Genomic DNA, 143,291 nt, shown 5'->3' with positions numbered 1-143,291 from the left:
TTTTTGATTAAACAATTTTTACTCTGTTCCTTGGAATATGAGAAGGTACCACGTGAAGACTTTATTTTCATTTTTTTTTGTTCATAACCCCAGTCATCAGTGTGAGGCAGAAAGATCAACCACAGGACACTATCACCAGCTATAGTGGGGTAGACCCTGGCCGGAGTCAGACAGGAGCTCACACTGCAATGGAACTGCTTGGTGGGTGGAGGGTTTTATAGAAAGTCCTCCGCTGCCTCACCTCGAAGCTGAAAGGTGGAGCTGGCTACATGTAAACGCTCCTCTAGCTCTAGAGTTCTACAGGAACATTTTACTGGTTTAAACGATCTGGTCTTTATTAAATTTGACTTTATTATTTCATTATAGCTGTTCTCCATGAAATGCCAACTATTGATGTACTAGCAAAGTCTTCGTGCGGCAAAAGCAAAGACTGGAGTCATGGTGGTGACATGGGCGGATAATGCTCCAGTTCTTTGGGCATTTACCATGGCCTAAGGCATCTGCTCCATCTCATTTAATCTCCGCAAGAACCCAATATGGTAAATGCTAACATGCTCTTCTAAAAAAAAAACCAAAGCTAGCCGAGTGCCCATGGCTCATGCATGCAATCCTAGCCTGCTCAGGAGCCTAAGATCTGAGGCTCCTGGTTTGAAGCCAGCCCAGGCAGACAAACCCAAATCTGAAAGACACGGCTCCAAGTAAACCGAAAAGCTGGACGTGGAGGTACGGGTCAAGTGGTAATGCTCCAACCTGGAGCTGAAAAAGCCAAGTGAGAGTGGGAGCCCACTACCACACACACACACACACACACACACACACACACACACACGCACACACACACACACACACGCACGCACGATGATGAAGCTGAGACTTGTATTTTGTATTCCTGGGAACCTGACAGCATGAAACGACAAGAGCTGCCTGGCTTGAGAGTCTGCGCCCTTAATCACAAAGCTCTATCTTGATTTCTGGCTAGGTCCTGCTCCGAGGGTGGGAGGGAACCCAGTGACATGGAGGGAGAAGCGGGGGATGGAGCCATCAGGGAGGTTTAGGCACCAAATGAGAGGTGAGCACGGAAGCAGAAGTAGAATTGTGCTGCAGGCTGGCAGGCCGTGCACTGCCATGGGGGCACCAGGGAGGGAGGGAGAGAGAGTAGGGGTCTGAGGAACTGAAGACCCTTCTGTAAAGCCAGCTCCAGGCCATTATTACTTGAAGGAAACTCTTCTTCCACACTACCTGGTGGTGGTGTAAGGAATCAAGGAGCAAAGGGCCAGTAGGGTGGTCCCGGTGGGAAAGGTGGTTGTGCTGGAATGTCTCCCAGTGGCCCTGGACTGGACAGACGGAAGGAAGCGAGGAGGAGGCAGCCACAAAGACAGCCATGAGTACCGGGAACCAGAAGGCTAACGGCAAAAGGTGAAGCCCAAACCTCAAAAGTAAGCGACATGCATCATCTGATGCCACTAGCCCTTCTACCCTAACTTCAAATGGAGTCTGAACTAATCAAACCTCTCTATGAATTACGGTTAGAGACTCGGGAGGTAGAAATGGGAGGATCATGATCCAAGGCCCAACATGGGCCAAGTTAGTATGCAATCCTATCAGCAAAATGTACTACAAGCCAAAGACTGAATGTGTGGTGTGCGTGGTAGACAGCTTGCCAGCAAGGACCAGGAAGACTTAAGTTCAATCCCCAGTTCTGCCTCCACCAAAAAATTCAAAAAGAAAACACGTGCAAGGAACCTTCCCCGGCGCTCATGAATCCAGGGCTCAGTTCTGCTTAGGAACAATCATGTGTACCTCTACGGGATTCCAGATTACAGGACACAAAGGTGGCAGGGCCCGAGCCCCAGAGGGGAGCCCTCGCCCAGGCAACCGCCAAGCAAAGCCATGAGGCTAACCATAGGCAGGTAGCACCCCGGCAGTGAACCCCCTGGGCATGTTTATTTTGAATCCATAGATTTCAGGGTGAAGCAGGAGCTTGGGGCTTCCCTGAAAGCCTTCGTGGATGCAGGGGCTTCCCGTTTGGGACAGTGTTCTGGGGGCTGCCGCTGGATAAGAATGAACTAGCTGCGGCCTCCTGGGCTGGCTGCCGTCCCCACCCCTCCGCCCTGCCTCCTACACTTTGGGGTTCTGACTCAAGTGCTGGCAGATTGGAGCTGCACCGCCTCCGTCCAGACCCACCAATCACCAACAAGAAGGCTTCCTGAAGAGCCCCTGCTTGCCTGCACCAAATTGACTGGCGGGGCCTTGTATCTAAAGACAAGACATGTCACAGAATTATATGAATGATGTACAAAATCCTGGGCAGCATGGGGAGCCAGGGATGGTCTCCAGGTCTCCTTCGTTTTGAAAGTGATATATGAAAGATGGGAATCTGTCCCCAGGGCATTCAACTGGACTGGAGCACTCTTTTAAAAAATCAGTTCCAGAGTTGAGGTTTGTTTACAAAGGTTAACCTACACATTTGTCTCGGGGTCCATTCATCGAAAAGCCTACAAACGTTGTGCATGTTAACACATTGTGCATGTTAGCACATTGGGCATGTTAACCAGAGAACACCTATAAAACCACTGACCTCCCCTTCACCCTACTGTAAATAGACGACACAGAGCCCTTTGTATCTGAAAACTTCAGCTACTGAAGGTTAGAAGCTGCACTCAACCCAGGAAAGGAAAAAAAAAAAGTACTCTGCAAATAAATTGTCCCAACTCTTCATACCAGGTAAATTTAAAACCCAATGTTACTTTGAATTGAAATTTCCAGAAAACAACCTGAGCACTTGAAGCTGAGAGGGCGATTGCATTTATGCACTTCATTTTCCAAGTGTCAGCTGTACCAACTTGAAGATACATGGTTTGTACATTTCAAAGCTTTAAAAATGATTTTTTCTAGTTCCATATAAGGGTTATTTTCAAAACCAAAGAATTTCATGAGTGAGTGATGACCTCTTGAAACAAACAGTCTCACCGGAAAGCAGACAATGATTTCCTTGAGCCCGAGATTTCATTTGATGAAGTCTTTCCTAATTAATTGTAGGGATAATTGATAGGGTATCAGTATTTATTCTCTCTCTGGTTTCCATCTTCTGTTTGGGAGTGAATTCGTAGTTCTAACTCTAATTCAACCAAGCAATTGGAATCCCGCTTGTCACCTTTCTGTTTGGTTTGAAATGGGGAAGAAGGAGCCACTGTAATCAAATGACTCAACAACTTAAGCTGCTGTGCCCAGGACAGATCCAGACGCAGCCTGGTATGGATTTCACCCCAGATCAGTAGCTGACCTCCCATAGCAATGTGGGTAACTAATTCCACACAAAACAAAAGCTATACAATTAAATTAGAGTTCCCACGGCAAGACGTCCCATGATATCTTAGAAAAACCAGGTTCCCCAAGCCATCTTTTTACTGGCACTCTCTGGTGTCCTGCACCATTTCTGAGACACCCCTGTCTCTTGGCATAATCCAGCTGTTCCACTGCCGCAACATTGGGTGGCATGCCCTTAGCAGCCCAGCATTCATTCCTGCTAAGAAAAAGGAACGCACTCAGGAGTCCAGAGAACTTCCCTTCTTTCCTTAGTGGGGGACTACACTTGGAGCCAGCCATTCCACTAAGTCCATGCAATTCATCATTCTACAAACATAATCTTCATTTCGTACATGTTCTAAAGTGTTCACCTACCTTTTCTCACTTGACAACTCCTCACTCGGCCCCCACAAGCAAAGCCCAAGTCTCATTGATTCTGGAAGTCTCCCCTGACTCCCTTCATCCAGGCCTTCTTGACCTCCACCAATCAAGCTGAATACCCTGAAAAGTAGCCCCTGTCTTTTCTACCTTTCTGTGACTGCACCGTGTATGTGGCATAGCTTTCCCCTTGCTAATCACCAAAGGTTGGGCCAGGGCTCAGAAAACGTGAAGGAACAAGCAAATGAGGGTATCTGTACTGAAACTGCACTGAAATGTTCGCTGGTTAGAGACTGTCTTGTTCATTACCAAAAGATACATTGATTCCCATGGCTCCCAGCACACCTTTTTTAAATGAAAGAAGTAGGAAAGCAAATGTTCTGGCACTTAACAGTGACTTCATAAATATTTCATGACTAAATGAGCCCTTTAATGGAAGGCTATTTCTTGCATTTGGCAATCCTGTTGGAAATTAAAATAGGAGTTTCCTTCCAAGAAAATCATCTTTTCGACACTAAAAAGATCTCCATTTTAAAAAAAAAATGGATCCTGGGGCTAGGTAGAGTGCTTGCCTAGCATGCATGAGGCCCTGGGTTCGATTCCTCAGCACCACATAAACAGAAAAAGCCAGATGTGATGCTGTGGCTCAAGTGGCAGAGTGCTAGCCTTGAGCAAAGAGAAGCCAGGGACAGTGCTCAGACCCTGAATTCAAGCCCCAGGACTGGCAAAAAAAAAAAAAAAAATTGAATCTTGTCCTTGAGGGTAAACAGCAGCAGCACCCACAAAAATGAGCAGCAGCACAACACTGACAAAATGCTATCTTCAGAAAATAATTTTATCTTCCTTCCCCAACTTTATGTGACTACATTGTCTCAAGGAAAGTGTGATGGTTAGATTGAGGCAGGGAAGGAGGAGAGAATAACAGGAATATCGTCAGCTTTGTGTTGCAGAAACAGACTTGAAATCAGAGGCATCTTGAGAAGAGGGATAAATATTGGAAGAGATTAGCTAAGAGTCAATCTACCACCCTCTGCCATCCCAGGAGGACAAGCAGATCTGGAAACGACAGAGCCTTCAGAGCCAGGGATCTGCAACCTTTGAACAAGTCTAATGTAGCCAGTGTCAGAACCATGAGGAGGACCTGGAGGGAGGGAGACCCAGGAGAATAAATATCTTCCCAGTAGCCCCTTCTCTCTCCATCTTCTACCAGTATCTTCAATGGCTGGACACAGGTAGAAACCAGAGAACAAAGGATCCTGGGTACTGACTCCCAGAGTCAAACCTCTTAGGCATCCAGCAGGTTAGAGAAGAGCAAATAATGGATCAAAGGAGGAAGGGTGTGGTGGTAAACGTGGTCTAGTCATCCAAGGTGAACATTTTTTGCTATCCAAAAGAATTAGCCCCTTCTTGAAGAGGTCAAGGTCTTTTTCACAGAGGTTTCCAGGGGTCAAAGAGAGAATGGAGTAAGAGGGAATGAGGATTGAAATATTCTCTATTCTGACTCTGTCAATGTAGAGATCCTAGCTCAGATAGTGTGGCATAGTTCTACAAGAGATTACCTTGGAGTAAAAGATACATAAGAGCCCTCGTTTAATTTAGATTTAATGATATTATTTAAGAGTAAACCTATTAAGTAATATGTGAATTCTAATTACCTCAAAATAAAATGTTTAATTAGACATGAAAAATACAGGTTAACTTAAGGTCAGATGTTGAATATTTCCTGGTCTTACCATAAAATGTATGATCATTTGTTTCCCAAAAAGATGGAGCCTTCCATTTATTTACACCAATATCTGAAGCTCTTAGGGATCTTTTTTTTATGCAGGCAAATTAGTAGTTAGTCCCTCCCTCCCTCTTTAACTAGACCACATCTTCAGAATATTGGTTAGATTAAAAAATTCCCAAGAGCAGTCATGAGGAACCATGCTCTCTTGAGACATGAGGGAACTTTGTGCCTGAGGATAGAAGCAGAGAAAACTGAAGAAAGAATGTCAGACATCATAAAAAGAGCAAGAGCAGGAGGAGAGGAGGCAGCTGACTGAAATACCGAATCATCTGTCTTGTTCAAGAAGATTCAATAGGGGTTAAAAACAGGTGTGAGGCACTAGAATCGTCTCACACCTGCTAGGATGGCTATTATCAAAATATGAAAAACAACCAGTGTTGTTTTTCAGGGAACCAGTGGACACTCTTGGTAGGGATGGAAATTAGTAGCACCATTTTGGAAAACAATAGGAAGGTTTCTCAGAAGAAAAAAACAAAACACGAAAGATAGAATTAGCATGTGATCCAACACCTGAAGCACCCCACTGTTGAGTGTTTGTGCCAAGGACCCTAAATCAGTATATCCGTCCTCCCATTCTCATGGGTGGGGAGAGGCAATAGCAGTGAAAGAACAAGCTTGAGACCCTGAGTTCATACACTAGTATCTAATATATGTGTATACATGTACGTGTGTGTGTGTGTGTGTGTGTGTGTGTGTGTGTGTGTATGATTGCAGTTCAGGTAGACATCTTTTTTTGGTATGTATATACCAGTCCTGGGGCTTGAACTCCAGGCCTGGGTGCTGTTCCTGAGCTGTTGTGCTCAAGGCTAGTGCTCGATCGCTCCAGTTTCAGCTTTTTGGTGGTTAATTGCAGATAAGAGTCTCGCAGACTTTCCTGCTTGGGCTGGCTTCAAACCATGATCCTCATATCTTAGCCTCCTGCATGCCTAGGATTACAGATGTGAGCCACTGGCACCCAGCTGCGCCATCTTTTTGCTAAGCACTTTCTGTGTTACCTCCTCCCGTTGTCATAGCCTTATGGAAAAACACATTAACTATTCTGATGTCTGTTTTCTGAGGCTCCAAGTGGTTGGTGGCTGGCTTCGTCAGTGGAACCTCAGAGCCAGATTTGGGTCCTCCTTGTCTGAGTTCAGTTCTCATTTCCTTGCACCATGTGTCTCCATATAGCAATTATAAAATTCGCCTGGGAGAATTCCAAGGAAAGTGGGGAGCGTCGAAAGCTGAAGAGGGGCCACTGTTCCTCTGCGGCTGCTAGCACTCTGGATGCCCGCAGGTACTTCACAGTCTCTGGTCTAAGTCCCTAGTGAGAGTCTTCGTTCATCCCCATTTTAGTTCCACTTTGCTTCTTCTCAGTCTGCTTTAAGAAGACAAAGTAGAACCAAAATGGATTCGAGAACTGAGTAGAATTCTAGTGTCTTTTCTTATCAAAACACTTTGGGTTCTGTTTTTGAAATAGAGTGACCTATTTTTGCCTGGGCCAGCTTCTATGAGATTAGAGGTGTAAACCACCATACTTGGCTTAATTCTAAGATAGGATCTTGCTAACTTTTGCTGGGGCTAGCTTTGATTCTCAATTCTCCCGCCTCTGCCTCCCAGTTTAGTTGAGATTACAGGTCTACCATGCCAAGGCTTGTGTCTTACAAAATTTTACTATGTTAATATACATGAAGGTGTAAGTACTTATTCCGTAGGTTAAAAAAAGAAAGAGATCTGAAATATTAGTAAAGATGTTGAGAAAATTATCATCTCTGATGCTTGGGTAACAAGTTTCTTGTGGTTGCTAAGTCTTAGCCTCTAATAAAATTGAAATGGGACTCATTTTGGTTATCAATTGATAGAGTGTTAAATATTGTTTTATAGATCATTATATGCATATAAGTCAGTCAGAGCAGAGTAATATTACTAGCCTGCCTTCATTCCCATTATATACAAGAATTGGCTAAGCTTTTATTAAAAAATTGTTTTTAGCCAGGCGATAGTGGCTCATACCTGTAATTCTAGCTACTCAGGAGGCTGATCTGAAAATTGCAGTTCAAAGCCAGCCAGGCCATGAGACACTTATCTCCAATTAACCACTAGAAAACTAGAAGTGGAGCTCAAAGTAGTAGAGTGCTAGCCTTGAACAAAAGAGCTTAAGGACCGCGCCCAAGCTGAGTACATGACCCATAGCCAACCAATAAAATAAAAGGTTGTAATACACCCATCGTGTTTTAATCAGTTATTTCCTAGAGTTTTTTTTTTTTAGGATGATGAAAGCTCCCTTACAAAATAACCCATACCCCCAATAGCTCAGCGGCTCAACCGACAAGCTCATTGCTCAGCCAGTCTGGTGTCAGTGAGGAACTTTCTTCCAGTGTTACCTAGTAGCTCTGCTTCCTACTTGCTGCAATCTCAAGAGTCCAGCTGGAAAGGGGAGGGGGAGGGAGAGGAAGAGGGAGAGAGAGGATGGGGGAAGGGAGGGAGAAGGAGAGAGGGGGGGAGGGAAAGAGAGGGTAGAAGAGTGGGGTCTCAGGGCTGGGAGAGGAAGGAAGCAAGAAGAGAGAAGAGGAGAGGAAGAAAGATAGAAAGAGGGAGAGAGGAATTCAATTTACTTTTAACTTCTCAGGACAGCAAACAAGACATCATTTTTGCTCATACCCTCAATGGTGAAGAGAGAAATGAAGGAAACTTCCTGGACTTGTAGAAAGAGAAGAAGGGGCACACCTGATAGTCACTGTAATGGCCAGATAACAGTGAGATGACATCAGATGAACTGTCATGTCACAGTCAGCCTGTGGCCACAGAAAGAACATACAATTTCATGCAATTTCTATTAAGGTAAATAAATACCCTTGCGCATATAAATATGTACACAGAAACACATATATACATATAAACATATAAATACATACTCTGTAAATGAATAGATACGTGGGTTGCTCTACTATTTTAATCCATGGGATAGAATATATATTTACTCAAATATATATTATTATGTATTATTATTATATTATGCTATTGTATAATAATAATATTATATATATAGGTAACAGTATTCCTTTAGAAAGCTAGCATTTACAACAGACCATGTTTAATATCCCTTGCAAATATTTAAGCTTTTGATGAATTTATATTTTTAAGATTACAACATAAAACTGGAGAAACATTCTTAGTTTTTCAAAATTCATTTTAGATGATATTGAACAAAAATGTTGAACACCACTCTCTTTAGGGAAACACCTGACCAGCTTGATTTCATTGTCTAAACCTAACAAGAAAGCCATGTCCTGATGTCTCATGCCTGTAACCTTGGCCACTTTGAACTTGAGTTCAAAGCCAGCCCTAGTAGAAAAGTCCAGGAAACTCCATCTCCAATTAACCAGCAAAAGAGAAAAATATCAGTTGATTGGTTGACATGGCTTGTTCGGCTATCCTGGTTTGAAGCTCCATTCGCTGCAAACCAGTCCTTGGGGAAGGCAGCTAGCTCCCTGAGAAGCCTAGACAGGAGAGTTGCCTGTATAGAAACACAACCTTTCTTATGTCAAGGTCACAAGCAGCCCTGTGTGCTTCTAAGGCAGTACTGGCCAGGTTAAACTGCCTTAGGATTTAAGGCTTTCACCCTGAAGGCAACAATTTCTTCTTAACCTTACTCATAAACTGGTCAGACTGAGTCACTGCTCGAACTCTTCCCAGAAAAAAATTAAAGTTTGCTTCCTATCTCTTTGCTTGCCAAAGATGGCCCCTTGGCACAGAGGCCTGGCTCTCCTCTCTAAAAAAGGCCCATCGACCTTTATGGCAAAGGCTGTATTTTGTGGGCACAGTAAAGGATGAATCTTCCTGGGCTATCAAACAGCTCCCCGTTGTTCCCCTCAGGCAGCTCTGCCGAGGGCTCTGTCAAACAGCCCTCCTCATAAAAGTGTATGTGCCATTTTCCTGGGTGCAATCCTTTACAGAAGTGCAACCTGGTAGTTTCTGAAATCATTCGGGGAGAAGACTGTTGAAGGGTCAAGCCCATTAATGAGCAGGTGTTTGTGGACTGGAATTCGAGGTCACATGATTTTTGCCCTTGCTCTCTGGTAACTGGTATAGGTGTGACTGACACGATACTCAACATGATGTGTGGGAGGCCCCCAGCAAAAAGCCAGGGAGAGATCAACTATGAGAAAGAAACCTTTGTCAGGCTGAAAAGAAAAATTGATGATTCCATCATACACTCTACCATCAGCCATTTATAAGCTAGACTGGCCAATTGATGCTTCCGGACTATACAATGTGATTTCTCTCTTAGAAAGACTCTCTCTCTCTCTCTCTCTCTCTCTCTCTCTCTCTCTCTCTCTCTCTCTCTCTCTATGTAGCCCAGACTAGTCCCAAGCTCAGAATCTCTGGCTCAGCCTGTCTGGTGCTAGGATTACAGACATGTGCTACCATGCATATCTGAGGATTTCGCCTATATTGTCCACTACTGTATCCCCAGAATTCTGAACCAACCATCCTGTGGTAGACTTCCAACAAATTTGAATGCATTTCAACCCCAAAAGGGAGCATAGACTCACAAGGAATGTCAAATGCTGACCATCTCCATCCCGTGAAAAGGAGCTCAGAGATATAAAGGGCTTAGGGAACTGTTGGATTGTAGAAAGAAGCAAGGTTCCTAGAGAAAGTGGTCAGGATTGGACTTTCTCATTCTAGGCAGGGGCTGGGAGGAATGGCCACATAAGGGAGATTCAGAAAGTACAGGGAGTATGGACTGCATATCTATAACTTCCATGATATTGTGACTACCAAACCCCCTCCTCTTTAGTCTGTCCAGCCTACATCCTCCTGTGCTGGTCAGTCCTTCTAGAAAATGACCACATAGACGATTCCCAGTTCTTCCCTCTCCATAGGTCACATCCAGTGTCTAGAGGGAAGGCAGAGTTTGCATAGTAGCTGATGGTAGCTTACTTACCTAGCATGTGCAAGGCCCTAAATTCCATCTCCAGGTTCAATAAACAAACAAGCAACAACATAATGTAATATACGCATTGTCACTAACACTGTCATAACTGTTGTAACTGTCATAACACTGAAATTGTCCTGCCAGTATTTTAGGGAATGCTATATGTTTATTGGTGAGTGAGTAGAGCACTCCCCAGAAGGAAATGAATCTTCCCATAGAGTCAGGAACCTGGCCTTACACCAATGTCAGGGGTGACCATCTTCTTCTACTCCTCCTCCTCTCCTTCCTTCCTTTCCCTCCTCCAACCCCTCCTCCTCCTTCTCCTCCTCCTCCTCCTCCTCCTCCTCCTCCTCCTCCTCCTCCTCCTCCTCCTCCTCCTTCCTCCTTCCTTCTTCCTCCCCCTTTTCCTCCTATTCCCCCTCCTCCCTCCCCTTCTCCTCCTCCTCTCAGGATACAGCCAGTACTACCAAACTCTAAGAAGTGGGAGTTCCGTTGAGGCAGGAGCCAGCCCCACCAGAATGCAGGGCCAGGCTGTGATACACCGCGCACCCTGTCAGCATGGACTTCCACTTCCAGAGAGGTCTTTAAGCTTCATCCTGGTGTCAGCTGTCTCATGAGCTCAACAGGAGACTCGGTCTCAGGCGGCTGCAATGACAAGGAGAAAGGAGCTCTCACTGGCGTGGACCTGAAACATAGGTCACCAGCAGTAGAGGACTGGATCCAGAAGCATCTTGAAAAAGTCTTTTGTAGTTGTGACAGGACAGCGACTCAGATGAGCTCCATCCTACATCCTAGGCCCAGAAGCCCTGGAGGCCGCAGGGAGGAAGGCAGGCTCATGGGACTCCTCTTATTCACACACCTGGGCCATAGCTGGGGTGAGAGGAGCCTGTGGACACACCCACCTTGTTGTCCTACATCTGAGGTCATGAGCAACAGGGACAGGTGCTAAGCCCCAGAGCTACCGGGTAGAGATCAGTAGCAAAGGAAGATGTACATTACCACCCAAGGAGTAAAGCCAACTCCACTTTCATCCTCGAACTTAGCATTTCATAATAGCTTTAATCCACCCACACTTTGCATTTAAATGTCATCATCGGTGGGAAATGTTTGTTCTCACTGTTGTTACTAAGGCCTGGGCACTCTCTGAACTCAATCCAGGCCTCACTCAGCCCAGGGAGCTCAAGAGGGCGGAGGAAGAGCAGAGGAAGCTGAGCCCCCACCCAATACTCCCCCCCCCCCGCCCACCCCGCAGTAGAGGGCAGCGCTGTTTAAGAAGGGATCTCTGCCAGTCACAGAACAAAACCAGGCTGGGCATCTGCCATCCCAACAATTAAGGAGGCAGAGGCAGGAAGATCACAAGTTTGGAAACATCTCAGACAAATTTAGGGAGTCCCAAAAGCAAAATACAAACAAAAGAGCCAAGGGCAGATGGTGGAGTGAACGCCCTCTAGACCCTAGGTTCGATTCCCACTACTGCAGAAAACCAAAACAAAGCCAAAAGAGCAAATGATCTGCACGGCCTCATTTTCATGGTGCAGGGGTGTCTGGAACTCTCAGACCACAGCCCAAGTTCCACCACTTTGGTCTTCCTTTGCCTGGAGGCCAAGGGGTGGGGGTCCACCTCGCCTGGTCTCTTTGAAGTATACAGGATCTCTGGTTTCTTGGAAGTCAATCCTGAACATAGAAGCCAAGGTCTTTTCGGGTAACCAAGGCCCACAGTGCCCAAAACCCTTTGGGTAAGCCTTCCAAACATCACTCCTGCGTCTTAATTACAAGAGTGATTAACCTGCCTACTATGCTGGAATCCTCAAGCACTGAGTGCTCCAGAAAACCCCACAAGGTTTAGGCCCACTCTGCAGGCTCAGCACCCCAAGAGTTGTTGCCTAAGCAGGTCCCAAAGCAGCCTGCGGAGACTTCCTTACATGGTGAAAAGCGCCCTGCCCCTTTAAGGCCAGGAGACTTGTCTGCAGCAGCCCCTGGGAAGTTCAGAGACAGCTTCCTCCAGAATTGTGTTCCCTGCAGCCCGGCACAGGTGAGTCCCCCTATACTGTCTTCCCCATTCTACCCCCATCGTCATGGTGGTGGGCAGAAAGCTGTTCCAAAAGGATGAGACAGCTGCAGGCTCCCCAGAGATGGAAGTGTCTGGAGAAGTTGGGACTGAAGGGGAAAAGCTAGATGACTGGAGAAATGTGCAGGCATGCAGTCAGCCGCGATGCATTCCGAGAGGAAGGAAACTGCAAGGTTACCAGGGCCCCAAGCCTCCCAGAACCCAGCAGCTTAGCAGGAAAAGGGGGAGCCAGTGGGTGCTAGGCAGTACCATGAGGACTTGGCTTAGACTCTTGGGCTGTATAACCCCGTGAATCCCAAGTTCAAAGCGAACACTGCATGCTGAACTGCTGAAGGTTCTGTGGAAGCTGGAGCCCCAGGACTGACTGCAGTGGGGAAAGTCCCGCAGCTGGTGCAAGACCAAGCTGCAACGTTAACCCTTCCTGCCGGCTGGCTGCCTAGCATAGGTTGTCTGGGCTCCCACTGGGGAGCACCAGGGGGTGGAGAGCACAGGCTGGGGATGGGGCGGGGGGGGGGGGGGGGGGGGGGGGGGGGGGGGCTTTGGTTCTAGTCTCCCCAGGACACCTGCAGAGGTAAGTGTGGCTTTGTTATGTACTCTTTTAACTTCCTGATGTTTTAGCTACTAGCTTGGAGCCTGTGAAGACCTTAATTTGAAATTAATTAATAGAACATTTTTAACAGCTAAAGAATTGAAACGAGAAGTGTATACACACACACACACACACACACACACACACACACACACTGTGTGTCTGGGGAAGGTGAAGATATGTGTAGTTAGGGCTGAGATTTTATTGGTCGCAATAAAGAGGTGGGTGTGGCGAGGTCATTTGACCCCACATCAAAGGCCACAGCTGGAAATAAATAAATACCCAAGGTCCCTGTAGGTAACTGGAATTGGGAGCTATGTTGCCTTGCCTGGCTTGAGGGCTCCCCCTTGAATGTGGGAGACCAGGGAGCTCCCTGAGCTTGCTTTGAGCGGGGGAGGGGGGCACTGGACTCCCAAGGTTGGATTAAAATTCCTTACATTCCCCATGCCCTTTAAAAACATTCATCTGAGCCTGTCACTTTAGAATTCTTCTTCTTATTAACTAGAAAGCACTCTGTCCATTTCCTAGTGCTTCCCAAAGACCTGTGGAGCTTGAAAAAAAGAAAAGAAAGATTTTGTTTTTATCAACATGGATTTTCTTAATACAAGAGTTTATCTTTTCTCACTCCTGATAGGAGGGCCAAATCAGAATGGACTCTCTTGAGTTTGACCAATTTGTAACCACTACTCTACAAACAAAAGGTTAATTTCTGCCTTTCCAGCTTATGCTCTTATGAGAGGGCTGAGTAGATGGACACAGGCTTGCTTTTTTTATTAAAATCAAGCTAAATACAGAAATCAAGATCAAACAGAACGGCAAAAACCACATCAAAGCTGGGGAGTCTCTAAGAGTAACAAACTATGTGAACTTGTAAAAGTTAAATCAAGGCCGGTGCCTATAATCCTAGCTACTCTGAGGATCGTGGTTCAAAGCCAGCCCAGGTAGAAAAGTCCATGAGAGTCTTATCTCCAATTTATCACTTAAAATGCCAGAAATTGGAGCTGTGGCTCAAATGGTAGAATGCTAGACTTAAGCACAAAGGCTCAGAGACAGCACGCAGGCCCTGAGTTCAAGTCTTAGAACCAGAAACAAAAAGTTAAGTCAAAACATTTTTTTTTTGCCAGTCCTGGGCCTTGAACTCAGGGCCTGAGCCCTGTCCCTGGCTTCTTTTTGCACAAGGCTAGCACTCTGCCACTTGAGCCACAGTGCCACTTCTGGCCGTTTTCTGTGTATGTGGTGCTGGGGAATCGAACCCAGGGCCTCATGTATACAAGGCAAGCACTCTTGCCACTAGGCCATATCCCCAACCCACATTTTTTAAATATAATAAAACATCACTTTCCTGAGCACTTCACAGCCTTGCAGTCCTGTACCAACCCTACACAGGTTGGTGAAGTGTGCCTCAGTTTCCTTAGCTTCAAAATTGTGACTTGTAGGGATAAACTTCCCAATGCAGTGGAAAGACCTAGCAAACCTGGGTTCCGTTTCCAATCCATTCCCTCTGTCCTGCAACTGTAGACACATTACTTGGCCTGCCTAAAGCTCAGTGTTTATTAGTCAAGGAAAGAATTCCTTAGGTTATTCATTTTCTAGACTCCCTCTGCTGCTGCTTTTTCTATGCCTTGGGGAACTGCATGACTCCTGGGTGTGAGGAAGAAAAGCTCTGGAAACTGAAATGAGCCTCACTTAGTGCATTCTCTCTCCCCACCGCTCTTCGAGGAAGGATGGCCTGCTGGTGAGGAAACCCACTCCTCAAAACCAGCAGCATCCTAGAGTGAGTGTCCCAGATGGAGCACACTTCCACTTGGTGTGTTCAGAGACTTGAGGGATGGTGGGCTCGTTTCCTGTGGTATCACATAACATTTGAAGCACAATGGTTGAAGTATAATAAGGCAGTCTCTTGGCACTTATAGAAAGATAGTATGTTTGAAAAGCATGATTGTAAGGCACCCCTTATACATGCTTCAATAATCACCAATGATTATTTTCTCTAAAGCCTCCCTGTCTTGTCACTGACTGTCATGGTTTTCATCATTCCGGTCCCTGTCAGAGCAGGAAGACTGCCTTACTTGTAGCAGGACTGTGGATGGCATGCATTTACACAAGGCAATCTCCCCACCAGCCTGGGAAGGAGGTGATAAAGAGCAGCGCAGCTGAAGTCCAGCTCCAGTGGAGAAGGCAGCTCCCATCCAGCTCTAGGCTGGTGCTCCTCAAACCCACAACTGGTTTGCCTGGAGACCATTCATGGCCAGGCAGAGAGGTTGCTGGAGACCCTGGGCTGCTTCCTACATGGATCTGGGCCTCAGTGCCCCTCCATGCAAAATGGACATGACAGCTAGGGAAAGGTGGGAATGAAGCTGGGCGGAGGCTCAATAATTAGGATGCCTGGAAGATGCCAAATGACCTCTAACAACATCCTTGAACCATAATGACAGGATGCTGAGCTGGGTGCCAGTGGCTCACACCTGTAATTCGCCCTATTCAAGAAGCTGAGATGTGAGGATCAAGGCTCAAAACCAGCCAAAGCCAACCGGGTCAGAAAAGTCCAAGAGACCCCTTCTCTCCAATTAACCAGCCAAACATAAGCAAATAAACAATAGGACGCTAGTCCAAGGTATCTATCTATACACATAACGGCAAGTATAGGAATGTGTCCCAGGATACAGAAGCTCAATTTACAATACAAATCTAGATTTCTAATCCAGTAAAACCACAGAGAGGGAGAGGTGCCGAGGTGCCCCTAGATCAAGGCAGGGGACTTTGGGAGCAAGGGCAGCTGTGCGTGTACCCCAGGGCTTTGAGGCGGGTTCTACGGGAAATACTGTGGTCTGGGTGAGGAGAGGGGAGAGGGCTGCAGGCCGCGGTTGGCGCAGAGACCTCACCACGCTTTTTTTTAAATTATTATCTTTATTTCATCTTATTTTTTAAAATTTTACTGACAAGGTGATGTAAGAGTGGGTACAGTTACATAATAAGGCAGTGAGTACATGTCTTGTCTCATTTGTTACACCCTCCCTCATTTTTCTTTCCCTTCCCTAGTTCAGATAAGCATATACACAATATCCAGTGTACCACGCCCTGGGCGTGGCCTCCAATCTGTCCTCACGTGGGTGGTGGTGGGCGTGGCCTCGAGTCTCCTCACAGGCAAGGTGGTGGGCTGGCCTCGAGTCTGTCCTCACGTGGGCGGCCATGGGCATGGCCTGGGGAGGGTCTGCCCTCACGTGGGTGGCAGTGGGCGTGGCCTCTGGTTTGTTCTCACAGGCGAGGCGGTGGGCGTGGCCTCGGGGATCTGTCACACGTGGGTGGTGGTGGGCGTGGCCTCTGTTTTGTTCTCACAGCCGAGGCGGTGGGCGTGGCCTCGGGGATCTGTCATCACGTGGGTGGTGGTGGGCGTGGCCTCCGGTCTGTGCTCATAGGCGAGGCGGTGGGCGTGTCCTCGGGTCTGTAGGGCCTCCCTCCGCGTGAGTGTTCGGTGCAGGACCCGGAGTTCTTTAATAGAAAAGTGAGTTTTGCTATGGATGCCTTTGGGCTTTACCTTACCATGTATCAGGAACATTATACGCGCCACAGTGTCATTATAAACGACATGTAACTTAATGGCATCTCTTGTGCTCAACATATATTTCTAAGAAATGCATCCCTAGCCACGTAACAAATTGTTTCCACAGAATTTATAATCCAGGGAAGAGGCAACCAACAATGAGCAACGAACACCACCCTGAGAAGTCATTGTATATGGGCTGAGTGTGGAAAGAGACAGACAGGATGAGTGTGTGCGCGTGCGTGTGAGAGGCTTGCTATTTCGGTTTTTGACATTTAGGGTGTTCTGAGAAATCTTATCTAAGCAAGCAATATTAATTTTAAAAAGGTGGAGCCCTCCGCACAGGGAAGCCACCCGGGCCAAGGTCCCGAGGTGGTCAGGACTGAGTAGACTAGGGTTTCCTGGGAGGATGGGTGAACCCTCTGCTGCTGCTCAGTGAGGGTTTGGAGGTACGTAGATGGCGATTTGAATGCACAATGCTACCGTTGAAAGGGGATCACTCTTGGCTTGTGTTGTATGAGTGGTGTTGTTTTTTTTCCATTTGTACTGTATTAAAGGAAGGGTTATTATGTTCTGTCCTTTCCTTCAGTTATTGAAACAAGGTCTATTTAGGAAGCCCAGGCTGACCTCACCCATAATCCCAGCAACTTGGGAGGCTGAGGCAGGAGGACTATGAGTTTGAGGCCTGCTGGGCCACACAGCCCTAAGCTTTTAGCAAGCCAGAGCTGTTCAGCCTCTCACAGTGTGTTGCAGAGACGCAGACAAGGCCTGTATTGCTCAAAGATGCTGCAAAAAGAGCCTCTCCTGAGAACCCTTGAAGCACCCTGAGGGCAGAGACAGGCTGCTCAGCCTGTGGGAGTTCTTGGAGGACTCCTTGAACGATGGCCTAAAACAGAGGGAGATAAAAAAAAAATTACTTGGGCTTCTTGAATAACACTACATGATTTCTTTCTCTGAAGACTCAATACAAAATCTCCTCCATATATCATTTTCTCTACTAGTGCCTAACTCCATGAATAACAGGTACCAAGTCTACATTTATTCTGCTGAAAGAGTAATATGAGCCAGATACTGGTAGCTCACGGCCTGTAGTCTTAGCTACTGAGGAGGCTGAGATCTAAGGATACTGGTTCAAAACCAGCCTGGGCAGAAAAGTCCAGGAAAGACTCTTATCTCTAATGAATCACAAAGAAAACCCAGAAATGGTGTTGTGGCTCGAGTGGTGGAGTGCCAGCCTTGAGCAACAAAGCTCAGGGACAGTGCCCAGGCCCTGAGTTCAAGCCCTAGGACTGCCCCCTCCCCCCAAATATAAAAGAGTAACAGGAGGTGAACATGAGAGGTGATGAGAGGCTGCAGACTTCTTTGATATCAAAGCTTGGCAGCGTTTCCAGGGGCAATTCTGCTTCCTGTCTTTCCTCATAGCCATCTCTTCTTATGGCACCCCACAGAAGGAGGGCCTGAACAGCCCTCCATGCCCCCACATGCAGAGACCCCACAGAGCAGGAAGGCTCGCCAGTGGGGAGAAGAATCTGTCCCCACTCTGCAGTTCAAGACCGGGCGAGAGGAGAGACAAGGGCTCTGATAGCCCCATGCTGTGTGGTTCCTCGCATGTCAAGAGCGTCTATGTGGGGACATGGCTTCCCCTCTTCCTTCCTCCCCTCCCCCCCCCCCCCCGCAGCTGAGGGGGTAAGTCTCAGGACCTCCCTGGGGGCTGATGCTGGCCAGGCCCAGGAGGCAGAGTAGGGAATAGTTACAATCTCATCATGGCGCCAGGCACCAACAGCTCATCATTATTTTCCATTTTCCTGTCTAGTCTGCAAGGAAGCAATTCACCTAGATGGTTCTTAGTGCTGCCTGGGGAGCCGGAGGGGGAAGTGTACCACGAGACCTGGACACAGGTGTGGGTTGAGCACAATAATAATCCTTATTCCGGCTCATTTCAGACACACTGGAGGCCGCGAGTGTGACCTTCCCGAAGCTGACGCTTCTCACCTGCTATAACCATGAGAAATGGAAAGCAAGCTACTATTCCTCTGTCTTTGGATTTCTATAGATCCCTTTCAAATCTGATTCCCAGCCGATTTTGTCTTAGACTAGTGCTCTAGCCTGAGTCATTTAATTGGTATTTTAAAATCTTGATTAGAAACAGGAAAAAAATATACTTACGCATGAAGAATACCTCTTGCTATTCAGGCATGGTAGCACCTGCTTGTAATTCCAGCATTCAGGAGGTTGAGACTGAGGAGGATTGTGAGTTCAAGACTAGCTCAGGGCATATAGCAAAACCCTGCTCAAACAAACCAAAAAGAACACCTCTGCCCTGGCTCAATATGTCTTCATGCTTCACATGCCTCAAACGGCTTAGCCAAGTTCCTTGCGCTTGGTTCCTTTGACCTTTCTACTAGAATCAATCTCTTCCTCTACTTATTTTCTGTTCCACTTCTTTGAATCTCTGCCAGTTGTTTCCATGTCTCAAGGAGTCCCGGTGCTCAAATATAAACTCTGGATGAGGTTCAGGCAGAATGAGGGACAGGAAGTTGCCTGCCCCGGGGTTCAGGCGGCATTGTCTTTAAGGGGCTCGGGTGGTTTACCAAGACACCCCACATTCCAGAGCCCCTCACTTGCCAGTGCCTGGCACGTGGCAGCTGCTCACCAAATGATTCTTAGTGTCTCCTGTCCACCCCCAGTCCCGGTCTCTTCCTGCTTTCAGGTTTTTCTCTCTGGTCTTATAGTTATTTCATAGTTTCTTTCTTTGATGCTTTACAGATTTTAAAAGTGAAATTTCCTTTTTAGCGCCTTTTAGCTCCATATAGATGTAACTTCATTAGTTTAATCAATATTGTAAGACTTTAATAGTAACCTGGCTTACCAGATTAGCATTATTTAGAAATGATTCTATTTAACTCCTTTCTGCAAATGACTCATAATCATAGTTAATATATTGCTTTACTTCTCTTTATAAGAGAATAGGCTTTAATTTTCAGGGTTTTTTTTTCCCTAACTAGCTACAGTAGATTGTTCTTCAGAATGCTAGACTATCTCTGATTCTGACCCAAATTTGAGCTAAAGATAAAGACCATTGTCTTAAAATGATGCAAAAATCTGAAAATAGTTCAAAATAATACATTGGTGCAAGAGAAGAGAATAAGAGGTGAAATGAGATTACCAGGCTTGCTAATTCATCAGCTGGGTACTGGATATCCGGGAGTTCTTAAACAACTCGATTATGCAAATGTTTAAAGTGTTTCCAAGAAAAAGAAGGGTTTCAAATAAGTGTGTGTGTATGTATGCACGTGTGCATACATACACGTGTGCATGTGTGTGTAATCTTAAGGAATGAACCCAGGGTCTTGTGCATGCTAGACAAATACTCTACAACCAAGACACATTTCCAGAGAAAGATTTTTTTTTAAATAAAAGCAAAAGACTGAAAGCTGGTCATAGTGACATATATCTACAATCCCAGCCCCAGACAGGCTGAGGCAGGAGGATTGTGAGCTAAGAGAACAGTCTAGGCCTATAATGGCAAGATCCAGGATCATGCCTATAATCCTAGCTAGGCCTAGGAGGCCAAGATCTGAGGATCAGATTCCCAATCCAGCCTGAGCAGGAAAGTCTACGAGACTCTTACCTGCCATTAACCACCAAAAAGCCATAAGTAGGGCTGTGGCTCCAAGTGATGGAGCGCTAGCCTTGAGCAAATAAGCTCAGGGACAGCGCCCCGGCCCTGAATTAAAGCCCTGAGATTAGCACACACACAACAGAGCTTGGGATGTAGCTCCGTGGTAGAGCCCTTGCCTGGCATGTGCAAAGCATCACCAATGCTTTCTTCTCCAATGACCAATCTCTGTCATTGTCATTTATTAGTGGGCCAGCCATCCCTCTTCCAAGCTCTGATTCCGTGGGGAGACGCCGCAGCTGACTGGGCACCTCACATCTACGTGCTGACCACCTGCACGCTCATCTTCCTGTCTTCCAGCAACCCTCTGCCCTTGAAAATAACGAGATCTGTACCTGGCTAAGGCCTTCCAGTTACATGCTGATACAAAATTTACTTTTTCTTTCTTTACTCCGCCTTTGCCTGGCTGCTGCTGTATCACCTGAGCAGGCCTCCAGCACAGCATTTTGCTGGTTATTTTGGAATTGGAGTTTCATGGAGCCCTGCCTTCTTCTCAGGGTTGGCCTTGAACCATGCTCTCTGGATCTCAGCCTCCTGAGTAGCTAGGATTACAGGTGTGAGCCACCCCAATCGTTCTTGGCTTACAATCTTTCTCGTCTGCCCATCAACTTCAGGTTGCCCTCTGCCCTTGCTTTCCTGCCCTAATTTTCCTGCCTCTTCCCAACATCTTCTAGGGTTCCCTTTGTTTCCAGCTGTAAAACATTGTCCATTTGTGGGTGACAAACCCGCTTGCTTCCATCTCCAAGCCCTAACCATCCTCTTCGCTCAGAGTGCTTCAGATTCCAGGGCAACTTTAAGAAATCTCTGTCTATATTTGCCAGACCCAGTTCCCTCTTCTGGAAGGCTGCCCTATGCAGTTCATGTTAAGTTCCTCCCTAGTACTTTCTCTGTACGGCCTCTGACGAGGTCTACCCTAAGACGTTGGAACCCAGCTGCAATCACAACTGCTTCTTTCCGATATCATGAGATCCGTAGGCGATCACCTCTCTCTCTCTCCAGATTCCAGCCCAGTGCCCAGAATTCAATGAGTGTTTGGATGAATGAGTAACAGACTAAACAGAACAAGAGATAAATGCAAACTCTTAACAGTCTCCTGAGGAGGCAACTCCTTTCCCAGGGGCCTCCCCTGGAGATCTGACTCCATGCTCCGAGCTCTAGAAAACCTCTCCAGCCTTGGCCTCTTACCTGCCCTGTTTAATTAAGTCATGTAGCTCTGGCCACCCCATTTTTTCCTTGTCTCTTTTGAGTCCTTTTACTTAGTACTTTAACCAGATGAGCATTTCCCACCATGTGCTGCACAATAGTCAGATTATGCTCAGGTAAATGTCCTTTGACAGTCTTGTATTTGCACTCATACGTATTCATGGGGAAGAGGAATTAGCAGCGCAAACCTGTAATTTCGCAGACTCTTGTTTAGAATAAGCCAAGGGCAGGTAGGACCTTGGCAATCAAGTTCTCCAGGCTCACGGATTGGGGGCAGAGTATTCATGCATAGTCACAGCTGTCCGAGGCCTCTACTCCCGAACCCAGGGCCAGGCCTGTGGAAGCACAGCTGGGCAGGCCACAGGCGGGCGACAAGCCCATGCCACACCACGCCTGAAACTGCAAAGGAGAGTCAGTCATGTTCCGCCAGTTACAATAGACAAAAGGGTTACTACGTTTTCGATTGTCCAACCACATCCTCCTGGGGGTGCTAGCCAATAGAATATCCAGGGTTTGTTTGTTTTTTTTAATTGTTGTTGTTTTTGTTTGGATTTGGGCAGTAATTTGGCTTGAACTTAAGGCCTTGTGCTTGCTAAGCAGGCACTCTGCCAGTTAAGCTACACCCCAGCTCTCATACCCAGCGAGTCCATTTCTTTTTATTACTATCTTTAAGTATTTGTACAAAGGGATTTCGATTCAACATGGCAGCTTGTGAGTGCAATGCATCTTGATCAAAGCCACACCTTCCTTTTATAAACTATCAGCTAATTGTTCAAAGGACTCTTACCACTGGACTCCACTTCCACAAACCACACACTTGTCAATATCCAGCTATTGTCATAAAAATGTCCAGCCCTCTAAAAGAAACTTATCTTCAGATACATATTGAACGTCAATTTGAATTATTCTTGTTTCCACTTTCTGTGTTTACCTTCTTTTTAAACGTTTACTAACATTTTTTACAGAATTCATCAAATTAGTATACCATCAATATGGCAAACATAGCATTACTTTTTTTGCCACTAAGAACCACAGAAATGTACGGTAGGTTCTAGCGGCTGTTACCTATAATTGTAGGCAGCTGAAGGCTGAGAATTGAGGGATTATGATTCGAGGCAGTTGGGTAGAAAAAGTCCTACCTACTCCATCCCCAAAACAGTCAGCAAAAGCCAGGCTGGAGGTCTGACTCAAGTGGTCGAGTACCAACTGTGAAGCTAAGCAAGTGCAAGGCCCTGAGTTCAATCTCTTGCACACATATACACACACAAAAAAAAACCCACAAAACACAAAATGAAACAGAAATGAGCTGGGCTAGGGGTGTACCTGGTGACAAAGAACTTGTCTGGTATGTTCAAGGCCCTGATTTAATTCCGAGCATTGCTAAGTAAATAAATGAACAAACAAACAAGTAATAGAAATGTTAGTAAAAAACTGTTAAGATATGATCTGGGAAATGTGGCTCAGTGGTAAAGAAGTTGCTGAACATGTGTGAGGCCCTGGTCTCCACCTCCAGTGCTACATACATATCCTCCTCCTCCTCCCTCTCATTATGATCAGAGTGATATTATTGAGTGCAAGACTCCATTTTCAGAGTGTAAAAATCACTGTTTTCCCGGTGAAAGTGGAAATTGTGACTTCAGCTGAAGCACATAGCAAGTGTACAACATTTCTAGCTAAGTACCAGATGCTTGTGTATCTGATAGTCGAGACACAAGGTATCCCTCTATATTATTTCAATTTAAAACTGAGTTGATTCAAAGGACAACAATCCTGTCTAAACACAACAAGAGGTGGGCTGTGCTGGGGGAAGATTCTGGAGCTGGTGGTACCTGAGCGGTCGAGATGCAGCTGTACCATCTAGGCCCGGGCGGGAATGACTCCCCAGTCCAATGTGCCGACTCCAGCCAACCTCACCACCCCAGGCCCTGTGCTGGGTTCAACTTGGGCAGAGCCCTGGGCCGTCCACAGAGCAGGGAGAGAGGTTTAGACAATCATGCCAAGGCCCGGCATGAGGGGCTGTAATTCCCCCAAGTCATTTCCATGAGAGTGGAGGAAATTCCTAGGAAACAGACTCATCAGAGGAACTGCACCCAGAGATTCCTGTTTTGTTTCCTCCTGTATAAGAAGAAGGGGGGGAAAGTATTTCAGTCTTTGATACTAGCTGATCTATTTACGAATTATGACTCACAAAACACTAAGCATTCATTTTCTGTGATTATCAAATCAAGTCCCATGGTCTACTTTATATTTGATAGTAAATTTACCAACTGAGAAGAGATTATGAATAACTTGTAGCAACATGCAATTTGCCTACTTCCAGAATAAGAAAAATGGAGTGAATCACGTAGGTGGGGAGAGGTGCTCCGTGGACTTAGTTTTCCTGGGGTCCAGCTCCACTCCTTGCACGGAAGTGTCGGCGTTGTGCAGACTTTCCCAGAGAGCCCGCAGAACCCTCTGATTGACTCCTTGCTTGTGCTTGAAGGTTGCTGGGAAATATTGCCCATAATGCAATAGAGCATGAGGTCACAGTCATATATGGGCCTTGCTACTTGCACATCACCGGTATTTGCAAGCTTGATTGTGAAGGTTGCAATGTAGGCATCGTTGAGAAGATAAATTGAACACATATGCATGTCCTAATAAAGGTATTCTTTGCAGTCAGCAAATATTCACATCATGTTAAGCATCAATGAACCTATTATGGTGTAATAAAACAGAAAGGTCCTATGGCAGAAGAATATTTATAGGCTATTAGTTATTAGCTTGCATTTAATATATAATCAGTAACAATTAGCAAAATTGATCATATTGGATATGCAGCTGTTTCCAGAATAATGCTAGCAATTACTCTAACTAGTAATGTCAATTGAAACCTAAACCTCTTCTAAGTTCTTTGCTTATCCTTCCAGTTGTCCTTGTTTACCAGATAATTGTACAATAACTTTATAAGAAGTATTTCATAGGGCTGGGGATGTGGCTCAAGCGCTGAGTGCCTGCCTCGCAAGTGTGAGGCCCTGAGTTCAAACCTCAGTGCTGCCTAATAATAATAATACACATAAGAAATTTTGATATTGTACATTTGAAGTTGGTTGTCCCCCTGCAGCCCGGGAGCAACGCCAGGAACAAAGCAATGATGGAGACAGGACCGTGGAATTGATTTTCGGGATACCAGGGGGCCCATGGACAGGGTTTTTATTCATTATCAGAGGAAAGTACATGTAGGAAGGTGGCTACATCAAAGAGACTACTTCAATAAGGGCAGAAAAGTGGCTACATCAAAGAGATAAGGGTGTCAGTTGGGGGGCGTGGAGGAATAATTCTAGGATTGGCAATTACCAGTAAACAAGGAAACAGCCAATTTGCATAGGCCACCTGCCGGCTCCAAGGTCTTGTGATGTTCAGGATTAACCCGAGGGTGAAGACTGTGGCCATTGTAATGCTAAGCACAGTAGGTCTTGACTGGGCCGCCCTCAGCCTTCCTAGGGACAGAGAATGACGTTCCAATTCTCCAAGGCCGACCTTATGGCTTTGCACTGTTTCCCACAGAAGTTCATACATAGAATAAAATAAAAATATAAAGTACCTCCTCAATACTTTCTCAAGAGGCTGTGCCAGCCCCCCCAAACCAAATAGAGTTAGCAAATCAACTTCTAAGACCTGGTGTCTTAGGTTCCCTAGAAGCAGAGCCCCAGGCAGGGATTGTGGGCAGGGGGTTCATCCACAGGGAATTTCACCAGTGGGGCTGGGGAAGTGGGCGAGGCAGGGAGGAAATGCCACAGTGGGTGCAGAGTCAGGAACATCTGCCCTTGGCCTGATGCTGCCTAGGAATCCATCTTCCCACAGAGAGCAGCTACGAGTCCTGAGTGTAGGGGTTGTAGCATCTACCTGGAGCAGCTCTTCCTGTGAGGAGATGAGAAGGGAGAGTGTTGTTAGCATTTCCCTAGCCTCAGGTCCTCAGCTCCTCCCACCAGCCCCCAGATCCGCCCATACCTAATGAGCCACTCCTACTCACTACCTACCTACTTTCCCTTTACTCCCAGAGAGAGAAGCTGCCACCTGGATAAGGTGCTGACGCCACATAGCTCCCTCTCCCGTGGGAACGTTGGCCCCACTAATAAACCTCCTTATGAACCTTCTTCTCCTGCCTGTGATGATCTCCGCATGGTCCTCTGGGATGGCCAGGACCTATCCTTTCAAGTAACATGGGGGCTCTCAAGTTTGTGGCAAGAGCAATGAAATAGATGTTTTATATGTCACCAAAACAGTGCCCTTATAATACCAAAAAACATCTTACAATTAGGGAAAAAAATAGAAAAAGATAACTTACCTTACAAATAAAATATGTTGGTTTAGTGTTTGCTTTATTCTAGGTTAAAAATGCCAACTCTTTGTCAATTCTTTTTCAATGTTCCGTATATGTGGTGCTGGGGAATCGAACCCAGGGCTTCGTGTATACGAGGCAAGCACTCTTGCCACTAGGCCATATCCCCAGCCACAAACCCATTTTTTTTACTCAAAAAATTTAAGATTCCTCTGCCTACTGAAAGGATGTGTCCCGGCCATCCCAGGGGACCAGGTAGAGATAATCATAGACAGAAGAACAAGGTTCATAAGGAGGTTTATTAGTGGGGCCATCATTCACACGGGAGAGGGAGCTACATGGCATCTGCACCTTATCCAGGTGGCAGCTTCTCTCTCTGGAGGTAAAGGGGAAGTAGGTAGGTAGTGAGTAGGAGTGGCTCATTAGGTATGGGTAGATCTGGGGGCTAGTGGGAGGAGCTGAGGACCTGAGGCTAGGGAAATGCTAACACCTACAATTCCAATTGTGCATCAGCTTTCAAAGACATAGTAGTTAAGCCTTATTCTTGGGCTTCAGCCTTTAGCCCAAGGGTCCTCCCACTGGGGTTAGTCCACCAGAGGCACACTAGGAACTATTTTTGCCTGGATTAGGAGCTGAGATGTCTTACATTTTCAGACAGTCCCTTCATCCCTCCCTCCTTTCCTTCCTTCATCACATCATTCTTGTTCCTCCCTCCTTTTTATACTTGTGAGAAACTCACCCACCCACCCACCCCAAGCTCAAAGCCACGGAGTTCCTAGTGCTCAGCTCCCTGGCTAAGCACTATGGGGAGTACACTCTTCCTGTGCTTCCCCTAAGTTAATGAATTATTATCCTTTTTAAAACGTTGTAAAAAATTAACCTCAAGTAGCTATATAAAGAGATTTCAATTCAACATGTCAGCTTGGGAATACACTATGCCTAGATCAAGATGCCTTAATCAGTGTCACCTTTCCCATCATTCTCCCCCATCTCGCTCAATCCCTCCTTCCTTCAACGCACCTGGTTCCATTTTCACACATACACACTGAATATTAAGACTGTGTTGGCTCACCCTTCCTCTCTCCATTTGTCTTCTCCTCTCCTCTTCACCTCATATCCCCCTGACACCTCAAGTACCAACTTCCTTCATTGTTCAAAGGAGTTCCACCATTAGAATCCTCCCCTGTTAAAACCATACTTTAGTTAATGCATTTATGTATATGTTCAGATGACCTTGAAGATGCCAAGCATGACCTTGTATATATTTACAAATTAGATTTAACTTTGATATTTGAGAGAAAACATGCATCCTTTGTCTCTCTAGGCCTGACTTACATCATTGAACATAAATTTTTCCAGGTCCATTCATTTCCCTGCACATGACACACTATTTTTCTTCCTGGTGGATGAATATATGTATACAATTTTCTTGATTCATTCAATTGTATCTGGGCTGTTCCACAACTTGGCTATAGTGGACAGTGCATCAATGAATATGGGTGTGCATATGTGTTTACTGTATCCTGACTTTCTTTTGGATAAATGACCAAGAGTAGTATTGCTGGATCAAAAGGTGGTCCTATGGGCAATAGAGCTAAATAGTAACTTCTCAGAAGAATTAGAAATGGCCATCAGATACATGAAGAAATACTCAACATCTCTGGCCATAAAGAAAATGCAAATCAAAACAACATGGAGATCTTATTCCACTTCAGAAAGATGAGCCATCATGAAGAATATGAACAAAAAGCAGGGAAGTGGGGGAAAGAACATCAATACCCTTTTGGTAGAAATGTAAACTGGTACAACCACTGTGGAAGGAGTCTGGAGAGCCTCAAAAAGGTCAATCATTGTTTCAGGGGTGTCTTCCTGTTTTCTTCCAGAAGTTAAGTTTACACTTTTTTTTTTTTACAGTGTACTTTATCAGTTGGCCCCAGTCAACATCCTGTTTGCCTGTAGTGACCAGGTGCGTGAACTTTATGGCTGCCACATCAGATCCTTAGGTAGGCAAGCTGCCAGAAACTTTCCACTTTGAGTCATTTATCTTAGTTCTGAAAATGGACCACCAATTATGATTTCCCAGTATATTCAGCGTCTGGGCTCTCTAGGCAGGCACTGCACCACTTCAGCCCTTCTGCTTTACTTATTTTTCTAGGCCTATGTAACTACTTAAATTTTGAGAATGTGGCTTGTGTTGTAAGTATAGTATTACATCCTCTTTAATGGAATCTTTTTAAAAAATTATTTACTTAGCGTCAAAGTGATGTACAGATCAGTTATAGTTTCATATGTAAGGCAGTGAGTACATTTCTTATCAAACTTGTTACCTCCTCCCTCATTTTTATCCTACCTTCCCTCCTTCCTAACCTTCTCTCCCCTCCCTCATGAGTTGTACAGTTGGTTTACAGCATATTGTCTTGTAAGTATTGCTGTTGCATTGATTCGCCTTTACCCTTTGTCTCTCCATTTTGATGGTCGCCTTCCCTAGTTCCTATAAACACGTATACAATACGCAGGGTACCAAAATCAGTTACAGTGACATCAGGTAAAGCCATCGGGAAGAAAGACAAAAGAAAATGGCATAATAACACATAATATGCTGAAAATAATAACAACAATGATAAACCACTGATTTCCATAATTTGGAGTTCATTTCGCGTAGCATCATCTTGTGTGATCATGTGTACATAGCTATTGAGCTATTGTGATCTTCTGCTGGGACTATCCTAGACATGTACTAATTATTACCAATGAGTGAAACTATAGAGTCTATGTTTCTTTGGGCCTGGCTCACTTCACTTAGTATGATTTTTTTTCCAAGTCCTTCCATTGCCTTATGAATGGGGCAACATCATTCTTTATGATAGCATAGAATTCCATTGCTTATATGTACCACATTTTCTTGATCCATTCATCTACTGAGGGGCATCTGGGTTGGTTCCATATTTTAGCGATGGTAAATTGTGCTGCGATGAACGTGGTTGTGCTGGTAGCTTTAGTGTGGTCCCACTTGTGATCCCTTGGGTAAATGCCCAAAATATGTTTAGCCTTTTGAGGAACCTCCACACTGCTTTCCAGAGTGATTGAACAAGTTTACCCTCCCACCAACAGTGTAGTAGCGTTCCCTTTTGGCCACACCTTCACCATCATCTGTTGTTATTAGTTTTCTTGATAAAGGCCATTCTTACTGGGGTGAGGTGGAATCTCAATGTTGTTTTGATTTGCATTTCTTTTATGGCTGGAGATGTTGAGCACTTCTTCATGTGCCTCTTGGCCATTCTCAGTTCCTCTTCAGAGAAGTCTTTCTTTAAATTGTTAGTCCATTTATTAAGGAGGCAGACTTCCAAAAACGGTGCTGGCAAAATTAAACACCTGTAACAAAGCGAGATCCTTACATATTACCCTGCACCAGAGTCAATTCTAAATGGATCAAAGATCTCAAAGTAAAAGCAGATATCTTGAAAACATTGCAGGAAGGAATAGGAGAAACACTTGGGCACCTTGGCACAGGTTGAAACTCTCTTAATAAAGGCCCAGAAACACAACAAATCAAAGAAAGGTTGGACAAATGGGAATGCATCAAACTGCAGAGCTTCTGCATGGCAAATGACATAGCTTGCAACATAAAGAGCTCAGATTGGGAGAAGATCTTCACTGGCCATACAGAGGGACAAGGGCCTCATATTTAAGTGAGTCTGTAAAGGCCACTCCACTCTGGGGACCTTGCTCTCTAGATCTAGATTCTTCTTCTGTGTCCTTAGGCTAGATTTTTAGGCAAGGCACCACTGTCCCTTCCCCTCCTGCCCTTTGCCTTCTTACAAGCTCCTGAACCACAAACTCCTGGTTATTGTTCCATTCAGGAAATGACAGCTCCTTTGCACTAAATTGTTGAGGAAGCCAACACTGACTGTTATATATGTGTAAATTATCCGAGAAGCCAATATTGAAGGGTCGAATCTTGGAGTTTTTATTAGCGCATTAGCAGTCCGCAGATAGCTAGTTGTTACAAAGGCCTGAAGCCCACAAATACCCTTAATACTATCAGGAAACAGACCAGAGAGGAAAAATAGAATAAAAACCATACCAACAAACCAATCCAGCTCCAATGGAGAGCTGAGTTGGGACGCCATGGTGACCGGAGGCGAGCCAGGAGACAGGACACAGGACATGAACATCAAGACATGTGGCATGGCGGAATGGCACCTGAGCTGGCCTGACCCTAAATAGGGTCAGGTCAGGGGGCAGGGTCACAGGAAGCTCCCAGTTCCAAGCACTTGATGGACAGGTTCAGTAACCTATAGGCCATGTGCCCACCCCTGTCTCTTGGGATTCAGGAACACCCATTACCTGGGGATGGGACATACCCATCAAGACAAGATGCCAGATAATACAACTTGCCATGTGGCCAATGATGGTGCTGGCCATTTTTGATCTCCATATTACATGATATATCTCTCCAGCCCTCCACCTGGGTCTATTCAGTTACCAGGTCTTGTTAATTCTGCTTCCTGCACATCTTTAATGGTTTATCCCAGTCTGCTGTGTCTGCTTCCTGACTGAGCCCCGCCTACTTCCCCCACCTCTCCCATCCCCTCCTGTTCCCTACTCTATTCTCTGCCATGCACCTGAAAATATCAATCCATTCTCACAACCCCACAGTGGCTGGCTGTCAGGTTAAAGATCTAACTGGCAGCCCCTCCCACTTTCCACCTGCTGGCTCCAAGCTGCTGGTTTCCTTCCAGACACTGGAATGTGCCTAACTTCTTCCAGCCTCAAGCCTTTGTTCAAGCTGCTGCGTTGGCCGGTGACACTCCTCACCCCTGCCTCTGGTCCACTCATTTACTTTCAATGCACACACGAACTGCCTAATCTATATTGCTATGTCATGTCTTCTACATTAGGCTGAAGTTACATTTTAAAGATTTTAGAAGCCTGTTATCAAAAAGCATTCCAACCCATTTATAAAGGCACCAACAGAATATGAGGGTGCCCCCTTAGTCCTACCCATCCCAACACTGGGTGCTATCGTTTTGAGTAATTTAAAAATATCTCAACAGGGGACAATGTTTCCTCCTTATTATTGAAATTGCATTGCTCCTTATTACTAGTGAAGTTGAGCTTCTTTTCTTCACACATGGACATACTTGTAGGTATTTTCTGTGACTTTTAAATTCAGGTTTAATTGAACCATTTTTGTTGGGATGTTTGGGGAGCTTATTTAGATACCTTTCTACTTTGAGAGCACTGTCACAGAACTGAGTTAATGTCATCTGAATGTTTAGAAAGATACAGATAAATGATCCTGCTCCCCAAAGTAATGTTTACTCGCTGCTGACTGCTCCTTTCCTAGGCTAACCATACATCTTATCACATCAACTGGGACACATTTTATTTTTTGCCGGTCCTGGGGCTTGAACTCAGGGCTTGAGCACTGTCCCTGGATTCTTTTTGCTCAAAGCTAGCACTGTACCTTTTGAGCCACAACACTACTTCTGGCTTTCTCTGTTTATGTGGTGCTGAGGAATCAAACCCAGGGCTTCATGCATGCTAGGCAAGCACTCTACTGCTAAGCCATATCCCCAGCCCAACTGGGACACTTTTGAAGGTAGTAATTGTGCCAGGACAATAGACTTAGGTAAGCATTCTTCCCGTGGAAATAGGGGTATTGTCTAACTCATTTCTATCTCTAGAGATTGAGAGCTAAAAGCAGAGGCTCAAATCATAAGAGAAAAATGGCCTGGGGATGAAGCCTACTTGTTGTCTTGAGGTTACGTGTTGTGTTGTTCAGTGACTCAGGACTCAGCCCTGGGGCTCCCGGCCCACGTCACTCTTTAGTCTGACCCTTGGGGGCACCTGAGGTACAGCCAGGGAGACATCATCCGTTTCTAAACTCAAGACGATTTCATACACCTCTCCTTTCAGGATGAGGTCAGTCGTCCAGAGCTGCAAGGACGGTCTTGCACAGAACTCCTGAGCGAGTGGGGAACAGAGCCAGGCCTCCGGGAAGAGCTCACTCCTGTTGCGCCAGGCTCACAGCGCTGCCTATCACAGGCAACGGCAGCCTCTCCTTTCTGGCTCTGCAGTGCCTCCTGTTGTATGGAGACGTGATCAGAGCATGCTGCGAGATGTCCTTCCGTGACCCCATGCCGCAGAGAGGCCTGGCACCAAGTTTCTGAAACACCACATCTTGCATGGGGCCAGGCACACACGGGCTCCATGCCCATCCCTTAGGGTGCTTCTCTGAGCCCCTGCAGAGATGGCATTGACACACCTCCCCAGCTTGTCCTGAAAGCTCTTCTAAGTAATTTATACCCATCTAGAAGCTTAGAAAACTTCAGTGCTGCTTACAGATTTGCATTGTCTTGAGGAAAGTAGAAAAGCATGCCAGAAATTTTCTGGAAAGGGAAGATTGGGAGAGGGTAGATAGTCGACTTTGGGCTATCCAACCTGATGGAAGAGTGCCTCTAATCTTGTCAACAGAGCGTGAATTTCCTGCCAATGGAATCCCAGTACAGCGCATGCAGTGTTGTGCACACTGCACACCTCCAGAGGGTGCCACTTGTATTGTCTCGGAATGGGGTCAAAAGCTCCTTCCGGGCAGACTTGTACCTCTGCTATATGCAGGGGTCCCTCACCCACTAGTACCCACACATCATCCAGGGAAATCTACATAGAAACACACACACACACACAATTCCACAGTTCCATAGCACTTGTCAATCTAGGTTTCCTGGTTTCAGGTTTAGAAAACAGGTCCCGAGAGCTGGCTTTCAAGCTATCTTTTTTTTGTGTTTTTTGCGTGACTTGGTTAGAGCTCAGCATCTCCTGCTAGCCAGGCAAATGCTCTACCGCTCCACCTGTGTTCATGGCCCTTTTGCTTTTCTAGTTTCTCTTTCAGATAGGGTCTCATGCTTTTGCCCCACTGGGCCTGAGGCTTCAACCCTCCTATCTCTGCCTTCTGAATAGCTGAAATTACAAGAGTGCACTACTACATCAGGTCCCTATTTTGTTTAGATCTTAACATTTAATTTTTATTGAGAAAATGGACATAAAGGTAGTTTGCTAGAAAATCAAAATCGTTAAGATGTGTATATGCTTAAATTTGTTTTCATTAAAGTTTAGCTGTCAATGCAAAAGAAGGAAAATCATTTTAAAATATTCATCTTTGGACACATATCTAAAATATCTACAGATATAGGCCAGTATATTAAGACCAACCCATCATCTCTACAAAAACAAAAGAGAAGCTTGGTATAATAATGCACATCTATAATATAGGATTGTGACCTCAATAAGTTTGATGCCAGCCCTGACAAGGGTATTTAAATATAAAAGGAATGGGTGCATGGCTCAAGTGGCAGAGCACACACTTGAGGTCCTGGGTTTAATCCTGAGTATTGCAAAAATAAACAGATAGATAGATAGATAGATAGATAGGAAAGAAAGTAGGAATGAGAAAGAGAAGGGAGAGACAAAAGAAGGAAAATAAGGAACTAGACAGGAAGGAGGGAAAGAAGAGAGGGAGGGAGGGTGGAAGGAGAGAAGGAGAAAGGAAGGAAAGGAGGACATATACCAAAAAGGACCCACCGGCCTATCAGATCCACCTCAGTTTTAAATTAGTAGCTAAGTATCAACCATGTTATTTCTTAATAAGTAAAGGATTCTGGGACATGTTTGCATTATATTTCCCATCGTTTCTAGGGTGAAATTCCTGACTTCCTGCTGGAAGTCTAGTCACGAACTCAAGTCATGCAGCCAGCCCTCTGGTGAGGAAACCGCAGTCATAGGTGTCCTGGAGCCGGGCTGGACCGGCGCAGACGTTCCGCGTCCAGCACATGGGGCCCACAGAGCTGTTAAGGATCCCCAATCAGTCACAGGCAGGTGATAAAAGATCAGAGCGTCTGCATACTGCCTGTGACCTGCATGCAATTCATGTCATCAAGATTTAAAAAAAAACAACAAACTGGCCCTCTGCCTGCCATTTCTTAATTGCTCCAAATGCCACAATGTCAGATGCTCCCACATCAGGGCTAATAATTTCAGAATCAGTCTGGCAATTTTATGATTTTGCAAATAAATCTATCTCTTCATGCTCCTTACACCTTGGTATAGTCCAATCACGTCCTTTTTCAAATACTGCCTCTACAGAACAAATCCTGTAAGTAGTGCTTTCTACTGAACCCATGGTCTTAGCATGACCCTTTGAGTGTGAATCCAATTTCCTACTGGTGACAGAAGATATGTGCCTCATCTGGGCATCTGTAGCTCACACCCACCATCCTAGCTACTCGAGACTGAGAGCTGAGGGTCCAGGTTCCAAGCCAGCCCAGGCAGACAAATCTGTTATCTCCAGTTAACCAGCAAAAAGCCGAAAGTGGAGGTGTGGCTCAAATTGAGCACCAACCTTGAATGAAAAAGGTAAGCATGAGCAGGAGACCCTGAGTTCAAGCCTGAGCACCAGCACACACATGCACACACACAAATGGACTTCGTGCTATGAGTACAGGAAAACATAAATAATCACTGATGTTGATACACTGTGCATGGTAACGCCAGGCCTGCCATGGTACACTGGAATGTCACCTGACTCAGGCAGGAAGACCCAGAGACTCAGTTCAGCCCTCCTGGAAGAAGTACCATTTATGCTAAGACTTAAAGCACGCATGAACATTGGCCTAAAGGAGAGAAGGGGACCCAGAAAGCGAGCATTTCTGGTTTCTGGAGAACATGCCAGGATCTGCTAGGAGGTTCTGCAGCCGTGTCAGGGAACTGTAGTCTAGACTAGGGTGGAGCAGTAGATAGCCCAGGCAGAGCTGACCGCACTGGCGATTGATGGCACAGGTACCAGAGCGCATGACGCACATTCTCAAAGGCTTCAGGGTAATCATGGAAGTCTCTCAGCTCCAGCCCCAACTAGAGGCAAGTCTCTGAAAAGAGGAAGACAAGACTTTCAATCTCTGCAAATCATCTCTCCATCCTGCTGGACCTATCTGCAGACGGTTGCCCGCCTTGGAGTTGGCAGGGCTCCTTGTTCCCAAGTGGGAGGCTTCTTGGCAAAAGGGAGGCTGGAGACAGAACGGAGATGGGACTAGCCAAACACCTTGCATGAAGACTAGAGAAAACACGAAATAGAAGACTTGCCCATCTGATCTAGAATATCTGGTCAGAAAATAATATGAAAAGTACAGATCATTCAAAGATGTTTATAGTTGGCTTGGAAATGCCATGCGTTCTTGGCAGGGAATTTACCTCCCCAAATGTTTATCTTAGGCCTTACTTTGCACTGCTTGAGCGTGTAGACCATCTGGCAGCAGGGGGAGGCCTAGGTTGGCTGAGGAGTGTCACTGTTTACTAAGTGGACTGACCCTACCACCCTCTCTTGGCACCCCGGTTGACCAATATTTATCTGCTTGCTTGTGCCTACCAACTTTTTCTGATCTAAGTCTTGCAAGGTCTTGGTGATTGAAAACAGCTACCTTGTTCCCAGCAGATGTCTTTCGTCTCTGTCTTTGTGGTCCTCAGGGACATCAGCACACCCTAGAGTGGCAGCCAGGGCTCTGCAGCAACCTCCAACCAAACTATCTTGGGAGCACCAGGCAGGCTGCTTACAGACGCTGATGTATATTGTATTTTAAGTTATAAGGCACCCAGTCCCTTTGAACGAAGAGGGCCAGCGAGGGCCAGACCCAGAGGCCCCTTTTCCGGTTATTCATGATTGTCCATCCAGACAAAAGGTAGCTCACATTTCCTGGAGAGCCTTCTAAGAGAGGGAATACAGTGAGGGAGCCTCACAGAAATCTCTACACACACACACACACACACACACACACACAAAGCTCTCACACCCAGTCCCATCCAGGACCTAGAAGAAATGCTTAGGGTGGCAGCCACTCCCAATGCAGGAATGCCAAGCATTCCTCCTCTCTTGGGTGCCAAGCCTGGGTAAGGGGCCTGGCGCAAGCCAGAAGCGCTGGGATAATTAGTAACAGGCCCAAATCTGGAGGCTCAGGGAAACAGGTCCCCCCCATATCACTGGAATGAAGTGATCTCTTCCATAATCACCACAGCCAGGAAGGCATCTCCAGCTCTCCCAGAAGTACGGGGCAGAACCTTGCACATGGGACTCAGGTCCTTCAAAGGCATCGCCCAAGGACTGGTTATCTCAGGCTTCACTCTTGGCTGTCTTCTTAGGGAAAGGTGCAGCGTGTGTGTGTGTGTGTGTGTGTGTGTGTGTGTGTGTGTGTGTGTGTGTGTGTGTGTGTGTGTGTGTGTGTGTGTGTGTGTGTGTGTGTGTGTGTGTGTGTGTGTGTGTGTGTGTGTGTGTGTGTGTGTGTATTGAAAAACTGTTCAGCTTTTCTTGATTCAATTTCCTGAAGGAGTAAAGTCAGTGCGTCCCAAGCACCAGATATGCCTCGTGGGTCTCCCTCCCCCGTCCACCCACCATGCCAGGCGCGGGCCTACTGTCTGGCCTGTGCCCGCACCCCCTCCCCGCACCTGGCCTCGGGCACCCTCGGAGAGCGACAGGTGCCTCCCGGCGACGGAGCTACGTGACAGACAAGCCGTGCAGGGGACCGGGCGGCCTGGCCATGGCGCTGTCTGACCCCCGAGCCCCCCCGCAGGCTCCTGTTCCCGCAGGATGGGGGAGGTCGGTCCTTCCCCGGGCCACTCCGGAGACGTCAGCGCGGACCAGGGGTGCCAGGGCTCCGTTTCGGGGTGCCAAGTGGCTTCTGCGGAGAGGCCCGGGGGCCGCGCCCAAGAAACACGAGGGTCTGCGGGTGACGTCCGCGGCTCTGCCCCGCCGCGAGCTCGGCACGGCCGAAGCCCGGGCGCCCCGGCCGTTCCCTCCGGCCAGGGTCGGTGCCGCCAGCCGGGCGCTGACCGGCGCGGCCTGGAGAGCCGGCGGCGCCGCGCCCCGCAGCCTCTGGGCATGCTCCGCGGCGGGCCCCGGAGGGCGCGTGCCCGGCCCCCAGGGTGACGGCCCCGGCCAGGCACACCTCCGCGGAGCCGGGGCGGGGCGCGGCCCGGCCCGGCGAGCTGGGCGGGGCCGTCGCGAGCTGCGGTTCCTTAGAAAGAAGTGGAGCTCCACTCCGGGGAGCCCGGGGCGCCCCGCCGCAGCCGGGGGTAAGGGGCGGGGCCGGGGCGGGGCCGCACGGGCAGAGGGCGGGGCCGCACGAACCGAGGGCGGGGCCGAAAGGTTATGACGGGGTCCCGCCCGAGGCTGGAGGCTGGGGAGGGCGGGGCCACACGGGCCGAGGGCGGGACTGGGCCGGGAAGGGCGGGGCCACACGGGCCGAGGGCGGGGCCATAAGGGCCGGGGGCGGGGCCACGCGGGCCGGGGGCGGAGCCCGGCGGGGGCGGTCGGATAGGCGAGGCCGGGACGCCGCGGGGGGCGGGGCCCGGAGGCTGGGGCGGGGCCCGGGGGGCGGGGTCTGGGCGCGGGGAGCCGGGCGGGCGGGCGCGCCGCGTCCGCCCCCTCTCCGCTCGGTTCCCGCCCTGGGAATTGTAATTCCGTAGGAAAGTGTGTCTGCACCGGAGAATCCTCGGGGCGGGCGGGGCCTCGGGCGCGCCTGACGCAAAATGGTTAAAACAAAGTCCGCGCGCGGCCCCGGGCTCCCCGTATGAAAAGTGTGAGCGCCGGTGGCCGGCATCCCCTGGCTGACTCGCGGGTTAGTTACCCGGGAGGAGGACCGGGGCGCACGGGAGGGAAGCCCGGGCCGGGGGGCAGGGGTCTGGGGGGCGCGGGGCGCGCGCGCGGCCCTGGCGGGCGGCCCTGGCGGGCGGGCGGGCAGCCGGAGCCGGGTCTCCCGGTCCCTCACCCTCTCTGTCCCCCCGCAGGACTACCGGGAGGATGGGATGGACCTCGGCAGCGACGCCGGCGGCAGCAGCAGCCTCAGCAGCAGCCGCTCGGGCTCCCAGCCCAACTCCACCAAAGTGACCCCCTGCTCGTCGTCGCCGGGGGGCAGCCTGGACCTGGTGTCTGCACTGGAGGACTATGAGGAGCCCTTCCCGGCCTTCCCCAAGACGGTGATTGATGAGTGGGCGCCGGGGGACGAGGACGAGGAGGACGAGCGCGGGGGCCGGGATGGCCGCTGTCCGGCGGCGCGGGAGCCGGGCGCCCTGAGCGTCGCCGCCTCCGCCATGCCGCCGCCCGTGCCCAACGGCAACGCTCACCCGCTCGACCCGCAGGACCTCGGGCACAACGGCAACGTGGTCGCGGCCGGCCGGCCGGGCGGTCCCCGGGCGCCCCGCCGAGCGATCCAGAAGCCGCCGGCGGTGACGGGGGGCCGGCGCGGAGGCCCGGGGCCGCCGGCGGCCGGGGGGCGCTGCCCTCCGCCCGCGGACGGCGGGACGTGCGTCCCCGAGGAGCCCCCGGCGCCCCCCATGGACTGGGAGGCGCTGGAGAAGCATCTGGCCGGCCTGCAGTTCCGGGAGCAGGAGGTGCGCAACCAGGGCCAGGCGAGGACCAACTCCACCTCCGTAAGTTGGCCGGGCTGCGTGCACACGCGCGCACCCTCGGTCCACGCCCCGCGCGCCCGCGGCCCCGCGCGCCCCCTCCCCGAGGCGGGGGGCCAGGCCCGGGGCGCCTCCCTCCTCCCCGGGGTGGGGGTGCGCGGCTCGGGGCCTTGGCTTCGGGACGGGCGAGGAGGGAGGGAGGAAGGAAGCAGGGCGGGCCGGGGGGCAGCGGAAAGCGGGGCCCGGTGGAAGCGGCGAGTCATGTCGTGGCCTTGCTTAGGAAGGGCTGGGCTGTCGTGACTCACTCGCCCGAAAATAAACCTGGGGAGATTTGGGTGCCTGGCGAGAGGGCGTCATAGCGGCGGCTTTGTCAGCCCCGGTGGGTTTCCCGTGGTCGCTTCCCCCTTCCCCCCTCCACCCCCACGCGTGTCGCCCCGGGTCGGGGCTGTCCCCAGGCGCACGGCACTGTACCTGGACGTGTGGACGACACCCCCCCCCCTCCCGCAGCCCCACCACGATTGGCTTCCTTGACGGAATCCCAGCCCCAGCCGGGTCGACCTGAGGGAGCCGGGTGAATGGAACCCCATTTCACCCCAGGACGATTGAGGGGGTTCTTGCCTCCTCCTCCTCCTGACTCACTCCGGGGATGTGATGAAGGCACCACTTAAAGAGTTCCTTACCCGAGGCTACTGTCTCCATTCAGGAAAGCCAGACAGGGAGGGGTGCGGGCGGGGAGGGTGGGGGAGAGGCCGGCAGGGCGGCATCTATAATAAGCTCTGGCAGGTTTGTACTTGCCTCAACATCTTTTTGTTGTTGTTGTTGTTGTTGTTGTTGTTGTTGTTGTTGTGTTTTTGGCCGGAGTGGAGAGCTGATCAATGACTTTAAGAGGAAAAGCATCAGGAATCTAGCTTCCGGGCTTTGATGGCTGTTTGGGGATAAAGCAACAGTTGCAATTGGACATCCTCCGAGGTGTCCCTAAAATAGGCTTGAAGGGCACCCTTGGAAAAAAAAAAAAGTTGCTCTGTGTGACAGCTCTGTGTGGCCTTGTGAGGGAAATGCTTGTTGTGGTTGCAGGTGTGATTTGTTGACTCCAAGGCCCTGGGGCTACTGGAAATGGGTGCCCGCACTTGTGACTTCCCAGGGTGAGGCTGAAGTTCACAGGGTTTCCACCAGAGGAGCCTTGGCTGACGGAGCCAAGGTAGTGTGTCCCAGAGCAACTACCACTCAACTCACCCTCTCCTTCCAATCTCAGCTGCTTAAAAGTTGACCCGTAAAACGAAGACACGCGGAATCTTTCCATTAGAGCCAATACTGCCTCTTCTGCCTCCCAGAACAAAACATCCCTTTTCCCAATTAGCCCTTGAGAATTGTTTCGTCCAACAAGCTGTACTTGGTTGATAACTTGAAGCCCAGCGAGGCGTTTGTTTTACCTCCCAGGAAAAAATGCAAGAATCGGGCTTTGGCACAAAGTTAGGGTTTGAGAGGGACAGTGGGCTGGCTCTGTTACCCAAAGTTAGGAGACACAGTTTTGAGTACCTCCTGGGAAGTGTTGAGTCCCAGGCTTGGGGGTCCAGTGCTGCAGTTGCGCATCTGACCACAAGGGGCGCAAATTCCGGTGAGGAGACAGAGCCTCTGCCATCCAGGAACTTGACATTTAAAAGGCTTCCGCCCACAGCCCTGCTTTTATTACTGGGCAGTCTTGGGAGCAAAAAAGTGTCTTCTCAATATTTATGCTTGAGTTTCTTTCTCCTGACCTTCTGTGCCCCAGCACACCCCAAATGTCCCCTCTTGCTGCCTAGTTCACCTTAGGTTGAATGTTCCCCTTTGATCTGATACCTGGCACGGCCCATCATTCCTGCCGTGACACATTTGATCAATTGGACCCTGAAATGTTAAGGGTTTCCTACGGGCAGATGTTTGAGCAACCCTTTAAACAAAAGATGGCCTCTGCCGGGTTCTCGATTCACAACAGGCATCCACTCACGAGATAGGTATTATTCTGTGAAGACATTTTTGGGTCACAGAGGAGTCATTTTCCCAAGTGGTTCCCCCCAGGATAAGTGTCTTCAAAGTGTCTATCCTCGGGCCGGGGATATGGCCTAGTGGCAAGAGAGCTTGCCTCGTATACATGAAGCCCTGGGTTCGATTCCCCAGCACCACATATACAGAAAACGGCCAGAAGTGGCGCTGTGGCTCAAGTGGCAGAGTGTTAGCCTTGAGCGGGAAGAAGCCAGGGACAGTGCTCAGGCCCTGAGTCCAAGGCCCAGGACTGGCCAAAAAAAGTGTCCATGCTCAAGTTCCCAGAGCACAGTAACTATCTGGGAAAGTGGACAAAGAGAAAGAGAGAGACAGAGAGGGATAGAGAGAGTTGCTGCTTTTCCTTTATTTTCCCTAAATGTTGTAGCTTCAAAAGGAAGAGAAGACCTAAAGCAAAGAAATCAGGACCTATGTGCTTTGAGTGAAGCTCTTCATCAGTAGAGTGTTTGTCTCTGAATTCCTGGTTCCTCCTTCCCATGCCTCATCTGTGGTCCGGCCTGCCTCTGGCCCTTCCACTCATGGCATGGGGGGAGGGGAGGGGGGGAGGGTAGAATGTAACTTTGCCTCTTTTCTCCCAGTTTTTCCATAAGAGTTCCTCTCTTACAGGATATGGTCCTCTGTGTTTAGCTTGTCTCTGGAAACTCAGCTCTTTTTTTTTTTTCCTCTTTAAGATTTTTCTTTGAAATCAGCTTTATTGATATTTCAATGCACTATAATCCACTACGCACAGGCAATGTACAATTTGGTGATAACTTTTGACATATATATGAGTCACGTGTATAATATATGTATGATTTTGACACACCCATACAAACCATCACCCAAATCAAACTAGGGTACTATCGCCCACCCCAAAGGGTCCTTTTACTCTTTGAAATGCCCCCTCTTACCCATGGCACCCATGGATCTGACCTCTGTACTATACATTAGCTGACATTTTCTAGAATTACTATAAGTGAATCATTTCTGTCAGCCTCTTTTACTCCAATTTTGAGATGTGTCCTTATCATCATGTGGTTAAAAGTGCCATGGGTGTCTAAACAGAGGCCTGTGTGGACTTGCACTTGTGCTCTTAGATAAACTACTGCACATACCGCCTTCCATTGAAGACCATTTTACATGGCCATGGTGTGGCTCTTCCAGCACTGGCTAGCACATGCTCTCTCCATTCTCTTCCTTGAGGATTTCCAGAACAGCTCTCTTCTAGTTACTAAAAAGGATCTCACCCCGTCTCTTCAGAGAATACAACAGCACAGCAATGCCACCACCCATAAGTCATGACCCTCATTGCTGAACACATTGGAAGCCTTCTAGTTGGAGATCCCAAACATTTTCAGTTTTGTTGTTGGTTGTGTTTTTTTTTTTTTAGTGCCCGTGGCAGATGCACATGTTTCATCTAATGAGCAGATAAGAATAATTTTAATTGGTGTGTTAATTGAAAGCATACTCTCCTAATCAAGTTATTTCCAAAGTACTTGAAATAGTTTTGCCTTTTCGTTGGTGTCTACTATTAACCAGTAGAATTCTTTAAATTAGCTACGTTTTTCCCTAGACTAGTACTTGACCACAGTGGAGTTCAGTGCTTTATCTTGGAAGAATCACAGTCCAGTTACTCATTTTCATCAAGGATACTAGTAAATAATATCTAAACAGCTGAGTGATTTGCTCCCCATTAAGCCGGCTATGTTTAAAGTGCAAGAACGCGCGTTTTTCTGAACTGAATGAAAATGTCCTTATTACTCCTACAAAATTTGGTAAGATTTATAAATAATGCACTGCCTGATTCTGCAGCCTGGCTACCTCACGGGAAACACTATGTGTGGCAGGCAAGCATCCCTTCCGGCTGGCCGCGCTCCTGACAGTGGAAACCCATAGATTGCCAGGACTAAATGTATTCCTGTCTTTGACACTTTACCCTGAAATGCCTAGCACCCCAATAAAGAGCTCCTTGCCTCCTTTGATGGGTATGTTGGTTGCTGGGTAAGGATTGCAGAGGCTGCATAGGTGCATTAGCGGATGCTCAGGACTTTAAACAAAAAGATAGGGGCTCCAAACAAATTTGGTTGCCAAAGCTGGTGGTCGTAGCTCAGTTTGTCGTGAGGCACTTTGCTGGTGTGCTCAAGGTTCTGAGCACACCACCTAGTACCCCCACTGAAAATAAATAAGGTTGCATGTAAACCCCAGTTGAATGACTCTTTCAAGTCTGGAATATATCCCATTAGCTCATGAGCTGTGGGCCTGGCGTGTATGCACATACACGTCCCGTGACGGCTGGACAGCTGGCTGTGTTGCAGAAGGCTTGTTGGACGGTTCTAGTCGCACTGGAAGGAAGTTCTACCTTTCAGTTGTCTTGGGCACCATTGGTCTTTACATCTGCCATGGAAAAGGTTTAGGGCACACAAGGGAGCACTAGAGGTGGGTACTCTCCTCACGCACTGGCTCAGCTCTTGGAAACGTCCCTGCAGCTGGCCTCTGTCACCTCCTTCCATCCCTGTGTGCTGTAGCTTGCAGGACACTTCCAGCCTGGGAAGGCGCAGGGTGCTGTGCTGTGCGGTATGCCTTCGCACCAGGCCTCGCCAGCGCCTGCCTCACGAGTCACATGAGGCCTGAGCTCCAGGCCTTGGGGCATGCTAGCCTCGCTGGTCTGGGGACCCAGGTGTCTTTCGTGGCATGTCTGTTATCTGTGCAAGTGTTCAGACTTTCCAGCCCTCAAACACACCCAGCAGCCCCCCGCAAAATACCTGGGAGGGAGCCCTGGTTCTCTCCTTGGCTGATGTATTTTGGCTAGGTTTCCATGTTCATTCCTTCATTTGCTGAAAGCCGCCACCTTCTGAAATCTCTTATTAGTGGTAATAGTCACTCCAGGTCCTTTCGTAAAAGTTTATCCAGACTCTGTGATATTCTGTTTGCATACTAAAATGGAAATGTATTTGTACTGCTGCGCCCCTCCCTTTTAAAACTTGAATTTTTTTCTGACTTTAGGGGAGTCTGCAAATGCTTTTTCTCGTCCACCTTCCCACTTCTAGAGCTTCCAGGACCAATGACATGGTCACTTGTCTGTAACCGTCCATTACTGGAGACCACTTGCACCCATGGAAAAGCAGATGGGAAGAATGTAACGGCTCCTCTCATCAAACCATTGCACGGGGCGGAACTGAGGAAGCCAGCCGTCACCACTCTCCAACCCAGGCTGAACGCCCCTGTATTCACATCACCCCACTCAAGGTCCCTAAACCCCACTTGCAGTGAGCTCTGCCAGCTGCTGTCACTTTTTATTTTTGTTTTTCTCTTTTTGCTGGGTTTGAACTCAAGGCTTCATGTTTCCTGGCCTGCTGGCTCAGCTGCTTGCTCGGCCGCTTGCGCCATGCCTCCAGCTCTGTTTTCTGATTATTTTGGAGTCTTGGACTTTCTGACTGGGCTGGCTTTGAACTTCAGTCTCCCAAATATCAGCCTCCTTCTTAGAGCATAGGTACGAGCCATCAGTATCTACTGCTGTCACTTCAGAAATAAAAGGAATGTTTCACTTAGGTGCAGTGGCTAATACCTCCCATCCTAGCTACTCAGGAGGCTGAGCTTAGGAAGAAGGGTGATTTTAGGCCAACTCGGGTAACAAAAGTTCACCAGACTGTAAGAGTCATAGAGTGGGTATAATGGCAGAAAGTATTCATAGAGGATCAAAGTCCAGGCCCACCTGGGCAAAAGGTGAGGCTCAGAAACAAGACAGAGCTGGAGGTGTGGCTCAAGTGATAAAGCACCTGCCTGGCTAGTGCAAGGCTCTGAGTTCACACACAGTACTGGGAGGAAAAAGAAAAATGTTCCACAAAACGAAGGGCAATATTTAGCGTCTTGCAAAATTGGAAGTAGGTTCTAATTCTTCGTTTGCTAGAAGTCTTCATTTCCCTGTTTGTTTCTCTTTTTAAATCCCTATTGCCAAGACAGTGGCAGAATTGCCATCTTCAGTGTCGGCTTCAGACGCTGTCCTACTGGTCACCTTGTCACTGGCCTGTCTTCAAAGCTGGGCAGGTCTTTGTTCCCTTGGCTGTTGGTTAGTTGGTTTCTCCTGTTTGGGGTTTGGTGACTGCTTTCCTTTTAAGATTTATCAGGCTGGGTGGTAGAAGCCTGCAATCCTCACTACTCAGGACGCTGCAATCTGCAAACCAGGGGTCAAAGCCAGCTGGGGCAGACAAATCTAAGTTAAAGAGCTAAAGAGGGCTGGGGATATGGCCTAGTGGCAAGAGTGCTTGTCTCGTATACATGAAGCCCTGGGTTCAATTCCCCAGCACCACATATACAGAAAATGGCCAGAAGTGGCGCTGTGGCTCAAGTGGCAGAGTGCTAGCCTTGAGCTCAAAGAAGCCAGGGACAGTGCTCAGGCCCAGGGTCCAAGGCCCAAGTCTGGCAAAAAAAAAAAAAGAGCAAAAGAAACAGAAGTGGAGATGTGACTCAAGCACCAACCATGGATTAAAAAAAGCCAAGCAAGAGTGTGGGGCCCTAAGTTCAGGTCTCAGAATTGGCACCCAAATAAAAATGGATTAAAAAAATGATCATTTTTCTTCTATCTCATTAAATAATTTATCAAGCACCCCCCTCCCAACGTCTTTCCTCCTCATTTGCTCTGTTCTCATTGAGAGTATACTTAATCTCATTTTCTTCTCTCCAGTTTAGGTGTTTGTTTTTTTTTCTCTCCCTCAATATTTTAGATTCTATTACACACACACACACACACACACACACACACACACACACAGTTCTTATTTGTAAGAGTATATGTAACTCCAGGCTAGGAATGTGGCTTAGTGGTAGAGTGCTTACCTCGCATGCATGAAGCCCTGGGTTCGATTCCTCAGTACCACATACACAGAAAAGACCAGAAGTGGCGCTGAAGCTCAGGTGGTAGAGTGCTAGCCTTGAACAAAGGAAGCTCAGGGACAGTGCTCAGGCGCTGAGTTCAAGCCCCAGGACTGGCACACAAGAAAAGAAAAGAAAAAGTATAGATAATTCCAAAGACACTGGGTAGACCTCTGCGGCAGGCATGACTGTGACTAGTGGTAGAGAGTCGGTTACAAGTACTATCCACCTGTGGTTTGTTCCCTCTGGCTGCAAGAGGCCATGTCACGTCACAATTAAGTTTGCTTGGGAGCCCACTGATCTTTCTTGGGGTTGCTTGGTGTTTTCTCCTGGCCACCTCTGGTATCTTTCTGAGGCATCTGCCCTCGACCCATGGTGTCTTCTTATTTAGAACTGAATGAGCTTTCTAGGCTATCCATCCCCTGACAGATCATCTTCTTTCAGTGTCTCTCAGTGAAGCGACTGGGAAAATCTTCCCTCCTTGGGATATTAGCATAATACACCCCCCCCCCCAATTCTTTGATTTTGATGGATTACAAGAAGCGCTGCTATCTGTCAGCAGCGGATTTTTTTTTGCAAACTCCTCAGTTTGAGATGGAAAATTGATCCTTCAAGACTCTTCCTTGCAGAAATGCCTTCACTGTTCATGAGGATTCTAGAAAGCTTCTCTGGAGAAAGTCTGCGGGTCAGGCTTTCCCAGGCACAAAGGCAGGCCCCTCTCCAGTGCGTCACACACCAGGTGTTGGGCGCTAGTTTTCCAGATGCTTGGGGAAGGGCAGGGAAGGGCAGAGGCCAGAACTTCCCCTCTGCAGCTTTCCTGCGCATCCTCAGACTCGTGCTGGCCAATGGCATTGCTCCTTCCTCCTCTAAAATCATCCTCCTTTGACCTCCCACTTGCCCGCGTCCCCTTTCCATCCCTGAAGGTGGCCTGTCTGTGCAGAGAATCCATTTAAAGCCCTGAAGAGCATCGGTGGCTCAGAATCCTAACTACTCAGGAGGCTGAGCGCCGAGAATCACAGTTCCAATCCAGCTTGGGCAAGAAAGTTGTGAGACTCTCATTTCTAATTAACCACCAAAAAAAGCCAGAAATGGAGCTGTGGCTCAAGTGGTAGAGCTCTCGCTTTGAGCACAAAAGCTCAGGGACAGACAGCATCCAGGCCCTGCATTCAAGCCTCAGGACCAGCACAAATATACAGTCAGTCCCTAAAGAGAGTGCCTTAGCTACTGTGGTACACATCTGTGGCCAGGGCCCCTTGAAGGCGCACTGCGGGAGGGTGCAGGGGCTGGACAGGCCTGTTCCCGGGCAGCTGGTTTTTCTCAGGGCCTGGCTCACCAGTGGGTCCTAGGCAATTGGGAACTTGTGGCAAATTAATGGTTGCTTGTGGTAAATTTGTGTAACTTGATTTGCTTTCCAAAACAGAACAAAAGATGAAAGGGTATGAAAGCCATTTTCCTCACAAATCCTGAGCTCTTCAGCAGTGTCACGAACTGAGATTTGAAGTTCGCATATTAAAAAGAAATAGAAGAAGAAAACAATGCCAGAAAAGCAGCAGTGTTATGAAATCCTGGGGCATTTTTCATGTGAAGCTCAACAGTAGCAAAGCAGCTCCTGCTCACCCAAATATAGAGTCGTGTTCAGCTTATTTCCAAAATAAGAAGGGCCTAAACCCCTGGGAGAGTGATACAGTGTCTCAGGGAAGAACCAAAGCCTAATCTACCCACTTCTAAAAATAACTTGTTTTCAAATAGTTTCAAAACTGATCGAGTCCCATGTGTTTCTCTTCAGAGCACACCGGTAGCTAAAAATTTGCTTGCTTATGAAAATAGCAGATGGTTTTTTTTTTCTTCCCCTTTGGGGGTAATCTTACATAATTTTTTTAAATCCATTTTGACCTGGTCTGACATTTTATTATGAGTAACTTTATCATAAGTGTCTGGACCATTTTTTTTGTTTGTTTCTACTCTAAAATTGGTTCCATAAGGAGAATCAAGAGCAGAGTGCTGGGATTCATTTTTGAATGCTTAAATTATGTAACCAGTGATCTAGCCTACAAAGGGCCCTGCGGTCTGACCCACATTGACCTTAATAAGATCTCATTCTACAGTTTTAGGCAGAAGTAATTTTTAAAACAGAATTAAGGTTTTTTTTCCCCTACCATAGGACACTGGTTTCAGTATTAGATTTGTTTTTGTTGTGTCTTGTACCGACTCTCTCTAAGCAGGGGTACAGTTCTGTTTATTCCCAGACAGGAGTCCAAGCCCTGTGGAAATCCCAGTGTGCTGGAAGTAGCATTAAACAGCTCCCTGGGAATCAGTAAGCCCCTCCCACTGGGGAAGCCCAGTCCCCTTGAGGGTGGCAACTGGGAATGCTTCTAGAAGGTGAGCCCTGGGAGCTATAGGCCCGATGGGAAGAGGGACCACAGGGATCTGTGGGGTGGGCTCAGGAGATAAAGGGGGGAGCTGCTCTTCCTTGATGACTGCCCCGTTGCCACAAAAGCAGCATATAACCAACCGTAGAATTCTCCTAGGTCAGGATGCCAAGACTAAGTTTGCTTATGAGAAATAGCTTAACTTTTAAATACTGGCAAGTAACTTTAAAAACACAACTACATCCGTGCATCCAGAAAACGGATTCAGGTTTCAAAGCACGATGCCAACCTACTCATGTCTCCTCGTGTCACAGACAAGAAAATTGAGATGGCCTATGAGGAAACCAGTTACTGGACAGGTCTGGTGAAAAGAGACTGCCAAAGAGGAACAGCCATCCATGAGCACTGCTCTTGTTTATTGTCACCACAGTAGGCGTTTTATTCCTCTTTTAAATGATTGAAATAATTAGAAACAATAATGCCAAGAAGGACAAAAAAAAAAACCACAAGAGATATTACAAGTCACTTTATTTCATATGATCGTCATAGGCACCCCTTTACTTAGCATGTACTTTTTTTTATCTTCAAAACAGCTCGTCAATCGATTTCTTAATTGGATTCCAGGAAATATGTCAATTTATTTCTCATTATCTATGAGTAATGATGAGGGAAGAAATCTTTAAGCACAGCTTGCCTTAAATGTAAATACATATGCTGCAGGACATATTTGTGACCTGGGATTATTTATCTGTTGGAAATTCATGTGGGACCGTTTATTTCTAAGGGCCATTGCTGGTGGTCAGTTCTGATAAAAATTTCTTGTTACACGAAATCTAATAAACGTTCAAACTTGCTGAATTGCATTGCAATCTTATTTAATGTAACTATTACTTTATAGCACACAGAAAGACTTGCAGAAAGCATTTTCCCCCTTATTTCTATCTACTAGATTTAAATACAAAATCAAACCAGATACAGTGGCTCATGCTTGCAATCCCAGCTGCTTGGGAGGCAGAGATAGGAGAATCACAGCTTAAGCTAGCCTGTGAAATGAAAGTTGAGACTCCAGCTGCAAGAAATAAATCGTGCATGGTAATACATGCTGTAACCCCAGTTATGCTCCACAAGTTTGGGGTGCTCACATTAAAAAGAAATAGGAAGCATTATTCATCCGCACTCTCTTTAAAAAACTCACTTTGGAATGATTCTAGATTGACAGAAAAGTTACAAAAATAGTTCAGAATGTTCTTGAATTCCTACCACAGCTTTCCCTAATAGTAACCTCCTCTGTCATATAATGTACTTATAAAAAGAAAAAAAAACAAGAGTAGATACATATATACACAATGGAATTCTGCACTTCCACCAGAAAGAATGATATTGTCCCATTCGTAAGGAGATGGAAAGACTTGGAGTAAATCAAATTAAGTGAAGTGAGCCAGACCCAAAGAAACTTAGATTCCACAGTTTCCCTCATTGGTAATAATTAGTATATGTCTAGGATAGTCCCAGCAGAGGATCACAATAGTTCAATGGCTATGTACATATGACCATATAAGATGATGCTAAGTGAAATGAACTCCAAGATATAGAAATGAGTTTTTTAATTGTTGAGGTTTTTTAATGTACTATGTGAAATTATTTCTTTCAATTTTCTTTGCTATGGTTTATCCCCTGTTGTCACTGTATCTGATATTGGTACCCTGGGTATTGTATATATGTTTATCTGAATTAGGGAAGGGAAGGGGAACATCAAAATGGTGAGACAAAGGATAAAGAGTAAACTAATGAAATAGTGATACTCATAAGATAATATGTTAGAAATTAACTGTACAACTTGGGAGGGGAAGTGGGGGGAGCAAAAGTGGGAGAAAAATGAGGGAGGGGTAACAAGTTTGATAAGAAATATACTCAATATCTTACATATGTAACTGCAACCCTCTGTACATCACCTTGACAATAAAATTAAATAAAAAAAAACAAGAAATGAACACTAGCACATGTCTGCAATCTCACATGCAGACTTTATTTGAATTAAATGATATTGACTTTCCTTTCTTTTTTTTATTAACAAGCAAAATAATTAGAAACAAAAACACAACAACCTTAAAGTTGGAACAGCAGTAAGTCCAATTGCTGCTGGAGTTCACAGATGCTCTTGGGGTACACACTCCCTCACTGGGAGCTGGACTTAGTAGACATGTGACTGTGCACTTAGATATATATGTAACCAAGAAGAACCACAGAAATGGAAACCACTGGAGAACAGAAAGCATGAAGAACTGTTCATCATGCCATCCCAAAGCGCTCTGCTCTTTGCCTCTTCTTTGCCTCTGTATCCTCTGTGGTTCCAGTTCCAGCTGAACTTGTGACAATCCCAAATCGTTCTTTCCTCTTTTTCAGTTTCTCATCATCTTCAGACTTTCTAGAGATTGAAGAGACATTCAAAGCAAATCTTTGGGCTCTTTCCTTTAGCTTACCCAGGTTAACCATAGTCTTGTTGTCAGATGATAGACCTTTTGTTGGAACAGAAGAAATTCCAAACCTAGCTGCACGAGCAGCTTTCTTACTCTCCAAACTCACAGGTACATTGAATCGTTCAGCTCTCTTCTGCATTCTCTCAAGTCTGTGATATTTCAGATGTAATTTTTACTACCTTCTTCTCTGCCACATCAACAGTTTTTTCAGGGGGCTCTTCTTATTTGACAGGCAGCTCTATGGGCTTTGGTTCTTCTTCCTCTGTTTCATCTCCCAATACATCTTCTTCATTTGCCTCTCCTTCAGCATGTTCCTCAAGATAAGCCTGGAGTCTGTTAATGAGATCTTGTTTTATTCCTTTAGTCTCCAAACCATGAGCAAGACATTCGAATGCTTTAGTTCAGCAAGCGTCAGCTTATGGAGTTCCACCATCTCCGCCGCCATCTTGCTACCCCTCCACTCCACTAAGCCCCCACCAACTGCCGACTTTTTAAATTGTAAAGGCGGTATTAGAACTATTCAACAGGGACTGGGAATGTGGCTTAGTGGTAGAGTGCTTGCCTAGTATGCATGAAGCCCTGGGTTCGATTCCTCAGTACCACATACACAGAAAAATGTGGAAGTGGTGCTGTGGCTCAAGTGGCGGAGCAAAGGAAGCTCAGGGACAGTGCCCGGGCTGTGCAGTCAAGCCCTAGGACTGGGCAACAACAACTAAAACTATTGAAGAAAAGTTGTAAATAATATACCCTTGTGGGCTGTGGCTTGAGGTGGGAGGAGAGGCAGGCCCTCCAGATCACCTCTCCACAGTCATGCTGGGGATGGAATCTTAAGAAAAGGCATGCTATCATGTTGGCTCTATAAACACATTTTGAAGATGAGTCTCCTGTAGTTCCAGCTGCTCAGGAGGGAGAGAAAGGAGAATCACATCCTGGGAGCCTAGGAATTTGAGACCAGTGTGGGCAACAGAAAAGCTGGCCTTAAGAAACAAAAACCAAACAAATAAAAAGAGGTGGGCAGGAAGATAGAGCCAAACCGAGGCCTGGACACACTGCCGGCATGGTGAGTACCCACTCCAAGCGCCCAGCCCCTGCGTACTGTCCCAGCCAGCTTTCGCAGGGGCAGCCACACATGTCCTTCGGCTGTCCAGCATCCAAATCTAGCGTTTCCTTTTCCTCTGGGAGCAATTTTAGACTTGGGAGTTGACTCTTCAGAGTTCAGTTTCTGCTGGGATTGTGCCGGCTCAGGGAATGTGTAGGGGAAGTCCTGGCGGGGTTGAGGTGCGGACAGGACTGATGGGTGGAAGTTGTGACTGAGGGGTGGATCAAATACCCCGGGGTGGTGGGGGGAGGTGGGGGGGGGTGTAAAAGGGCTGTCAAGTCTGGAGGCGTGTGCGTGCGTGGGAGATGTCACAGGTTAGAAATGGCACGCGAAGAGCCTGGACACCTGCAGCAGATGGAATCTTGGATGGTTCGTCGTTTGCTGACTGATGGAATCGTCAGGCACTCGGCTTAGCCTGCCCCCGTGACTCAGGGCAGCTTCAGAGAGGGCTTCCTGGCCATGCATTGTTGCTTTTGATTGGCTGACAAGCTGCGGAATGTTTCTGGATGCCTGTGCAAAGTCCCCCCCTAATTACACGTTCAGCTCCGTGTAGATTATGATCGTGCCTCGCCGTGTCTTTCAACAGAACTGTGCATTCTAAACCAAAATGTTCTGAGTGGTAGCTTTCATCTGTATATTCCTCTTAAGCTCATTAAATGTTCTACTCAAGAGCAGGGCATACTGGCCTCTAAACTCTATATTCTCTCTCCGGATCATGAAGTCTTTATTTTTAATTATAAAAATTAGCTCATTAATTAGAGAAGTGGATGGGATTCACTGAGACATTTCCATATATGCATATATCAGGCCTCTTGCCATCTCTTCTCTTCCTCTTCCCCCAGTCCCTGCCTTCCCTAAAAGTGCGTTGTATCTTCTACTTTCAGGTCATCTTTTGTTGGTTTGTATGTGAGAAAATACAATATGTGAGGCTGTCTATTAGTATCTGGCTCTTTTCACCTAACATGGCAATCTCCATTTCCATCCACTCTTCCTGCAGATGACTTGTTTCATTCTTCCTTGTGGCTGAATAATTCTCCACTGTGAAATCTTTATTCATCTGTTTCCTCCTCCCACAGGGGATGTTTGGGGCTCTGGGGGACCCAGCACAAAGTACTCTGCCTAATAGCTTCCAGGTCTCCTCTGAGGAATGACCTCTGGCCTCTGCTGTAGGCTGGCTGACTCATCTTTTGCTCCCACTGCCTTCCCTGCAGATCTTCCTCCCTCTCTCTCTCCACCCCCCTCCCATTCCCCACCCCCACCGGGCTTGCCCTCCCTGGGCTGCCTGGGTGGAAGTCTGGAGTACTCTTTCCCTGCAAGGTCCCCGACACTGGTGAGCAGCATGCTGGGCCCAAGCCCAGAGCCGGGGGCGGGGGGGGGGGGGGGGAGCTGTGTCATGGCTTCTGCTCCTCAGCTTTCCTCCTTCCTTCCCACTTAGCTCCTGTCCATTCTCCAGTGAAGTCAGCCCTGTGGGCTTTATGGTTTGTAGGCCTGGAACCCTGACCCATAACTTGGTGGTCTTAGTTTGGATCTCAGAAGTCGAGGTTTCCCACATAGCTATGGGCCAGTGCAGCGGGAGCGCCCCTGAGCATCCGGAGGCCCCCGCCCTTCCATTTGTAGGTGAGGAAGGGCAAAGTGAAGAGCGGGCACCTGTGGTACCACAGCAACACCATCCACCAATGCCCTTGCCCCAGGGTGCCCATTTGTCGGAGGCTGAGTGGAACTAGGGCAGCAGAACTTACCTTGGAAAGGATCAACAAACAGTAACTGAGCACACAGGGATTCCACCCGCAGCTTTGATAGTGCTCATACCATGACTGGAACACAGAGCCAAAGTGTCCTGGTCTTCCAGGGTCATAGACAACCGCGTGCTTTCTGACTGCAGTCTAGACAGGTCCTGGGAGAGAAGGAGGAAGGGAGGGAGGAGTGGAGGAGTTGTTAGCTGGTCATGGAGCCAGATAGAAACCAGCTTATAAATGTTGGGGTGAGACGATTTGGCATTTGCTTTCTAACCGTTCCTTACTATAGTTCTGAAGGGATAAACATTCTGAATCCATTTTGGAGCAGGAATTATATTGTTTAATGGTTGGGGTGAAGATGTTCCTTCAATCACAGTTCACAGGATGATGTCTGCTGAGAATTTCTTTAATATATACCATCATTTGTTTTCCTTCCATCAGGGCAGTCCATCCACGACTACATCTGTTGTCAGGAGAGGAGGAAGTGGGACAGAGGTGACAGGAAGTCACCCTGTCATGACCTCTTGCCCTCTGAGAGCTCAGTGTCCCACAGGGGAGACGAGTGACAGGAGCACACAGCCAGGGCGGGCCATCAGCTGGGCGAGTTTCCTGTCACCCTCTACCCTGGGCAGGGACAGTGAAGGAGCAAGTGTGCTGTGCTGTGGTGTTTCATTACAGTGACTCCCGCTATTGCAGGGCCGGGCCCTGGCTAGCTGCTTCTCCTTTATTGCATCTATTTTGTGGAACTTTCCACCGCTTCCAGAAGCCACGTAGACACTGAAGCATAACCTTGCAGCTCTTCTGAAGTTGAGTTAAGATTTTTTTTTTTTTTGCCAGTCCTGGGCCTTGGACTCAGGGCCTGAGCACTGTCCCTGGCTTCTTTTTGCTCAAGGCTAGCACTCTGCCACTTGAGCCACAGCACCACTTCTGGCCATTTTCTATATATGTGGTGCTGGGGAATTGAACCCAGGGCTTCATGTATACGAGGCAAGCACTCGTGCCACTAGGCCCTATTCCCAGCCCCGAGTTAAGATTTTTGATGCTTCAACAGGTTTAGTCACAGGCACAGTTCTGAAATGCCATCTCTTTCTACCTAGAGAACTGAGGAAGGGAAGAAAGCAAGAAGGAGCGATTCGAATTCAGTAGAGAATTCGCGTTCCGCCCAGGATCCGGGGACTTCTGCGGTGCTTTGGGTTCAAGAAGTTGGCATGCTGGTGGGCTTTTAGGTTGGGGCCTCTGGATGCCATGCGGTGGGAATCGATGAACTTGAGCCCCCAGTCTTCTCCTTCCGGAGTTACCCGTGATTTCAGCCCACCAGCTCTCCACAGGGATGTTGGCAGGCCTAGGGCCCACAGAGTGGGAGCAGAAAGTCGGGCATTCTAATGCCGGTCAGGAGAGGACCCCATCCTGGACCTCCTGTGGGCCCCTCCCCCACCTTTTGCCGGCAGGCCCATGGGATCTGCCACGGACTTGTAACGAGCTGAGGCGGAGCCATGGGCAGAGCCTGTCTGCACTTGTTCCTCTCCTGGCTGGTTTCTAGAAGGAATGCAAGAACAAAAGGGCCTGTGCTTTTGAGCTATGGCATTGCCACCCCTTACGACCCCATGCCCTTTCTGGCTCTTGCCAGTTCCCCCTCAGCCTGGCTCAGTCAGCAAAGCCTGGACCCACCCTCCCCCCACCCCAGCACCTCTCAGAGCTCCTCAAATGGTGACTGATGACCTGCTGCTCAGTGGGACAGCTTGCTAGGACAGGAAAGTCTATGAGACTCTTATGTGCAATTAACCGGCAAAAAGGGGAAAGTGTAGAGCTGTGGTTCAAGTGGTAGAGTGCCAGCCTTGAGGGGAAGAAACCTCAGGGACAGCAAGTTTAAGTCTAGTACCAGTGAGGGAAGGAAGGAGGAAGGGAGGGAGGGAGAGAGTGAGAAAGTAGGAAGGAAGGAAGGCAAAGGGGGGGGGAGGGCAGGGGAGAAGGAAGGAAGAAAGGAGGGAAGAAGGAAGGGATGAAAGAAACCAGGAGAGGCAAGGAAGGCAAAGCTTTACTTTCAAGTGCAAGCTGAAAAGCAACTTGGCTGTTCTGACAACAATGACAGCCCTCTTTGCTCGGTAATCTATGGACTGAGCCAGGGCTGGAGGTCAGAAACTGCTCAAGGATTTTAAGAGTTTGCCACAAATACCTCCCTCCCTTAATAAATGAATAACAGTAAGATGGTTGCAGGGGAAGCCCAGAGGACTGTTGATTGTCCCTCTTAAGGAGGGACAGCCCGCTCACGGTGGCCCGTCAGAGCACTGCGTCACCGTTTGGTAGCTTCCCTGCAAGGCCAGGCCGTGCTTCTGCACATGAAGTGAGGGGCCCTTGTGCTGCGAAAGGCATGTTGTTAGAGATGGAATGTTTCCTTCTCTCTACACAACTGCACGGTGATTAAATATTGACCGAGAGCCAGCAAGGCAGGCCTCTCACCCCGGTACAAAGCCCAAGTGTGAAGCTGAATGTCAATACCCAGCCATCCCCTCAGGGCGTAGGAGAGCCAGGGACAGAGGGGTTGAGAGTCCTGCGTGGCGCACCAGACTCCAGTGCAGCAACACAAGGGTACGATTTGGAGTGAGGAATTCCTTAAAAAGCAACCTAACCATGACAAAAGGAAAATGTATTTTCCTAATCAATCTAAATAAGAAAGAGAGTGTTAGTCAGAAGTCTTCACAAAACACCCAGGGAACCCGCTGAACACTGCCAGTCTGCAGAAACAAAAGAGCTGCCTGTCACAAGAATGCATTATATTTTCACAGACAACACTTGTTTGCTTTAAGTGAAGCAAACTGGCTGGAATTGTCACATTTGTTTCTGGGATATGGATACTGGGTTGAGAAGTTCCAACAACTCTTTGTACTCTTTTTTTTTTTTTTTTTTTGGCCAGTCCTGGGCCTTGAACTCAGGGCCTGAGCACTGTCCCTGGCTTCTTTTTGCTCAAAGCTAGCACTCTGCCATTTGAGCCACAGCACCACTTCTGGCTGTTTTCTACATACGTGGTGCTGGGGAATCGAACCCAGGGCTTCATGTATATGAGGCAAGCACTCTTGCCACTAGGCCATGTTCCCAGCCCCCTTTGTACTCTTATTTTGGTTCTGTGTGTTTCGTGTTACTGTGGAAAGTAAGTAATTTGTTGTCTCCCTCCATGAGGGGAAATTAGATGTTTGGCTTAGTTTCTGAATTTTTTTGTTTTGAGTTGTTTTTTCATGTTAATAAGGTCTAATTATTTTTATTCGAAGACTTTTATGCCCTGATACAAATCTCTGTAAGAGCCATCTAGCATTGCTTCTGCCTGATGGTAGTTACAATGGAGCAAAGCCTGATTATTTCTTTGAGTGGAGAATGACCGTCCTCCTTTTCTTAAAAGTCTGCTTCGTAACTCAGTAAATTCTATCGACATTCCCTAGACTGAACTTATGAGGTGCCTTTTGTATTCCTCAGCTGGGCACGGTGGTACCTGCCTGTAATCCCACCCAGCACTTGAGAAGCCGAATGGGGAAGATGGCAAGTTCAGTCCTCCACTCAAAAAAGGAAACAAAGGCCGGGGATGTAGATGCTGGAACTTTCCTCGCCAGCTTTGATTCCTCACAATAGAAAATGGCAACATTATTCTATTTGTCATTATCCAGTATAGCCAAAATGGATTCACAGGGGTGTGAGGTTTTGAAGGTTCCCCCTTATAGGTATTGTCATGTATCTATTCAGAAAACTTTCTTTCCTCCCCATTTTTGGGGGGATAAGGCAACCCTCACAGTTGAACTCGGGACCTTGTGCTTGCTCGGCAAGTGCTCAACTAGTTGGGCCACTCCACCAGCCTTCCCCCCCCCCCCCCCCCGCCGTGATACTTTCTCAAATAGTAGTGGTGTGTTCTTCCCTGCTGTGTACTGAGAAATGGCTTTGGCGTGCTGAAGTGTGAGTGAGCAAGAACCTCAGTGCCTGTCAGCAGCACACGGCAGACACCAGTGAGTCCACATGTACACGGCCTGTGTGGGGTGTGTGCACTGGGTGTGTGCATAGAGAGTGTGTGTTGGTGGCTGTGTGCACTGGGTGTGCACAGGGTGTGTGCAGTGGTGGCTGAAATTAGATTAGTGATTGGCATGAGCATGGATGACAATTTTGGAGACAAAAAAACCAAAAAGCTCACAGAAAAGCAGAGTCTAGAAGGCGGCATGTCAGGAACAGATGGACTTGGGAGATTCAGCAATCCCCCCATAATCAATAACCGGAACTTGATTTCCAAATCCCTTTCTTCCAAGCTGTTCCCTACGGGTTGCCTGTGGGGTCTGTCCAGTCCCCACCCTGTTGGTTTTAACTTTGCTTTTGGTTGGCTTTTTAACACCTTCCTGCCTTTGCCAGTCCCCAACCCATAGCCAATCCCGCTGGGTTGGGGCCTTTAGGTTCCTTCTTTGGACACTTACAACTCAGCCTGGCTCCCAGACCAGCCTCTTACATGTGGTTTTTAAAATGTGTCCCATCTCAGGAAACCACGTTCTCTGTAGGATATATATATTCGGGCATACACTCTATTACATAGTAGTTGAGGCTCAGTTTTTGACTTCGCATTTTCCAGAACAGCGTACTGACAAGAATTTCCCTGGGGAGCTCTTTCAGGATAGAAGGCGCAACAGACAAGGTGTGCAGTCTCAGGACTGTGAATAGGAGCGGAGCTCCGCAGCGGCCTGCCGACCCAGCCCTCACACTGGAACGTTCCACAGCCTTCCTCCATGGGATTTCCTGTTGGTTGGTCTGTACATTCTGGAAGATTCCTAAGGAGAGGTTGATTGCCCACAAGAATTGAGTGGGGGTATCCTGAGGATAGACTGTTTTCCAAGAGCCCACCTCTCCTCTCCAGCCCAAATTATGTACTTCTCAACACCTCCCTAATGGTAGAGGAAGCTAATCTGCTGCTGAGCACACGGTGTGCTAATATAAACAAACAGGAAACATCTCAGACCTCATGAAGGAAGGACGTCAGGCAGGTCACATCCCAGACGGAAGGAAGGAAGGACGTGAAGCCTGCGAATTCCCCTCCCCCAGCATCGATATTAGTCAAGAGGCTGAACTATGAAAAAGAGAGTGGGGGAGGGGAGGAGATACGCATACCAGGAAAGGGAGATTGACATAATCCACTTTCTTCAAAGTCTAGCGATGTAAGTGTTAGTCCTATCTAAGAAAAAACAAACTTGGAGGGCAACATCTGGCCTGATGTTTGACCAAACGGTGGGCACAGTGCAGGTGACACATGAAACTCAGCCATCACCCTCTAACCCCTGCCTTTAGCTCCAATGAAGGATATCATTTCAATTTAATGGCTCGCAAACTTGAGCCAGCATCAGAATCCTCTGGAACATTGCTTAAGACACCGGATCACTGGGCTCCCTTGCCCTTCCCAAGAAGTAATGTTTCTAGCAAATCGTGGGTGGCACTGCTAGTGCCCCAGGGACCACACTTTGAGTACCACTGGTCTCTGTCATCTACCGTTTTTATAACCACATGAAAGATAGTTTTATTTTCAGAAATAAAAGAAGTCAAGCATGATGGTGCTGGCGTGTAAGCTCTCAGTGCCAACTTGCTGGATCCTAGCAAGAACTTAAGCCACCATGGCACACGGAGTGATCCCCTTAGCTTGAGAGGTGGCCCCTGGCCTGGGCAGTTTTGTGGAAAGTGGAGTTGAGTGGTCACCACGTGAGTTGGGAAATCAGAGCCAAGTAACAGACATGACTGCACCGCTGTAGTCTTCCGCACTATGAGGAAGCCCATTGGACAAGATCCCTGTCCTGGGCTTGGTGGTTGGATTGGGATGTTAAAACGGGGGCCCTGCTGAGTGAGAGGCCCCAGGCCCCCACTGACACGCTCTAGCTGCTCCTGCTGTGCGGGCCGCTCTTCCCTCGCAGCCAACTCCAGTGGGCTCAGAGTCCTCAGATTGCACCTGCGCTTATGAGTCGTTCACGTGTTAGTTTTTACACCAGCTTTTGCTGAGATGTAGCACTCTCTGTTCTGTGAAAGAGGGATCTGGGCCACATGAAGATTTAATACTAGGTGTAGTTTATTTGCTGGGTTTCCTTTCTTGATGATAACTTGGGGAGAGCTAACATATCCCCCTAAAAGATGATGCCCATCTTTGCTTCCTGTTCAGAGGACATTGGAGAAACATGTTTGCATCTCCTATTTTTATTTTTCTGTTTCCTAGGTAGGTGTGTGTTTGTGTGTGTGTGTGTGTCTTTAAAGCCTTTTTTTTTTTTTTCTTGGCTTTTTTCTCTCAAGTCTAGTGCTCTGCCACAAGAGCCACATCTCCATTTCGGAAGTGGTTAAGTGGAGATAAGAGTCTCACAGGGCTGGGGATATGGCCTAGTGGCAAGAGCGCTTGCCTCGTATACTTGAAGCCCTGGGTTCGATTCCCCAGCACCACATATACAGAAAACGGCCAGAAGTGGCACTGTGACTCAAGTGGCAGAGTGCTAGCCTTGAGCAAAAAGAAGCCAGGGATAGTGCTCAGGCCCTGAGTTCAAGGCCCAGGACTGGCAAAAAAAAAAAAAAGAGTCTCGTAGACTTTTCTGTATAGGTTGACTTTAAGCCATGATTTCCACTAGTATCTCCCTATTTTCAATGTCTCAGAGAACAAACTACTGTGTAATGTTCTAATTTTACTTCTAAAGATTTGTCATGTTCCTGTTTGGATATGATTCTGTGTCCTTTTAAGAACCAACTTATCTGTGTGTGTCTCTCTTCTGTGGAGCAATAAAATGAAGAGCCCCCTTTCCCCCTAAAGATCAGAATTCAGGACCTCAGGCAATGCCAAGAGTTGAAAAGCATTGTTTAGAGCGAAGTACTGATCTATGAAATACTCTGATGACAAAGAAGCCTTACACTGACTGTGGATGGTGAAGTCATCACTCTTGGCAAGCAGTAAGGTCCATACCCCAAGAAGATGAAAACTCCACTGTGTGCTGGGAATGTCAGCGAGGAAAGTGACAAACTCTACATAGATGCCGCTATGTGCTGTGTCTTTACCACGATGGTTCCATTTCCTCAGCACAAGGACTTGCTTAGCCAGCTACTGATTTACCCCCACTTTCATGACTGCCTTGCACTGCACTGCTCAGTCTTGGGATCTCAGTGTTATAAGGTAAATTATCCGAGAAGCCACATTTTGAAGGGTCGAATCTTGGAGTGTTTATCAGAGCATTAGCAGTCTGCAGGCAGCCAGTTGTTACACAGGCCTGTAGCTGGCAAATAGCCTCAACACTGTCAGGAAACAGACCAGAGAGGAAAGAAAGAACAAAAACAATACCATCAGGGGCTGAGAATATGGCCTAGTGGCAAGAGTACTTGCCTCATAGACATGAAACCCTGGGTTCGATTCCTCAGCACCACATATTTCTATACGGCTAGAAGTGGTGCTGTGGCTCAAGTGGCAGAGTGCTAGCCTTGAGCAAAAAGAAGCCAGAGACAGTGCTTAGGCCCTGAGTTCAAGGCCCAGGACTGGCAAAAAAAAATATATATATATATACCAACAAACTGATTCAGCTCCAGTGGAGAGCTGAAGTGGAATACCACGGTGACCAGAGATAAGCCAGTAGCCAGGTCACAGGACATGAACATGGAGATATGTGGCATGGTATACTGGTGTCTGAGCTGGCCTGACCCTAAATAGGGTCAGGTTAGGGGGCAGGGTCACAGGAAGCGCTCAGTCCCAAGCACTTGACTGACAGGTTCAGTAACCTATAGGCCAAGTGCCCACCCTGTCTTCAGGGATTCCGGAACACACATGAAGACGAGGTGCCAAATTCTATGGCCCAGATGGCACTGGCCAGATCTGACCTCCTTACTTCATCCATTGCCCCAGAGTTTCACATTTGAACATTTATTTGCTCAACTTGAAACCCTTCAAAATTATTCTCACCTGGGGGTACTTGGGGGAGTGGTTGTGGGGTTTTGTTTTGTTTTGTTTTTAGTTCCACTCATTAAGTGGGCAGCTGTGGTATCCTGTATTTGCGCAGCCTGGCTCTGGGAAGCGAGTGCGGTCAGTGCAGGCTTTTCACACTGAGCATTTCGTTTCTCTCCAGGATGAGAACAGCATCCAGCAGACTGGTGGTATGATTTTAGACGCTATCTTTGGGTCTCTCCTACAGGATCACTCCTGTGGAACTTCCCCTGTCACCCGGAAGTGCCTAAGTCTTGTTACTTTTCCCCACTTTGACAGGAACATTTACAAATCACCACTGAACTGTGGGCAGCTTCTGGTAGGTTCTGAGGTTGATCCGAAGGTGATGTTTACAGTGCTCTGGTCATTGTATTAGGATCACACCCAGTAGGAAGCTAGCTTTACATAGTGCGGAAAAGCATGTTTGGGGACCAGCCGAGCTGGGACAAACCTTTCAGTCCCATCTAGCTGTCACCTCCAGCAAGTTACTTTGCCTCTGTCCACCCTAGTTTCCACGAAGTCCGTGAAGTAGGGACATTAACAGTAGCTTTAATGTGTGATTAAATGGAGATGTGTCATACGTAATGGGATTACTTCTTCATCATCATCATTGTCATTATTAGGAAAATGGAGGAGAATGGAAAAGGAATAGCCCAGATTCGATCATCAACAGGCCTGGACTGTTTATTGAGGAACTAGATTTTGGGGTGGGCTTAACATGGAAGCAGAAGATTGGAAATGGGTTATGGTCTCTTAGGGGCCCACAGTGGAAAGCTCCACTGGGGGTGGGGGGCTCTTGTCCCCTGGGGACCAAGGGCGGTGTCCTTGGCCAGGCCCAGATCGGAATAACCTGGCTGCGGACAGGCATGTGGTCCAGCCTGTTCGCGTGCGCCTGGTAGTCTTGCTTGACCTGGGCAAAGAAGGCAGGAATCCATCCTGAACCTCATTCCTTTCTTACAACCTCCAAACAAGGCCAGGGGTTTCAGCCTACTCCTGCAGTTTCTATACCTGCTTCCCACAAAACCAAGTGTGACACAGAGCACGCTGCCTTTTCAAACCTCTTCCTTGCTTTCTCGGGCTCTTGTTTTCTCCCGAGTGTCGCAGAGCTCCTGGAATTTTCCGCGCGCGGGCTCACCTATGCAAATGAGAAGAGCCGGGCATGGTAGGACTCCGCACTGGGCAGGGCAGTCCTCTGACCTACATTCTTTCCCATGCTGCTCTGGCTGCTTTATTCCTATTTTGTGCATGCAGTCCACGGCCACCACAAGCAAATTCCTTCCCAGGCATTCCTGCTTCCTGAGGTAATGCCTGCCAGCCTGGGGGAGCCCTCGGGCCTAGGTATGCCGGTCTTGGCCGCTGTCCCAGAAGACAAAGGCAAACTTTTGCCAAGTTGCACTGTGGACCAAAAGCAGGCTCTGGGCCCACAAATCCCAACCCTGGGCAGACAATGCTGGGGGAGGGGGATCACCCCCCCCCCCAGGAGGGCTGCAGGGAGCATAGCCCTGAACTTAGGACTGGATAGAGCATCCTGACTCCTAGAGCCCAGTGTCAGGAGCTCATCACGCGTGACAGAGCAGCACAGGAGGCGCTCTGTAAGAGAATGGGGGAGATGAGGGAGGTTGAAATACGATGGATGAGTTAGGAGTTTGCCCCCTAGACGTGTGCCAGAGGGAAACGAGAGGACTGGGCTCATAGAATCTTTAGCAGAATGTGGGGGGAGGGGGGCAGGGGGGAGGGGGGAAGGGGCCTTCCTTCTCAACGGACGGAAAAAGGAAAATTAAAAAAAAACTTGTTGTGTTGGCACAGGTGGCTCTTGCCTAGAATTTTAACTACTTGGGAGGCTAAGATCTGGGGAGCTCCGTTTGAAGCTCAGCTCAGACAGAAAAGTTCTTCAACCCTTGTCTCCAATTAATCCCCCAAAAGCCAGCAGTGGAGGTATGGCTCAAGGGGTAGAGCACAAGGCCCTGAGTTCATCACTTGGAGGGAAAGGATCCAGATTTAGAAGATGCAGCAGTAGCTGAGGTAGGAGTTCCCCCATGCCCAGGGCCCAGTTCAGCTGCGTGGTCCAGATGATCTTCTGACACGACGAGGGAGACCTGTGCCTGGAAAGAGGAGGCTTCCGGCCATACGATATGAAGTGCTTTCTTTCCATCATCTGGTTCCACACATGTTGATTGAACTTGTATTACCGGGCATCCACTGTGGACCTGCCCAGGACACCAGAGCATATAAGGCACAGCGCCACCTCAATGACGCTATGGCCAACCTGCTGTGTAAATGAAGGTGTGAAGATCCATTTGGAATATAAATAAAGCACAGAACTGACTGATTTTCTGACCGAGTTGGGAGGCCCCAGGTAGGAGGGCAGGTGTTTCTTAGCCCAGCCTCCCACGGGCATATCTATGGCCTGGTCGTGTCTTAGCTGAGTCCCAAGAGTCTTCTGGTTCGTTCCAGGAGCTCTTCTTGGAGGCGCTTTTCTCCCCCAAGAACAGATGCAGGCAAGCTCAGTCATTATCTGTTTCCTGACTCACAGTGGCCGCAGTTCGGGGAGGGCGGTCGCGGTCCCGTGGCTGTTGGCAGTGGCTCTCCTCATACTCAGTAGCCCACTGGTGTCTGTGAGGGTCCCACGGGAGGCGGGGACCTGAGCCACAGCAGCGCTTTCTTCTGCTGCCGTGGACCTGCAGTAGCACAGGCTTTGTGGAGGAGTTCCAGGCCAGCTCAGATCCCCTACATTCCTACATGCAAATTCACATCCCTTATCTGTAACGAGACCATATTTTTGCCTATAAATAGGCAGATTTTTGAATCAAAGGAGTCCCTGCAGATGGACTGCAAGAGTAGGCTGATTCTGGGGGGACCTAGCCAGCCTCAGCCATCCTTTTGTGGCCATGCCGAATGCAGGGTGTGGGATTGGTATGTGAAAATACCTATCTTTAAGTCTCGGCAACTAAGTTCCTCTTTTCCTAGTAGGCAATTGGGACTCCGAGCCCTGTGCTCTGAGCAACCCTTGAGCTGCGCCTCCAGCCTTTTCACTCTGGTTGCTTTTGAACTGGGTCCTGCTCTTCGCCCAGGCCAGTCTGGACTTTGAGCATCCTATTTGTACTTCCCACCACAGCTGAGATAACAGACACACACGAGCTGTCCTCAGACTCCTGAGTAGCTAAGATTACACAGTGAGCCACTGGTGCCCAGTAAGTTGTTTGTTTGTTTTTTAAAATTGAGTTTTTAATCATCTATGGACTATATTCTACTTTTATCTTTTGTAACACTGCTTGAAAAACAAAACAAAAATGAAAAAATAAAAGTCCCAGTGTCTCTTTGTCTTTCTTTCTCATTTCTTAATCCTAGGTCCTTTCTTACATTATAATAACCAATTAGAGTGTGTCCTAATTGACCTCATTTTTTTCTTGCATTTATGGAAAAGTTATTTCCAAAAATGAGCTTCTGTGTATGAGGATTTTATGTAAGGAGGAATTTTCAGTTGACATTCGCAGCAGTTGCTATAGGAAAGATACTGTTGCAGGTGTTTCAGAACTCAGAGAAATTTCAGAATTCTGATCAACTTAACAAACTCACCTTCTAAGCATTTATTATTAGTAAAAGAGACTTCCCAAGCAGAGTTATCACAAAGATTAAGCACATAAGAACATTATGCATTTTTCATAGGAATTATTAAATAGTTGTTCTTTCCTAGAACAAAGGGTAAAGACATCTAAAGTAAAGGAGAAGGGAAATCAATTTATTACACACAGACATTTTGTTGTCAGTTTGATGGTAAGCAGTTTTATAAATATTTTGTCATTGTATAGGTTTAGGTCACTATTATTTTCTTGTTCTTTTTTATTCTTCCTCCCTCCTCTCTTGTCTACCTCTCATAAAGGAACTGGCTCTCCAAATATTTTTAAAGTTCAAGCCTTCTATTCCTTCTTGTACCCTTTTCTGAATCTCTGTAGAAAGTCAGCTTTCTTTTGAAACCAGAGGAATGGCTTTTTCCATTTTGGTCTGTCATTCCAAGATGGCAGACAACACCAAGATGGCAGCCAGAAAGTTCTCCAAGAAAGGAAAATTAGACCAGGACCTCAGCAAACGCATATCATTGGTCTTAATGGTTTCATTTAGCATCACAGTTAAAAACCTGATAAATGAATTACAAAAGGCCTTTACACATATGTAATTTAGTTCCTCTAACTGAATACTGCTCATGAGAAGATGGATGGGAAAATGAGTTCCAAGAAGCACTTTCCTTGGGTCATTTTGTTCTCTTCTTCTAAGGAAGTTGTTTCACCTTCTAGATACTTCTTCAGTTTAATAACTCTTCTAGTACTTGCCAGGGATCAGCTGGTAACCCACGTGGAGCACTTACTAACACCTCCCCTCACCTCTGCCTGTTGTAACTGTAGTCCACCTCCTCCCCTTCCCTCCTCCAAATTCTGTTGACAGAACCTGGTGCTGCCTTGGGATCGATTCATGCCCTTAGGTTACTTTTAAATCTCGGTCTTTAAAAGATGTGTGTGTGTGTGTGTGTGTGTGTGTGTGTGTGTGTGTGTGTGTACATTTTTTTAAACTAATTATGGTTTCAGTCTCTGGGGAGTGGTTTATTTTCTTCTAAAAGAACTTAGCTGTTCCAACTAAGTAATAACTCCATACTTGCATGTAGCTTATAATTTTATAATTTCCTTTTGCACACAGTGCCCTTATCGTTTTCTCATTTTTATTCGCATCCCTAAAAACATGTCTAGAAGGCAGAAAAACACATTTTAATGAGATAATGAAAATAAAGGGCTTGGTGCAGCACCAAATGTTTGTTAATCATGTGATATGTCAACAATTGTTATTGTTACAGTTAATAATATCACCATTGTTGTAAGCCTGATTGGCAGTTGAAGAACAGTCTTCAGTAATTAAGGCTACTGTAGTTATAAAATGAATGTCTTAGAAACTAAAACTGATTATAACTCAGCTCTTCTGGCCTGAAAATCCATAGCCTTTCACTCCTACCAGCAAAAAGAAAAGAAAGAGAGAGAGAGAAGGAGAAAGAAAGGAAGAAAGAAAGAAAGAATGCAGAAAGACCTTTTGTTAGTGGGACAGCTACCAGGTGCTGAAGTGAGCACAGCTTAGCTCATTTCTTTATTGTTTGCAAGTCCTACATGAGGCTTCATTTTATCCATGAAGACACTGGGAATAGTGAGGAGGTGAAGTCACTCAGAAAGGTCACATTGCATGGGGCAAAGCAAAGGACCCCTGGGTCTGATGCCAAGGCCCTGATCTCTCTCAGAGTACTTTGTACGTATTTAATCGATGCTTCAAAGTAATAAGTATTGATTTCTAATTGATAGGAGACCCTTGAGAGGTTTTGTGTCATTTGCAACTGGTGAAAATATCTTTCCTTTTATGGAATTACCAGCTAGTGTAGAAGGAAACAGTCATTCTGAATAGATAGGTTTTTTATTTTTTGGTGAAATAACAAAGGGGCTTTGTGACTATCTTTTTTTTTTTTTCCTTTTCTTTTAAGTTGCCGTCCTTTGCATGTGTTCTGGTGTTGAGCTGTGGGTGGAATTCACACGCGGTGGGTGCTGCTGGGATGTATGGGAGTGGCTGTGTTCTCACTCCATGCATAGGTAGTGGGGCAGTTCTGACCTCACCCTGAGTGGAGCAAATGTAAAGGATGACCATGGTAGCAAAGTCTCAGCTTAGCTGGAAATGACAGAGAGCCACATTCCAGTGCTTCCACAGGTAGGATTGTGTTTCTCTTGTGTGTGAAAGAAGTCTGGTGCTCCGGATCTCAGGTCCTGTCAGGATGACCCAGTGCCTGCACCTTGATTTTAGTTTTAGTTTCTTCTTCCTAGCCTCAATAGATAACCCCAGAGTGGCTGGCTGCCCAAACTCCTGTTGTTATGAATTAGTCTATAGATGGAAAAAAGGAAAAAGAATATCACCTTTCTATAAAGGAAGGTGATTTTCTGTAAGTCACAAGTGATGATTCTTGGACAGAATTGTCACACAGCTGGAACTTTATATACCTAGTTGTAGAAAGAGGCTGGAAGATGTATTTTATTTATTTTATTTTATTATTTATTTTTGTTGGTGGTGATGGGGCTTGAACTCAGGGCCCGGGTAATGCCCCTGAGCTTCTTTTGCTCAAAGCTAGTGCCACTTGAGTCACAGCTCCACTTCTGTTTTTCTGGTGGTTAATTGGATGTAAGAGTCTCGTGGACTTTTCTGCCTGGGCTGGCTTTGAACTGTGATCCTCAGATCTCAGTCTCCTGAGTATCTAGGATTACAGGTGTGAGCCACCAGTGCCCAGTGTAGAAAATACATTTTTGTAGGTCTCCACATGTCCTGCTGTGTGTGTGTGTGAGAGAGAGAGAGAGAGAGAGGGAGGAGGAGGAGAAAGAGGAAGAGGAGGAGGAGGAGGAAGAGGAGGAGGAGGGAGGAGAAGAACGAAGAAGAAAAGTGGTGGGGGGGGTGAGGAAGGAAAAGAAGCAAGTAAGCAAGTTTGCTCCTTGGGGAAGACTAAGGAGTTAAGCATAAAACAAAGCAAGAGTCCCCCTAAGATGGGCTTGGTGGTACATATCTGTCCTCCCAGCATGTGAAAGTCTGAAGCAGGAGAATGTTGAGTTCAAGGCAGATCTGGGCAACATAATGAGACCCTGTCTTCTATTCCTGCCTTTGTTCCAGAATATTCTGTGTCTTTTACATTGGACAGGGAGAAAAAATCCTCCTAATTTTATTCCTCCGAGCATTTAATTTTGGATGATTTTTTTTTAAGTTAGAAAATGCATCTTTAAAAGAAAACCAAGGGTGGCTGTAACCTTAAATTTATAGTGATACCTTCGCACATGCTTCACACAAACAAGACCTACCTAAGGCATTAGGTCATTAGTGAATCTCCAGCCCAAGCCACCACGGCTTCCAGAAGCTTCTGTCTGGAAGCTGCAGTTCCCCCAGCATGCTGCAGGCCCCGCATGAAGGAAAATGGATTTCCGAGCTCTCCAGCCTAGTTCATCAAGCATCCACCCAGGGAGTCTTGTCATGGATAGGGAGCAAATAGAGAGCTGGTGCTGCCCTACTTCCTCCCAAGGAGTATTGGGATAATAATCCTAGCAACCGTTTTTAACACCAGAACCAGGTGTGTGTTATTACACTTGAACTGACACACAGTGGGGGGGGGGAGGGAGGGGTAGGCTTCATCCTGTCCCATTTCACAGATGTGGAGGCTCAGAGATGAAGTGGAATAACTGCTACGGGGAAGTAGAAAGATGGAAGCTCAGAGCTTCTCCGGGCCCCCTCCCCATTCAGTGCCTCCTCTCCAAGAAGTACAGGAACATAGCCAGGTGCTGGGGATTTCCATCCTAGCTCCAGAGCAGGTGGAGATCAGGGAAGGACCATGGATCAAGGCCAGCTCTGGCAGAAAAGTCCATCAGACTCCCACCTTGACTGAAGAAGGTGGGTATGGTAGCCCACTCTGCCATGCCACCTCTGTGGGGAAGTGTAAAACCGGAGGATTACACACCTGGGCAGCAAGCGAGAACCTAATCTCACAAATAACTAGAGCAAAAAAGGTATGGCTCATTGGTAACAAACCTGGAGCTGAAAAAAAAAAACTCATTAAGCTTCCTCGCACACGTGTGTGCACACACGCATGCACACACAGATATGTGCATATACACACACAGTGCCTGCATGATGTTCCTTTGTGTAATAACCTGAGAGACTTAAGGAGGTGGAGTAAACTTTCCTGGTCCCTGGAGCTGGATGTCATCTTTGTGTCCCCGGAGGACTGGTGCCCATGGTTACCAGGGTTCAAAGCTGCCCAGGTCCCTGGAGAAAGGGAACCACACTCATGGATAACCTATGTACTTCCTCCCTGTGCTCAAAACCATCCTGTGATTGCTCAGAATACCTAAACCGAGTGCGCTGAGAATAGTTGCTCTGTTGTTGTTTAGGGAACCATTTAAAATCCAGAGTGCATACCATCAGTACACAGACCGTGGTTTAAAATGTTTTTGTTGTGCTGTTGGTAGAGTCCGTGGATGTAGGACTCGCTGATGGGGTGGTCGGCTGTGTTACGGGTCCCTCAGCCCCACACTGCTTTTTCTCTAAATTCCACGTAAACCCCATCCCAGGGCACTGAAAGAAGCACCCCGGCCTGGAACTCAGGGATGGGAGGTCTCGGTGACTTCTGAGGGCTTCGCAGTGAGGGAGGTAGCACTGGTGGCATCCTCTCTCAAAGGTTAGTTCTTTTCAAGGGCCATGTCAGGCAGCCTTGTAGACCTCCTGCTAGAGGGGGCTCTCTATGGGATTATGTGTACTCACTGCTAAGGATATGGGGACGAAATAGAACCAATTAACTTGAAATGTGGATGGGGAGTGGGCTTCACAGCTCATTGGAACAGAGAGAAGCCATGAGTATTCCAAGTCTTTCTCGCTTTGTTTTTCTTCTTTAGTCAGGAGTTCTGGGTCCGCAGGCCTTTTCAGGTCCTGCAGAGCTTTGCAGTCTGCCGTGCGGGCCGGCGGAGGAACCCTGCTGAGGTAGGCAGAGTTCACCGCCACCACGTGACCCAGCGTGCTCTGGCTCACAGAGGTGTGGCCTTGGTCGTTCAGGATGCTACAAGAGGCAAGTGGGAGAAAACCAAACCCAACAGGGCTTCAGTGGGACACCATGATGAGTTCCTTCCTATCTCAATAAAACCAATGCAAAAAGGACTGAAGGCAGACCACTTGACTTTGCTTCCATCCTAGCACGAGAGAGAGAGAGGGAGGAAGGGAGGGAAGGACAAAGGAAGGAAGGAAGGAAGGAAGGAAGGAAGGAAGGAAGGAAGGAAGGAAGGAATTAGGAAAGCACACATCTGTAATCCCAAAACTTGAAATGCAGAAAATGGGAGGATCATTATTCAAGGATCATGGATGGGGGCTAGCTCAAGCAAAAGGTTAACGAGACCCCATCTCAACCAACAGCTAGCCTTGGCATCCTGCACCTGTGACCCTGGCTGCTCAGGAGGCATATATAAGGCCCAGGCTAGCCCCAGACAAAAACTTGAGACCCTATCTGAAGCACAATGAAGAAAAGGGCTGGGGTCGTGGCTCAAGTGCCTGTCTAGTAAGAGTGAGATTCTGCGTTCAAACCTCAGTACTGAAATGTTTGCTTTTTAACCCAATACGAGTTTACCTGGATCCTTACTGCTGTGTTTTGTTTTGTTTTTTTTTAAAGTCTGCTCTTGGCTTCTGCTTCATTTCCTAGCATGTTAGTTGCCAGATAACCATCCCCATCTCCAGGGCTGTGAGCCTCATCCCTGTTCAGAAGCTGAGATGAACAATTCCCAGATGCTCAGAGGAGCCAGTCATCCCCAGCAAATTTCTCAGCAATCTCATTTGCCCAGACAAGGTCACATGTCTAATCGTAGACCAATCAAGGGAGCCAAGGGGTGGAATATGCAAATTAATGTGGACTTGTCTACAAGCCCCACTCCCAGATCAGCTTTTCCTGAGCTCCTCCACCCAGCAGGATTTGAGAACATCCCCCCAAAATGTCAGGAGCAGGGGTTAAGAAGGCAACTCAATACTACTCATCAGACTCCCTGTGGTGGGGGGAATCCACCCCTGCAGCACCCCCAGAAACAGGTTCTTGGCTTGACTCACAGCTTTTGGAAGACTGCTGACCCCTAGTGTCTTGAATGAAGCATTGGATCTTATTTCCAAGACTGGCTTGGCTTGCCCCCTCCTGTCCCATCTGTCATCACCTGTGACAGAAGTCGTCACTTCCTGTGATGCGAGAGTCCCCGGTAGCTGGGGGTGTGATATGAAAAGGTTGTGAGCCAAACAGCGCTTGGAAAGAGCACCTTAGTGAACAATGAGTGTAGTAGGAAGGTTCCAGAAGCCTCCCGTGGCCTTGCGGGCTGTCATCCTGACAGAACCGATCACAGTTGTCATCCAGAGTGTGCGATCTCCTCCGCAGATGCACCATGTGCTTCTTGGGGTGGAGCCCGGGTGCGAAGCCAGCCTGGGTAAGGCGGAAGCCGGGCTCCTCCGCCCTCCTCACGCCGACCCCAGCCTCAGCTATCGCCTAACAGCAGCACATCTGTCAGCCCGATGGCCTCGCTGTGGAAACAGTCGGCAGTGAATTGTGTTTTGAAACTGCATAGTCTACAACTAACAAAATATTCCAGTAACCTCCAAACACACCACAACATAATCCAATAGGAGAGAAAACCCTCGTGCAAAGCTTGTCATTGTAACCACATTGACTTCCTGAGCTGTAATTGAAGCTGTGTTACGCAAGGACTTTTGCTCTGGGCATGTGGGCTGTGCCACTTCAACTCTACTCTGATTTGAGCGATGAAAAGATAGGAGATGCGGTGATTCTCACGCAGAACTCTCGAGAAAGGACAGACTGCGTTTTGTTTGGGGTCTGCTTCTAATTAACTTACACTTTGACAGGTCTCAGGCTAGGAAAATTGTGCACGAAGCCAGGATTAGAAAGCGACTGCCGTCTGCTCTGGAGAGCACAGAGGACAGAGAGGAGTTCTCACTCGGGGGTCTGAGGGAGACTTCTGGAAAACAGCAGCAGCCATGGCTGTAGACGTCCGACAGCTGTTCGGTTGTTGGCAGGCAGAGCTGCTGCTAGCGGAGTGCATTCTGCTGTTTCCAGCCCAGGGGCCTCTCCACACATGACAGGCAGCAATCTTGTGAGACCCTCCTTCCATATCTTTTTCCCTCTCCCTTTCTGCAGCGAGTCAAGTTGCACCGTGATCAATTAGGTCAGGGGATGGTAAAAAATATATATATAAAGTGAAATCACGGATACAGAGGGATACAGGGGGACTGGAAAAGCCAAGTTGTCACACAAGGTCCTAAAGCATTGATTCAGTGTTGAAACCTGTGCTTATCTCCTAATTAGGTAAATGAAATGCTCTGCATTATCAAGATTACTGTCAGTACAATTTTGATATGTGTAGAACGTAAACATAGATAATAAACATATGTTATGCCTTTCCATTAAAAAATTTAATAGATTTGCCTTGGAGCTCTTCGCCTTTGAGATGCATAGCTTCCTTGCCAGAATATAGATTTTATTCAGTCAGTGTTAACTGAGACTTTTACAAAGCCACTCCGGTGGCAGACCGTGTAAACACTGCGTGCTGATCAGAATTGGCCAATTTGAATAGCGTAGTGTGATCCAAATGGTCAGAAGTGATCACGTCCGGTGGACGGATGCACTGTGGTGCTCATGAGCCAGAATGCAGACACGGGGTTGGACCCCCAGGACAACTACAAGAGACCTTCACTCAGCCCCGCCATCCTTCAAGTCTTTGGCATGGCTTTTCTCTAAGCATTTTCTCGGGGGTGGGGGTGGGGCAGTCGACTATTAGGATGATTATAACACTTTGGGTACAAAAAGAAGAGGAATTCGAGAGCCAGTGCCCCAGTGACTCATGCCTATAATCAAGCTAGTTGGGAGGCTAATAATGGGAGGATCCCGAGTCCAGTCCAGCCCAGGCAGGAGCATCTGCCCGACTCGACTCCATCTCCGTGGAAGCGGGTGGGCTGGACATAATGGCATGAACCTGGCATCTCAGCTCTTTTGAGAAGCCTAAAGTAGGAGGACTGGGGCTCAGGCACATGACTGGGTGGGAATGGAGACCCCCATCCTCAAAAGCAACCAGCAGACATAAAGGTCAGGTGTGGTTTAAGTGGTAGAGTGCCAGTTGGGCAAGCCCTGAGTTCAAATCCCAGAACCACACAAGAATGAGTATTTTCAGAATGCCATTCTTGTTGGTCATAGATTGACTTTTACCTTTGGGGAGTTTGGGGGATTTTGTTGCTCTTTGCTCCCCTTCCTCAGATGTGGTGTGTGTACACGCGTGTGTATGTCCATGCGTGTATGTGTGGTCTTTCAGACCAATTCAGAAGATCCAGCTCCGCTCAGGGCACCATCCTGGATCAATGAACCTTTGTTTGCGGTTGTGTAAGAATTTTCTTCCTCTGCTCTGATTCTCCACAGGTGTTCATCCCCAGCTCCCCCTAAACACATACCCTGCCTTTGTACCTGTGAGTCTACTTCCTGCATCCAGGGGTCTACACAGATTATTTCAATGTTTATAATAATCCTAACGCCAGGGGTTGTTTATTGGTGTCATGTGACAGGAAGCATCCATAACCAAATAACTTGAGTGACACTGAGATAACCTAAAACAAATGAAATGGGTTATGTCTTTCTGGATGGATTCCAAATCATCTCACCATAACTGGTCAGGAAGATTCTCTCACTCCTGATGCCCATACAGAGATAGTCATGGACAGAACAAGAAGGTTTATAAGGAGGTTTATTAGTGGAGCCATATCTCCCATGGGAGAGGGAGCAACATGGCTGCTGGCTTCTACACCTTACCCACGTGGTAGCTTACTTATATAGCTCTGGGGCTAAAGGGGAAGTAGGTAGGTCCTAATGGTGAGTGGGAATGGCCCATTATAGTTCTAGGGCAGGGAGTTCAGGTATGGGTGGATCTGGGGGCCAATGGGAGGAGCTGAGGACCTCAGGCAGGAGAAATGCTAACAGGGAGCACCTAGTAGGCCCAGTGGTCCTGCTGGAGCCACACTAAGAAGCCCTGGCCATCACACAGTAGGCATTTAATTTAGTATGTGTGGATTCTGTGAACCACCATTGATCAGGGGTCTGCATTGCAGACAACCCAGGGTGAAGGCTCCCCAAATAACTTTAATAAGGTATAATATACTTCAAACATACCTGCAAGGCACATGTTCCAGACTTGTTCTTTCACAGAAAAGCCCTGGAGCTTTTAGACCTAGGGCAAACACAGATGTCCAGTATGTGCATTCTCCATTGGGCCAGTCGCTGCCTTGATGGATGAAACATGGTAGACGAAGCAGGAAGGTTGAAAGGGCTGCTGAGGCTTCTGGCCTGTGCTAGAGCCATGCATGACCTTTATTCTAGATCATCCTTATTCCAGACTATGGGTATGTTTAGCTTCCATGCCCTTTAGCTTTTGCAGACAGACAACAAATGCTGTACACAGTGCAGTGTTATTGATCTCCTCACTAGGCAGATTCTCCATGGGTTGTTGTCCCCCCCGCCCCATAAGTTCTCGGTGCCATAACCAACCCAGTCTGCTGTGCCTGGCCTGCAGTGCCTCCCTCCTCGCCTGTGGAGCACCCTTTGCTGGACATGTGGTCTCCACTGTCCTTTACCTGCCCCTCCCAGCTAGCCCCTCCCAGCCTGATTTGCCAACTTGGTTGTCATTCACTCCAGAAAACCTTCCTGTCCCTCCCTTCCCCCAGCTTGATCAGACGCCTAACCAATTACACATGTTACCTCATTTGGGCTACAGGAGATAAATGTATGATTGATAGAATCATTGTCAGTCTGCACTTGGAGCGGGAATGCATCTTATATCATCTCTGTATTCCTGGCACCTGTGCACGGGCTTGCATTATCTTATCTTAAGTGCTCAGAGAAACCCAAGAAAGAATTAAATAGCAGCAATGAGTCACGCCCAGATGGGGGAGAGGGTTTTAGGGGTGTGTGTGTGTGTGTGTGTGTGTGTGTGTGTGTGTTTTACGAATGGGGAACCACACAGGGCTGGACGGGCCTGGAGGAAATCAAGGTACCTCCGGTGAGAATAGCCTTGCTGAGTAAATCCTGCGAACCACAGGTACAGTACAGCTTCTCACATGTGGAATTGTGTCCAGCTCCTAGTGAAAGAGAAATCACTCTGCAAAGTGCTTAGTCCAGTTCAAAGCAATTTTCTCACTTTTGTCTGGCCGTTCGCCCTTATCACTGCCACTGTGGCTTTTTAAACGTGCATACAAAGAACACTTTTGTGCAGAGATTAGATCAGATTTACGTTAACCCAGGTGACCTGCCAGGAATTACTGACTGGATTTGTGCTTGTGTTCACCTAATGCCCTAGAGAAATTGACTGTAACCTGTTTTCTGGCAAGTTCTTCTTTGTGTCTCTGTGCCTTTGTCACAAATTTTCTGATGGGCTCAGGCTCTAAGTGTGTGTGTGTGTGTGTGTGTGTGTGTGTGCCCCCACACACGTGTGTTTCTTTGTTCTTCTTTTCAGTTTGATAGCTAGTACTGGGGTTTGAACTCGGGACCTCAAGATTGCTAGGCTAGTATGGAGCCATGCCTCCAGCCCTTCCTGCTCTGGTCATTTTTGTGATAAGTTCTTGAGTTTAGCCAGGCCAGACTGGACCTAGATCTGCCTGTTTCCTCTTCCCACTGTTGCTGGTTCGGCGGGCACACGCCACTATGTCCAGCTTTGTCTGTTGAGAAAGAGTCCCTCAGAGGTGTCCATGGTGGTGGTGAGCCTCAATCCTCCTGACTTGTGCCTCTCAGGTAACTCCGATTTCAGGCATGAGTCACTGGCTGCCTCACCTTTTGTGTCTTATCTCCTGGCCTCAGATACAGTGCTGTGTCTAATGCTAACGTTCTAGGGAGGGAGGTGGGGGGTGGGGGGAAGCTGTCTGTACTCTGGAATGGCGACAGTAACACCCCGAGGCATAAAATGAAATGGGGAAGGAGGAGGCAAACCTCTGCTCACGCACACACCTCCTGACACTTGGTCTCCCGCCTGTCTCTCCTCCCTTCCCCGGGAGGATTTCCTCATCCCCTCGGGTTCTGTCTTTCCCAGAAGGGGCAGCAGGAAGCCGCAGTTGAGCCCTGCCCAGGAGTCCTCAGGAGCGCAGGCCTCCCGCAGGCCGAGGGGCCTCCGTGTGACCAGGGCGGCCTGGCGTGGGACTTGTGACCATCCGCCACCGGTGTCAGGAGCTGTGCTGTGTGGACCGCTGGGCTCGCCTGGGCTCACACAGCTGCTCTGCCACTCGCTCTGCAAGTGGGCAACGAGGCACCGAGAAGCTGAGCGCCCTGCCCAAGTCAGGACCGGCATGGCGGCCCCACTCGGGGCCGTGGTGCTGCACGAGTCCTTTTCCCTCTGACCGCGGAAGCCCTTCCTACAGCTACAAGATTGAAAGTTCCAGGTTGCGTCTTCACGTGATAAAAAGCTGAACTGTAGGTGGCCCCTCTGATTTCCTGCCTCATCTCTTGCTTTAAATGTCTGCTTCCATTCAGGATGACAAACTTAGCTCCCAGTTTCTGATAGTCAGGAACCCCAGGGCTGTGGGCTGGGGCCGGGGGGGGGGGGGGGGGGCGGGGTCCCAGCATTGGGTCTCCTGGGAGCCTGCTGTCCCCTGAAGGCCTGAGGGCAGCTGGAAGGTCCTCTTCCAAGATGGCGCACATGCAGGGTCCAGAGCAGAGATCTCACTTCCTCTCCACATGGCCTTCCATGTGGAATACAGAAATGTATACAAATTGCACAAAGGGGTTTCCTAGGACATAGCAGCTAAGTCCCTTCAGTGCCATAAACAGATGGACAGAGGAGGAGAAGGAAGAGGGAAAGGACAGAGAAAGACCAAAACAGAGACACACACAGACACAGAGACAGAAAGACAAAGATCCAGAGACAGGAGGAGGGAGGGAGGGAGAGAGGGAGGGAGGGAGGGAGGGAGGGAGGGAGGGAGGGAGGGATGAAGAGAAGAAGGAGAGATCTGCTGTGCCTCTTGATTTCTATTCTGTAGAATACAGATACTAACTCCAACCCATACTTAGAAGGAAAGGAATTAGGCTTCAAGCAAAGCATTAATGGACTTATTTCAACGTCACTTACAGTTCCTTAGCCCATACCTCTCTGTATCCGGAGGCAAACAAGCCAAAACGGGAAGGAGAAAACAGCAAGCACCTGCCCTATACACACAAGAAAGGAAATCGTTTTGTTCTTTGTCACTTGCCACCAGTAGCCCTGGTGAGAAAAGCATTCCTCTCCCCCTCCTTCACCTGCTTCCTGAGGAAAAGCAATGTGGGGGTTTATGGGGGGTCTAAAGAGCTTGCCCTCCTCACAAAGCCCGGAGCAGGCTAGGTAGTGGGCAAGAATGTGACTTCTAGCTCTGCCCTGTGGTTCAATTGCCAGAGGGTATGATTAGTGGCAGGTGTTCCCCCAGATTGCTCCCCACTGCTTTCCTCCCCTTGTTTCAGGGGAGGCCTGGCCTCAAAGGACTGGGGCCTCCCCCACCCACATCCCCACCCTCAGGGCAGGGGGTACAGAAATCCCCATCCTGAGTTCTTCGCTCTTTGAGCTGGTGGAGCTGGGCTGGGACGGGTCAGGATGCAGGTTCTGGTGGGGTCACCCACCACAGAAACTAGGAGGACTCTGCCCGGGGCTGTTCCTGGCCCTCAACAGACTCCAGGCAGACCCTGTGCAAGGTGGAGGGCGGGTTTTCAACTTGAAGTCGAACCAGTTCTAGCATCGGGGTGTCTTTACTGCCCCCTGCTGACCTGTATCAGGACTCCTTCCACTTGAGGGTAGATTGGACGGGAAAGTTAAACACGCGGAATGACAGTTCCTTCCTAAGAGAGGAGAGAGTTGCTATTTCTAGGTTATGATTGCAGACAAGTCATTCTTAAAGCTCACATGCACTCACACATGTGCAGATTCAAATAGGTTTTATATCAGTAGAGTGTGGACAATTTTAGATCTTCAGCTTCCATTCTGTCTGGAGTTAAAAACATTTTGTGCCCCAGGAGTAGGGCTACTGGCTAGACTATTGAAGAAACTCAAGGCTGAGGGGAGATTAGGCAAGGAGGAGACGCAGGCCCCCGTCTGCCTTCTAGTGCCAGCTGTTGGATGGATACTAGAAGCCAGAGAGAGCAGTGAAGAAAACCCAGGCCTTGAATCTGCATCTTACATAATACCAGGGGTCAAACAGTAACACCTCTGTAGTATTAAAATGTGGTAACTACTACAGAAAGATGGAAGTGGGGTGCGGGGCTGGGAAGCATGGGGGCAGGAGCAGCATCCAGGAGAGATTGCCCCTATGTACAGAATGGCCAGGAAGACCTCATGGCCGACGTGGCATGTGTGAACACATCTGGAGAAACGGAGAATGAGTCACCAGGATGTCTGCCAAAGCAGCAGCGAGTGCAAAGGCCTTGAGGTAGGAAGTGCCCGACTTCAAGGATTAATAAGGAGGACTTTGTGGCAAGAATGTAAGTACAGGTTGGGCCGGGCCACATTGATGCTGGGGAATGGGTGATCTAAGTCTGAGCAGGCTCTTAGATAGATTTGACTACTACTGAGTGAGATGGAAGCTGCTAGTGGGTTTAGGGATATGATGGAATCCGAGTCTCTTTTTATTAGAGTTTTTCACAACCCTGAGATTTGAACTCAGGGCCTTATGAGACCTGTTCCTGTCCATTTGCTGTGCAGTGTGTTTATCAGATGGGCCTTCAAGATCAATGTTTCTGTATCTGCCTCCTCGGTAGCTGGTATTACATGCATGTACCGCACACCTGGCCTCAGTTCTTCTTCCAGAAGACCTGTTATGAGTATTTTGTTGAGAATAAAGAACAAGTTGTGGAGTCTGGAAGGGCAGAATCGAGACATCTGGGTAGAAAACTTGGGCAGTAATCCAGTAGGCATCTCTCTCTCCCTGCTCTCAGCCTTCCTTGCTGGGCGTGAAACCAGGACTTGTGCCGCTAGCTGTGTGCTACCAACTGAGCTGTACCTCAGCCCTGCCGGGGTTAATGAGGTTTTAATAAGGGGGTCTCCATTTGTACTCAGGTCTCCACAAAGTGTGTAGCCAGCCCCTAAAAGCGCCAAGTAACTGACAGACTATGATCCAGCCCCCAGGACTACAGGGGCAGTCTGCCAGTTAATCTGATTTATCATCTAATCTTAGTGTGGACACTCTGGTGATGAAAAGCACCTTGACCAGGCAGGGCCTTAGTAAATGAGAAAATAATTGAGTGCATCTAAAACCCTTAGACACCCTGAATTTTTAATTGTCTCAGCTTGCAAAACTAGCCTCACTTTCAGAAGGACTTTTCATTTCTTGCCATTACTTGTGTATGTCTTTGAAGTTGAAAGTCTGAAAAGTTCTTCTCGGCTTCCAGTGACACCTGGCTGAATTGTGTCATTCGTGCCAAACAGAGCACCGGATTCTTGAGAGAGAATCCTCTTTCTTGAGAGGACCATTTCTTACTGCATGCAGAGAATATCAGGCCTAGACCTGGTCGGGGAGGAGATAAAGGGGAGGGGTGGCAGCCACGCATACCAGACTCATTGCACCCAGCCAGGCAGAGACAGCATCCTAGTCCCACACCCTCACCATCTGGAAAGAACTTAGTCGGATCCGGAGCACTGTGTCCACACAGCTTTCTAGGGCCATCCTTGGCAGACCGGGACTCGCTGCAGTCTTGACTCAGATCCAGGAAAGACTGTCAGCAAATGCCTGGAAAATGAGCACGGGAACTTCCACGATCCTAGCGTGGAGATGGGCCCACCACCGTGCTGCTCGGAGGAGACAGCGACCTGTCTCCCGGCAAGGAAATTGGGTTATAGGCCCAGGCCACGCCCACCGGGAGCCACGCCCACCGGGAGCCACGCCCACCGGGAGCCACGCCCACCGCGTCTTCCTATTGGAGGGCTTTGTGGAAAGACACAGCGCGTCTGGGTTTCTTTCCTGTGCTTTCTCCTAAGAAAGCAGACAAGTTCTTTTCTTCTTTCTTCTCCTTGCCTGTCCTTCCTCCCACCTCTTCCTTCTTTCATCCATTTTCTTTTATGTTCCCTGCCCTTTTTCTTTCCTCTCCTCTTCTTTTCTTTTCTCTAGTCTAAGCCTCCATAGTTGGCAGGCAGATGTAAGAGTACATCCTTCAGTAAGCTCAGTTTGTCTTCCTTCTGGTCCTATGGCGACGTGTGGTTTTTGATGAGAAAAGTGATGAGGGCACTGTATCACTTTTTAATTACCAGAATTCTAACCGTCATAGGCTTCTGGGTGGGTAGGGGGGGCGAGGGATCCAAGTTGGCAATATCAAATCACTGGCTTGCTTGGCCTGGGCTCTTCCCTGGGAACTGAAACTTTGCCACACAAGGGAACATATTGAGAAGAGGTTGATACACACTCGTATTAACTTGGAATTACATTGTGATCGTTGTCTACTTTCTGAGGCTTAAGTAAGTGTATTCACAGTACCCAGGGAGCTGTAAACAATTATTTTGCCCTTAGTTCCAGCTGGCTTAGTCAGTGCTGGCCCTGTGACAGATCTGCAAGGAGAACCCCTCCGAGCCTGCCAGAGCCGCTGCCCACAGGGAGAAGGAAGCGCCATCCACAGCCTCGCCAGGCTGAGCTCCTAATCTGGCTGGTGATTGGCCACTTGCCAGGTGTCCTTCACGATCTTCAGATGAGCAAGTAGTCACTAGACAAGGCTGGCCATACTGAATTTATAACCACTGCTCACAGGTCCTGAAGTCTGAGAATTTCCTGAGAGTTGTATTCCTTCATTCATTCCAATATTTGTTGCTAGAGGATGGTTGTAGACATGATCGATAGGACCCTGTGTTCTCACGGGGCACACAGTCTTGGAGAAAACCAACGATACAGATTCCCAAGATGAATCATTACGCACTGGGCAGTAGTCTGAGAAAGACAACTGTGTGCCCAGTGAAATCAAAGCAGGATCTAAGGTAGAATGGGGGTGAAGGAAAGGCTCCTCCTCTTTTCCGTGTATTCAGGTGTGTTCCGGCTGCCTGGACGTTCATTGTGATAAACCGTCTGCTAACTGTTCAAAGGGTTTACTCCATGGAACATGTACTATATTTTATTCAGCTTAGTTGTGTACACAGCATGTATGTGTTCTGCACATAGAAGGTTGTAAGTTAAGTCTTAACATCATTTTTGCTCTCTCAGTCCTGGTTTAAACTCCTTGAGAAAACACGATTGTCCACTAGAGGTCACCTTTCTTCAATATGAGAGTCTGTTTCTAATCCTTTGATTCAGCCAACACTATCTGGTAGGACTGGCTAACAACCTTTTTGTCTTGTCATGGATCCGTGTATTGCCTTAGCTAAATGCATTTATGTTTATTTATACTCAAGATTATCAGCTACTAAAAGACCCAGAGGACCTGACACACACGCTTCCATAGTCTGCGCCTTTGGATTTGGCTTGCTTCAAAACCAGCTGAATTTCATTCAGAAAGTAGCTTTGGAAGGTTCATTCCACTTCTCACTTGGGTTTGGTGCTTGAGGTTTTTTTGTTTTTTGTTTTTTGCTTTTGGTTGTGTTGAGCTTTACTTCTTTGTCACTTTCTCTGATTCCAAACACTGGGAAGCAGGAGATGAAGAGAAATTGTCTTTAAACACGGACATACATTTGGAATGGAACCATTAGTCTTCACTGAAGTTGATGAACGCATCAGTCGCTCATTTTTACAGCATGCAGAATTCAGTCCGCCATGGGCAGAAAGATCCCGTGGGGCGAGTCCTAGACCTGTGCTCAGTAAACAAGTACGTTCCATCTCGTTCCTCGGCAGGGTGAGTGAGGACGCAGCTGTAGCAGTAACTAACGCAGGAGCTTGCAGATGGTGTCCGCGGGAGCCCAGGGGAGCCCAGGGGAGCCCGAGGGTACCACACCTCCTCGTCAACCCCATCCCCCCAAAAGACAAAATTGGAAATGCCAGAGTTCTAAGATATAAAAGCAATTCAGAATAACACATCCGCCAATGAGACTGTCTGCTGGACTTGAGAGACAAGTTGTCCTAGCAAGCTGTGATTAAGCGAACATAATCTTTCAGCCCAAGGGTTGTGTGCCCTTATTGTGTGTGCATAGTCTTTCTGCACACACACTTCTTCTGACATCAGCGTATTTAATGACCTCTGCCCGGTAAAAGTAACTTCAGTATGTTGTTGACTGTGAAGGTGGTAGCTTATTCCGTCCTTGCTGCAAAATCCATGTCTGTCCCTATCCAGGCAGGAAAAACAATCTGATGGCCCCAGAGGCCCAGCCTGGTGACGGGCCGGATAGGGTCACAGACGTCTGGTTAAAGGTCAGGTCCAGTTGCGCACATCTGCTCAGCACAGCCTCTCGTCCAGCTTCACAGTGGGCTGTGTAAGGATGTGAATATGTCCGATACAGCAGATGAGAAAGTCCCACTGCAGACTGATGATCCATTTCAAGTGTGCCTACTGTCTCTTCTTGTCCTGTGTATAATAAGAAATGTGAACGATGGCTCCATCTGGTTAGAAAAATCAGTCGTGAACACATCGCTTGCTACTTTGCTTTTAAGCTTCTGAACAGGTTTCGGGCTTGATAGCAAAAGCTATGAACAAAAACTTTTAAAGATGTACAACTGCTTTTCTGTGTGAAACAGGATTCTTTTGGTGTGATACAACCAAATGAAATACAAGAATAAAACTACGTAGAGATGGAATAAGATTGTTGCTGGCATCCATGGAATTCTATTTCAAATACTTATGAATAACACAAGAACCTGGTGTTCCCATTGAGGCACAGAATAGGTAAAAGATAATGTGAACTCAGAATGCTTTTATTCCCTGATAGAAACATTTTTGACCATGTTGGCTATAGATTTTTATTTTAAAAGGCAGATTCTAGTTGTTTTTAAAAAGGTTACCAAGTGATTCACACTAATAATTTTCTTAGAAAATTATCTTTCAGTATAACCTAAAATAATAAACAGAAGTGCAGTAGTCAAACTAGTGGGCAAATCAATTTACATAGTTCATAAGATCCTCAGATAAGTTTCTTGTTTCTAATGATATGGATTAAAATGTGTGAGCCGTCTCATTTCTGTCTTCCTGTAAGTTCCCATTGCAAGGCCCCTGCGTCTTGCCGGAAGGAGTACAGATACAATCCTGATGACCACTGCCCCTCTTCCAGAACTTCTGCCCTCTACCCCGACGTGGGGATGACCTCGATTTAACAGCAGCCAGACCAGAAGGCCCAGCCCAGGCCCCGATGGCCCCATATCACCGCTCATTAAATCCAGTTGAAACACAGAGCAAGAAGCAGGGGATAGGGATGGGGTGAGCTAGCACTCGGGGCGTGCTCCAGGGGTGTGAAGGACCACACTGCCCGCGTCTCCAGTGGCGCTGTCATTTCCTCTCCAGCCTGTGGGGCTGCAGACTGGCCAGTTGCACATGGCTTGCAGGTCTCCGGGCTTCCCCATCACTCACCTCAGGGACTGACGAGGAACTAGAGTTGTATTTGGTGTCCTGGGTGGAGTTCCCGTAGGACCAGAATGGACGTCACCACTGGGCGGTTGGTGTGCAACTTAATGACCGCTGACTCCCGGGCCTCTGGGCCTCCAATGTGTCAGAATATCTGAGGCCTCTATGGGCCTTGCATCGTGTCCACAGTACGCACACACGTAAGTGAGTTTAAAACTCACTGATGGATACGGAAGGGATCTCATGAATTCTAACTACATGCCCTTGCTTACTCATTATCTAAATCTAGCAGATCTAATGCTTCCAACTTACATCTTGTAAAGGATTACATGTTTATTATCTAGAACTCAAAGGTCCATTCACCCAGCCAGTTTGTCCCTTGTTCTTTTACAGTAGACTTGAATACACCATTCTCAGAGGCCACAACAAAGCCCCACACAGTCTTCTACGCTGTTTAGCCTCAGGTCCCACCCCAGCCAGCCTTGCCCAGAGAGCCAACTTCTTTCCAGCTGCTCTTTTTAAGGGCTCCTTCAGGGCCAGCCACTATCTATGCTCCAAGAGATTCCCCCACCCTCCCTCCACCCCAGTCCCGCAGGACCCCTTCCGTACCCAGCATTTCTTTGTGACTTAACTCCTCATATCTCCAACTCTAAGACTGAATGGTGCTGATCCACTCCTCCAGCACTCGGTCTGTGTAGTCGTTTTCCACCTCCCAACTTCCTCCCTCTGTCCCGAGCACCATCTACACCAGCAGCTGTTGATTCTGTTACGCGCTCAAGCCGCCGCTGTAACGTCCTTCCATCCACAAGCTTCTTTACCAACCACTCCCTGCTCGGTCCTCCGCTTCCTGGCCGCAGTCTTGTGGCTTCCACCCTGACCCACCATACCCAGCTGTTCCATAAGGGGAACTCTGGACTTACTGTCTTTCTAGTTAGTCAGAACCCTCCGCTTCTGGCTTCCGGCTGCTTCCCTCCTCCACGTCTCTGCAGCGTTTGTCTTGACCTGTCCTCCTCCCCCCTCTCTCCTCGACTTCCGGCAATGTCTGTTTTTACCTTCCTTATTCCTCCCTGCCTCCTCTTCTCTGTATCCATGAGCTTTTCACCCAAGCATCAGTTTTCGATTTCTGTGATGCCAAATACACCCCAAATCTAGTGACTTAAATTCCAGCACAAGTTAACTGGACTGAAAGCCAGAGGTTGGGAGAGAGTCTCGCAGGGTTCACATCCACTAGGCCACCTGCCTTTGGGAGGCCTGGAGGAGGGAGGCAACTGGTGGGGTAGAAAGGAGGCAGCAAGGTAGCTTTCCTTCTGTCCAGTTTTTGCCTCTTCCACCTTCTTAAGAGACAGCCCGTGTTCCTTGGCACTCTCCCACTTGAGCCACGCCACCACTTCTGGCTTTTTTGCTGGTAAACTGGAGATAAGTGTCTCACAGACTTTTATGCTTCAAAATATCATGACCTGGGTGGTGATGAACAGCAGAAATGGAATGGAATAGAAACGTCTGTGATAAACAATAGAAATGGCTTCTCGCGGTTCTGGAGGCGGCCATGCCCCAGGTCCAGGCACAGTCAGATTTTGAGTCTAGTGAAGACCTTGTCCATGGTCCTGTGTCCTTGTTCCCAGTGTCTTCACAAGGCAGAGGGGACACGACAGCTCCCTGGGCCTTGTATGAGGGCACAAATACCACTTACAAGGCCTCCGCCCTCCTGTCCTCTCAGTGGCTCCATTTCCTTCCTGTCCTGGGTGCTGGACAAGCCAGCGAGACCACAGTCACTTGGTTATGTACCCAGAAAAACATGTGTCTTTTGCTTATTTTGATGTCTTTCGTTATTAGTGGTCATGTTCTGACTTTCTTAGGCTGTGGTTTCTGTATCTGGAAACCAACAGTGTTAGATTAAATGATCTCTTGAGATCTCATCTAAGTAGGAAAGTCAACATTCTTTTTCTCTTGTTTGTTTTCAAGTAGATTCTCACTAAAACAATCCTCCCATCTCAGTCCCCTGACTGCCAGGATTACAGGTGTACACTACCGCATCCAACCCCAGATCTCAATATTTTTAAACAGGTCAGGAATATAGATGTAAAGACCAGAAGAAAAGCAGTACTGCAATACTGTGCTTTAAATAAAAAGTTCATCAGTATATTTTAGTCAAAAATAGCCAGCATTAATATCATTTCACAAATGGTTCTGGCTTAAATGTTCTTGGAACAGCTGGTTTTTGTTTTCTTCTCTCTCTACACTGGCAAATCATCAATTATAACACCAAGTCCTTTCCAGTGAAGCTTGAGTATGAAGAGAAACCTGCTTGATCTCTTCTTTTTTTTTCGCTTTGTTTCTATCTCTTGGGGGAGTTTTTTGACAGGATTTGGGCTACAAGTGTCAGAAGTCTGTTCTCGCCAGAGCCACCTGTGAATCACTTCCACTATTTAGGGAACAGCAACTGTGAAGAGTGGGATTGGGTTTGGACTTAAAAAACAACAACAACACAACACTTGACAAATGTCTGTAGGAGCTTATATAATAGATGTCAGAGGCTTCAAAAGAGAACAGAGTCTGGAAAGTGGCTTTGTTTGCTTTGTGAATCATGTTCCCAAGTCTCCTGGTTCAGCACATCCAAGCCGACAACTTGAACAACATCCCAACAGCCTTTGAAGTTATTAGAGCTGCTGTCTTGGAAAGTTTGAATCTCTAGTAAACATGAGATTGATTTTTGGTGGATCCTGGGGCTTGAACTCAGGGCCTGGGCACTGTTTCGGAGCTTTCGTACCCAAGGCCAGTGCTCTACCACTTGGACTGCGGCTCCACTTCCGACTTTTTGCGGTTAATTGGAGATTAGTCTCAGGGACTTTCTTGCCCAAGCTGGCTTTTTTTTTTTTTTTTGCCAGTCCTGGGCCTTGGACTCCGGGCCTGAGCACTGTCCCTGGCTTCTTCCCGCTCAAGGCTAGCACTCCGCCATTTGAGCCACAGCGCCGCTTCTGGCCGTTTTCTGTATATGTGGTGCTGGGGAATCGAACCTAGGGCCTCGTGTATCCGAGGCAGGCACTCTTGCCACTAGGCTATATCCCCAGCCCCCCAAGCTGGCTTTTTAGATCTCAGCCTCTTGAGTAGCAGGATCATGGGTTTTCTACTTCATCTATCTGCCAACGTGCAAAAGAACTTCTTTGTCTTGAGTCTGCCCTGCCCTGCTGGTTGCTGAGGACTCCAGACTTTCATTTGGCATTGGATATATGCGAAGACATTAACCAGCAGTCTGTCTCCTTACTATGTGGGTTACCCTGGAGGAAATGGCAGGGCTGGGGGCGGGGGGGGGGGGGAGGCAGCCATTGTTGTTTATTATTTCTCTTCCTTGAAATCTGTCTTCTTTTCTGAATCTTGTATTTAAGAACACGCCTTACCCACCCCTGGCTTCTGCTGCCCTTACGAAGCTTTCCTTCTGCAGTGAGCACCCTGAGAAAGTCCCAGGCGTGATTCCTGGCCTACATCTCTCCTCCCTTCCAGGGAGGAAGACCATGGGCTCTGAGGAGACATCCCCACAGTGCTGCCCCTGGGAACCTACCAGAACACCAGTGACTGATCTCCCTGCCCCCAACCACCACCCAACCACCACCACCACCACCGTTCATTCCCCACACAAGATGGCTGACTTGTAGCAGGAGCCAGGTAGCAGACATCTAGAATCCCAGCTACTCAGAAGGTTGAGATCTGAAGATTGAGGTTTGTAACCAACCTGGGCAAATCTTTGAGGCCCTTATCTCCAATTAACCAGCTAAAAGCTGGAAGTAGAGGTATGGCTCAAGTGGTAGAGTGCCCAGCAGAGAACTCCCCAGCCCCACAGCCCCCCAAAAGGCTGGAATGACTGGGCATGTATCAGTAGAGTCGTACCAATAGAGATGAATTAAAATTGAATAGAATTTGTAAATCTAATTTTTCTCTTTTTCACAGTTATTTTAATAGTTAAAATACATTACCACATTGTATTCATAAACTGACATGTTGAACTGAAACCTCTTTGTACAACAGCTTAAAGATAATGAAAATGTTAAATTAAAAATACATTTAAAATACAATAGGGCTGGGAATGTATCTTAGTGGTAGAGTGCGTGCCTAGCTCGCATGAGCCCTGGGTTCGATTCCTCAGCACCACCTAAACAGAAAAAGCTGGAAGTGGTGCTGTGGCTCAAGTGGCAGAGTGCTAGCCTTGAACAAAAAGAAGCTCAGGGACAGTGTTCAGGTCCTGAGTTCAAGCACCAGGACTGGCAAAAAAAAAAAACAAAACCCAAACAGTAAAATACATTACCAGATATTCCTAACATAAATTACCTTGCCTTCAGAGAAAGTACTTGATATGAAAGCTTTTCATTTGTGAGTCATTTCTCAGGCATACCTAATACCATACTTAGACATACTTATTACCATATTGAAGGCTGTGTTACAGGCAAGAGCAAGATAGAGAGATATTAAGATCTCTTCTTGAGAAGATAGAGGGATATGAAAGTAGTTTATAATCATACCCTTAGTGATTTTCTTGAAGTTTACTCCGATTACCATCCCCATACTCCGGGCAGTATTACTAAGAAAGAACAAAATGAAGTGCCGGTGGCAACTGAGGAGTACAGATAAGGAAATATTATTTCATTGGGGCTTTGTCCTTAATTTTCTGCCCTTAATTAGCTTGAAGAATTTACAGGCCTACGTGTTCCTCCCTACAAATCCTAGAGTCCCAGAGAGCCATTAAAAGCACTTAGAAATCAGCTCCAGCTTTCTCCCAAGACCATAATTCCCATTGATTATCTCCCAATCCATCCATCTTTCTGAGACAGACAGGACGGTCTTTTGTTTGTTGTTGTTTATCTTTAAGTAGTTGTACAAGGGGGGTGTGTGTTTCCTTCAACATGGCAGTTTGTGAGTACAATGTGTGAGCACTGAGTCCCCATGGCTCCCTACCCACCCACCCCAGGTTTCCAGCTTCCTGGTACTGATTTTGTTCATCTGTAAGTTAGTTCAAAAGCATACACACTAGAATCTTTCACGGGACACGCATACTTGAGTTACCACGCGAGTGTAGACACGCACACCACCACCCCGGCAATGTTTACATACATGTTCATCATGTAGCTCTAACTTCCCAGTCTTTTCCCAGGATGATATGTGCTGTGCTGTGGGTCTCCACAATGCAAGTCACAGCACCGCGTAAAGAGCTTCACTCAAGAAGAGAAAAAGAGAGAAAAAGAACTTGCAAATTAAGAGCTTAGCTCGCATGCAGTGAATAAATCACACCGATGTTAATATTTTAATAAGCTTTCTCCTTAAAAAAAATAAGTAGGACGAATTAATTCATCTTATCATAGCTTGACTTCCAAGCAATTTCAGGATCAAAAATCAGTGGAGAATCTTAAATTTTTTTTTTTTTTTTTTAAAAGAGAAGACACAAAATAGTATTTTCCTTGAAAGGGAGCCACCCTTGAGGTAGAAAGTTGACAAATAGGACCGATCAGGGGCCTGACCGAAGTTGGGGAAGGCGGGGTGCGGGGGGTGTGGGGTGGGGGTGGGGGTCCGGTGGAGGCGGCTCTCCCGCGGGACCCGGGGCGGGGCCGGCGGGGGCCGCAGCCGGGCGGCGGGGCGGGATTGCCAGCCGGGGCCCTCCCCGCCTCGCCTCGCCTCGCCTCGCCTCGCCTCTCCCTCTACCGAGGACGCGGCTGTGCGCACACCACCAGCTCGCCGCCCTCCCGGAGCGCCCGGAGGTCAGCGAGCCGGGCGGGCCTTCCCTTTGTGCCCACCCCCTCTAATTGGCTGACGGTGCGGGGGGGGGGGGGGAGGCGCGCCTGCCCCCTCCGGCCGGGCGCCCCCCGCGCGGGCCGCCCGCGCCGCGCCTCCCCGGGGGCCGAGCTGCGCGGGGTGTGCGCGCGGCCCCGGCCCCGGCCCCGGCCGCGCCGCGCCGCGCAGGTCGCTCGGGGAAGCAGCATCCATTTTCCTCCGCGGGGATCCAGCGTGCGCCCGCCGGGCGCTCCCCCTCTCCGCGGCCCGGGCTGCGCGCGCCGCGCCCCGCCGCCTCGCCCGGCCCCGCCGCCTCGCCCTGCTCCGCGCCGCCGCGCCTAGGATGCTCTGAGATGGTCCACCAGGAGAGCTGCGCCTACCAGGTAGGGCCGCGCCGGCCTCGCCCACGGCCGGCCGCCGGCCGCCCCCCACCCCCTCCTCCGGGCGGGGGGGGGTTCCCGGGGACCCAGGGATCCGTGCCTCCCACCCTCGGGGCTGGGCCTTCCTCCCCGCCGCAGCGAAACGGGGGGGGGGCGGGGGGGCGCAAATCCCGGGGCCCGGGGCCTGGCCTAGCGGGGTCGGCCTGCAGGTGCAGCCAGGGCCGGGGCTGGGGCCCTGGTTTGCGGGGGGGCCCGGGGTGGGGGGGATTGGGGGGGGTCACAGCACGGGAGTCTGGTTGTGTGGTGGTTGCCATGCGGGGGGGGGGGGGTTGTTTGCTTCCCGGCTGCACGGGCTGTGATCGCTTCTCTTGGGTTTTGGGGGGGGGCGGGGGGGGGTGGTTAGATAATTGCGTAAATACGAAGTCGTCACCCACCCTGGATCTTAATTTTTCGGAAATGGGGCTCCTGACGGTGAAAGTTACCGTTCGTGTGCGTGCGTGCGTGCGTTTTAAAGGCAGGCACGGAGGTAACCCGCGTGCACTGAGGAGTTCGCGTCGATGCATTTCAATAATGCACGCTCACCCACCCATGTGCTAATTTGCTGCCTGTAGGTTTGAATTAAACATTAGACCGTTTCAGGGGATCACTTCCAAGGTGTTTGAAGAACTTCTGCCGCCTTCCACCGCGGCCTGATCCCATCCCCCTGGTAAACAGCCTTCCAGAACATTCTTAGGGAAACCCTCCTTGTAGCAGCAGGCGCGCCTGGAAGGCCTGGAAGGCTGGCCTTCTGCTGTTGCTGAGCTGAATGAGTTTAGAACATTCTGAGACACCAATTCTGGAACTTCACAAAGCCTTTTCGTGGCTGGGAGACAAGGCAGGTGTTTCTTCCCCCAGGTCAGATTTTTCAGGTTCGGAATGGATGCTGGCCCGTGCAGCTTGCTTTCCCCCAGCCCAAGAGGCAGTGCTTGCTGGCTAAGTGAAACACGCCTTGATGGTAGATTGATACGCTTTCCCCCCTCAGGTTCACGTTTGGAATGGTATAATTCTAGGCTTGTTTTTATAGTGTTGTCCTTTCATAGGCCACTTAGATACCTCCATGGAAGTGCTGATTCTGCCCCCAGAAAGGAGGACAGGGAGGCTGAGAAACAGCCCCGCGCACGCACGCCACTCCCACACAGTACCGCCCTGGGGGTGGGAAATGGCAGCCGTGTCCAGGAGATCTCAGCCTGGGCAAGGCCTAGCTGGGTCTGCAGGAGATTCAGTTACCATCGGAATTTCAAGAGGTGTTCTCGCTTTTCAGAGTAGTTATATAATTTGTGTTTTGAAGGGCAGGGGACTGGAAAAATTATTTTCTCTGTCTTTTCATAATGGTGAATGTGTTGTTTGGGGAGGGCCGAAAAAGTAGCCGCACACTAGCAGTTTCCTCTGGAGGGGAAATGGATTTTGTTTTAAATGAACCCGGATATATATGTATATATATATATATATATATTACAGTGACATGGTGTTTAGCGGTTGTGAAGTCTTTATTGCTTATCTCCACAATAAAATTAAGTGCATTAGGGGAGAGTAATAGTTCACAGATTGCATCAGCCATAGGGCTTTGTAGCAGAGCTACCTGCCTGGCTTGTGCTTTTTTAAATGCTTCCCTTTACACACAGCACCAAAAACAAGGATGTTATCTTAATCCTTCTTAGAAATCTTCCCGCTGGACTGCTAGGGGCTGCATTCAGAAAGTGAGATTTCTCTAACGCTTTCTGGCTTAGTCAATGTGTTCCAGAAACTTCCCCCTTTATTTTTTTTGTTATTTTTTATTTTGTTTATTTTTATTTATTATTTATTTAATTTTGGTGCTGGTCCTGGGGATTGAACTCAGGACCTGGGTGCACTGTCCCTGAGCTTTTTTGGTCAATGCTAGCATTCTACCACTTGTACAACAGGCTTCACATTCAACTTTCTTTTTTCTTTCTTTTTTTTGGGGGGTAATTAATTGGAGGTAAGGGTCTCTTGGACTTTCCTGACAAGGCTGGCTTTAAACCGCAGTCTTCAGGTCTCGGCCTCTTGAGTAGCTAGGATTATTGGTGTGAGCCACCCTGTGCCCGTTTTGGTTATATTTAAAGGATGGTAGGACTGGTGGAGGCGGATTCTTTAGATTTGCATTTTAATTGAGTGAGGCGACAGACATTCTTTGGAAAAGGCCAGTTACTTTTCCATCTGAAAATGAGAGGCGTGCCAGGATGTAGGGAGAAATCTTCACTCAAGAATCCAGGAAGGGACCACTGTCCAAAATTTTGCGCCATTTTGTGGTATCTGTGTTTGAAGACAGATGATTTCTTCCCCGTCGTCAGCAGTCTGGCAGTCAATGTGTGGTGCCCTGCCCTTCCCCTACGCCAGGTGATTAGCAGCGCGGATACAGGATATGCTTGTAAAACCTACATCAGATCAGGTCTCACAGATCAAAATCCAGTTTGAGTTTGTCATCCCGCTCAGAGGAAGAACCCCGGTCCTCCCAGGGCGGCAGGACCTCCCCTGGGATTCCCTTCTGACACACACTGGCCCTCCTCCTAGGGTTGCCAGATTTAGCAAAAATAGCCCGCAGAGTTGGAGACCTACGTCGGTCTAAAATCACCCCGTGTGTAACTGGCAGCCCCGCCCTGGAGCTTATTCTCCTAGCTTCGGCACGACTCTGCTCAGTGTCTTCTTCAGGAGGCCTTGGACTCAACCTGAGCTTCCAGCTTCCTAGCTCAACCCCAGTGTTCCTATTCCACTTCCCTAACTTAGTTTTATACTTAGCATTTATCAACCCTCTTTCATAGCACGGTTTTTACTTAACTTTTGGTCTCTCTTCTGTCTCCCTTGCTCCACGTAAGCTTTTTGAGGTCAGGAGTGTGTGTGTGTGTGCGCGCGCACACACGCGTGCATGCACGCTCGCCCGTGTGCTGGTCCTTGGGTTTAAACACAGGGCCTGGACTGTCCGTGAGCTTTTGCGCTCAAGGCTGGCACTCTACCACTTGAACAACAGCTCCGCTTGCAGCTTTTTTTGGTGATTAATTAAAGATAAGAATCTCACTGACTTTCCTGCCCAGACTGGCTTCAAACCATGATCTTCAGATGTCCGCCTCTTGGGTAGCTAGGATTACAGGCGTGAGCCGCCACATCCTGCTGAGAGGACAGGAATTTTTGTCTTTGTTCCTTCGGCTTAGAATAGGTTCCCAAATACTCACACAGTTTTTTTTGTTTTTTTTTTTTTGCCCACAATTTTTATATATAAAATTGGCCAAGGTAAAAGGCCTTGCGTGTGTACTATCCCTTTACTTCCCACTATCACCTTTCTGCACCAACACAGGTCAGTGACCACACATGAAGGGGCCCCTGAGTCCTGCCACCGTTTCTTCTTCACATGAAGTGTGGGTAAGAAGCGCTGTGGTACGCCATTTCACTTACAGCCCTTCCTTGCTACTATGTAGAAATGCAATTCATTTGTGTGTGCTGCTGCTTGCAAAATAGGTGATTGTGTTGAAACAGAGGGTGTTTTTTTTAAATTATCTTTAAATGGTCTTACAAAAGGGTTTTGATTCAGTGTATCCATTTAGGAGTACCATGCATCTTGACAGTGTTACCCCCTTCCATCCTTCTCCCCTACTTCTTCCAACCTGTGGGATTTGTCTTTAGGAATGCTTTGTTGTCATCATCTTCCCATACTTTCCTCCCTCAGGACTCACAGTAACAAATCCGTTACCAAGATGGGCTGTCATTTTGGATCATAGCCCTGTTTAAAGAGAGAGACATCAACCTCCGTTTTTCCAGTGTTGGGAAGGAAGCCAGCCTCTTCAGGAAAGATCCTTGCCCCCACCTTCAGGCCTGGGCGCCTTCAAACGAAGGCCACAAGTTTAGGTCAAATGTCCATTTTGCTTTTAAAAAAAAACCACAAATATTTTCTCCCATCTCCTGCAGTTTTGTGTGGGGTAAGTGAGCCTGGAAAACAATGGCAGCCTTCATGCCGTCCTGCTGTGGCTTAAATGACCGCCTCAGATACAGATCACAGGGCTGGCGTTCCTAGCCGTGGTGGGAATGGACACGGCGAAGGGCCAGGGCAAAATGGCATGTGGAGACTCCATTGTCTCCCGCCCACCGCCCCCTCTTCCAACGCCAGGTCAGGAGCAGGACGGGAATCTTTCTCTGTGTTCACCTCCAGCCCTTCCCTCTGGCCGAGCCCTGCAGACCCCCCGGCTCCCGTTCCCCCCCGGCCCTCCGTTCTTGTTCTTCTCGGCTCTGACGCTTCGGGCTGGAGTGCCTCCACCCCCGCACCACCTGCTTCCAGCCAGCGCAGGCTCAGATGCCACCTCCTGCCCAGTTCCTCCTTCCGACCACTTCACGTGTAGGCCTGCCTGGCCCGCTCGGCAAGGGTTCTGGATGGAACACGAGGGCCCTATTTCAATTCCCTTTATTTCCTTTCACGACCTCTTCCCTGCACACGGAGTGTGTCTGTTGGGTTGGATTGCACATTCTGCCGTTCGTGCGGCTCTGAGTCTCACAGATGCAACCCCAGAGAGAAGGTCCCGGTCAGTGCAGGGAAGTGGGACAGGGGGGAAGCTGACCCCCCCCCCCCCCGCCGGGCAGGGAGTGGAGTTGGAGCCTCAGTTGCCAGCCCTTCCCATGTCTCCTATGGCGTGATGGGCCGCGGAGGGGAAGAAGGAATGCAGGAAAGGGATATATACACAGACAGCCCGGCCTTCCCAGAAACCATGCAGTAAGGAAATTACCCTCATGCCTGCAATTTCACCCCAAGAATTTCGCCAAGATGAAAATTATTGTCTGGGGCTGGGAATATGGCCTAGTGGTAGAGTGCTTGCCTCTTATACGTGAAGCCCTAGGTTCGATTCCCCAGCACCACATATATAGAAAATGGCCAGAAGGGGCGCTATGGCTCAGGTGGCAGAGTGCTAGCCTTGAGCAAAAAGAAGCCAGGGACCGTGCTCAGGCCCTGAGTTCAAGCCCCAGGACTGGCAAAAAAAAAGAAGAAGAAGAAGAAGAAAATGATTGTCTGTCTCTGAGCTCCTTTTCAAAATATGTACAATTAACTGGGCACCTCACACCCTGTATCCTAGCTACACAGGAGGCTGAGATCTGAGGATCAATGTTTGAACCAGAAAAGTCCCTGAAACACTTATCTCCAATTAGCTCGCAAGAAAAGCTGAAAGTGGAGCTGTGGCTCAACTGATAGAGCACTTAGCCTTGAGCAAAACTGTCCAGGCCCCAAGTTCAAGCCCTAGGACTGGCACAAAGTAATAATAATAACAATTTGTGCTTAGTTGAGGCAGGTCATCATCTCCAAGCTGCCTTTGTTACTGTGTTGAATTTGACAACAGTTTACTCTATCCTTTTACCATAGAGAGAGGTTTTTCACTTCCTCATGGAACACCACATTTTCTGGAGCAAAAATGTTCCTGCCTAATGGAAGTGGTCATACTAGGCACAAAAGGTCAGAGGTGTTCTGTTTTGGTCTCAAATGATAAAACCTGAGCGGGTATCATTTAGTTCATAACAATATCCTAGAATTCTCTCTGGAGAAAGTCCTACCCAGCCCTTCATGTCCAGATGCTAGCAGGTCATATAATGGTGAACAAAGGGAAGGAAGAATATTCTGTTCCTATTCACTACAGGCCATGTGAGCACACATTCCTGACTTTCTTCTTTTTGTGAGTGAGAAAACAGATAACAAACTTGGATATATTCTAAAAATTTGCCAAGTAAAAGCCTGGTTTCATCCACAGCAGGGAAAAAGATGTGGACATGAATAGGGAAGTTTAAAACATCTTAGTGCACTGTGTTTTGGGTTTTTTTTTTTTTTTTTTTTTTTTTTTGGCCAGTCCTGGAGCTTGGACTCCGGGCCTGAGCACTGTCCCTGGCTTCTTTTTGCTCAAGGCTAGCACTCTGCCACTTGAGCCACAGCGCCACTTCTGTCCATTTTCTGTATATGTGGTGCTAGGGAATCGAACCCAGGGCCTCATGTATATGAGGCAGGCACTCTTGCCACTAGGCCATATCCCCAGCCCTTAGTGCACTGTTTTGATACAGCTTTTAAAGATACAATCCAGGAAGTAAATTTCCATATTACCCTATAGGTTTTTCTTTGTTTTTTTGGCCAGTCCTGGGCCCTGGACTCAGGGCCTGAGCACTGTCCCTGGCTCCTTCTTTTGCTCAAGGCTAGCACTCTACCACCTGAGCCACAGCGCCACTTCTGGCCGTTTTCTATATATGTGGTGCTGGGGAATCGAACTCAGGGCTTCATGTAAACAAGGAAAGCACTCTTTGCCACTAGGCCATATTCCCAGCCCCAGGTTTTTCTTTTTGATGAAGGATTTGTCTCCCTAGTTAATAATGCTGAAGAGCATATCTTCTTTTTTAGTTCTTTTGAGACAGTCTCCTTACCTAGCCCATCTTGGCTTCCTACTCTTGATCCTCTTGCCCCAGCCTCCTGAGTGCTGGGATTATAGACATGAGCCACTATATGCCTGGCTCTGTTTTCATTGCTTTGCTTCATTAAAGTATAATTGTTTTCTGCCCGTTGCAATATAATTATGTTTCTCTGAGGAGATGGTAACTTTCAATATTAAGAAAATAATTTTAGGATGTAAATTCTATGTTTGCTTTTAGCCTAGATATCTACATTTTAATTTATATGTTTTCCCGCAAAGGGAACAGACTGTAAGTGCCTAAATAGGCAGACAAGAAAAAAGAAAATAATCCACCGGGCTTCATTATGGGCCTGATCTAAATTTAAATTCCGAAGTACATCATTCCTATTTAAAGTACCAACCACACGGGGGCTCAAACCGCATGCTAATACCTTTCAAACTGAAAGTGCTATTAAGAAACAAACAGGTAAGACATTTTAAGCCAAAGGTCTATTAGTATATTCTCGAAGAAAGGATGGTGGGGATGGGAGATGGAAAGGAAATGGAGACGTCTGTAAGCGTCCTTATCAATGTACCAAGGCGCGTGTGTAGATGTAGATCTATGTATGTACATATGTGCATGCATTATGCACATGGACGTACAGTCTTGGTTAACTAATCACCATTTCACAAACCACGGGATACAACTGCACCCCTGTTTCACCAGAACCCATTGCTTATTTATATTCTCTCTGCTGAGAGCAACGTTGAAATCCTGATGTGCGCGCTATTCCCCTGTGCACCTCGCGGGAGCATCAGAAGCCACTCAGCTCCTTGAAATGGAAAGTAATTGGACCAAATTGCTTGGTTTCCAAGGAAAACCAGCACCAGAGGATGGCAGAGCGGAGAGGGCCGGAGCCGTGCCGGGAAGGAAGGCAGGCCCGGGCGTGGCCCGCCTCCGCCACAGGGCTGCCGGCGGCTGCACGTTCATTTTTGTGTGTTCACATGTTTAGTTGGGCAGAGTGATGTGCGCCAGTGTCGCTCCGCTTTCTCGCGGTGCCGCGGGAAAGTGTGGACGCTGGCTGATCCCAGCCCCGTGCCGCCTCTCCACACCGTTACTTTAATGTGTACTGAGAAGCCCACTTTAAAAAAAAAAAAACCAACTGGGCCAGGCATCCGTGGCTCACGCCTGTAATCCGAGATCTGAGCATGACCGTTTGAAGCCAGCCCTGGGCAGGAACGGATGATGTGCCACTCTCGATTTCCAATTAGCCACCGAAAAGCCAGAAGTGGTGCTGTGGCTCAAGTGGTACAGCGCTAGCCCTGAGCAAAAAAAAAAAAAAATCTCAGGGGCGGCACCTAGGCGCTGCATTCAAGCCCCAGGACCTGTGCGTGGGCACATGCGCGCGCGCACACACACACACACACACACATACGTGTGACTTGCTTATTTTCATGGGTTTTCTAGGTATCAGAATATCTTCGTTGAAAAGATGAGATTTTCACGGGAGCGGAAAAACGGACTAGAAAAGAGATTAGAAGAAATCTAACAGGGATGCAGGAGTGCAATAAAAGGAGAGATGGAAGGGTTAAGTGGCTGAAGGTGAGGTTTCTGACAACAGATGATTTCCCAGCATTGTGGACCCTGTACTCAGTCAATCATTCCCACCAGTAGCCGATAATGATCATTTAAAAGCCCCGGCCCCACGTGAGCAATTCGCCTCGCCGTTCAGAACACGGCCTTCAGGAAAGCAGAGCTCTTGGCTCCAGCCCTTGAATTTCAGACAAGGGAAGAGGCGCTTCCAGCCTTGGATCTGAGTGGCTACGCGCTCACCTGCTGAAGGACAGCATTAGCAGCCGAGCCTGTCCTTCCGCCTGGACACGGCTCGTTGTCATTTGAGGGGAGGGTGTAGCCTGCAAGGAGGAACTGGGGCAGCTCCCTGTGGGATGAAAGCCCACGACTGTTAGCCCTGTTTGCTAAGTGACTACTTTCCGCTCACTGTGCCACGGTGAGGCTGGATTCTGCCTCATCTCTCAGAACGCCGCCATCCTGCCTGGCAGTGTGGTCTGAAATAGAAAGATGATGGTTCACAAGGATTGGTTTATTTCCCCCCAAGTTTTAAAGCAGTGATTCTAAAATTAAGATTGAAGGGGGTAGAACAAACCTGGAGTATTGGGGGGGTGGGGAATGTTGTTGTTGTTGTTGTTTTGGTGCCTGCCCTACGGTTTGAACTTAGGGCCTGATCTTTTTTGCTCAAGGCTAGCTCTCCACCACTTGAGCCACAGCTCCACTTCTGGCTTATTTTGGTTGTTAACTGGAGGCAAGTGTCTCACAGACCTTTCAGGAGCAACACACACACACACACACACACACACACACACACACACACACACACCGTTTGTTCTACATGCTAATAATTTATACTAGGACTTGAACACTGCGGTCAGCTGTGCATATGCTTCAAAGGTAACAAATAGGTCTGCTCTGGTTGAAGTGGGGTTCCTGGGGGGACCCCCCAGGACAGCCTGGAGAGAGAGAGCTCTAAGGCAAAGCCCAAGGGCCCTGCAGACCCTGCAGGCCAGAGCTTCCACAGCCTTAAGGACTTGAAAATGGCAGTAGCAGCAAAGCTACCATGGCCGGACCGATTGCTACACCCCAGTTCATGCTTCTTAAGCCACTGTGTGAATTGTGATCTCCTACCTGGCTTAATCCTAATCCATTTAACAACCTATAGCCGGCAACTACCATGAATGAGGTGACAAAACCTTGGAAATCTCCAGCCTCAATAAGATACATAAAGCTATCTAAGCTCCCGCTTGGGGCCAGTGGCTCCTGCCTATAATCCTTGCGTGAGGATAAGAAGGGGAAGATGGCGACTTGAAGCCAGATGGAAAAATTCGCAAGACCCCTTCTCAATCCCGAGCTGGGGGCACTGCGCCACCTTCATCTCAGGCTCCACGAGGGGCTGGGATGCCAGGCCTGCAGTACCAGGCCGGTTGTGGCAGGAAAGCCCGAGACACTGCCTGGCAGCGGGGGGGGGGGGGGGGGGGGGAGATGGATGTGATGGCGCTGGCCTGTCATCCCAGTAACGATGGGAAGCCCAAAGGCGGGTGCCTCGGGGGGATCTAGGCGCTACTTGAGCAGAAGCAAGACCCTATCTCAACAACCAAACAACAGCAAACAATGACCGTCCGCACCAAGCAGAGCTACAGGTGCTGCTCAGAAGTCGGTTGCCAGCCTAGCAAGTAGGAGGCCTGAGTTCAAGCCCCCTTCCCACAATAGCCCGCAAAGCTATAAGCAGTCGGCATGGTACACACCTGTGACCCCATCACTCTTGAGTCGGAGGCAGGAAAATTCTACGGAGAAAATACAGTAAAGAAGGGTCTTTCCCCATGGAGCCTCGCACTCGAGTTCGGCTCTCTTGCTTGTGGCTGGCTCTCTACCACTTGAGCCATGCCTCCAGCCCCCGTGTCAGTTCTTATAGAAGGTGGCTAAGTAACAATGAATGCTTGCTGCTGGACTACTTTTCTTCTCTATACAAACAAAAGGCCCTCATGGTTCGGAGCCAACACAGACAGAAAAGTCCATGAGACTTCAGAAAAAGCCAGAAGTGGTTCCATGGCTCAAGTGATAGAGTGCTAAAGTGGTTCTGTGGCTCAAGTGATAGAGCACTAAGCTTGAGAGCACGACCAGCACAATAAAACACAATAAAATGCGGCTGAGAATACTCCACTTCAAAGGGCTGCTGAGGGGACTAAGGATGTGGAGAAAGCACCTGACACGTTTGCAGTCCCTCAACGGGATGGTGCTTCCTGCTAGGTGCTTACATGTCATGGAAGACACCATACATTCCTTACATTTCAACCAGTCTCCTTCAGCAGGAGTTAAGCTACACAGGGTCCCTCAAAGTAGAGCATTTACATGAAGCCCAAAGTCCCAGCCTTAGCGGGTCTTCCTGCCCTGGGGGGGCATTGTGTGGCAGCCAGCATTGGCACATAGGCCTGAGGGCACTTGCTCCAAATAGTGGGTGCATGTACACACACACACACACACACACACACACACACACACCATCTACAGGGAGGCCTGGAGGGCAGCAAATAGCGTGATCTTACCAGCGAGAGGCCGTGCAATAACAGCCACAACAGTACTAATGATAGTGAACGTCATCGAGGGCCTGCCACTGTGGGTGTCAGACGCCCCCCTGGGAGCCGAGGCGGGGCGGGGTGAGGAGGAGGTGAGAGGATTTGGATTTGGAGCGGGGTCTGCAGAGAGAGGAAAGGGTTTGTTTTATAGAAATGGAGGGGGCGGGGTGACCAAAAGCTACGATAGCCACGCTTATGCCACAAATGGCATTTAAAAAAAAAAAATAGATACGGAGATGGATGCTAAGCACACACCCGACGGTGCACTTCTGAGCCGACGACAGTCAGGTGCCAGGAGCTTATCTGGAGTGGCATTTTTGCTTCTAGAACTCTTCTTCCTCGTGCTACGGTTGCTCAAGAGCCTGGATTGGCCCCTTTGGGGGGGGGGGGGAGTGTGCATGTGTGTGCGTGCGTGTGCAGAGACTGGCGGAAGCGTGCCGGAGAGGATGGGTGCAAAGTAGCCTGTGAACGCGCCTGTGCCTCCCTGGTCCTGCACATGCTGTTGGAATTGATGCGTTCCTCTTTTAACCTTACGGCCGCAGTGAGTGTGAGTGTGCACGTGCAGGTGCGGTGCGTGCGCTCCCCTGCGCGCGCACTTCTGTCTGCTTCTTGCACGCAGACTCTCTCCTCCGACAGCCCTCCCCAAGCCGTCCCCAAGCCCCGAAACCGTGGGAACCCGGCGCCGGGAGCGACCGGAAGGAACGCGGGGCTTTTGTGACCCAGCCCGCCACTGGCTGAACTTTAGAGAAAAGTTTGATGGATCTTTTGCTCTTGCCTGTATTAATAGAACAAAGCCCTGGCGTGGGACAGAGGGCGGGAAATCAATTTCGGTCGTGGGCCTCCTCGCACAAGGTAAAACTTTAACGTGGGATTTCAAGAAATGACCAGATATGGCGCGGGGGCCGGGGGACAGCACACATTTGTCCTCCGGCTCGGCCTTTCAATCCCGTTGTGGTTTCATCCGGCCCCGGCCAGTGAGCTGGAAGGTCGCGCGTCTATTTTTATCCCGCACCATCTACCCTGTTTAGAATAAGATGGTTTCCTTCGCGGAGCCCCAGGGCGGCCTCCCTGGCCTGGGGAGTCGAGTCAGCTGACTGAAACTCCGGCCTCTCTTTTCCTTTATTGGGAACAGAAAAGGTGCTGCGGAGAGGGATCTGAGGAAGGTGACAGCAGATGGTAGGAAGGCTGGCTCCTCGACAATCAGTTCAGAGCAGGCAGCTGCCCCCCCCCCCCCCCGGTGCCACAGACGGAAAGAAAGCAGGGGAGGCCGCCAGGCGGTGTCTGTGGCCAGAGGGGGCAAGGACGCCCCTGCCGGACAGACACTTAGCTGGAGCTCGGGGTCAGCATGAGCCATCCCCAGGCTCCCGGGCAAGGGGCTCTGCCGTCCGTCAGGATTCAGGGGAGGCGATTCTTGAGTGGGATTCTACAGAGTTAGAAGAATGAATTGCGACAGTGATGGAATGGATGACATCATCAGCCAAGAATCCCCCCTGGATGAGGAGGGGAATTATAAGAAGGTAAGGGCGGGGGGGGGGGGTAGAGGGGGAGGGTTCTTGCTTATCAACAGTTGGGTGGTATTTTTTTCCCAACTGGGAGAAAGAACAACCTTGTGGAGTGGCCAGATTCCACACTCTGGTCGTTCAGCCTAATGGAGTCAGGAAACCTAATACACGGACTCAGAGACAGAAAGCTAGATGGGCTCTTTCTGTTTCTTTTTTCCCCAGCTTATGATCATTAACATAGTATGGCACTAATACATATTGTTATTTTGAATTTGAAAACGTCTATTATGCAGTTCCTTGCTTCTTAGGCTATACACATACATGTGGAAATGATTAAATATTGAAAGTTCACCTGAAATAAATGATTACTGGACTGGTTAGTCTAGAGCTCCCAGTTTGACCTAGATTAATGATTGAAAAGGAAATACAAAGTTTTACAAAGAAATTTGGGGGGATTTTTTGAAAGTTGCTTCAAATACCTGCTAATTCTCAGCTTGACTTTTGACTAAGTTGGTAAGTTTATTTTGGGATTGTTTTATGTGGTAACTGTCTAGTAATCATGGGCCTACTAAAAATAGCTTTAGTTACATGGGTGAGGTCAGGAGACGAAACGACAAGTATATGTTTGTCTGTCCCCAGAAGGCTAAACACAGGTTGTCTTTCTTCCCTTCCTATTATTTGCCCAAAGCCAAGTGGAGTTCATAGCAGAGGGCAAAGGAGATGAAAATCTCATCCACCATGGACCCGGGGCTGAGGCCCCCTCTGCCCCGGGAGGCAGCAATCCACCAGTGCCTTTGCTTCGCAAGTTGTCCTTTCATCAGATGCCGTTCGCTTGCCTTTTCCCCCGTGTGAACTATAGGAAGTTCTGTAGTTACCTTCAGTAGAGTCAAGTATGACATTTATATCCTACATATGCACGTGTAGGAATGTGATTGCATGTGATTCCGGGAGTTCCTTTTCAGCACACTTCATTTCGTTTATGTTCTAACTCCGGAAAATCAAACTGAAATGTGCAAGCAGTCCCAGTGGCCTGCCACATTACCCTGTGATTTCCCCAAGAAGGGACTGAGTGTCTGGGTAATCGGTGCAGAGTCCTGAAATGGCATCCTCTCCCCACTGTCCCCCTCAGTCAGGATCCCTATCATCTGATTGCTAACCCAGCCCTGCAGAGCGGGTTTGGGGTGCTCATAGTTCCTCTGCTCTCACTGCCAGAGAAATGACCACAGCTTTCTGCACCAACCCGTTTTATCAGATAGAAAAGTGTCGACCTATTCACGCTGAGGAATGACGGGAGACATACTGCACTATATCACAACCACTAGCCCGTTCACAATAGAGGTGGGAGGAAGGGTGTGAACCCAGAAGTAGGAGAAAATCAGGAATAAGTGGGCCACGGCGAGCCTGCAACCCGAGACACTGCTGCCCAGAGCCACCCACATGCGGGCCTCCGCGGGGACTTCAAAGCTCCAACCACAAAACAGACTCGGGTTTTGTAACCTGTTCTCTTAACAAAGGGAGAAGCTGTAATCCCCGGCAGGTTAGAACCAAACACCACTGGGCGAAACTCCTAGGTGTCTGGGAAGTTCCAGGATGGTTTGCAGTGTTCTGGACCCGACCTGTCACATTCATTCCCTGTGCTTTCTGTTTTTCAACAACCTTTCTTAGTCAAGGGCCTTCAGCCTTCCGTCCACAGTGTCAGCCGCGAGGAAGTGCTTGTAGTCTGAGGGTTTTCGTAGGCCGTTAGAAACCTCCGGTGGGGGGCTGGGGATATAGCCTAGTGGCAAGAGTGCCTGCCTCGGATACACGAGGCCCTAGGTTCGATTCCCCAGCACCACATATACAGAAAACGGCCAGAAGCGGCGCTGTGGCTCAAGAGGCAGAGTGCTAGCCTTGAGCGGGAAGAAGCCAGGGACAGTGCTCAGGCCCTGAGTCCAAGGCCCAGGACTGGCCAAAAAAAAAAAAAAAAGAAGCCTCCGGTGACATGACGGCATACGCGACTTCTTCTCACAAAAAAAAAACATGAGGAACAGTCACCTCACAGAAAAATCACTTCACCTAATCCCACTTCCTTGACTAACCTTCGTCCTCTCATCCTCTTTGGTGGACTAAATAGAAAAAAAATGGATGCCAGTTATAAATATTTATTTATTTAAAGTCCTGCTGGGGTCCCGTGGCTCACACCTGTAATCCTAAACTATTCAGGAGGCTGAGATCCGAGGATGGCAGTGCGAAGTCAGCCTAGGTAGCAGAGTCCATGAGACTCTTATCTCCAGGTAACCACCAGAAAGTCAGAAGAGGAGCTGTGGCACAAGTGGCAGAATGCTAGCCTTGAGGGGGAAGAAAAAAAAAACACTCAGAGACAGCGCTCAGGTCCTGAGTTGAAGCCCCAGGACCAGCACGCGCATGCGCACACACACACGCGCGCGCACACACACACGTGCTGTGTGTTTTCTAGTCTTGGATCTATCAGTAAACACGTGGGACCCTATGCCTCTAATGTACATATATTGGATTCAGAAATTACACTCAATTTCCATCTTTCTCCGTATCTTATAGAACACATATACATATATATATAATACTCTACAGAATAAAGTGCTTATAAATACAGATAAAAATTCTATCTCCTCTCACTTGGAGATGGGTGGTCAAGAACAGTTGGCAAATTGGTATTCCCAGGTGGCCTCAGAATTCCCTGAGCCAGTTCTAATAAAAACCACACATGTGTCGGGATTGTATAGCAGGATTGTTTAAAAGTCAGACAAACAGCCTTTGGGGGAAAGGTCGCTTTGCAATGACTAAAATTAGATTCCACCAGAGCAGGGGAAGGAAAAGATTATGCATCGTCCTTTTCCTTGGGGGAAGATCCGACTGGTGAGGAAGATGTTTCATTAAAGACTTCTGGTTGATTCAGTCTTGAGAGTAAACCTGCCTTGACCGCAGAGGGATGGCAGTGTTTGGGAAGAGCCCCGGAGGCCATCACAGGGCTAGGGGTTGGAGGAGGAGAAGGTGTTCAGTCCCTTACTTCCCTGCCTTCCTAAAGAGATTCCCCAGTCAAGAACTACCCAGCTGGCCAAGTTCAAGACGCAGGTCTTAGCACGGGAGGCAGGCTCTTCATTCATCACCCCACTCTCATTCTCCAAGGATCCTCGTGCCCCTGGCGCACTGCATCCTCCCTCAGGGGTCTCCATCCCAGACTGGGAGACCCAAAGAAGTGGGTGCACGGCATCTGGGCACCCGTAGGAGCCTCCATGCAGTGAGCCAGTGGGGACATCCAGTGTTTGTACCCTACGTTGTCTTGGGAAATATGCAAATGACAATAATGTAGAGAGAAAAGGAAATGTTTCATGTGTTTGTTTTGTCGGTCACAGGGCTTGAACTCAGGGCCTGGGCGCTGTCCCTGAGCTCTTTTGCTCAAGGCTAGTGCTCTACCACGTGAGCCACAGCGCCGCTTCCGGTTTTCTGGTGCTTAATTGGAGATGAGTCTCGTGGACTTGCCTTCCCTGGCTGGCTTCGAACTACAATCCTCACATCTCAGCCTTCTGAGTAGTTAGGATTCCAGGTGTGAGTCACTGGCGCCGGGCTGAAATGCTTAACATTTAATATGGTGTACAGGCCCAGCCCGGATCCAGCTTTGTCCCAGAGCCAACCAGGGAGGCCAGTTGGCCCTTCCATTCCCCACGTACGGGACCAGCACGCACAGCGGGGGGTGGGGGGACCCAGGACCAGCCGGCCTGCCCGCCTGGCTGTGGGCCACCGGGTGCCGGCTCTCCCGCCACCAGTGCATCCAATTACGGTGAAAGATTAGGGAGGACCCCGTGGAAAAAAAAAAAAATTAAAGGGCTGGGAGGAACAATATTTAAAGTGCAGCCACAGCTGCGCCTCATGTTTTTTTAAAAAGGTGAGTGGAAATGACTGCTCGAGATAAACTGCAATAAACAGGAATCAGAATGCCAGCTGCCACTGCCGACAGGCACTGACTGGGCCCTCCCCACACAATTACCCAGGCAAAGCAGCCGCAGACCTCTATTAACCCTCCGTCTCCTGCCTGGGAGGGATAAGCGGGCCTGCGGAGCCATGCTCGGCGAGGGGGGCCCAAGCCCAGCCACCTCAGCCACCCGGGGAAAAGCACCTCCCATCCTCCGCACCAGGATGCTTTGTTCAAAGGGAAGGATGGGACTGGCGCATCTCCGAAGGAAGCGACCCATGCCGCCCAGCTCCGGGTTCAGGGCTCCATCGCCCCATCTCCATTCCTCAGCACGGTCAGGGAGGGATGATTTCAGCACCGAGATGTCCCGGTTAAACAGCACGCACGTGGCTGCTCTTTGCACACCTGCACGTGTGCGGTCGGCCCCCCTCCCCGGCTTCCCCTCTGCTTCCTTCCCTCTAGGAGCAGATCTCATAGGCCTCCTGCTCTCTCATTTTTGCATCTGTCTGTGACTGAGCCTTAAAAACGGAGACACGATTCACTCACCTAAAAGTCCCTATTTTCATGTATACCCTTTAGCCTCCTGGAATCCCATCACTCAGGAGGCAGGAAAAGGAGGATTGCAGGTTGGAGGCCAGCCCGGGCTCTGGGGTGGTTTGGCGTGTGTTCCTGTGCCTGTATAAGCTGCCACAGAAACCCAGGAGACTGTATCACCCCAAAAGAAACCTTGTGCTCTTTAGCAGTCACCCCCAAATCTTCCCCCCCATTAGCCTCTGACAACCATCAATTTCCTTGCTAGCTCTTTCTTTCTGCTTTTCCTTTTTCCTACCCTCCACGCCGCCATACTCATCCTTTCCTCTTACTTTGACCACCAACTGCCATTACCTAAGGCATCTCCGTGCCAGACACTCCGCCTAGAGCTTTCCATACACTCTTCCATGAATTCATAAAAACAACTGATAGGACTCATTTGATAGGACAACTGCTGTGACTCATTTCTTCTAAGGAAAAGGAAAGTGCCAGTGGTCGGAGAGCTTTGGTAACTGGCATTTGTGCCATAGTGCAGACGCCCACTGGGGCCTTGGCTCTGATCTCCCGCCCCTGGCCCCCCCACTGCCGTGCCCCGTGTGCGTCTGTGTCCAGCTGAGCCCGCTGGGGCGTGGGTTGGCCCCTGGCTTCCTGCCCGTTGGTTGGTGCTCTCTCTTTGGACCGTTGTGTCCTGACAGCGATGCCACCGGCAGCCAGGAGCTCACAGGTTCTAAAATGTCACCTGTTAAAAATAGCTGCCGGGTCACACTGCCCCATCTCACCAAGTGGCTGAGCGGCAGTTATTTGAGAGCTAGGAGAGAGTTCAGGAGGCCCCCCAGAAGTTTCTTGGGGAGTGCCGCTGCGCGAACAGAAAAACCATTTTGTCTCCCACCCCGAGCCTGTAGGGTTGAACGCTGAAACGTGCCTGCTCGTGACGCCACTCTGGTTCTCTGCTGGCACACACCTCCATTGGCTCTAGCATGCCAGCTGGAGCACTCAGCACCCATGGTCGTGGGTCTCTGAACCCAGCTCTCTTATGAGTACTGGTCCTGGAATCTCAGGACGTGTTGGGAAGGCAGGTTGGGTGGTTGGTTTGAGTGTCAGCAGTAGGAAGTGTCAAGTCACGCACAATGAAAAGAAGTGGGGAGTGATGGCTCACACCTCGAATCGTAGCTGCTCGGGAGGCTGAGATCGGTTGGAAACCAGCCCAGACACAGTGTTTAAGAGAACCATCTCAAGGCCTGTAGTGGAACAGGCCGGCCACCTCCAGCTGCGGGGAGGGGAAGGAGAGAGGGAGAGGACCTAACTCAAAATAACCTAGACGAAAAGGCCTAGGTCTAGCAAGTATACAGTCCTAAGTTCAAATTTAGTACTACAAAAAAAAAAAAAAGAGAAAAAACAAGCGTCCATCACGTAATATCCCTCAGTGATGTGATACAAAGGTACTCTGCCATTAGCTTCTGTTTTCACCAATCATTAAAAAAAGGGGGGGCTGGGGATATGGCCTAGTGGCAAGAGTGCTTGCCTCCTATACATGAGGCCCTGGGTTCAATTCCCCAGCACCGCATATACAGGAAACGGCCAGAAGTGGCGCTGTGGCTCAAGTGGCAGAGTGCTAGCCTTGAGCGGGAAGAAGCCAGGGACAGTGCTCAGGCCCTGAGTCCAAGCCCAGGACTGGCAAAAAAAAAAAAAAACACTTCCCATCGAATAAGAAACAAGATGCAGAACTTGACACCTGCACGGGGCGTGTGTAAACGCACTTGACGTTCAGAAGGCCGTGTTTTCTCGCAGGATGCTGGCTTTGTCGTTGGCTCCTGTGACGCATCCATGCTTTATCTCAGCAAGGAAGTAATTAGAAAGCCTCATCTGGATATTTAGGTTCTCTTCTTGTTTTTTTATTTGAAAGAAAATTAATGAAAATTTCCCTGGGGAAACCCATAAATACTGCTCCTAATGTTTAAAAGCCTCAGAGTCCCGCCCCCCCGCCCCCCCACATTGGAAAGCTGCCTGTAAGAGTTCACCCATCTTGGGGGGGGGGCAGGGAAAGAGAGAGAACGAGAGAGCTTCAACGGAAGAGCACTTTCCACGGGGACCTCAGGTCCCCAGCTGCGTCCCCAGAAGATGCCACTAATGGAGATGATGGCAGGTATTGCTAGGCAGTGGGCTGGCGGAGATGCGCGGATCATTAACCGCTTCAGTACAGAGCCCTGGCAAGGCCTGGGGAGAGAGGCCAGACTGCCGTTCATGCCATCCACCCGGCTCCAGAGAAGAGCCGTGCCCGGGGGAGCAGATCTGTGCCCAGAGCACAGTCTGTGATTGAACCGGCAGCCGTGGCAACATCCGGGGACTTGACATGCCTGCCTGCCCCTCCGAGCAGTTGTCATGCGTGGGCCAGATCAACTACCGACTTGAGCGCGGTCGAGGGTTGAATTGTATCCAAGAGCATTGTATCCATGTGTGAATAACTTATGCTGATTATGAAAAGATCACAGTGCCGGCCAGTAGGGTTGGGAATGACCATCAGATGGGGGAGGTTTTGTTTTGCTTTGCTTTTACCAGTCCTGGGGCTTGAAATCCGAGCCTGGGTGCTGCCCCTGCACTCTGTTGCTCAGAGCTAGAGCTCCACCTCTTGAGCCACAGTACCACTTCCCGCTTTTCCTGAGTGGTTTATTGGCAATAAGAGTCTCACAGATTTTTCTTGACCTGGCTAGCTTTGAACCACCGTCGTTAGAACTCGGCCTCCTGAATAGCTGCAGTTACAGGTGTAAGCCACCAGCACTCAGCTTCTTGGGTGTTTTCATGTAATATAACTGTTCAATAATTGGAATTCTATACATACATACATACATACCAGCTCAATTTTATTACCCTTGGAAGGAATTTTTTTTTAAAATATGTGATAGAATCTGTGTATGTGTGGCACACATGTAGTCCCTAGCATCCTGAGCTCTTCTGGGCCAGGGACCAGTGCATTACTGGCTTCTGGGATGATGTATCCACCGTCCTTAGGAAGTTCTTACCCATCAGCTCCTCCTTTTCCCTCTTGCCATTGGTCAGAAGCAATGCCATCCCTTGGGACACTGGTTCCAGGACCCACCGTGGCCGCCAAGCTCTGTGGAGGGTCCAGTGTCTATGGAAGGTGGGACGGGGTTTGCGTAGAACTCCGCACCGCCCCATCTCTGCATTACTTGGGTGTGAGGCTGGGTAGGTGGTGTGTTTGTAAATGGCAGCATGGTCATGTGTCCGCGTTGGGTAGGACACAATCTGTTTTCTGAAGATTTTCAACCCGCCCTTGGTTAAACCCAAGGTTCTGAGGCCCTGCATGCACAGGGAGCCTGCAAGGACGCCTCTGCTGCTGTTCGGGGGTGAAACACCAATGGGGAAGATGCCTGGGCCAGCGAGGCCCTCGGCCTCCGAGACCCTCGTGTGACAACCTGACCCTTCTGCTGCCCCCGGCACCTCCCGGTTGCCATCCTGCCAGATGCCTGGGTGACTCACCAGCAGGCTGGGCCTGAGGAGCCTGGTACCTGTGCAGAAGAGCATGCTAGAAGCAGTATAGCACTATGAAACAGATACAGCCAATATGTTTGTTTCAAGTCTATTTCCGTTCCCATGGTGATCAGGGACAAGGATGAAGCAAACAGAGCTGGGGAGGAGGGAAATCCATCTGGGAAAGCAGTGGACAACAACAGGGCATTGGGGAGACATCTTTCTCTCTTCCACCCTGGATCCCATCCAGCCCTGCTCTTATTTCCCATCCGCCCAGCCCAGATGCTCCAGACAGAACTTCTCTAAGTATGGGGATGTGTAGGGGGGCTGAGGAAGCCTTCCTCCCGGGCCTTCCCGGGTCTTTTCCAGCTTCTGTGTTACTTCACGGTGTGGGAGGCAGGAGGTAGAGTTCCAGTGACTTTAGGTCTGTGTTGAGGATGTCCTTCCCCACTGTGTGTTCCTGAGAAGAACAGAGTCCACTCAATAAGCTTTGGAAATGCAGACAATACCCAATCTTTCATTTAGAAACTTTCCTGCAGATTAGCATGTTCAAAGCGAGGTGGCCCCTGTTTGAGCCACGCCTGGGATGGTCCAGCAAGGTGAACTGGCCCCCGGCACAGGAAGGCAGAGCTAGGGACAGGAACGTAGGAAGACAAAGGAGGGTGGAGTGTAAGGTTGCTGTACCCTAGTCTGAGAGAGCATGGAAACATCTTGCATAGTCAGTATCTTTCCTCGGGAGCACTTCGCTGTGCATTTCCTTTTTTAAAATGCCATTTTGTGTCCTTCAGGCAGTGTTTTGCGGCGTTAAGAGTCATCGTGAGCCTGATCTCCTCTGACACAGGGATAGACGTGGACAGGATTGCCTGGGGCTGAGTAAGGCATCATTTCCACAGACATTTTTACTCTCCCCTTGGTGAATAGCTTTTCTGTCTCTTACTGATGAGCTGGTATTCCTCAGCTGCTCTTTAGCTTTCTGCCAGCGACATCAATTTTAGATGTTTTAATTTTCTCTTATGAAGGTCTCTCCCCGGGCAGTTTGTCAGGGGACCGGGCTCTATTGGCCATGCGTGCATCCAGGATGACAGTATTGTTTTGAGCCAGCTCCTCCTTTCTCCCGGTGTCTAGCTTCTCCTCACCCTGGAGCATCTCTGAATTTCAAGGATATGATTGCCCTGTGGCCTAGCACTCTTACCACTTGAGCCACAGCTCCACTTCCAGCTTTTTGATAGTTCATCGGACATAAGAGTCCCACAGACTTTCCTGCCCAGGCTGGCTTCAAACAGCGATCCTTAGATCTCAGTCTCTTGAGTAGCTAGGATTACAGGCCTGAGCTACCAGTGTCTGGCCAATTATTGGGATTTGCAGAGAAGACCCTCCGTTTTACTCACAACCTGACTCAGTTACTTGAAACATCAGGAGTCACATTTATTATGAAAGTTAGTGTGAACCCTGGAGATAGAAAGACGGGCTGCAATAGGAAGATCACAGAATCGCTCTGGCTTTGATTAGCTATAGAGGGTATGCTTGCCAACCAAATGTTTTAGCCTTTTCTAAGGAAAAAGCCAGCCCAGAGAAATAGATCCCTCAGCTAAGAGAAATAGATCTGTAACTCACCTCACAGACATAATCTTCTGCATGGTGCCCACCATTTCCATTCGCCAGGACACCCTACACTGACATATGGAAAAGCAGAAGTACATGTAACAGCAAGCTAACCTACCTCCTACACTTAACAGTTGAAGTCAAAAGCACAAATACCTTTACTATAAAATACTCCAACTCTCAGATCTTGGTTTAAAAAAGAAGGAGAAAAAGAAGCAACACTAGGAGTAAGTAATTCAGAGAGAGGGAAGTAACCAAAACAGTAACCAGAAACACGTAAATATTTACTCTCACTAAGAAATCAAAGACATGGAAATCATGATCACTACTTGGTGTCTATAAAATTGAAAACATCCATGGAAATATCCCCTGCCCGCTGGATGCAGTGCACACAGCCTTTGCAGGACATCACTGGGAGGCTCGTGAACTGGAGAAGAGCTTTCCCCTAGAGTAATGGGACAAAATGTGGCAAGAGCTTCAATAAATGTGCACACCCAGCTGAGCCGGCAATTCCCCTCCCAGAAAACTCATTGCTCAGAGGAGCCGTCAGGCATTTGGGCAGGGATTTATGGAAAGATGGTATTTTTAATTTAACACTACTATAAGATTGGGGTGATAGGCAGAGGTAAAGTTGTGTACCTTGAAAGAAGATGAAGTGAAATAATAACTAAGCGTTATCTCCTTTCTCTCATCTCATTGGTTACCACTTCTCACATGATCCTTCCCAACTGCAAAAGGTAGGGGCTGGGACATGTAGAGAGACTTCCAGAACAACCGGAACTTCTGTCATGCACTAGGAGACCATCTCCAAGACCACCTCAACCCCAGTATGTTCATGCCTGACTTTGACCTTTCAGATATGAAATTTGAGATGACTGAATAAACTCTCCTTGCTCATAAAAAAGGGAAATTCTCAAAATATAATAGTACAATCTCGACTTTGCAAAATAGAGACAAATGCACACGTGAGGTCGAAAGAGAAGAAGGAAGGAAGCAAGCAAGCTAGGCTGGAGCAGGTGTATTCCTAGCTACTCAAGAAAGTGAGATCTGAAGGATCAAGGTTTAAAGCCAACCTGGGTAGAAGAGTCCCTGAGACTCCATCTCCAATTAACCAGTACAAAGCTGGGCTGGACTCGAGTGATAGAGGACCAGACTCAGGCAACAGGCTGAGAGAGCGAATCCCTGAGATCAAGCCCTAATATCACTAAATATATACATACACATCCACGCACGCGTCCATATTAAGAGAAAATACACCAAAATGTTGAGCAGCAGTCTCTCTGTAATGGGTAGGATCACAAGTGACATTTATGTTCTTTTTCGCTCAAGGATGGAGCTCTCCCAGTTGAGTCACACCTACTATTTCCACACTCGGCTTTTTGCTGATTAATTTAACACGAGTCTCTTGAAATTGTCTGCCCGGTCTGGCTTCAAACCTTGATCCTCAGATCTCAGCCAGTTTTGCTTGGATATTGGGTTCGGCTTGGTTGTTTTCTGATCTGGTGAAAACGTGGCATCAGAATCTTAATGCTACTGTGCGGATTAAGAACTCGGTGGACTGTGGAAATGAGTCTGTGTTAAACAAAGTTGTGGAGGGACGAGCTTCTGCGTGGCTGGGCCTCACGCTGGCCAGGCCCGCACGTGGCGAAGGTTGCGGCAGTGGAGCTGAAAGTGGAGCTGGAAGTGGCTAGCCAGCTGAAGGGCATCGCGCTTCCTTCCTGGGCCTGGGCGCTGTGGTAACCCAGTCTTCAGAGCAATCAGAATCAAATCTATAAAAACCTCTGAGAAAACAGTCTTTCATTGACAGACACCAAGCTACCGGAAGGACACTGTTCCCCCGGTACATGCGCAAACGAGGCACTGTCTGTTGTAGACAGACATCATTGCACAAGTTTTGTGTGCTCCTGGTGTTTCAGTGCTCAGGACGATTAAAAAGTGTTAGAGAAAAGGAGAATCGAAATGAGGTTTCTCAAAGCTACTAACACTAGATATCTGTCCCCAGAGCCTGCGTTTATTTTGATTTTTCTGGGGTTTTGAACTCTCAGGGCCTACCGTTTGCTTAAGCAGGTACTCCACCACTTGAGCTATGCCTTTTTGCTCTGGGTATTTTGGAGATACGGCCCTGCGTTTTGCCCAGCCGGATGGGGACTGCAATCCTCCTACTTACACCTCCTGAGTAGCTGGGATGACAAGTAGGCATCACCATGCCTCATGAAATGGAGTCATGTGAACTTTTCAACTGGGCTGGCATTGAACCACAACCCTCCTGATCTCTCCTTCCTGGGTAGCTAGGATTACAGATGTGGGCCACCAGTGCCCAGCCCTGGCGCGCGTGCGCGTGTGTGTGTGTGTGCTTTAAACCCTGCAGGATGTTGAAATGGGAATTTGAGACGGGATGGACACCTAATACCATGTCCAATAGTCACCATGACTGTGGAGCTGTTGAAATGAGGCCAGATTGATTGAAGAACTGAATTTTTAATTAATTAGTTAATGACCTATTGAACGTAAATGCACACAGCTGCATGGGACACACAACTGTCACATGAGGCAGAGCAGCCCTATGTGCTGGGGCATGGGTCCCCTCTCTAACACAGCCGTCCTCAGAAGTGGCTCTGCTGGGGCCGGGGTAAGCGGAGCCACTCAGCCCCAGGGCTGGGTTCATAATGTCCAGCACTCTGCGTTTCTGTACCTCCTGGCTCAGAGCATAGGCTGGTACTTCTCAGAGCCTCTGTGATATTACAAAACACACCCCCCCCCCTCGGTCTTCTTCGCCTCAACCTAGGAGCTCTTAACTCACGGGGGGGGGGGGCGGGGGGCTTGTTTTATTTTTAACTAAGGAGATCATTTTCTAATCTTCTCCCCTGTTGTTTAAAGAGTTTAAAAGTTCAGCATGGTGAGTTTTTATAGAGCTTTTAATGAGACGCTGAGTATTATAAACGTACCCAAATGATCACTGTAGCATCATTTATTTTCCAAGCCCTTTTGCTTATCATGCCGAACTGATTTCTCTCCAAAATAGGAGGCAGATGGGACTAAAGACATACCAGATGGGACCAGACATTCGCGTCAGGGTCCCTTACACCCTAAGCTTGGTGAGAGTCCCGAGCGGATGTAGGCAGGAATGGTGTGTGTCCCCTGCCAGGCTCTGGTCCAGCCCTTGCTATGGCGTCCGCCGCTCACAGAGACCTGCACATGTGGCCAGATGTGCTCATGTTCCCAGCTGAGAGGATGTGGGCCGAGGGCACACAGAAAAGAGAGAGAAGGCAGGATCTAGGGGAAAGCCATATTTGGGTTTTAAGAGATCAAGGAGGAAGTGCTTGCCCTCCATAACTTACTCCCTCTCTCCCTTTTCTCTGGATGAGAAGAAAAAGATTAGAGTGCCCAGGAATCTAATTCTCTCCTCCCAAAGATCATTCAGCACTGAGGCCGTGGTCACCTAGATGGGAGATTATAAAGGGCTCTGAAGAATTCAAATGGGAGACGGGAGAGACGGGCTTCATTGCTGTGTTTCATTGCTCACATGCTTGCTGGCTGTGCCCCCATTGAGTTACTTTTTTCCTCTAATGTCCCGTCCTAAGAAACAGCAGGCTGAGCCGTCAGTGGTTGTGCTATGCCCGCCCACCTCACCTACAGCTTCTTTTTTTTTTGTTTTATTTTCTTGAAATTTTAGGCACAGAAAAATGAGAGAGAGTCTATCAGACAGAAGTTGGCCCTGGGAAGCTTCTTTGACGATGGCCCAGGAATTTACACCAGCTGTAGCAAAAGTGGGAAGCCAAGCCTCTCCTCCCGGTGAGTGCTCCTTGGAGCTGATTCTCTGATACGTGCGTAGTGGATTTGTCACTTGACATCTGACAGAACTCCTCCTTTGAGTCCTGGGGCGGCTGCGTTCACCACTTTGAGATCTCCAGATCCCCTCGTTGGCGTATGGGTGGCTCCTTGCCGCACACAGCTGAACACTTTGAGCTCAGATTTTTATGTCTCATTTTTCTTTAGATAGAATACTGACCTGTCAGACGGAGAGGGGAACAAGGCACTCTCCTAAGCAAGCCGGTGTTCGATACACGTGGCCAAACACCAGCTTTCCCACTGCGCCGTCACCATGTATACCAATACTGCCAAGAACAGTTTGACTTGATTATTTAATACATGTTACTTCTCTCCACCTGCTCTGCGGGTAGCTCTGCGTCATTGAGTTCAAGGTGTCATTACTCATTCATTGCAGTTTGCTTTAGGATATTATTGATCATTTGCATAGCTTTAGATTTCAAATAAAACATAATAGGATGATAATGTTACGTAGAAAATAAGACCGTAGAACAGACTTTGTCAACCTTCACTGTGCTCACGAGTCATCCAGGAGGGATTTTGCTGAAATGAAGGCAGAAATAAACTGCCAAAGTTTGAGTATAGGTATTCCAAGAAATGAAAACACACTGACCGCTAGTCTCTCTCTGGCCCCCTGCTTGGTTCCAACTTCTTTGAAGCTAAAATCAAATATGCCCTTGTAAATACTACGAATGTCACCAAGTTAAGCCAGGTGCTGGAGAGAGATGCCAGTACTGGTGCATTCATTCAGCCAACATTCATTCAGCGTCATCTAGAGGCTCCATCTGCCACTTAGTAGGTCATCTCCACCCAGTAAGAAGGATGAAGGTATTAAAATCAAGAATGAGTGTGTGTGTGTGTGTGTGTGTGTGTGTGTTGTGTGTGAGTGTGGTATGTGTGTTCACTCCACTTTCCTTGGCTGCTGCTTCTGATATTTACCCATGTATCTCCAAATAAAAATAAAAAGCTTATCAGTTTTTACTTTAAATAATCATCTATTGACTATCCACCATAGGAAGTTAGGATTTATCTTTTTTTTTTTTTAAACGGCACTCTGACAAACATACCAACATATTTTTCACTCCCATTCTCCTTTCACAGTATCATGATATTTTAAACTCAAGTAACTAGCCAATGTTTCTGTGACTAAAATAATGGTGTGGTTTTGTGCCAGTACTGGCACTTGAACTTAGGGTCTTGAATTGCTTACCTTTTTGGCTCAGAACTCGCATCCTAGCACACGAGCCACAACCCAGTTTCTGGCTTTCTCTGCTGGTTAACGGAAGGTAAGCATCTCATGGGCTTTTCTGCCCAGGCTGGCTGTGAGAATCAGGAACCTCAGATCTCAGCCTCCTGAGTAGCTAGAGTCACAGAGGGAGCTACCAGTGCTAGCCTAGCGTTCAAGTAATACGTTGTTTTTACTGAATCATACAGAACACTGTGGTTCCTTGGGCAAGTTGGTTGTTTGTCATAAAAGTAGAATCGCCCTCTCTTTTCCTTTCGCCTGTCCTTGTTTTTGACTGCTCTGTTCTGTTTCACTAAATGTAGCTGGTAATTTGTTTACTTTTCTCGTGGTGGTTGTTTGGACATTTTTGAGCTTGTACACGATGTTGCTTACAAACACTTTTTGTACGTGTGGCCTGCTGCACCATGACAGGGTTTTCTTGGATGTGTGGTCTTCTATGGAATGTCTGTCAAAATCTTATGTCTTTCCATTCTGCTCTTTATGCTTTTCCTGGCGATTTATCTTTAATATAATGTTAATATTACACATACTTTCTCCACCAGGTTATAACTTGGTATTTACTTCCCTCCTATGGGCTTTATAACCAACTATAGGTCTTGATTTTAATGCAGTTAACTCTATCAAACTCTCCTTATCTCAGCACAGTCTATAATTATGTGTTAGAAATCATCTATGAAGCCAAGATCTAACAAATATTCACTACATTTCCTATCAACGGGGAAAAAGTCTGTCCTCAATCAGCAGTTGAGGTTTTAATAATAATAATAATAATAGTTCTTTTGTTTTACTATTATATCTTAAATTCTCTTTAAAGTTTTCAAATGGCTGCTGATATAGCGAGAAATCGAATTTCCTTTTCTTTGTAGACAGCCATTTATTGTGTTTACTGAGCAATCTTTTATCTACTGTCTGACATACTACTATTGCAGTTGCTGCACGTTGATGGGAAATGTTCTCTTTCATTCATTATTATCTCTATTCCCTGACTATTGTCTTAACTATAGCCCCCTCTGTTAACAGAAAGGAATAAATCAGGCAATGTATTAAATACATCGTGATGTATTATGGACAGGCAAATCTCTCTCCTAACTCTTTGCTTCACAAAGAAAATGAATACTTCCAGTGCAAAAACAAAATGCCACCTTGCCTTTTTATTCTTCCATATGAATTTTAAACCACCAGATCAAGTTCAGCAAAATGCTTTCTGACTCTTGATCAACTTAGGGAGAATTTCATCTTCACAAGTGAAGTCTTCCTGCTCTGGAGCATAGGGTCTGTCTTCCCATTTATCCAGCTCTAGCTGAGTATCTCCAATAAGCTTTACATTGCCACTTAGAGACGGTGTATATCTTTTGCTATTTTTATTTTTACGTGCTTGATATCATTATATCTTAAAAGTTCTCCTTAATAAAATTTTCTCACCGCTGCTGGAACAGAAATGCACCTAACTTTGTGAACCCAGCCACTTCGTTATTTCTGCTCTCGTATCGTTATTCTCGTATAACTAATAGATTCTCTGTTCACTCCCAAATAACCTTTAGTGTTTTTAAGCCATAATATTATCCACAAATATGAGTAGCTTCACTTATGTCTTCCTAGTACTTATGCCTCTGGCTTCTTGGGCTCATCTTCTATACTAAATGGAATGTTTTTCTGTTTTCCCACATAGGATAATACCAGTTTTATGTTTTGCCTAGTTATTCTTTTGTGTAATTAATGATGTTTCCTTCTGTTAACAATTTTTAAAAATCCTATCACATGCTTTTATGTCAGGATGAATTTTGTCATTTTATTCTACTATCACTCTGCCTTGTCAATGAAATAATTGATTACATTTATAAACTTTCAAAGGTATTGAGCTATCCTGACATACTTAACATATACCCATATGGTTGAAAGGGGAATTACCTTTTTTTTAGACTTTTAAATTTTATAGTATTTTTCTTAAAAGTGCTACATTTCCATTCATGATTGACATAGCTCTGTCATATTCTTATGATATTTTTATCTTAGTATTAATGTTCTTCTGCTTAAAAATGGGGTCAGGAACTATGTCATCTTTCCTATTATCCAAAATAGTTCTCATAATTCTGGAATGATCTGTTACTATAAAGCTTGACAGGACTCACCTGTATTTGCCCATGTCATTCATTTTGTGTGTTTTTTTTAGCAACTGGTTCCATTTCTTAAGTCGTTAAGGGATCGTCTGTTTTTTTTTTTCATTTCTTCTTGACTCAGTTCTGATCTATATATATACACAGATACATATAGACCATGGAAAATTACTCAACTATAAAGAAAAAGGAAATTCGATCATTTGTAAGAAAATGGAAGGAATTGGACCTCATTATGTTAAGGGAGATACAGCCAAGCTTAAAAAGCCAAATGTCATACATTCTCACTCACTTGTAGAGTATAGGCCTAAGATGATGATGTGATGATGGTGATGGTGGTGGTAATGGTGATGATGATGATAATGGGATGGAGGTGTGTGTGTGTGTGTCTGTGTGTGTGTGTCTGTGTGTGTGTGGACCAGTGGGCAAGGATACTCTATATATACATACATGTGTATATACTATATACTGTACACTGTGTGTATATATATGCTATATATACATACATATATTCGTACCTATGGATACAGAATAGTGAAGCCCACCAAATATTATTTGGAAAAGAGAGGAGGAAGAAGAAATAAGAATAAGGTGGAAGAAAGGAATCTTTTCAAAGCGCACTGAGTGTGTGTGTATGGAAATGTGACCACGAAACCTCCCTATTACAAGTGTATGTTCACTCAACAAATAGACATGTAGAGACCTCACGTGGAAAGCAAAACAGCCCTCCTCTGAGTGAGATGCCAGAAGGCCCCTGTCCCTTCCCACATCCTCCCCTCGGTGCTTCTTCCCACCCCCCTCCAAAAGCCCCTAAATCTCACCTGCTGTTCTAGCAGAACAGAATCTGCAGGTCTCTGAGTCATCTTCCTTCTTTGCAGACACAGATACATGTGTAGCCTGCAGGGCTTCGTACAGAACAGGCTACATGGCTGGCCAGCCATAAGGGAAATTATTTATATCCTGTTCTTTGCCATGTTTTCATCTCCACCTTCTGGGATGAGAACGTGATGACTTTGTACACCCCACCCACCCCCGTCTGGATGGTGATTCACAGTGAGACGAAGAAAGGCTACTTTATCATGGTCCATTGCAGTCTACATAGATTACCATCCCCCACCCGTCAGTGATTTCCACCCGTTAGAACTATTTTTAATTTTCTAATGAGTTACAATCCCTGAAACTCTTCACTGAGCCAGAAATACCTTGACTCTTACTTAGGGAAGTACTGGAGGAGGTCTCCAGACCTTGAACTCACCAAGATGTCACTCCAGAATTCTCCGTAAGTTATACGTGTTGATTTAGATAAATAAGTAGAGCCAAATAAGCCTTGTGTGAATCGAAGAGCTCAATATTCGATTTAAAATGAAGCTGGGGACTTAAAAATCATTTGGCCAAGTGATGGACTAAAGGATGAGCTATTTTTTTTTTAAGGCAGAGCCTTGCTGAACGGAGTGAATTTCCACCAGAAACCGTAGGATGTTGTTTATGCTTTTGAAAGGATGTGTGTCTATCTGCAAAATAGACACACATGTTCAGTGTGAGAGGAATTGCAACACAGAAAACTGCTGGTTGGGCTGTGCCCAAAGGTGTAAGTTCTGCCCATTTGTCTGCTGAGTTCCAGTCCTACTGGATTCTTCTAGGTAGTGCTCTCCTAAAACACTTTTTTTTAAAAGTGACAAGCTGTTAAATGCAAGCCGGGTTTACCATAATCCCATAAAGATATTTTATGTTTAATACTACAGCAAAAAGAAGTTGATATTGCTTCATGACTCAAGTAATTAAATTTATACTGAAATGTCTTTTTTTTTTTTCGATGTTTGCTAAGCCATCTATAATCCACCTTCCCAAGCTGAGCCTGAATAATCTTCCTTATTTTTCTCTTTGAAATGTTAGGCTAAAAAGAATTCAAATCTTAAAGAGGAGATTTTTAAAAAGAATGAGTTACTGGTTTTTTGTGCGTGTGTTTTTTTAGTTACTTGGTTTTGGAATGATGGTGCTAAGAAATACTCTAACTGTATTCTTGAAAAGAAAAACATCTCTCCCTCCCATGCCCCCTCCCTCCCCCTTTCTCTGTCTCTCTCTCCCTCTCCCTCTCACTCCCCTTCCTTTCCCTCTTATTTGAACAAGTCTTGTTATATAGCCCAGGCTGGTCTTGAACCCACAATCCTCTTATTATCAGCTTCCCAAGTGCTGGAAATAGAGATATATCTCACCATGCCCAGCATTTCTTTTATTACTGGTATAGTACTTTTCCATTAAAATTTTTTTCATTGGCCATATTATCAGTTAGTCCTCTATTTCATATCCTGGTTTTATAGCTTAGTGTTATTTAGGGAATAGGGAATAGGAGCTGCTGTTGCTGCTGTAAGAACGAGAAACAGCATGGTTCTTAGTATCAGACATCTAGGAATTGTTTTCATTCAGACATTACAACCTAATCTGCCATTGTGAAGAAAGTGTTCCATGGCCCTCCCTCTCTTCCTAACCTTACCTTGAGACCTTACCCTGAGATAAATTTTATTTACATACATAAGTATAAATACAACCAAATTCAGTCTTCCTCAGAAAGCTTGCAATGGATGGCGTATGGATGGAGATGAGGCTAGATCTGCCCTCCAGCACTGTAAGCACTATGGAAAAGCAGAAGGCCCCACACAACTTTGGAGCAGCTGGCTTGAATATTGATCGCTGTTTCCTTCTCTCCGCCTTCCTAGCCTCCCTCCACCAAAGCCTGTTTCTTTCTTGGCCTTGTACTTGACTGGTGAGTACGAGAGAGAAGATGAAGAGTAGACTCCGGACTGCTCTGTGATGGGACAGGAAGTCCCGAGCGGGGCCTGCCATCGCCCAGGAAGTGGTTTTTCCAGTCAGGGGACACGGAATCGAGGCAGATTCATGGGGGCTTTGTGGTTGAGACTGAGAATCTGAATACAGGTCAAACCAGCATCATTTTGCCAGGAATTTGAATCACCCTTCTGTCTTTAACAGGAATAGTTTTTGCATAATTTCCTGGAAGAAATAAATGGAATGGCAGGGAAAGAGGTTGACTTGTTTCAATGCAATGAGATCCATGTTTGTTGCATCTTTCTTGCAATAATAGAAGCCCAGGAAAGCAATCTGTTTGTAACTCTGTATTAATCTCCTGTATGCGAAGTCAAAATTTGCTTAGAAAACTCTCAATATCAGTAGTCCCAAGTGTATGTCATTGAAAAATTGCAATTCACCGTTTTTTATGCTTTTTGAAGTCATTGGGTAATATACAGAAATCCTATCTTTATTATGCAATTTCAGAGGCAAGGAGAGGTTTAAAGGGGACCTCTGGAGGAGGACCAAGATTAAAATGGCAAAACAAATTCAATTATATGAGCAATTCTTCTCTTTCACCCATCTGAAAGAAAAGCAATTCAGTATTTGTGAAATTTTCTTTGTCTAATAAATAGCCTTGTTTTACAGTATCGCCATTGACCCCAGTTTAATTAGGTGCAATTAATTTTGTGCAAGCTGAATTTGACATCTTGCTGGAGGCATAACCAGCTGTACCCTGTCTTATGAATTTTTTTTATCACCAATGAGAATTCAATTGCCTGAACCCCTGCAAAAAGGGGCGAGTCGTGGGGAGGAGGTAAAAGAAGGACCACAGGGCTACATTTTATATTTAAAAATGGCTCCACGGACAGCTAAATGTTTAATTAAAAGAGCTTCAAGGAACTGTTTCTCATTGGCGCGTCTTTGACAAGTCCTCATGACTGTCCCTGCAGCTCGCACTCAACTAGATACACGCGTAGCCTCGCGCCCCCCGTGAGAGCTGTGGGGAGCCGGTTCACGGGTCTCCCCATCCGCTAGGAAACACCTCCCCTCCTGGCCCAGGCAGGCCAGGTCATCTGGAGGTCTGACACCGTGTTCGCGTTCTGCAGCGAGGCGACTCAAACCCGGGGCCTCCTGCATGCTAGGCAAGTCCATCCTGTTAGGTTTTGCCGTGCTTTTCCGGTGGTTCTCATCTGGGCCATCACTCGCATTCGAGACGCATCAGAGACATTGCTTCTGGGGATAGAAATCTTCCCCGGTGCCAATTACAATAGCATGGAATGGAGGGTAATTTGTAGGGTTGTTTTAAGAGGGCCGCGGGTCCAAGGTTTTAAAAGAAATCCAACATTATTGAAAATAGCAAGTCTTCTGCTCCCTGGTTCCGCGTTCTTGCAAGCTGCCCACGTTCCCCATCAGAGATCACCACTGTTCCTGGGTTTCCCTTTGGCTAGCAGGCTGGAGAGGTGGCACGTGCGCATGCTCTGTTCCTCCAGCGACATGCATGCTCCAGGTGTCAAGGGAGAGGCGGTGCGGCCGGGGCGGGGCGGGGGGGGGGGGGGGGGGAGCAAGGTCTCAGCCGAGCGCCTGAGGCTTCACCCAGAGTCTCAAAACCCTGACTCTGCCGCTCAGCACCGCGGACGGTTCACGGCACCTGTGCCTCGGTTCCCAGCTTGTCCAGTGGGGTGGTAATAGGTGTGCCGACTGCCGGGGACGACTGTGAAGAAAGGTGGAGGACACCAAAGGCCGCCTGGGCCAAAGAAGGAAAGGCAACGGCGTGGAGAATGTGGCGCCGGCTTCCCGCGGCCCTGCTCTCCGCGGCCACGCTGTCCTGGTGGCGGTGGCCGCTCCTCCCAGTGGCGCGTGGCGCCCTCCAGGGCTCCATGACTCAACACCCCCCCCCCCCCGGTGTCCACTGCAACCCCTTCCTGCAGGCATGGTGACCCCACAACAACCAACAGCAGCCACTAAGGTGGAGAGTCCCAGCTGGTGACAGGGTGCGGGCCTGCAGCTCATTCTTTTACATGACTGTTTAGAATTCAATCATGAAATCATGATAAATCATGAAAAAAGGGTGTTTTTTTTTCTTTAGATAAAGCTTATTATGGAGGCAAGCCCACATCTCATGTCAGCCGCAACATGAATTCCTGTTTTCTTTTCTGGTGTTACTAGGGTTTTGAACTCAGGGCCTCGTACGGCTGAGCCATACCTCTAGCCCTGCTTTCTGTTTCTCCTGTGTTTAGAATAGGGTCTTACGGTTGAGCCATGACCTCCTCTCCTGACCTCCCCGTCGGCTTCCTCCTCTGTGGACGAAACGTTTCTCGGTCTGGCCTGGAATCGCGATCCGCCCGTTCTCAGCATCCCGTGTAGCTGAGATGGCAGGCGGGTGCCACCATACCCAGCTCGGGGTTGCGAAGGCTCCGTCGTCCCCTCATTCCCAGCCTCCTAAGGAGCTAGGATCACAGGCATGCGCTGTTGGTGGCTCAGCTCCCGGCATGTTTTTGTACAGGAAGGTTGAAAGTGGTGAAGCCAGCAGTGCTTCAGTGTTGAAAAGAGTAAAAATAACTTGAATGAAGCGTTTTACCTACGGACCGGAGGTGTAAGTAGCTCCGTGGTAGAAAGTGTGCTTGGCCGGTGTAAGGCCCCGGGTTCAATCCCCAGCATAACACGCTTAAGCTGGGAAGGACAAACCGGCCGGCTGGCTTTGAAACCACAGGTACACAGCCTCTGCGAATGGCGTCAGTGTCTGCGCTTTGCTGCCGATCCGGAGCGGGACGCGGGGCCGGACTGGAGAACGGTGTCAGGTAAATGCAAGTCCAGCCACAGCGCTGTTCACTTAGAAGGTAACTGCCCCCCTGCCCGCGGGGCTCCCACTGCCCGCAGCCGAGCACGAGGGCCCCGCCTGGCTCCTCGGTGCTTCACGCTGTGCGTGGAGGAGGGCTGAGTCAGACTCCCGCCATCCGCTCCGGCTGTCGGTGCCGAACCCACTCACCTCCTCTCCAACACTGCTCCCCCCCCCCTTTTCCTTTTGTAAGGCTTGCCGAACGCCCGCCCCCACACGCGGCAGCACGGAGGCACCGGGAGACAGAGGTCTACGCGGATTCTCTCCCTCCGCGGTGTTTAGGTGTATGCCCCTACCGTTTCCCCATTCATTGTCCTCCACACTGGTATTCAGAAAATTGAAATCATACTATTCGTGCTGTTTTACAGCCTACTTTCTGTCTTATCGGGAACATCCGTTTCCCTGGTCTTTCATTGTGTGTCTTTTTACTAGCCGCAAAATACCCTGTCATGGCGCTGGGAATGTGGCTTAGTGGTAGAGTGCTCGCCCAGCATGCATGAAGCCCTGGGTTCAATTCCTCAGCACCACATATATAGAAAAAGCCAGAAGTGGCGCTGTGGCTCAAGTGGTAGAGTGCTAGCCTTGAGCAAACAGAAGCCAGGGACAGTGCGCAGGCCCTGAGTTCAAGCCCCAGGACTGGCAAATAAATAAATAGCATGTCATGTATTTTACCATAAAATATACTTCATCTTTTGGGTTTAGCCATTTCATTTGTGTCCAGCTTTTTGTTTCAACTTGGTTTCATTTTGCTTTTCTTTTTTTGATTGTCTTTCCCCCCCCTTCCAATTTGCATTCATGTATTCTTGCTAGTAGTTTTTCTTCTAGCAGTACTGGGGTTTGAACTTACTGTACAGGTAGGTGTTCCTTAAGCCACACCCCAGCTCTCAATCATTCTTAAAGTGCCCTGTACCAGTTTCATGGCCTAGTGCAATTTAACTTCTGAGCCTGTTCAGAGCTGTGGACCGCATTCCCTGTCCTTCCTTCCTGTGTATCTGAGGGGCAGAGGTAAGATACACAAAGGGTCTGGCAAATAGTAGATTCCCCTAAAAATGGCAGCTCTTCAGGTATAGACCGCTTGAAAATCATCTGGAATTAATTAAGAGGAAAGCAGACCATGGCTGGCCTCTAAAGAGAAATGGCTGCTTCCCCCCTCCCCCAACCCTGACCCCATAGCAGAGGAAGCCCTGCTCTGATCTTTCATTCATGCTGGAGAATATTTCTGTCGAAGATGCATTTTCCCAACATTAAGCTCCTCTAATTCCAAATTGAATTACGTGAAAGTGGTCATTAGTGAAGGAAATGGACGCTGATGCAGAATGAGAACCAACAGCTGTCTGAGGAATGCAGTATTTATAGCTCTGTAGAGATCGGCTAGGACGCAGCTGATCCTTCTCCAAAGATAGCTAGCCAGTGCTGGTCCCCCTTTTCTGTGAGCTGCATGGGCGGTGGGAAAATCCTGTGCCCGTGAGGTGCTGGGTGCCTGGGAACCATCGTCTGAGCACGCGCAGTTGGAATGACCCAGCAGCCTTAGAAGAGGAGGCCGGAAGCTCGGCATGGGGCTGAGAGACGCGCAGAGAGGCCTGGTCAGCCCAGCTGTCTTGAGCCAAACCCTCCCTGACTTCCTGGATGCCTTCAGTATCTCAGCACACACCGAGTTAGACACAGCCCTTCCGGCCTCTCTGCACATAGCACCTGCTCGGGGGTGGCCTTCCTGCATTCGTGTCCCGAACCCCATTTCACCAGACCACCTCTATACTGAGGCTTGCCGCACCTTCACCCTTCTTCCTCGGCAGCTTTCTGTCCGTGGGCTCATAGGCAAGACGGGGGTGGCCCGAGTGCTTTCTGGGTTTCCGTCCCGTGTTGCCTGGATCCTACATGGTTAGTTATTTCTTGAAAATCAGTTGAAGTTGATTGTCAGTTTATTTATTGTAAAGAGATTTAGGTTTCAAGCACCTGGGTAGCTGAGATTTGTTCCTGACTGAGCTACTACATGCATCTACGAACTGGGGGGGCGGGGGAGGGTGTCATGAACCATGCCTGAGGTCCCTTAGGAGTCAAGAAGAGACATAAATGAGTGAAGAGCCCAGCTGGGACCCATTGGAGGGGCGCGGGCGAAAGGGGCGACGGGACCCCCCCCCACAGCTGCCAGGAGCTTGCGGGGGGGGGGGGGTCAGTGTCACATGACCACTGAACAAACGAACCCACAGTTGAACAACCTTTTCTCCGCCTCACGCAGTTATTGACAAGTCGCTTCTGGTTCCAGGTGATGCTAAGCGTTGAGCCAGCAGTATTGGCAGCTGGTCCGCAGGAGCGTGCCTTCCCCAAGTCTACCCACTTCCTTGACTGCCTCGCACGTCCCCCAGCAACGGCGAGTTCACACAATCCCACTAGAATAAAACAAGACAGAGCGTCGTTCTTCATCATAGTAGCCAACAGGGAGAAGCCCGAGCTTGGCTTTCCTTCCATCGTCATTTACTTTCAAGAGGCACAGGCATTTCCGAAACTCACAGCAAACGCCGGCATGGAACGGAAAAGGGAGAGGCAGGACTTGTGGGATGGAAAGTCTTTTACTATTCATTCATCTTTTGAGTCACCCAGTAGACACCATTCTACGGACGCTATAGCTAATGCTTACCCAAACCTCAGTATTCCTCCATCTTTCTCCATGACAAATCCCAGGAAAATGAACCATGTCTCTACTTACCCTGGGGAAGTTCATTTACACTCTATTGCCTTTGAAATTCCCACAAAACAGAATGTGATGTAGCATAAAAATATGAGACTATTTATTATGTATAAGCCCTTGAATAATGCACCAAAGATCCATTAAAATAAGTGGAAGCCACATGTTAATGGCTCGGCCACCAAGTAGTTGGGGAAGCAGAGCAGTAAATGGCGCGTGGTCAGATTGCGCATTGCACGCGTGACACCTGTGGACACCCGTGGGCCAGTTCTCTCTGGCTGTTTCCTAAGGAAAGCCAAACACTCGCCCGGGGTTACAAGCCACTTCACAATGTGCGTGCCTGGCCAAACTGCACGGACGGACACAGAGGATCTAATAAAAACCAAGGCTAAAATTAAGAATAACAATTGAAAAATAGCTGCCATCCATAGCATACAACACTTAAGCATTTATTATTATTGCTTATTGTTATTATGGAGAGGGAGCCCCCCCCCCCCGCCGCATGGGTCAGCCAGAGGTCCCTCTGGACCTGTGTGCCCTGGGCTGGGCTCTACGCTCTGGGCTGTGTCCTGAGGCCTGTGTTCCCGTCCTCAGGAAGACTGAAGCGGGACCAGCCAGTAGCATTGCCTCTGCCCTCCCATTGGCTCTGGCAGGCCTGAGGCCAGCCCAGGGGCAGGGAAGTAGCCCCCACTTCTGGATAGGAGGAGCTGCAAATCGCATATAGAAGGATGCACCCCAGGACGTGGAGAAGTGGGGTCCATTAGAACATCAGGCCAGCACGAGCCTGGGGTGTTGCTTGACATCCGTGGCTAAGCTTGGCCCATCTGGGGGTCCACAAGTATCCCCATGATAGTGGCCCAAAGAGAGACCTTTAGCGGACATCCTGTGTGACTGAAATTTAATACAGCAGTTCAACACTGCGGGTTGTATGCGTGTGCGGATGCATAAAATCTTACCAAAGAATCAAGGAGTGACTCCTTGATACTGGTTGTTGTCCAAACTGGTGCTAGCAGGTCCTCGTTTTCAAAGCGGGAAAATGGTGCCTAGTGGTGAGCTCAGGGCTGGCCTCACACCGGTCCTTTGTCTCATCCACACAGACCGTGGGGCAGAGGCCCGATGGACGGCTGCTGTCCCCTCTGCCACCAGCAAACTTGAGGACCATGACATCGTTTCTGGCCAGGAGCAATGGTTGATGATGTCTGGGATCAGCCCCCAAAGGGCTCTGCACGTGCGAGGCGTGTGCTCTAACCACTGAGCTACAACCCCAACCCTTGGCTGTTTGAGACCGACTCTCCCTGTATTTCCAGGCTGGCTTCTAGTTCACAGTCCTCCTCCTCCCCTCTCCTGAGTGCTGGGATCGCAAAGCTGCACCCCCCACGCCTCGTGAAGTGCTGTCTTTACACCAAACGGCGGGCCTCTTGGCTGTGTTGATTGAGCTCTCCTCGTAGTAGAGAAAAGCTTTTCATCTTCAGCCATCCTCAGGGCCCGGCATGGTTTGGTAATAATCGTGGCTCATGGTGGCTGGAAAGCAGCCCAGCTGTTTTCTAAGTAACAGTAATTGCTAAGCAGACATGGCCACCGCGCGCTGCCCCATGCCGGGCCAGCAGGCCGTCAGCCGCTGGTCTCCCCAGCTCTGCTCATCACCGCACGACAAGAAGTTCATCTCTCTCCAGACCCGCATCCCTGTGCGTCGCTTGGAGCAGCACCATTGGTTTTAGTTGATAAGCAGTGGAGAAGGGAAAAAGAAAGCTTTCGACATAACCTAGACATTTCAGTGGGGGGAACAAAGGGGCCAGGCGGGCTGGCAGACGTGGGCAGGCGGCACTTGTGCAAAATACGATCCCTCCATTAGACAGTGATATCTCCAGTTAATAAGATGAGAATCTTGTTTTGCCTTTACCCAGATGGTGTTTGAGAGATCTGGGTAAATTGCCCCCCACCCCCAGCCTGAATTTCACAAGACCAGTTACGTGGAAGCAGGCAGAATTCTACGGCAGTCTGATCTCAGCTGTCCGGAGTGCGCAGGGCCCTGGGACAGGCATTTTCTGGCCTGGTAGCCCACAGGCAGGCTGCACCTTGGGCAGTGTAGAGCTGAGCTTTGCCCAGAGCTGTCTTCCCCAGCCACTGCGCCAAGGCTGAAGGCAGACAAATCCTTCTTAACACCCCAGCTCGTTTAAGATGCCTTTGCTGAAATCTCCTCTGAACCCCTAGCTGGGATGTCAGACCTGTCCCTTTTCGTACCATAACCTCTGCGATTACCGATGACCGCAGGGAGGAATTACAAGGCCCCTCAGGTGATAAGGAGATTTTCTGAATTTCTTCCTGAGGCTTTATTTATTTATTTACTATCTTCCATTTCATCCCAACTACTAAGCCTTTGCTTTTGCCTTTCCTGATTTGGAAACTCAGTGTGGATGGGGTGATTGATGAGTCTAGGTCCTCTTTTCTGAAGAGAGGAGGTTGAGGCAGTATTGTAGGGTTTGGGTTTTTTTTTTCCCTCCCTATTTTTATCAACTGTACGTCCAGTGACCAGATGCCTCTTTGCCAGACTTTATTCAAATAGAGAAAAGACTCCGTAAGCTCAGAGTTGGACTAAGTCAGCCTTCGTTTGTGTACCTTTTTTTTTTAACTTGCAAAGTTTTATTTTTATCATCTCTCAAACCAGAGTGCTTGAGTTTCCTTATTAAAAACGGATTGATCTTGCTTTTGCGGGCTGACTTCTGACATTGGAATTTCTTAAGCTTAATTTGTATGAGTCAAAAGAAAACCTAAGTATTAATTCGATTGCTACAGGAAAAACAAAACAAATTCCATAGAAGGATGTTTAAAAGAAAGCCAATCCCAACACAGAAGAGCAAGCATGAGCGCTAACCTAACAACTAAGGACAGGTGGCCCTGTCAGGCTGATTTTATGTCTGGGATTGTGACAAGGCCGTAGGTGTTAGAGGAAATGACTTCCAGGGTCCCCATTCCTTCACCTAGACTTCCAGGAGGTAGAGAAAGGAAGACTGCTCGCTTATACCGAGCACCTGCCCTTTGCCAGCCTCTGAACGAAGAACCCTTTTCATAAGCTCTCGTGAACCCCGAGGTGTTTGCTACTCACCCCATTGTACAGATGAGGAAACTGGTACTTGAAGAATGACATCAGTCCGCTCACTTGAACACCCTGAGCTGAGTACCTGGGATCTGTTGCAGCTGCCTAGCCGGGCCTGGCAGGGCCCTCCTTGCGGTTGTTGTGAGGGTGTATTGTATGTAGGGGGATGCCGCACTTACTGAGGGAGCTGCATTTCCTGAAAGACTAAGTGGCACTTGGTGTAATTACAGAACTTAGCGATAGGTGGCAGCACGTACCCAGAACAATCGCGGAGCTGTGTTAGATTTTGCTTAGGGTTCTATATTGATCTCATTCAAAGACGCATTTTAAGTCATTCTCTGGAAATGTCAACAAAGCACTCCTACCGTTGAAATTTAAAGAGCCAAACACGGAGCTCAAATAAGTTGTTTGTGTGTTTGGGGGGAGTGGGGGAGTCTTCATTTCTTGTGCCAGTCCCAGGGCTTGAACTGAGGGAGGTGAAGAAGCACTGTCCCTGAGCGTCTTTGCTCAAGGATAGCACTCTACCCCCTGAGCCACAGCAACACGGCTGCACTTCCAGCCTTGTGGTGGTTTGTGGACGGTCTTTTCCTGGGCTGGCTTCCAGCCGCCGTGCTCAGATCTCAGCCTCCTGAGTAGGTAGGAGGACAGGCGTGAGCCTCCGGAGCCCAGCAGAGAAGTTTCTCGTTGCCTTTCTCTCTGTGGCAGCAACGTCACCGGAGTAAATTCCATGCCCTCTTTCGTCAGTCTGTCTGAGATCAACTTCCTGTGGTGGCATTTTTGCTTACAGACCTCCTTCTGCCTTCTCTTTCTCTCCACAGAGCTTACGACGAGACCAGGGCTACTAAAGATGCTAGAATTATACTTTAAAACCTGCTGCCCTGTGGGGGGGGGGGGGCTACAGGCTGCAGAATCTCACTGCCATCCAGCCTTGCTTCTAGAACCTTCCTCATGGCTTTTGAGTTTCCTTGCATTTATTCGAGGGAAACCTGGGATGCGTTTCTCTCTTGGGGAGAAACAACTGAGTCTCATCCATTGGCTTTTTGGGGTAACCGCCTTGCACAAAGGCCTCTTTCAGGTGAGGCTGTTCTACTGGGGGGGGGGGGCGGCGCAGGAATAAGCCTTTCTTCAGAAAGCTGTGACTTTGGCATTCGGGCTCTAGCAAACACCTCTTGGGAGGTGTAGCAAACACCGCTTGGGTCCTCCAAGCGTGGGCACCCTGGATGAACCCAGGAAACTAGCCAAGGACACCGGCTATCTACATTGACAGCATTTTTATTGCAACCCAACTATGTGTTTTGTATTGAGCTATATGCTACAATATCTGGCCTTTATGTCTTACTAAATATGAAATCGACGTGGGGTGGGGGACCGAATAAGATAGCAGAGCATCCTCTAATAAAGGTTTTGATTTAGAAGTGGAGAGTTCTAGTGGTCACTGACTCACTGATTCGTGTGAAGACCACACGAACTGCTTTCTGTTACCAGACCATCCTTGGCTGTGGCCAGATAGCAAATAGCCAATGCGTGTCCTGTGTTTCCACCCAGCCTCCAGAGTGGGATGAACCTGCAGATCTGCTTCGTCAATGACAGTGGCAGCGACAAGGACAGCGATGCCGATGACAGCAAAACGGAGACCAGCCTGGACACCCCTCTGTCCCCCATGGTAAGCCCTCCAGCTCCCAAGCGAGGGTCCATGTACTTTCTTGGAATTGGGAGCAAACCTTCCAGAGGTGGAAAACATCTCCGAGAATTTCATGCTTGGAAGGCGGAGGTGTGGGGGCTGGGAATATGGCCTAGTGGTTGAGTTCTCGCCTTGTATACGTGAAGCCCTGGGTTCGATTCCCCAGCACCACATATAGAAAATGGTCAGAAGGGGCGCTGTGGCTCAAGAGGTAGAGTGCTAGCTGTGAGCAAAAAGAAGCCAGGGACAGTGCTCAGGCCCTGACTTCAAGGCCCAGGACTGGAAAAAATAAATAAAAAGTGGAGGTGTCGCTCAAATGTTAGAGCATGAGCATTGAGCAAGAAAGCGAGGCCTGTTCAAGCCCTATATTGGACGGATGGACACACACACACACACACACACACACACATGCACGCACGCGCACTCCATGTTTATAGAAAAATCAATGTCATGCGATAGGGATATAGAGACATATTAAACTACAAGAGAAATCAGATCGTGTGTCTGTGTGCAGGGAAACGAGGCATGATGGCGCACACCTGTAATCCCAACACTCCTAAGTCTGAGGCGGGAAAGTCATAAGTGGAAAGTATAATAAATAAGGAGGTTGGCTGGCATTCTGTCTGAGCCATGACTCCCACCGCTGTCTCATTTCTTACAGAAGGTGTCTGAATAATGAGAGTGCTTGTTGCTAGACTGCCTTTCCTCTCTATAAGGTGTCTTTTCTTACCAGTGATCACCAGTAGGAAACTGTGCTGGTAATTGAGGCAGAGCAACATCAGCATGCTCTCAATTCCAACGCAGTGCCTTGCTCTGGGTCCAGTATTCATTAATAGTGTCTCTGTTTTTAATTACACTGCTTTCCTATTTAGGCTAAAAACCAGAGCGCATTATTAAGTAGACCTTTTTTCCATTACTTGAGAGAGTGGCACGGCTCAGTCATCGGTGGAGTGATGGAGCCAGAGGCCACAGGGCATCGTGATCTTCTCTCACCCAATGGATGCAAACGCCCAGGCTTGTTCTCTCTTCCTCCACAGAGCAAACAGAGTTCTTCCTATTCCGACCGAGACACCACCGAAGAGGAATCGGAATCTCTGGACGACATGGACTTCCTCACGCGACAAAAGAAATTGCAAGCCGAAGCCAAGATGGCCCTGGCCATGGCCAAACCCATGGCCAAAATGCAAGTCGAAGTGGAAAAACAGAACAGGAAAAAGTCTCCGGTGGCTGATCTCGTAAGCACGGGGCTGAGACGCGGGCCGCTGTGTCGGCCTGCAGATGGCGGAGCTGCCCGCTCCCTCCCCACGGTTGTGCAAACCTGGGTTTCTCCAAGGCAGTTTGTCAAAAGCACTGTTGTTGAGAAATAACGCAGTTTGTTTCCTTTTCCTTCTTGCTGTAGCCCTGAAAGATAAGTTAGCAATAGATACCACAAAAGCACACTCTGCTCTGAATTCAGGTCCAGGCTGTTTCTGGGAGACAGTGTTGGCTGTTTTAGGTATAAATCTGTTTAAACCAGTCTGGGTTGACGAACCTATTAATTGTGGCTACCTGGCTGTCCCTGTAATTCTCATTCTAACTTTTTACGGGACCACAGCCCAACAGAGGATAGTCCTGGACTTCGAAGTTAGATTTAACTGTGTCTTTCATCTGCTGTGAGATCCCGGGAAAATGACTTCACTCTCACTTTTTTCATTTATCAGATGCCAGAGAGTTTATGAGGAGTTAGTGACATAAGTGTTCAGAGCACTTTGCACAGTGCTTGTGGCCTGGTATACCCATGTCACTTTTACCCCTATCACTGTTGTCCTTACCGATGCTCCTTGGTAATACATTTGTGTTAAAGAACGATCTAAAAGCCTTTGATGTAGGTAGGGTAGAGTTTGTGAGAAGGGTATTGTTAATTATTTGGGCCCTGTGATGTGTATGGATACCAGCTCCATGTTGAGAAAGTCGCAGGCGGTGGTGTGTACAAAGTGAGAAAGTTACAGGTGTGAGAAAGGCTGTGGCGTGTGCACAGGGCTCCGTGTTGGGAAGATCAAAGGCTGGAAGAGCCTTTAAGCACAAACCCTGAATTGAAATGCGTGACTAAGGGGAATCCGAGCTTTGTGTTCAGGGTGTTTGTGATTCCGTTCACACCTCTACTTTTCCCTTGTATCTTCAGCTGCCGCACATGCCTCATATAAGCGAATGCTTGATGAAAAGAAGTTTAAAGCCCACGGACCTGAGAGGCATGACAATTGGGCAGCTACAAGTGATCGTCAATGACCTCCACTCGCAGATCGAAAGTGAGTGGAGAGCGGTGGTGCTGGGCGGGAAGGCTGTCAGGGCGGGGCCGGGCTACACGCTCCATGCATTCTGTTCTCTTGTATAAGACTCTCACTGGTTTACGCCTGTCTGTTTGCAAGGGCATGAAGAGAATCACAAGCGTTTCTCGTTTCATGTGTTTGCTTGGTTGGTTTTGCCAGCACTAGGGCTTGAACTCAGGGCCTTGAGCTCTTGCCTGTGTTTTTTTGATCAAGCTGGGTGATTCACCACTTGAGCCATGCCTCCAGTTCCCATTTTTGCCGGTTGTGTGGAGATAAGACTCTTTATATCTCACTCTCTTGAGTCTAGGATGGTAGGGTGTGATCTTGGTTTGTTTTCTTGACTGTAAAATGTCAGAAGCTTTAATTAAGAACTCTGCTAGGTTTGCCATGGTTAAGGGGTCCTTTTCATCTGTCTTAATCCTCACGCTCAACACAGTACAGGTATTTAACTCACAACATCTGTTTCTAGAATATAGGTCAGTAATCACAAGTTATTAATTATGCAATTTATGCCTTCTGTTTTACTTGTGTATACATTTGTTTTAGTTATCATCAGTCAAGTGAGACTTACTTTGTGGGATTCTACGTGGTGAAATTATGTACTACTGATACGTGAAAATTACAGGGTGACAAAGTATGGGATTTTCCCCCATAATAAAGAAGGACCTCTAACAGAAGTGTCCGGAGTAAGTGTGAGTAACACTCACTAGAGAGTACTGGGCCCACAGTGAGCAGACAGTGATAGGCCCCAAAGGAAGAGAGACTTCTCACTAAGAGATGATGGTTGTGTTACAGGCCTTGTAAAAAAAAAAACTTGCAACCTTTTAATTGGGCTTTAGTCACTACGATTGTTATTCAATCAAGAATTCTGAAAGGATCTCTGATGTTTTACCGCTCAGATTTACTATTTAATAGTCTAGTTCCACAGACCACCCATGGGTTTGTTTACATTTGTAATCCTAGCTACTCAGGAGACTTGAGTTCTACAGATCAAGACTGAAGGCAGCCCTAGAAGAAAAGGCCAAGAGATCCCTTCTGCAGTGAACCAGCAACATGTTGTGCTGCAAGCCTGGCTCAGTTGGTGGAGTGCCACCTGTGAGCAAGAAAGCAAAACACTTGCGAGGCCTTGAGTTCAAGCCTTGCAACTTGCAGAGAGAGAGAGAGAGATTCTTAGGAAGAGTTAGACTCAACATAATAAAATTACATCTAGTCCTTTATAAAAGCAGGTGGAATTTTAGGTTCATGTGATTTTTCTCTTTCTGGTAAATTGGAAACTGATCTGCATTAAACACAGATAAAGGCATCATTTGAGGCATTTCCAAGGTAACTGCTAGAATGCCCTCCATTCCTTCCCCTCTTTCTTCTTTCCCTACCCAGACCTTTCCCTCTAGATCGAGCTCTCCTAGCTATAATTCTTAGCTTCTATAGGGGCAGTGGGGGCAGCAAGAGAGAGCTTTCTGCCTGTTCAGATTTTCTAGGGTCAGGAGTCACATTAACCCGGTGTATTTTATCCCCTGCATAAGTCTAAGGAAGATAGTCCAGAAATTTGAAAGTCTTAACACATCTCACTATTCCAGAAAGCTGACTTTCCAATATGTTTAGACAATGCTACTTCTCATAACGAAGTAAAGACTTTGAGTATCTGTGACTCACCCGCCTCCCCTGCTGGGCTTGGGGTTGGAGGGCTCACTGGGCACTTGAAGGGTGCCCCTGACTCCATGCAGAATATCTTGCAATGAAGGGTGGAAAGATGATTGTGTGCCCAACTTCACCCCTCTTCAAAAAAAAACCCTGCTTCCCCTTGCCTGCCACTTTGTCTGCTTCTTTTCCCACTGTAACATGGATGCAATGGAAAAAACAGACAGATCATCTCTATCTGAAATCCAAAATGCTCTAAACTCCTCCTCTGGAGGATTTCAGATTTCCAGATTTTTTGGATTACGGGTGCCTATCTTAAGTTGAAAGTCTATGTAAATACTCTTAAGACTCAGAAGACTTCAAAACCTGAGCACTTTCCAGTAAGGATGCTCAGCCTGTACTTGGGTCTTTACTCCTTTTCTTCCAGCACCCAAATGGGCCTTGTTTTTCCATCAGGTCACTTCACCTGGGCTTACAAAAGGCGAATGTGGAAAAAGTGTCTTTTCCTGCGATGCTTAGTCTGTCCTCCATGTTGATGTGTTGATGGTGCTCACGTAACGGGATGCAGCTTCATGTGTTTTTTCCATGCTCCTTCCTTTGCCCCAGGCTTCAACGAAGAGTTGGTCCAGCTTCTCCTCATCCGAGACGAGCTGCACACTGAGCAAGACGCCATGCTGGTTGACATCGAGGATCTGACCAGGTGGGATGGAGAAGGAAGGAAGCGGGGGGTGGTCCAAAATTTAACAAAGAGGCCTAGAGAACTTCTCTCTCTGTCACCGACATGCCTACCTTTACCCCGCTGAAGTCCTCCTGACCAAATGCACTCATGATCACCTGCCACGCCCTCCTAGTGAGGAATACTCAGTATCTTAGCACTTCTTACACCATCACTTAAGTCTTTACCCACTGGGGCGGGCGGTCCTCCGGGGAGCTAGTCCTTAGCCACTCTTTACTGGAGTGAATCCCACAATGGCGGCCTCTCAAAGTGACGCTGGGTGTCGGGACCCCAGCTTTTGATGGTCTCTGCCCTGCCTGGGAAGTCGGAGCCTGGCATCTCTCCACAGCTTTGGTGCCGCCAGATGGTTCTTGCCACCGGGCAGTTCCAGGATCTGAGCTTCTGAGTGGGTCTAGCTCCAGTCTCCTCTCTTTAAAGAAGAGACTTGTGCCTCCCCAAAGAGCAAAGAAACCAGGCGAATGCTGATCAGGAGTGTCCGGCTCATTGTCATGCATATACACTATACACCATGTGTATGCATTAGAGATCATGTATATTAAGTGCATGAAAAACTGCCCATGTTCCTATGATTTCAAGTTTCCTTTTCTGAGACAGTCCACACGACATCTCTAAACCAAGAGACAATTATTAATCCCAGTAGTGTTATTCAGAGAGTAGAAGGCACCCCAAGAAAGCACACAGACAGACACAGTCACATAAGAATTCAACCACAAGCCAGGTGCCCGTGGCTCATGCCTGTAATCCTAGCTGCTCAAGGGGCTGCGATCTGAGGGTCACCGTTCAAAGCCAGCCTGGGGAAGGAAAAGTCTGTGAGACTTATCTTCAATTAACCACCAGAAATCCAGAAGTGGCACTTAGACTCAAAATGATAGCGCACTAGCTTTGGACCAAAAAGCTCAGGGACCACGCCCGGGCATCTGAGGTCAAAACCCCGTGGTCAACAACAAAAAAACCAACCCCATAATCCAGAGCCACCCCACATAGTGACAGCATTCTCCTCCGGGTCCTCATCTTAGTGAAGTTGTAATGATGCTGTGGCTTTTGTAAGCAAACTAAATACGGTGTGGTTCCTTTTCAAAGACCCATAGATTGTGCTGTTTTGTATATTTTAAATACATTGGCTTATCCCTCACCAAATAATAATAACAAAAAGAAATACTAATAGGCCTTCTGTGTTGAGCGTATTAACAACCTGCATCTGAACTAGAACACTAAAATAATACTAGTGCCACCTACAGGTGTATTCGGGAACTACAGCAACTGGAAAATCAAGGCTCCCTCTTTTATTAGCCTCAGAATTTGCCTGTAAGTGCTGATGATACAAAGTCATTTGTGAGATACAACACACACACACAATTCTGAACTCTTCCACTCCGTCTGAGATAGCAGAGACTTTTTCTCTGCACCTCCAAACAGAATGACACTCCTTGTTAAGGGGTGCGAGGAGGGGCTCCTCCCATCTCTTACTGCATTCGGCTGATCCTTAGTTTGCACTGTGTGTTTTCACACCTGTCAGGTAGTGTGGCCATGAGAAACAGGATAGACAGGATCATGAGGTTCAGGAAGAGGAGTCACGCACTGCAAGGGGACTTTGAATGGAAGCATTCCTGTAGGCACATGGGACATGGTGTGCCCCCCCCCCCCACCCCCACTTGTTGGGAGGAGCCAGCCATCTCCTGCCGCAGAGAAGTGACTTTGGTCCAGGGAGGACTAGAGGATACGGGGACATTCCTCTGAGCAGTGGAGATCTCAGAAGGCTGAGGGAGACAGCAAGGGCTCTCCTTTTCCTGCCACTCTAGACTCAGATCAATGGGTCTCTACTTTGGCTGCTCATTGGAACCACCCGGAAAGCTCTCCAGAATGCTGATGCCTGAGCCCCACCCTCGGGAGTTTCTGGTTTTATTATTCTGTGACCTTCCAGGTCATTCTAGTGCGAATCTAAATTTAAAAAAAAAAACACCAGCTTACAAGATCCTATGAGGACAAGCTCCCTGACCACCAAGGAGCTTCCTTTTAATCCATCGTTCCTGCGCACCTCCCTACTCCTGGCATTGGAGCATCCATGCTCTGGGACTTCCTCCACCTCCACCCAAATCAGAGCAACACTCCTGGCCTAGGAGGGCCTTATCCTGAAGGGCTGACTACTGGGGAATGGCCCCATGGGGCTCATGCTGGTGTTTCCCACGGTGGGTGTCACAGAGCCACCCACGGTGGCAGCTGTTATGCAACCAGGTTCTGGTGGCCAGGGCTCAGCTAGCAGCCTCTTCTTCCTGATCCGGGCAGCAGCCCGCCCGCCCCACGTGGAGCCCAGTCACGTGTTGGGCTTGTCCGCTGTCTCGCGGCGCTTTGTATCAAAGCTCCTCCCTGAAAGCACAGGTGACACACCATTTTTGTTCATTGCTGTTTTCCCCAGAATCGTAGTTTCGCAGTCTAGGGTATCAGACGAGCCTGCCAGACACACAGTAGGCCCTCAGTATGTATGATTATTGATAAAAACAATCATCGCCTAAAACAAATCTTACAAAGGCCTTTAATATACATTGATGGTGAGAACCCTGTCATTTTGTGGAGTGAAATCCTTTCCTTCCTTTGTTTAAAAATTTTAATGAAATTCAACTCTGTATATTTCAACTGAATACTCAGCTCTTAGTACTTTCCAAAGAGTTTGCTCGTCTACTTTTCTTTCCTTCTCGGCAAATGCCTTGATAAATGTTTGCTTATATGTGTGTATGTGCTCATGTATGCATACATGCGTATTAAAGCTATTTAATTAGCCACAGTGGAATCAAACTATTTCTTGAGGTAAAGTTGTATAGGTGAGGCAGAGAGCTGCCTTATGACAATGATCTCTGCTATCTTCCCTGTACGCATGAACAGAGGATGATTTGTTAGGGAATGGAGAGCTTGGGCTCGTCTCCCCGCACCCCTAAGGGTCTTTGTTGAGAGCTGAATGCAGTCATTTATTTGTGGGCTGCTCTCTGTGGCAAGGATGCTGCCAGTACTTCCCTCTTCTGAAAGGATTTGTGGTTTGTCTGCCTTGCACAACGGAATTGAGACACTGCATAAACCCAAGGAGTGGAACTTGACATCTCTGACTCCCCAAATCCAGGGTGCACACACAGACAGCCCCTCAACCCTTCAAGGCAGCAAGAAACCCCAGCCTTGGATGTTTCTCTCTTGCCACATTTGCCATTTCCTAAAATTGTCCTTCAAGACCTTTGTGTTTCTACAGCCTTCACCTGCTACCATCCTGTGGGCAGGGAGCCTTCCACAGATTTCTACATTCTCTTGGTCCACACTGTCCAGCTGGTGGGCTGGCCAGCTTTGAGGTCACCCCCCACCCCGGCCCCAGCCTCGCTGGCACAGATCTGCCCTTGCCAGAGGAGGAAAAACATAGGCAATCTGGAAGTCTTTCCACTCACCAAAGCCGAGCTTCATTGGACATTACCTTCTGTTAGCGCATGTGAGATCACTGAGCTGTCAGGAGCCATAGTTAATACGAAGATTCTGTCTACCTGTGTGTCCTTAGACCAGGTCTCTTGGTCACCAATCCTGGTTGTGACTTTTTTTAGCAGTTGTTTTTTCACAGTTCTGGGATATAACCCAAGACCCCCACATCCTAGACAAAGGCTGCACGGCTGGAGCGCCTGCCCCCGCCCGTACCATTGCTTTGTTTCTTTGCCCTTCTTTATCCACCCTTCCTTCCCTGTCTCTTCATTGGACTGTGTTACTCAAGAAAAACAAAGACCTTGCTGTCTTTGCTTGCTACCAAATCCCCTTCATGAGGGCGAGTGTCTGGAATATGAAATACTTACTGATAAAAGTGTGCCCTATACTCCACCTCTTGCCATTGTTTAGCGGGCGGGGCGGAGGATGATTAGGGGGACCGGTCTTGGGGCTTGAACTCAGGGCTTGGGCACTGTCTCTGAGCTTTTTTCACTCAAGACTAAGCACTCGACCTCTTTGAGCCACAGCGGCACTTCCAGATTTTTTTCTGTGATTTAATTGGAGTCTCAAGAACTTCCCTGCCTGGGCTGGCTTCAAACCGCTCTCCTCAGATCTCAGCCCCCTTGAGTATATAGGGTGACAGGCGTGGGGCCTCTGCACCCAGCTACTCTTTCCATGTTTAAATGTGCTTTTCTTCTTCGAGATAGTGATGTCTATAACCCTCAGGTTAATCGCGTGGCTTACTACATAAAGAAATCATAGAAAAATAAAAACCAGTGTGGGAAAAGTGTTTTTTCTCGGTCCTCCTGTCTTCCACTCTGAACTTCACGTTGGAGAGTGCTGTCGGCTCCCTTTTCTGAGCGCTGAATTTCTGTGAATTTTACAGACACGCCGAGAGTCAGCAGAAGCACCTGGCAGAGAAAATGCCTGCCAAGTGAAGCGAAGCCGGCCACCCGGAGGACGAGCTAGAATTTATTTTGCTTCTGTGATTGTTAAAAAAAAAAATAATGCCATTGCTAAAGGTGACGCAGAAACAAACAAATATCAGTGTTTGTCATGGTAATGTCTGAAGCTTCCTGTTCAGTGATCGGCCTTTGCTTCTTAATTTATTTTAATTTTTTTTTTTTACTCGTGCCACTTAATATCGGGCATTTTAATAAAATATTGTTACAAAAACAAACCAACCCAACTGTACAGTACTTAACACCATCGCGAATCGTGGTTAGTCCAAGAGGGTAGTCTTCACACTTGATTTTTTTTATGGGTTTGGAGATTTTAAGTTGGAGCAGTGTTCTTCCCGCCGACGGCTTCCACGCCCCCCTCCCCTCCCCCCCCGTAGTTTTCAGGGCCTGTGAACGATGGTGCTACGTGACGCGTCCATGCCTGCCTCCTCGTGACGTTAGAGCTCTCCCGACGACGCCATCCCAACCAGTGCTCAACATTTTGTGAATGTTGACGATCCGAAGTTCATTTCTCAATGTGCTGTTATTAACAATGTTGAATTCAGAGGCTTCCTTGAAAGTTTTATGTATAAATATGTATAATAAAGATTAAAACTTTGTTTCATAGCCCACGTCTTCTTGCTCACTCACAGAATGACTGGCTGTGTTTCCTGGCCCTTTACCCCCTGCACAACTAAACTGCCCGCCAAGGAGCTGTAGTGACTAGTGGTGAGCAAAGCAGTGACTCTAGATGAGAAGTAAGCGATTGCCAGGGCTGGGGGGTGGGGGGACAGAGCGGGGGGGAGAGAGAGAGAGGAAGGGAGGATGAGAGAGAAAGGAGAGGGAGGGGACAAGGGCAGGGGGAGAAAGAGAGACAGGAAAAGGGGTGAGAGAAAAAGAGAGGAAGCCTAAGATCAGTAATACGAAAGCCATAATTTCTGTTACTGCCACAAGCTCGAATGTTCTAGAATGTTCTTGAACAACAACCACTAGTCTTGTTAGACCCTAGTAATCTGTCAAAGCTCCATTTGCCAAATTCACCACATGAACAGAGCTGGCCTTCACTGTTACCAGGACCATTTGTTGCTATTTCTAGAATTGTTATCACTTTCATGGGTGTCAGAAAGTGTTAGACTTACAGATTTGTTTCTCAATAAGTAGAGTTCAGAAAAGAGATCTAATGCGCTAATGGCCAGGTAGGTGATAGGTAGATGATAGATAGATAGATAGATAGATAGATAGATAGATGTAGATATAGAGCCCAGAGCGTTGTGCGTATTTGGCAAGCATTTTACCACTGAGTTCCATCACCAGCCAAACCCTGTTTTGCTTCACCAAAATGCTGCAGTGGGTCCTATCTGTTTCAGTGACTCCCTTTTTTTGGTTCTAGGACCCCTTCAGTTCATTTGAAATCCCGTTGCCTACACCACCTTTTCCTCTAGCCACTAGGGCAGAAATCAGGAGAGTTGTTATAACTAATATTTTATTTGTTAGTGTTGATGCCAGCACCGGACCTTGTACTCAAGGCCTCACACTCTTGCTTGGCTTCTTCACTCAACACTGGTGCTCTACCACTTGAGGCATACCTTTGGTTCCAGCTTTTTGTTGGTTGATTGCAGGTAAGAGCTTAACAGACCTTTTCTGCCCAAGTTGGCTTCAAACCTCAGTCCTCAGATCTTTGCCTCCTGAGTAGCTAGGATTAGAGGCATGAGCCACCGGAACCCAGCTTCAAAAAATTCTGATATAAACACAAAGAAAGATTTTTAAGATAATACTGTCAGCCCAAATATTTGTCAAGTGATACAGAACCCTTTGTGAAGGCCCCGGCTTCATGTTTCTGCAATCCTCGCTGAATTCTGATGATCTAAGACAATTACCTTTCCCACTGCTGCTCATTTATCTTATCTAAATAAGATAGGGTACACTCATGATGAGATAGGTTGATGGCTAATGAGTTTTCCTGGATATTTTCACTGAAGCTTATAGTCAGTTATCTGTATAAATTAAGTATATATTAAATAATTTATGAACCAATGGCTCAGCTGTTTAAAATGGAAGCATCAGGCTAATTTTGGAGTGAGAATCAGAAAGGCTTTTCATTTAAAAAGAGCTGGGGGGAGGGGGGAAACACCTCAGAAGGAATAATGCAGCTCCTATTGCTCTTCTTGGAAAAACGACTGATTCCATTCTGCTGCTCCATGATATAAAAGAGCAAGGGAGAGGACTGATTTTATTTCCACCCTCCAGGCACTCAGATTTTTGTGGGGGTTATTTTACAACTAGGTTCTCCTCCCTAGTCAATAACCCAGTTTCCTTGTGGGGCTTTTCAGGAACTATTGAGGCTTATGTATGGTGACATTGGCAAGACCTAGGCACGTCTGGGAATAGTCTGGTTTTCTGAAACTCCTTTCGGATGTATTTCTCTAGAGAAGTCACAGTCTCTCCAGATGTGTCCTCATTGTGAGGGGGCTTGGGTGGCCACAGTACATCCCCTTGTATTGGAGATGGCATTTGAACACGTCCATATTCTTCATCTTCCCCGCACTCTAGACGGGAGGATTCAAGGGGCTGGGGACGGGCAGGCATTCGCTGACACCCCAGAGAAAGCCCTTCCTGCTCATCACAAAGCAAGTGTTTCCTCTTTCTAGTGAAGGATTTTGTCCCTGCTCTTAAAATCTGTGTCCCATCTCCCATGCAAATCACCCTGAGAACAGAGCCTGCGTCAGCCCTGTCTGGCCGGCGATTCTGTTTTTCAGGAAGTAAGGCCTGTGGAGGGACCAGGGGGGTGGGCGGCCCACATGGGTAATGAGCCCATCTGCGTGAAGTTCTGGCTACACCAAGAGTGGGAGTGAAATGGAGTTCCCAGCCAGTGTCACCCCTTGGCCCCGGTGTTTGGGGAGAGTTCTGCCAGGAAACATAGCCAACTGTGAGAAACGGGGAGAGTGGATTGCTGCCTTAGGACCTGGAGGACACCAGCAGACCCGAGCAGCCTTGCCCCAGGCCTGCCCTCCTCCCCAGCAGTGCTGTTGGTGACTGGGCTCCGGTCTCCGTGGGCCAGCCTGCCTTCCGCCCATCCGCAGGGGCCAGGAGCGGGGCTGCACTGTGCACAGGGGGCCCAGCGAAACTCAGAGCGGCAGCAAAGCAGCCATGCTGGCCAGCGCAGGGACGTCTTGAAGGGGCTGCGTCATTGCGGTGTGTGCATGCAGTTGGTAGGTCATAGGGAGGCAAAAGGGACACGAGGTACAGAAATCAACGTGGCTTGCAGGGAACAGGCATCGTCAACAACTTGTAAAAGTGGTAAAAGTTTTGAATGGCACCCTTCAAGTACGCACTTGAAGTTTTTCGTTCACTTACAAGAAAGAATCATATCGAAAGGTAACCCCATTTGTACAACTACTTAAGGATAAT

At 48.1% G+C, this 143,291-nt stretch overlaps 1 protein-coding gene and 1 pseudogene across 3 annotated transcripts; one reads left to right on the top strand and one right to left on the bottom strand.

The window, feature by feature from the left end:
* The first annotated feature begins 37,297 nt into the window (after positions 1-37,297).
* Positions 37,298-140,510, top strand: Schip1 (schwannomin interacting protein 1). 3 transcript variants are annotated; one of them, XM_048347192.1, is made up of 8 exons: positions 37,298-37,458; positions 37,628-38,269; positions 114,202-114,320; positions 130,680-130,797; positions 131,853-132,050; positions 132,977-133,100; positions 135,366-135,459; positions 139,829-140,510. In XM_048347192.1, exons 1-8 carry the CDS (start codon positions 37,411-37,413, stop codon positions 139,878-139,880), a joined length of 1,395 nt encoding a protein of 464 aa, XP_048203149.1. In that variant the 5' UTR covers positions 37,298-37,410; the 3' UTR covers positions 139,881-140,510. The 3 variants fall into 3 exon arrangements, with proteins under 3 accessions (XP_048203149.1, XP_048203151.1, XP_048203150.1); XM_048347194.1 differs by lacking the exons at positions 37,298-37,458; positions 37,628-38,269 and adding an exon at positions 88,851-88,938; XM_048347193.1 differs by lacking the exons at positions 37,298-37,458; positions 37,628-38,269 and adding an exon at positions 100,518-100,996.
* Positions 49,559-50,431, bottom strand: LOC125352021 (annotated as a pseudogene).
* Positions 140,511-143,291: the final 2,781 nt, after the last annotated feature.

This window comes from Perognathus longimembris, chromosome 5, assembly GCF_023159225.1.
Source record: "Perognathus longimembris pacificus isolate PPM17 chromosome 5, ASM2315922v1, whole genome shotgun sequence".
Classification (NCBI taxonomy): domain Eukaryota; kingdom Metazoa; phylum Chordata; class Mammalia; order Rodentia; family Heteromyidae; genus Perognathus; species Perognathus longimembris.
Note: the sequence above shows the minus strand (reverse complement) of the source record. Positions and strands in the feature narration are given on the sequence as shown.

What these genes read in the sequence shown, in the direction of transcription:
- Schip1 (XM_048347192.1), top strand. Translation starts at nt 37,411, where the DNA reads ATGAAAAGTGTGAGCGCCGGTGGCCGGCATCCCCTGGCTGACTCGCGG. An exon ending in CGAGGACCAACTCCACCTCC is followed by an intron (nt 38,270 to 114,201) that starts GTAAGTTGGCCG and finishes TTGAAATTTTAG; the next exon opens with GCACAGAAAAATGAGAGAGA. An exon ending in ACACCCCTCTGTCCCCCATG is followed by an intron (nt 130,798 to 131,852) that starts GTAAGCCCTCCA and finishes CTTCCTCCACAG; the next exon opens with AGCAAACAGAGTTCTTCCTA.